This window comes from Hyperolius riggenbachi, chromosome 1, assembly GCF_040937935.1.
Source record: "Hyperolius riggenbachi isolate aHypRig1 chromosome 1, aHypRig1.pri, whole genome shotgun sequence".
In the NCBI taxonomy this organism is placed as follows: domain Eukaryota; kingdom Metazoa; phylum Chordata; class Amphibia; order Anura; family Hyperoliidae; genus Hyperolius; species Hyperolius riggenbachi.
Window position 1 is genome coordinate 635,892,571 of NC_090646.1, and position 126,403 is coordinate 636,018,973.

General features: G+C 46.2%; 1 protein-coding gene and 1 pseudogene across 1 annotated transcript; both read left to right on the forward strand.

Moving 5' to 3' along the window:
- The first annotated feature begins 26,044 nt into the window (after window positions 1-26,044).
- On the forward strand, window positions 26,045-104,906 carry LMAN1 (lectin, mannose binding 1). The gene is made up of 13 exons (XM_068251263.1): window positions 26,045-26,307; window positions 43,518-43,672; window positions 45,447-45,554; window positions 53,616-53,677; window positions 57,148-57,247; window positions 57,347-57,470; window positions 60,007-60,065; window positions 64,165-64,297; window positions 65,974-66,158; window positions 73,786-73,856; window positions 91,948-92,095; window positions 94,786-94,901; window positions 98,917-104,906. Exons 1-13 carry the CDS (start codon window positions 26,106-26,108, stop codon window positions 98,951-98,953), a joined length of 1,500 nt encoding a protein of 499 aa, XP_068107364.1. The 5' UTR covers window positions 26,045-26,105; the 3' UTR covers window positions 98,954-104,906.
- LOC137532750 (5S ribosomal RNA) lies at window positions 78,439-78,556 on the forward strand (annotated as a pseudogene).
- Window positions 104,907-126,403: the final 21,497 nt, after the last annotated feature.

Sequence of the window (126,403 nt, forward strand, 5' to 3'; positions counted from 1 at the left end):
GTATCGCCTTTTTAAATAAATAATTTGCGGCTCGGTATCTTCCACTGTGGTGTCCCAATGGCCACAAATTTACGGAAGGCCTTAGAGTCCACCAGGTGGTATGGTAACAGCTGGCGAACTAACAGTTCCGCCAAGCCAGCTGTCAGACGCCGGGCAAGGGGGTGACTGGCAAAAATTGGCTTCTTCCGCTCAAAGATTTCCTTCACGGACACCTGGCTGCTGTGGGCAGAGGAGCAGGAACCGCTCGAGGGCAGAGGCGGAGTGGAGGAGGGTGGCTGTGAAGGTGCAAGAGAGAAAGCGGCTGAAGATGCTGCACCTGAAGGAGGAAGAGGAGAAGGAGGGTGGCTTTGCTTTTGTGTGCTGCTTTTGCTCAGGTGCTCTTCCCATTGCAGTTTGTGCCTTTTCTGCAGGTGTCTTCATAAGGCAGTTGTCCCTACGTGGGTGTTGGCCTTTCCACAGCTCAATTTTTGGAGGCAGAGAGAACAGATGGCATTGCTCTGATCTACGGATGACACACTAAAAAAATTCCAAACCGCTGAGCCCCCCTGGGGTGATGGCACTATGGTGGCATCAGCAGCTGACGTTGAAGGGCATGTTGGCTGGCGCCGGACACTGCCACCAGCTGTTTCTGACGACGAGCTCCCCCTGCTTCTTTCAGCAACTCGTCTCCTCCTACTTCTCTCTGGCTCCCCCTCTGAACTGTCCCCTTGGTCATCTTGTCTCTTAGGGTCCCACATGGAATCCGTATCATTGTCATCATCATAATCATCCTGCCCAGCTTCGCTTGCCTCAGACACCTCCAAAACTGCACCACCAGCAGGTACTTCATCATCCTCATCCTCACACGTTACGTCCATAGTGTCGCTGCCTAACTCAGACATATGAGGTGGTGTAACCTGCTTAGCGCCTTCATCTGGTTGTAACAATAATGGCTGTGAATCAGTTAATTCCCCACCAATTAACTCCTGCGAAGTGTCAAATGCAGCAGCTGTGGTGCTTGTAGTAGCGCTGGTGGCTGCGGAAGATGCGGTGTTCTGTGTTAAATAGTCAACCACGTCCTGACAATCTTGGGAGTTGATGGGACTTGCCTTCTTCTGAGCACTGTACTTTGGGCCAGGGCCGCACAAAATCACATCAACACGACCTCGCACTGACCTGCCGGGTGGCCTTCCTCTGGGTCTGCCTCTACCTTTGTCCATATCGGGGGGGAGGGGGGGATGAAGTGAAAGGTATGCACTGACTTGACTAATACAATGTGCAGTCACACAGGTGCTGTTAACAGGTATGCACGGAGTGGTATATCACACTGCGTGCGGTCACGTAGGTGGGTGGGTGGGTGCACTGTAAACAACAGGTAGGTATATGCAGTGGCTATTACAATGTGCACCTGTCAAACACAGACAGGTACCGGACAGGCACAGTGACACTGCGTGCGGTCACGTAGGTGAGTGGGTGCAAAGTGAACAACAGGTAGGTATATGCAGTGGGTAATACAATGTGCACCTGTCAAACACAGACAGGTACCGGACAGTCACAGTGACACTGCGTGCGCTCACATAGGTGGGTGGGTGCACAGTGAAAAACTGGTAGGTATATGCAGTGGGTATTACAATGTGCAATGTTTCCCTATGAGAGTCTGCAGCAGCTGTCCCTTCTCTAATTACTGCAGGCACATGAGTGAGTAAAATGGCCGGCGCTGCCTGCCTTATATAAGAGGGGGAAGGCCTCCAGGAGGGAGTGTAGCCTGATTGGCTACAATGTGCCTGCTGACTGGGATGTAGAGGGTCAAAGTTGACCCTCATGATGCACTATGGGGGCGAATCGAACTTCCAGTAAAATTTGCGGTTGTCCGCGATCGCGAACCTCGGATGTTCGCCGGGAACCGTTCGCCGGCGAACTGTCCGGGCCATCTCTACTCAGGTTCTCTTTATATCAGCTAAAAGTGGAATATAGTTAGATTTAAACTGTCAGATGCCTTTGCTGTTAAGTGGATACCCAGATATTGGACTGAGGAATCTGTCCACAGAAATGAAAACTTGCTTGTCAGAGGATAACGTTAAATGAGGGGCAATGTTTATCCTTTTTAACACAATTTAAAGAGGTGCTGTAATGACACATGATAGAATGCAATAAATTATTCAGGATACCCACTTTTACGGCCATTATTCTGGTATCAGCATCATAAACACTTCCTATAGCTATACATTGCTGTATATTGGTATGTAGCCCCACCCTCCCACTGACGTTTAGCCTAGGCTGTTTATTATGTCGAATTCCCACCCCGAGCATTTCGGGGTGACCGGAGATCTTTTGTACTGGCTTCAGAACTCTTAGTAAAATGAACATTACGCAGAAATCCCCTGCCAGTACTAACAATGTTGCCACCCATGATACATTTTAGAAAGTAAATCAAGGAGAGGTAAGATTTTACAATGGGCAAACACTGACTAAATCGTTTATAAATAAGTATTGTAAAAAAAAAAAATCTATTTTATTAATTAAGTTATCTTGATTACTGTTCCTTACTTTACTTACTTATTAATACTTTGGATTTTGAAAACAAGTTGGTGTTTATTTTGCGCATTTCTGTGATTAGGCAACAGAGTGGGGAGTGACCTAAAGAGGAACATTATCCAAGGACTGAACTTCATTCCAGTCATTAACTGATAACCCTTTTCCACCAAAAATCTTTACTCTTTCTCAAATAGTGCCTCAACGGAGGCAATATTTGAGAAAAAGTAAAGATTCTGTCTGTATGGCTGATATTGTGGTGAAACCCCTCCCATAGTGTGATGTCATGACCATGGCCCTGACAGTTTTCTGTCTGCAAACTTTGTTGCATTGTGGGAAATAATGGCTGTTTCCAACTGCCAAGAAAGCAATATCTCTCTCTGTGCATGGAACTCTCAGTTAAAGAGACTCTGTAACAAAAAAAAAGGTCCCCTGGAGGGTACTCACCTTGGTAGGGGGAAGCCTCAGGGTCCCAATGAGGCTTCCCCCTCCCCTGTAACTGCAGGCAGTCCAGCGCTGGCTCCCCTGAAGCGTCCCGCAATGTTGGCTCGACAAGCCTGACATATTTACCTTCCCTGGTTCCAGCGGGGGCGCTGTTGCGGCTCTCAGCGCAGAGATAGGCGGAAATAGCCCGGCTCTGTCGGGTCCACTCTACTGCGCAGGCGACTTGCACCTGCGCAGTAGAGCGGACCAACATCGATCGGCTATTTCCGCCTTTTTCTGAGCGGAGAGCCGATACTGCGCCTGCGCTGGAGCCGGGAAGGTAAATATTTACATCCCCGCTGTTCGGAGGGGCACAGCGAGACCGCCGTGGGACACAGGAGGATGGGGAAGCCTTGATAGGATCCGGAGGCTTCCCCCACCTGAGGTGAGTACCCCCCCGGGGGAACTTTTTTTAGTTACAGGTTTTCTTTAAGAACATTCCGTACAGATAACCTGGCAGAACTAAAGATTTCACCAGCTGTGATAAATTTCAGAATGTAAATCAGGGAGAGGAAAAATTTTACGATGGGCAAACACTTGCTAAATAATCTATAAATTAATATTGTAAACAATAAGCAATTTGATTTATTATGTTATTTTCACTACAGTTAGCACCACTTAGTTGATAGTCATCGTACTGAAAACCAGCTCCAGTCTTCTGTGCAGCTTTTTTTCTCCTTCTCTCACCTTCTTCAAGTACTAATGAACTCCTAATTGCTAAATGATGAAGCCAGCGGCTTTTAACTTTGTTTAGTTGTAACAATGGGCCTATTTGCTTAAGTTTTCCCCCTTAGCTGTGGCAATTAGCCCGCTGCCACAATAAACATTTCCTCCACTTTCCATTTCTTCAGTTCCAGCAGGTTTTGGAGTCACTGACCATTCCCAGTTCATTAACTGATTGACCTCGGCATTAACACCCCCTCAGCCGGGGTTGTCTTGGAAACAAAGCTTCCTGTGCGTAATCCAAGATTATCCCGCTCTTTATCCTGCATGTGACCCTTAATTACTTGCTAAATTAGAATGGTTTTCTGAAAATCACAAGAGGAGGTTAATGTGTTCTTCCAAATCTGGTCAAGCTAAGATGACACTGAGTTTGCAGGGAATTCAAACTACATGATCCCTGAAGGCGTCTCCTTTCAGGGCGAAGGCAGACGATGCTGGTAGGAGCCAGCGCACCCCTTGTAAAGAGTCTGTCACCTGCCCTCCCGGGGTCATTATCCTTCTATTACCTAATCTCATCTAGACCGTTTGCTCTTGTAAATGGATTTAGTTGTTAATGAAGGGTTAGTCAAAATGCACTGGGTAAGCAAAGGCCTATTCAGATTACTACTTTAATAGGCCAATAAGAATACTTTTTTTTTTTTTTTTTTACTCCACCCAGGACTAATATTGCAATTTTATTCACCTGAGTTCAATATCTTGTCTCAGTTCCCTCTTGCGTAGAAAACGAACCCGCTCATTACATTTCCTACACCTGAAGACATAACAACAAAAGTTGTTTAGGTGATACCGTTAACTGGCCGATGCAGTATGAATCTATGTCCAGCAGGTGGTGCTGCCACTCTGAGTGGACGTACTGTAGATTCAACGTCCTGATGAATCGCACATCCCGCCGTTACCACCGATCTCGCCACTCTGAACCCACCGCGATTCGCTTGCTCTGTCATCTATAAGACGGCAGAGCTCTGTAAGCAGGTCAGGAGCCGCTTTCATTGGCTCCTGACCACGTGATCATGGAGAGCCAATCACATTGGCTCCCATTCATAAACAGCATCAGGAGGCAACGAAAGCGGCTCCTGACTGGCTGACAGTGCTCTACCATTATAGAGATGACAGAGAGAGGAGCCTGCGGTGATGGGGCAGCGTCGTGATCAGCCAGAGCAGCGGGTATGTGTGGCGATTCGTCGAGAGGCGGCGTTTTACCGTACCAGCAGTCTCTGGTCCTTAAAGGATACCCAAACTGAAATGTGACATAATGAGATAGACATGTGTATGTAGAGTGCCTAGCACACAAATAACTATGCGGTGTTCCGTTTTTTCTTTTTCTGCCTGAAAGAGTTAAATATCAGGTATGTAAGTGGCTGACTCAGTCCTGACTCAGACAGGAAGTGACTACAGTGTGACCCTCACTGATAAGAAATTCCTCTTTTTTACCTCTTTCTTGCTCTCAGAAGCCATTTTCTTCTAGGAAAGTGTTTTATAGTTGGAATTTCTTATCAGTGAGGGTCACTCTGTAGTCACTTCCTGTCTGAGTCAGGACTGAGTCAGCCACTTGCATACCTTATATTTAACTCTTTCAGGCAGAGAAAGAAAAAAAAGGAACACAGCATAGTTATTTGTGTGCTAGGCACTGTACATACACATGTCTATCTCATTATGTCACATTTCAGTTCGGGTATCCTTTAAGGGAGCAGAGACTGCTGGTACGGAAGTGGTTAATGACTAACTGTACAAGATTTCTTTGCAAGTTTTCAAGACTTTAAGTTTCTCCTTCAGGCATGTTTCAGAACTGGATCAGAAGCTTGTATATGATTTTCTAGGGCATATGGCAATCTGACACCATGTTACAATCTTCCTTTTTTTGAAAATGTAAAGGATCTCATCAAAGTTTGGATCTCAAATCTGCAATACACCCTAGAAAATCATATATAAGCTTCTGTATGTGACAGTACTTTGTATGGTTCTGATCCAGTTCTGAAACATGCCTGAAGTAGAAACTTCAAGTTGTGAAAGCTTGCAAAGAAATCTTGTACAGTTAGTATCACCTATACAACGTTTGTTGTTATGTCTTTGGATTCTCTCCATGACACTGGACCACACGCAACTGGCTTTTCCTACACCTCCGAGAGACGCAGGAAGCAGATCCTATTGTTAAAAATAGAATAGAAAAATGGATTTGAACCCAACCTGCTACATTTTTCCAGAATGAATCAGACAATGCCGGGTGCATGGATGCAATGAAAGCCTATGAGAATGGACAGTGTCCGTTCTCACTAGGCTAGTCACCGCATATGAGAAGCAAATACTCATGTTTCCTGGTTCCGTCACTGCTGACTCCTCTGCTCATTCCTGAAATCTGTAAACAGATCGGTGCCTGGCAGAAGCATGGGCTTCCCATTGGATTGCAAAAGACCAAGAAGTCTTATTGGTTCATAGTGGAGCAATGAAAATCTTCAAACCAGTGTAAACCAGTGGGGAGCTCCATGCTCTTGCCAGCCTCTGGACTATACTGGCTATTCCCTGGACTGAGTAGCAGTGTGGTGGTGGCAGGTAAAGTGAATGCAAAATGGGAGGTAATTTGAATAATGGCGCGAATGTGCAATGGAGTGCGGCGCATCCTGCATTTACTGTGTCATTTTTGCATCTGCTCAAGTGGGAACCTAAAGCTGACCTTCTATTATGGAGTGAGCTCAGATTTTGTCAAAAATGATTAATGCTCTGATTAAGTTCAGCTTAAGTGGGTAATGGCTGAGCAATTTGGGATCTAACCGAAGGCCAGAGCCATCTAATCAGAATGGGGAGGAGGGTCAGAAACGAGTGGAGGGGGACAGAGGTGGTGAGTGGGTGAGCACAGGGAACACAGAGAGTGGAGGGGGACACAGAGATGATGATGTAATGTAATCAGAGATGGAGGACAGACACAAGCAGAGGGGGACAGAGGTGACAAATGCAGGGGACGCAGACAATGGAGGGAGGGGAGCAATAGTGACAGGCAGAGGAGAGCAGAGGGGACAGAAGTGACAAGCAGAGGGGACAGAGAGAATAGAGGGGGACAGAAGTGATGAGCAGAGGGGACATGGAGAGCGGAGGGGACACAGAGAGCAGAGAGGACAGAAGTAACTAACGAATGGAAGGGACATAAAGAGCAGAAGTGATGAGTGAAGGCTACACGGGGAGCAGAGGGGACAGAAGTGACAAACAGAGGGGACAGAAGTGATGAGTGGAGGGGGTTCGGGGAGCAGTGGGGACAGAAGTGATGAACAGAGTGGACATAAGTGATGGGTGGAGGGGACACAGGGAGCAGGAAAAGACAGAAGAGATGAGTGGAGGGGACACAGAGAGCAGAGGGGACAGAAGTGATGGGTGGAGGGGACACAGGGAGCAGAGGGGACAGAAGTGATGGGTGGAGGGGACACAGGGAGCAGAAAGAACAGAAGTGATGGGTGGAGGGGACACAGGGAGCAGAGGGGACAGAAGTGATGGGTGGAGGGGACACAGGGAGCAGAAAGAACAGAAGTGATGGGTGGAGGGGACACAGGGAGCAGAGGGGACAGAAGTGATGGGTGGAGGGGACACAGGGAGCAGAGGGAACAGAAGTGATGAGTGGAGGGGACACAGGGAGCAGAGGGGACAGAAGTGATGAATGGAGGAGACACATGGAGCAGAGGGGACAGAACTAATGAGTGGAGGAGACATGGGGAGCAGAGGGGACATGGGGAGCAGAAAGGACAGAAGTGATGGGTGGAGGGGACACAGGGAGCAGAGGGGGCAGAAGTGATGAGTGGAGGGGACACAGGGAGCAGAGGGGGCAGAAGAGATATGTGGAGGGAACACAGGGAGCAGAGGGGACAGAAGTGATGAGTGGAGGGGAGGGGACACAGGGAGCAGAGGGGACAGAAGTGATGAGTGGAGGAGACACAGGGAGCAGAGGGGACAGAAGTGATGAGTGGATGGGATACAGGGAGCAGAGGGGACAGAAGTGATGAGTGGAGGGGACACGGGGAGGGGACAGAAGTGATGAGTAGTGTGGGCACCTAGTGCAGAGGGAGACAGAGGTGATGATCAGAGTGGGAAAGATGTGACAAGCAGAGGAGACACATAGAGAAGAGGCCGGAGGGGGACAGAGATGACCAACATGCACCAGGGCACAGACAAGCGGAAAGGGACACAGGGAGTGATGTTCGCATTTCTGTTAATTCAGATCTAGGCTACAATCATTACTGAAAGCAATTTGGGATCTGGCCGGAAAAGTCGTGAAGTGTCCAGACTAGAGTGACCAGACGGCCCGGATTCGGGGTCCGCTGTCCCAGGCAGCATGAGGTCCCGGGAAACGTCCCACTTTTAGCTGCGGGACGTCCCGGCCCTCGGGACTCTGGCCACTGTAACTGCATGAACTGGCAGCAGCGTCTATAGACGCCGTGCCAGTTCATTGCCCGCAGCCCCGTTCCTGCCTCTTTAGTCTTCCGGTGTTCCGACACCGGCAGGCGAGCAGGGCTACGGTAAGATGGCTGCCGAAGCCCTGTACTGGAGACTATTTGTTTGTAGCCCTGCTCTGCCTGTCAGCGCGGGAGACTGTAGGAGGAGGAGCAAGACGGTCCCAGGAGCAGCTCGCCAGAGGCTGGAGACTTCTGTCAGGTGAGTAAATGCTTTTTTTTTCCAGGTGAAATGTGCCCCCATTGTGTTTATTTTGTGCTGAAATGTTGCCCATTGCATTTATTGTGTGCTATAATGTGCCCACATTGCGTTTATTTTGTGCTGTAATGTGCCCACATTGCGTTTATTTTGTGCTGAAATATGCCCCATTGCGTTTATTTTGTGCAAAAATGTGCCCACTTTGCTTTTATTTTGTGCTTAAATTTGCCCACATTGCGTTTATTTTGTGCTGAAATGTGCCCACATTGTGTTTATTTTGTGATGAAATGTGCCCCATTGCGTTTATTTTGTGCTGAAATGTGCACACTTTGCGTTTATTTTGTGATGTAATGTGCCCACATTGAGTTTATATTGTGCTGAAATGTGCCCAAATTGCGTTTATTTTGTGCTGAAATGTGCCCCATTGCGTTTATTTTGTGCTGAAATGTGCCCACATTGCGTTTATTTTGTGCTGAAATGTGCCCACATTGCATTTATTTTGTGGTGTCTGGGGTAACTGTTGCTGCATTTATTATTTAATGGTCATAGTTGGCTGTGTTTGCTGCTTTGGGGTTACGGTATACTATTAGCATCACACAGTTTCTGCACACCCATTATGCGAATCCACGTTTGACCACATCATGGCGTAAACACTGCTTTCTTATGCCTCGCTGTTACATCATTATGTTAGCTCCGCCCATACAATGTCATGGCCACGCCCATTTTTTGTCCGCAGCCCCCAGTTTTTTTGGCGTGGCGCGCATCCCCCCATTTTTCGCCGCGGCATACAGCAGAGTTACTTTGTGCAGGAGAGGTAAGGAGGGGAACAATGCATTCAGCCTCTGTTCAGCCAAGATGATTCAGCAGTTTGGAACGCATTGGGGGACTGTACTCTAGATTATTGGCAGAGATGGACCTGACGCCTCGGCTAAGAAGCCTTTGACATGTGTAGAAGGCTTTACTTAGGCCTGGTGCACACCAAAAACCGCTAGCAGATCCGCAAAACGCTAGCAGATTTTGAAACGCTTTTTCTTCTTTTTCTGCAGTGTTTCAGCTAGCGTTTTGCGGTTTTGTGAAGCGGTTTTGGTGTAGTAGATTTCATGTATTGTTACAGTAAAGCTGTTACTGAACAGCTACTGTAACAAAAACCGCCTGGCAAACCGCTCTGAAGTGCCGTTTTTCAGAGCGGTTTGCGTTTTTCCTATACTTAACATTGAGGCAGAAACGCATCCGCAATCCAAAATCTGCAGCAGCCCGGGAGTATGCGTTTCTGCAAAACGCCTCCCGCTCTGGTGTGCACCAGCCCATTGAAATACATTACCCTAGCGGATCCGCACCCGCAAGCGGATCGCAAACCGCAGCCGAACTGCTCTGGTGTGCACTAGGCCATAGAGAGGTGAGCATGGTATTTATCATAGAGAATGATGTATGTCAGCGCTCCTCTTCTTCAAACTCTTTGATCAGATGGTTGCCACCTCAGATAACAGGTGGATCTAGCGTTTTGGTGTATAAAAGAGGCAAACAGCTCTCCAGTAAAATTCAGAAGCTTTAATCCAGATTAGTCTTGTAAAACATAAATATGAAAACTCTCATAGCGTAACAAATAAAATCAGTACACTTCAGCCTGTGCCTATAGAGCGCACTTACGTAGCAAAATGATTTTCAGGCGTATCGGGCTCAAGGGCCCAGTGGTGACACTCCTCTCCGGGTGTAATCGGTGTCCCGTAGTTCCCCCTCGGCGTGTCCGCTCACGATTTCCGTATAGTCTATCTCATACAGCCATATCAATCCTTGCCATGTACACATGAGGACCAAAAGTCTGAAACAGGCTGTCACATGTGGGGTTGTGGGGTTGATATGGCTGTGAAAAATTTAAAACTATAGGCTTGCTATACACCAGTGGTTCTGGATGCTTGCTTGGCTTACTAAAGGTGCATACACACATGCGACTATAGTCGTTTGAAACGATCGTTACATGATCGTTTGAAAAAAAGCAGCCAACGACCATGAAGTCTAACGACAGACAAGCTAGATCGTTCAAAACGAATGATCTAGCTTGGTGGATTTTTCCCAACGACGATCGTTTGCAAAAGTAGTACATCGTTGGAAACGATCGTTCGTACTAGGCTTGACATGCGCATTTCACTATTTCTCCATGGAACTTTTCATTTTTATGCGCAGGCGCAATAGTTACTTTTACGTGATGTAACATTCGTTCTAACGATCTGATCGTTACACACCTTTTAAAACTAACTTTACTTAGGTCGTTCTTTCATCAATTAAAAGTTAGTTCGTCGTTGACAACGAACGATCGTTGTCACATGTGTGTACGTAGCTTAAGGGTGAAAAGGATTTATTTGCATATTTAGTAGCAGTGCATTGTGGGTAACCACAAATGTTCACTTATAGCTGAATTATTGCATATTTCCGCCTGTTTTAGGAAGGCAAATTACACCAAGCTTTGCTTTTATTAGTAGGAGGTCTTTTTGGTCCCTTTTATCCCCCTATACATTCTGAGTGGTTTGGGTCACCCTGAGCTGCTTAGTTACTCTGTTGTACTGGTCCAAGCCCTATCTCATACAGCTGTATCAATCCCTGCCATGTGTACTGATGAGGACCAGAAGTCTATGCACCAGCAGCTTTGGATGCTTGCTTGGCTTACCAAGGGGGAAAAGGGGTAATTTGCATATTTAGTAGCAGTGCATTGTGGGTAACCACAAATGTTCACTTATAGCTGAATTATTGCAGATTTCCTTCTGTTTTAAAAGGGCAAATTACACCAATACATTGTGCGACATTGCAGGAAGTGACGACAGTGGAACGCACGCTGGAACGCGGAAGAGGTGAGTCATCCCCACCCGCTGCCTCTTACTAATAGTGGCGGCTGCTACTGTGCTTAAGCAGGAGGGGGAGCGCACATGGGGGACCCAGGTGGGTGGGGGGGGGGGTCCTGCTGAGCTTAAGCTGGAGGGGGAGTGCACATGGGGGACCCAGGGGAGGGGGGGAGTTCCTGCTGAGCTCAAGCTGGAGGTAGAGCACACATGGGGGACCCAGTTGAGGGGGGTCCAACCCCCCTCCCCGCTGCTGTGCCCAATAGCCCCTTCCTGCCCTCTACCCTCTTATGCGGCGTATCCTACGCCGCAGGTCGGCTAGTATTTTTATATTTGTTTTGTATTATTGGCCTGTTTGTCTTTATTAAAGTTGGATAAAACTCTGACATACCGTAACAGTCAATAAAAATCTGTTTTCCTACTTTGTTCTGCTCTGAAAGCTGCCATTGCATTTCATTTTTTTCATCATAAATCTTTATTTAAGAAAAGTTTGTATAGTAATCTATATATATAATAGGCTAAGTGCCTCAACCTTCAAGCAAGAAGAAGAAGTAGCGCCCTGCCCCCAGGGGCAGTCCTACACTTGCCGCCAAGCTGGAGGGGGTATCGGGCAGGAAGGGGGTATCAGGCACAGCGGCGGGGGGGAGAGGGGTTCGGAACCCCCCCCCCCCCTCCTCACCTGGGCCCCCCCATCTGCGCTCCTCCTCTAGCTTGAGTTCTATGGAAAACAAAAGTTTGCTTTCTTGGAACAGAAAGAATTTGCGATAATTCAGGTTGGAGTGAGCTTGAGATGTCTCCCAGTGCATCACTGTTGATTATATGCAAATTAACCATTGTTGCCCTTAGAAGTTAAACACTTCGTTCCAGCGGTTCTGGAGGTGTGTTTAGCGTCTAAGGGCAACAATGGTTAATTTGCATATATTCAGCAGTGATGCACTTGGAGACATCTCAAGCTCACTCCAACCTGAATTATCGCAAATTCTTTCTGTTCTAAGAAAGCAAACTTTTGTTTTCCATAGCATTTTAGTAAGGGGGCTTTTAGGACCATTGTAGCCTCTCACACACTCCAATGAGTTCTGGTTCACCATGAGCTTGCTGGTTAGTTTGTAGCTTAAGTTCAGCAGCAGCCGCCGGTATTAGTAAGAGGCAGCGGGCAGGGATGACTCACCTCTTCTGCGTTCCAGCGTGTGTTCCACTGTCGTCACTTCCTGCAATGCCGTCCACTTACAATACAGTGGGCGGCATTGCAGGAAGTGACGACAGTGGAACGCACGCTGGAACGCGGAAGAGGTGAGTCATCCCTGCCCGCTGCCTCTTACTAATAGCGACGGCTGCTGCTCAACTTAAGCTAGAGGGGAAGCGCAGATGGGGGACCCAGGTGAGGGAGGGGGGGTCTGACCCCCCTCCCTGCCGCTGTGCCCAATACCCCCTTCCTGCCCACCAGTGGCGTACCTAGGGCATTTGACACCTGGTGCTGGGTATTATAAGACATCCCCCCCCCCCAAAAAAAAGTAAAGGGGCAAAAAATGGGTGGCGCTATAACATGCAGCAAAAAAATGGGCGTGGCCATGACCGGATGAGGGCGGAGCTAACTGTAATTTGCCGTGAACCTGGGTGAGAGTGATATGGAGGCTGCCATATTTATTTCCTTTTAAACAATACTAGTTGCCTGGCAGCCCTGCTGATCTATTTGGCTGCAGTAGTGAACTGAATCACACCAGAAACAAGCATGCTTGTTCAGGGTCTATGGTTGAAAGAATTAGAGGCAGAGGACCAGCACGGCAGCCAGGCAACTGGTATTGCTTAAAGGAGAACTGTAGTGAGAGGTATATGGAGGCTGCCATATTTGTTTCCATTTAAGCAATACCAGTTGCCTGACTATCCTGCTAATCCTCTGCCTCTAATACTTTCAGCCATTGGCCCTGAACAAGCATACAGCAGATCAGGTGTTTCTGACAATTTTGACAGATATGGCAAGATTAGCTGCATGCTTGTTTCTGAGGTGATTTAGACACCTCTTCAGCCAAATAGACCAGCAGGGCTGCCAGGCAACTGGTATTGCTTAAAAGGAAACAAATATGGCAGCCTCCATATACCTCTCACTACAGTTCTCCTTTAAAAGGAGATAAATATGGCAGCCTCAATATTATTCTCACCTCGGGTTCCCTTTAAAAGTGCAACGCAAAGACAGTGGACCCAAGTTTTGGTGACACTTTCCCCAGAAAATTCACATAATTGTGCAGGTTTTCTCAAGAAAATACACGTAATGTGTGCAGATTTGCCCAGAGAATACGTTCAATCATGTCGGCAGATTTGCCCAGAGAATACGTTCAATCATGTCTGCAGATTTGCCCAGAGAATACGTTCAATCATGTCTGCAGATTTGCCCAGAAAATACATGCAATCATGTCTGCAGATTTGCCCAGAGAATACGTTCAATCATGTCGGCAGATTTGCCCAGAAAATACATGCAATCATGTCGGCAGATTTGCCCAGAAAATACATGCAATCATGTCGGCAGATTTGCCCAGAAAATACATGCAATCATGTCAGCAGATTTGACCAGAAAATACATGCAATCGTGTGGCAGACCTGTCCAGAAAACACTTCAATCGTGTTGCAGACCTGGCTAGAACATAAACGCTACCCCTGGCTGCTAATATAAATAAAAAAAAACAAAAAACATTTACTCACCTGCAGCAGAGCTCCTGTTCCGGCCTCCGTCCAGTGCGCAGCTCCCACGATCCTCTGCAGCCAGCAACTCCCAAAGTCTCCAGAGCAGGGCTTCGGACATTTTACTATAGCCCTGCTCTGCCGCTGCGGTGAACTGATACGGCATCTATTAGATGCCGAAAGTCAGTTCACACTGGGGAGTGCTTGGAGAATTTTAAAGGGTGCATCAGCACCCAAAGCACCCCCCCGGTGCCGCCACTGCCCCCAGTATAGGTAGCTAGCAGTTGCCCCCAGTATAGGTAGCTAGTTGCCCCCAGTGAAGGTAGTATAGTTGCCCCAATATAGCTAGTATAGTTGCCCCCAGGATAGGCAGCATAGCTGCTGCCCCCAATGTAGGTAGTGTTGCTGCCCCCAGTGTAGCTAGTATAGTGGCCCCCGTACAGCTGCCCTCCAGTATAGCTAGTATAGTGGCCCCCATAGTTGCCCCAGTATAGCTAGTATAGTGGCCCACAGTTTAGATAGTATAGTTGCTTGCATTGTAGCTGGTATGGTGCCCCCCCAGTATAGGTAATATAGTGGCCCCCATAGATGCCCCCAGTGTAGCTAGTATAGAGGCCCCCCGTTTAGCTGCCCCCAGTATAGTGGCCCCCGGTATAGCTAGTATAGTGGCCCCCAGTGTAGGTAGAATAGTGGTCCCCAGTTTAGGTAGTATAGTGCTCCCCCCCCCCGTGTAGCTAGAAGGAGGGGTGACAGCAGGGATAGCGGCGGGGAGGGGGGAAATATCCCCCCCTCCCTCACCTGGGTCCCCTCCTTCTGCCTCTCTTCTCCCCCCAAAAATGCGGGCAGCGGGCCAGGGGCAGTGGGCAGCGAGCAGGCTGGCGCGGAGAATACTCACGTTACTTCCGCGTATTAGCCTGGAACGCTGCGTCGCCGTCACGTGCCTCTACTGCGCCTCCAATGATTGGAGGCGCAGAAGAGGCACATGATGGCGACGCAGCGTCCCAGGCTGATACGCGGAAGTAACGTGAGTATTCTCTGCGCCAGCCTGCTCGCTGCCCACTGCCCCCGGCCCGCTGCCCGCATTTTTGGGGGGAGAAGAGAGGCAGAAGGAGGGGGACCCAGGTGAGGGAGGGGGGGGGATATTTCCCCCCTCCCCGCTGCTATCCCTGCTGTCACCCATCCTCCTAGCGCTGCTCTTCCCCTCCTTAGTCAGGTGTAGGGGGGTCGTGGCGACACCCCCCTGGCTGTCTGGCACCCGGTGCGCCACGCCCCCCTGCGCTCTTAGGTAGGAACGCTACTGCTGCCCACTACCCCTTTATGCGGCGTATGCTACGCCGCGGGTCGGCTAGTACATAATACAGCAGTAAATGCTCAAACAAACTTGGTGCTTATAAGAAGTTTACAAAGTAACATAACATCATATCTTTATTACATAGTCTGAACAAGTTGGGATACATTTCACTCCTACTAATAAAGTCGTCTATCAGTTGTTTTATCAAAACCTCAAATAGGTAACAACTGATTCTACCGACGAATACAACAGTATCGAAGCAGTGGGCTAGGAGAGCCCTCGATACAAGTGGTTTGGGTATCTTGCAGATGGAGTGTCATCAAAATTGCCATTGCATTTTATTGCAAAGCTGCTATATTTATATTTTACAATCTATCTAGTGATCACTTCTCAGCTCTTTCTGCTTCCCTTCCCAGCTCAGTACAGCTCAGTTTCAGTAGTTTGCTAATGTTTACTAAATATATCTGACAACAGAATGTATACAAAAGATAATGTTATCTATGCAGCAAAGAGCTTTCCACTGAAGAAAGGAGATTTACACTGGAGAAGAAAGTGCTGTGTTCGAATGCTGTTCTGCTACACATTTTGTTTTGTGGTAGTAGATTTTATGCTGTAAATAATCTTTCAGAGCAAAGAGAAAATGCTGAATTTATACCATTTTAAGAATTACATTGTTAACCCCCCTGGCGGTATAATTCCCGCGGCTGCGCAGCCGCGGGAGGGTTTTTTTCACTTTTTTTTTTTAGCATGTAGCTAGCCTAGCGCTAGCTACATGCTTCCCCCCCTCCCCGCGGCGTCCGCCCGTCCCCTCCAAACGCCGCCGGCGCCGCTTGCCCATAAGGAAATCCCGTTCTGAACGGGATTTCCTTGAGGGCTTCCCCATGTCGTCATGGCTAACGAACGGAGTGACGTCATCGACGTCATGGTCGTCGTGACATCACAGGGAGTCCCGATCCACCCCATAGCCAATCGCCGCCAGGCTGCGCAAGGGGTATGCGGGGGGGGGGGGGGGGCCTGTTTCCACGGCGGGTAGTGGCGCATCGGCGGCGGCGATCAGACCAAACACGCAGCTAGCAAAGTGCTAGCTGCGTGGTTGAAAAAAAAATTATGTAAATCGGCCCAGCAGGGCCTGAGCGGCAACCTCCGGCGGCTTACCCCGTGTCACACACGGGGTCACCGCCAAGGAGGTTAAAGAGAATCTGTACTGTCCAATGTATACAATAAAAAACATACCAATCGAGTCATTTGTCGTTTCCAGCGCTCCCCGCCCTGATCCCGGCTTTTAATCGCCAGTTTTAGGCAGTGCTTACAAACAAAAAACATGGCCGCTAACAAGGAAGTGATGTATATATATATCATGTTAAAGAGAGTCTGAAGCGAGAATAAATCTCGCTTCAGACCTCATAAATAGCAGGGGCATGTGTGCCCCTGCTAAAACGCCGCTATCCCGCGGCTTAACGGGGGTCCCTGTCCCCCCAAATCCCCTCCGTAATGCGGGGGAGCGCTTCCGCATTGGGACAGGGCTAACCGCCGCAGCCCTGCCCCACGCGCGTCTGTCAGCGCGTATCTCCGCCTCTCCCCCGCCCCTCTCAGTCTTCCTTCACTGAGAGGGGCGGGGGAGAGGCGGCGATGCGCCGCTGACAGACGCGACTGGAGGCAGGGCTGCAGCCGTTAGCCCTGCCTCCAGGAAGAGACAGCCAGCGACCTTTTCACGACACACTTTTGCGGGGGGTGGGTTGGGGGTGAAGGGACCCCCGTTTAGCCGCGGGATAGCGGCGTTTTAGCAGGGGCACACGTGCCCCTGCTATTTATGAGCTCTGAAGCGAGATTTATTCTCGCTTCAGAGTCTCTTTAAAGTATACTACAAGTTTTTATTACATAGTGAATTATCTGCACTCCGGTTATGCATTCTCGGGACTAGTTCACACTAGGCGCTTTGGTAGCGAAAAGCTGTTTTTTCACTGTGCAGGAAAACGATTTAGGAGTGATTGCGTTTTGTGATTCTATAACATTGAAATGCAATCGCTCCAAAATCGCTCCAAAAATGCTGCATGCACCATCAGCAAATCGCTAATCACTGGCGATCACTCCAGTGTGAACACTACCATTGACTTGCATTAGCAGCAGCATTTTGCTGATCACCAGTGATCAGCAAATCACTGAAAAATCACTCAGTGTGAACGACCCTTCACAGTTTCTCAGCATCGACAGCTTCCTTCCCCCTCAGACAAGCTGAAATTGAGAGCAGAGACCCTGTCTGTGACTAATAAACAAAGCACATACACAGAGCCTGCAGGGGGCGTGGAGGGGGGTGCATAACTTCTCACTATCACAGCAGAGGCAGTGCATTCCTCTTTTGGTTGACAAAGCTTGACAAAGAAAAGAAGATTAGGGGCTTGATTCACAAAGCGGTGCTAACTGTTAGCACGCCTGTGAAAACCCCCTTAGCACGTCTAAACAAGCTTTTTGCGCATAAAACTTTATGCGCGCAAAACTTTATGCGCATAAAACTTTACGCGCGTACTGCACAGAGCGCAGGGCGCTCCGCGCGAAGTGCCCATTAAAGCCTATGGGACTTAGCGCGCATAAAACTTTGCGCGCGTAAAACTTTGCGCGCGCAAAGTTAGTGCGCGATCTGATTGAGAAATCCGGTGCTAACCTACTTAGCACCCTGGTTAGCGCGTCTAAAGACTTTAGACGTGCTAAGTAGGTTAGCACCGCTTTGTGAATCAAGCCCTAGATATATTACAGAGACAGTGCAAAAGGCTGCAGTAATCCAGAGCACATAGAACAGGTATAGGAACTCATAGAATACAAGAAATAAGGCTAAAAATGTTGCTACAGAGTCTCTTTAAAGTTTAGAGTGGTAGATTACTTGCTTTTACCTTCTTTTTTGGTAATCAGTGCCATGTAAGCTTATTGCACATTCTCTACAGATATACCACATTATGATGGTGTTCGTTCCCATGTCATTTCTTCCTTTATGTTGTTGTAAAGTGGTTTCCAGGCCTCACTCCCCCACAGCTTAAATGAGGTGCATGGTCAGTCCACCAGAGCACCAGGCCAGACACACTTTAGACTTCCACAAGGACCAGCACACTCTGAAAGATCTTCTGAACTTACAAAGTCTGTTTATTAGAAAATGTCTTCAGGAATAAACACACATTTAAAACGTGAGGAATCCCCGGAACATCCCAGCAAGCAGATAATCATCAAGGGTGATCAACGTCCATCAAAGAGCTTACATTACATTTGAATGTTTGAGTCAATTAAGCTCTCTATTTGAACAGGGCTGCTGAGAATGGGCTTAGATTACCTTATATTGGTGATTGTACATACATGTTTATGTTTATGACTAAGGAGATGACAGCATTGATTGATCACTGTTTGGGGTGGGTTGTTAGATGATTACTGTTGTATATAAGGATTTGATACCAGGGTTAATTGTAACCACACGCCTTGATGAAGGGGGACCCTGCGAGGCCCCGAAACAATTGTCGGTATTTTTGTGGATATAATGACTCAATAAAAGAGCATTTTTTCTTCATGGAATATGGTGTGCTGGTACAGTGTTCTCCCCAGAATTTTTTTCCAGCCGGGTGGCATGAAAAAGTAGCCGGGTGGGGCGATATGAAAGAATGCAGGGCCAGTGCTTCTCTGCACATTTCTGCTTACAGCAGAGGTGGAGTTGAGCTGATGACAGCCGGGTGCTCACCAAAACTAGCCGGGTGGAGCACCCGACTAAAAGAGCCTGGGGAGAACACTTCTGGTATACTTGATGACTTCTGAAGCTGTATTGGCAAAGCCTATGCCATAATACCAAGCACCCAACCTTTTTGAACTAATGGTGTGCCCACGCACAATCCCTTTTGAATCTACACATCAAACAGCTTAGTCCCATGGATTCCACCAGGCGATGTACAGATAGCAGTCGAGCAGACACAGGGTCAGAATCGTAAATGTCCCATCATATCACATCAATGTAAATGTCCGCATCATATGATGCGACAACACGGAAGAGATGACACTTTGATACAATGTAAAGTAGTCAGTGTACACAGGGGCATAACTACAGGGGAGAAGCCCCTGCGATTGCTGGGGGCCCAGAGCTGTGGGGGCCTAAACTACTAACATTCTCTTCCTCTGATACAGGGGACTATACTGCAGATCAGGTGTTTTGTGGCTACACTTGTGATGGGTGTGAAGAATTGTTGATCAAACAGTGCTCGGCACTGTTCGTTATTCCCCGAACATTGGCGTGTTCGGGTCTAGCACAGCCGAGCACCTCCTCTCGCTTATTGGCGCCTTTGCAGGCAGCCAATAAGCGGCGATGATGCTTTTTCCACAGCTATGGTCACACAGCCTACCTGGCTGTGACCATAGCTGTGATTGGCCGAGCGGGTCACGTGTTCTGGTATATAAATACCAGAACACGCGGCTGGCTCCCCATTCGCATGGGGGTTTAGCTTGGGGTAGGTAGGAGACAGAGCTAGCGGTTAGGTGCCAGCCAGCCACAGAGCCCCTCCCTCACCACTGCCAGGCATTGGCAGCAGCCACAGTGCCCCTGCCTCACCACTGCCAGCAGGCACCGCTTGCCCACTGCCAGCAGCCACAGTGCCCATCTTTTTTGTTGCCAGCCACAGTGCACCTGCCTCACCACTGCCAGCAGGCACTGCCAGCAGCCACAGTGCCCATCTTTTTTGTTGGCAGCCACAGTATACCTGCCTCACCACCACTGCCAGCAGGCACTGCCAGCAGCCACTGTGCCCATCTTGTTTGTTGCAAGCCACAGTGCACCTGCCTCACCACTGCCAGCAGGCACTGCCAGCAGCCACCGTGCCCATCATATTTGGTCCCAGGCCAACCACTGTCAGCGTGTTTGTGCCAGGACACTGAGGGCAGCCTTTTTCCTGTTGCCAGCTGCGAAAACTTGTGCCCATCATAAAAAGCACAGTTTATTGAATTTTACTGTTGCTTATTGTTGAAAAAAAAGCAGTACTTTCAGTGCCAACTGGGAACAGTTGTGCCCATCAAAAAACACAGTTTATTGCATTTTACGGTTGCTTATTGTTGAAAAAAAAGCAGTACTTTCAGTGCCAACTGGGAACAGTTGTGCCCATAAAAATACACACTTTATTGCATTTTACGGTTGCTTATTGTTGAAAAAAAAGCAGTTCTTTCAATGCCAGCTGGGAACAGTTGTGGCCATAAAAAAAAAAGTTTATTTCATTTTTCTTTGTGACAAGTAACGACTACTATGAAGAAATCCAGTGAAAGAGGGAGGGGCAGGGGAAGTGGTGTTTCCCCTGACGGTCCACGTAGAGGCCGTGTTCGTGCACCAAAGAAAACCCACTCAATAACAGTAGTCAAGTATAATTGGCACACTGCTCTGCAAACATGAGTCCCTGCTTTTATTCTGAGCCTAAGATCTGTGTGTAAATGCCCCCCCCCCCCCCCCCCCACACACACACACACACACACACACTATTTCCAACCCATTTTTCAGAAGTTTCCCTCATTTTGCAAGTTTTTTCAGGCATGCTCGGGTCCCCATTGACTTCAATTAGGCTCGGTGTTCGGCTGAATATCCCGAACATCCGGACCATGTTTGGCCGAGCCGACCCGAGCCCAAATAACTGGGTGTTCGATCAACACTAGTGCGAAGATCGTGATGGCCACACTTGTTTTATGACCCTTGTGAGATGGGCTCCAAGGCCATGAAGGGCACCAAGGGGAGGCAAGGGAAGGGGTGTGAACATTGGGGAGGCATCACAGTTTTGCTGGGGAGCCCCATGAGTTGTAGTTACACCACTGGACCAAGTCTATAGAAGAATTTATACTTATCTGGGGCTTTCCGGGCAGCTCCATTCATCTGCATTTCTTGTTAGGAAGGCTTCAGGCACATCAGTCGGGCTTCATTGTGCATGTGGGGCCCGGCTACGCACCCCCATCATGCTCCCGGCAATAGGAGCTCGAAGAGGGGGCCACGTATGTGCAGAGCGGATCAACTGACGCGACTGAGGCCTTCCTAGTGGGAAGGATTGCAGACAAACGAAGCCCCAGGTAAGTATAAATTCTCCTTTAGGGCCCGTTTCCACTAGAGCGAATCTGCATGCGTTTCCTGCATACAGATTCGCATAGACAATACAAGTGGATGGGACTGTTTCCATGTGTCAGGATTTCTGAGCGTTTTTCTGTGCAGAAAAAATCTGCACGGCAGAGCCCTCAGAATGTATTTAATAGAAAATTCGCATGCGTTCTTTTCATATGCGAATTTTACCACGAATTTGCAGGCGTTTTCGCATAAAATCTATTTAAAAGAATACAGGCACTGACATGGTTAAATTTGCATACTCATTAACATAGGCAAAAACGCGGTAAAATTCGCATCCGAATTCGTTTTTGCGTTTTTCACAACTAATTCGCAACCCACTAGTGGAAACGGGCCCTAACTCTTGGTCTCAGGTACACATTAACTGACAACAAAATATGAGAAAAGTAGTTCAAAATGCATTTTACTCTGGGAGAAAAGAAATGAACATCATATACACATGTAGTATTACACTTTTTGTTTCCACAATAGAGGTCCTTCCATTAAACCTTTCTTATTCAAGTTTGTTTCTATATTGATGTATCATTTTAAACTGAAAACTTCCTATGGTAGATTGACTGTGACAGGTTTAAGTATTCCCCAAATCCAACTAAAGCACCCTCTCACCCCAGCCAAACAGCGAGTCATTATTCTTTGGCACGGGCATTCCAGCATACAAAGAGGAGGACAAGTACTGTACACAATACTTTTCATTCGCAGTTGTTTAATGAAGGATTATCTTTCAGATGTAACACAATTCTTAAGATCCTGAGCACATAGACTTGGCTTCCAAACTTTACATAATATAAACATACATGCTGATCGCAAGGAAGTAAGTGGGAGAAGAAATAAAATCACAGAAAACTAGTCTAATTCCTGATGAATTTTATTCAGGGAGGGGGGTGAGGAACAGCGAGGGCTGTACCGGTGCCTGCAACCAATTGGGATTTGCACATTCATTTTTGCCTTTGCTTTAGCTCGTGCTTGTCCACACATCAGGGCTGGATTATAAGGCATTGTAGGCTCATGTCTATAGGCACCTTATGAGGGAAAAGCAGCTCACTCCCCTCCTGGAGTGCTTCCCTTCTTACCGTCCCAAGTGGAGCATAAATGAGAGGTTACTCATCCTCCAGCTCTTGGCAAGATCTCCCTTCAGTTGGGAGCCTCTCTAGCTACTTAATACCTGGGGGCAGCTCTAGCTACTTAGTATTAGGTAGCCAGAGGTACACTTAGTATTAGGGGACACCTATGGCTACCTACACCGGGCAGGGGAAGTAAGGGAGAAGTGACAGCTCGGCCAGCCAGCACATTTGTGGTGCAGTTTGGCAGTGGTTTGTAGGTTCATGGAGGGCGGAGTCTAGGGTGCTGGAACATCTGTGCCTATAGGCTCCTGTGATATAAATCCACGCCTGACACACACACAAAAATGTCCTGTTATGCTGTTGTGCGTAATCTCCTACACAGGTGCAGTAGAAGGCGCCAATTAATATATGAGCAGCCATTTAGACCTGTAAGCATATTTAAAACCCTTCCATCCTTAATAGTACACCTAAATTGAAAATAAACGGATGACAAATTGTATCTATATTCCTACTCTGAAATTGGATTTTCTTAGAATCTCACCGTCTTATTTTGTGTTTAAAAGCTAAACACATACAGTAGAGTTCCAGTTATCCGGAACTCAACTAACCAGCAGTCTCAAATAACCAGAGTTGAAATGAAGGCCAATCTTAGGCTGTTTGTGGGCTCTACTGTGCTTAAAGATTGGGTTCCACAGCTCCCCCAAGGGTAATATACTTTAAATGACTGTATTTTAACATTTAATACAGAGATCATGGTATATATGTAGAGTGGGGTATAGTATTGCATTAGTTAGGCCTATTTTTAACACTGAGTCTCAAGCAACCAGAAAGCACACTTATCCAGCATCAGCCGATCACTGTCACTGCTGGATAAATGAGACTCTACTGTAATATTAATATTTGTATTGTCTCCGCTGAATGATGATAGTTTTAGGTGTTTTACAACCTCCATTGACCTTGACTATTGACTTTTTTTGGCCATTCCCTTCACTCAGAATTGTCTCTCTGGCAAGCAAGAGTTTTACAGACTGTAATTAGTTATCAGTGAGTCCCCCTAAAGTCCAAATGAAACTGAGTTGGAGAGAAACTGTTATTCAGAGGCATGGAAATCTAACCCTTACAGGGGAAAAAAGGAACACAACCAAGTTTTATGTAGGCCTGGGATTGTACATACTCATATTTATATCATCATGTTGCATGTCAGTTCCGTGCTGATAGTTCTGATCGCCTCAGGTAGTCCTTGAAGCTAATTTACTTTGTTTGCTCATTTCTAACTTGGCTTGTTCTGACTACTTCTGCCGCTCAACCGATTTAATGACCTTGACTTGCCATAGACACATGTTGTGTCAAAACGCGTCGTCATTATTACCCGGCACACGGAGCTTGCCTGGACTCTAGACCTACCCTCGTTGATGTCCCCCGCTGGCCACGGTCGACGTCCGAGGAGTGGAACATTGAGCATGTGAGGTACCCTTGCAAATTTATGCGATCTTGTCCGTGCATTTCTTTCGCAATTTGCAAACTGAATGAAAGGTATTGCACCATAGAGGCGCTCTCTTCTCGCTCCTTTTTCTGATACAGACACTTGTCAAATCCCTCCGCTGAGAGAGCTGCACTGGATGCTACCGTTGCTCCTTTCATTGTCTGACACTGGCATTGGAGAACTGATTCACTTTGGACATAATATCCTTTGGTCCTGGTTGTAACATGCAGCGCACATATATTTGTGTATTGTGTTGTTATATGACCTAGCCCTGCCTGCCCCGACTCCCGCAGGTTTATCGACTAGGTTTTAATTGCCACCAGCACTGAACCTTGCGTGCTCTGCAACTTGGCTTAACTTCGCAAGTGTGCACTTGCTTGTTTTATTCTGCCTCTGGTAGAGTGATCCGAGGGCAGGGCTGGATTTACCATAAGGCACTGTAGGCACATGCCTACAGGCGCCTGGTGATGGAAAGGCAGCTCACTCCCCTTCCCCAGTGTTTCCCTCCCTCCTTCCCTATGCAGAGTTCTGATGAGAGTGTAAATGAGAGGTTACTTACCCAGCTCTCTGCATCCCACTGATGAGATCTCCCTTCAGTCAGGGGCACCTCTAGCTCCTTAATACTGAGGGTACTTCTGGTTACCTTATACCAAGGGGCACCTGTATCTTCCTATGATGGACAAGGGAAGTAAGGGGAAAAGTGACAGCTGGGCCAGCTAGCAAACTTGCATTGCTTCTCCGTGGGGGAGTTGTAGGTTCATGGAGGGTGAAATCTAGATTGCCAGGGCAGGACATCTGTGCCTATAGGCTCCTGTGAGGTAAATCCGGCCTGTCCTGGGGTTGTGACCTAGTGGCCAATGGCAGCAAAGTGGCCCATTGTGGCAGACAGCTCTCTAGGCAATTGCCCAGTTTGCCCCTGTGGAAATATTGGAACTAGCCAGTCAATTCTTATCTTCCCCTATCGTGACTGACTTCTTCACCCTGAAGACTCCCTCAGTTATGACTGCCCCCTCCATTCCTTCTTCACCCCAACCTGACTAGTTTCTCCTTACCCTAACCACCTCTTTAATTTTAACTGCCCCTCTCTGTCCTTAAACCCCCTCCACTTTACCTCTTCAGGGTCAAACCCAGGATTTTCAAGGGGGGGATTCCTGATAGGTCTCCCTCAACCCGCACAATACAGTATAATATGGTAGGACATCATGGGTACACATAATGCAATTTCCTATCTGACTCATAGGATCTGACAATTATTTCCTAAATGTTCTATCTGCTCCCAATTGGCAACGGGATGGATCAGGAGCAGTTTGGATACAGATAACAATGAGGACAGCCGGCATTGCTGAGGAAGGGGAAAGTGAAGCATTCACACAGCAGGGCACAGGGCTGTGCTCATACCTGACTCTAAGTTCCCCAGAGCTGCGCCATGCTCTGTACACATGTTGCTGCTGCTACATCCAAAGTCAACTGTAGCAGGGAAAGAAAAGGGGCAGTGCTGTGAGGTGCAGGATGCCTGCAGACATTCTGGTGTCTCAACTTGTGCCTGTCCCCAGACACTGCACCAGCCATTGTCTGAGGGGGGGATTCTGGGCAGCTGTAAAGTGAATGGGAGCGTTTAGCATTGCGCGGTTACCGGTCGATTACCATCGATTGTGCAAACGCGGCGTTCCGATCCCGATTTAACGTGTCTTTCAGCTCGCCCTAGAAGCACGCATGCGGCTTCTGGGGTCGCTTAGGCGCTGCGTCTTCACAACCCCTTGCGGGAACGAAAAACGCTGATCGCGACAGGAAGCCGACAATTCACCGTACCGCCGCCCCCAAACGAGACGTCACAGGATGACACGGCTTCCCGGCCGCCGCCTGCTGTCCGTGTGAACCAGCCCTCAGTTTGTTTTCACTTCAGGTTCAGTCAATTTGAAAAACATATCATAAAGTGCTCAAAAAGTAAAAAGTTTCGAGCACCCCTCCAAGTCCAGAACTAACACTGAATGATTCGCTGCATTTAGGATTTGAAGCAAATGAAACAGTAAAAAGTCAATCAGCAGACAGCCGCCTGCACAGTCTATGCTCGTCAGGCAGAGGCGCCCCCACACCCAGGCAGGTGGGATTCACTATGACAGGTCCCATCAGCTCGCAGGTAACAAACACACAGCGACCGCTGCGGCCGGACCACACTTAGCAGGCACCAACCAGCCATTGGCAAGGCAACGCGTACCATCCCGCCCCCCGGCCTGCGCCGGACCAATGAGAGAACGCCCTGTTGGCTGAGCTGGGTCTCCCCGGTCACAGCTACGTCAGCCAGTCCAAGATGGCGATGTCCATAGCTCGGGAGTGGAGGCGCCGTGCGGCCGGGCTGGGCTCGGTGCTGCTGCTATGCTGGGCGCTGAGTGCTGCCCGGGCGGAGGAGGACAAGAGGCCGCCTCACCGCAGGTTCGAGTACAAGTACAGCTTCAAAGGGCCCTATCTGGTGCAGGCTGAGGGCTCCGTCCCCTTCTGGATTCACACTGGAAGTAAGTATGGCAGAGGGGGAATAGCTGGCTGCTTCCTGTCGCCTTCATAACACGGAAAGCATAGCTCCTCTACCTAAAGTAAGGGCAGACTTGCTCCCCATACCCAATATATACCTGCAGTATGCCACCTGAGGGCAAAGGTGCCTGAGGGCAGAGGTGCCCGCTTTACCCCTCCTGAGCACAGGAGCACCTGCTGTAGCCCACCTGAGGGAATGTATATCTGCTATACCTTACACGAGGGCATATATACCTGCTGTCACCCACCTGAGCACAGGAACACCTGCTGTACCCCTACTCAGGACATGTATGTCTGCTATACCTTACATGAGGGCATATCTACCTGCTGTACCCTGCCTGAGGGCAGGGGCGCCTGCTGTACCCCGCCTGAGGGCAGGGGCGCCTGCTGTACCCCGCCTGAGGGCAATGGCGCCTGCTGTACCCCGCCTGAGGGCAATGGCGCCTGCTGTACCCCGCCTGAGGGCAATGGCGCCTGCTGTACCCCGCCTGAGGGCAATGGCGCCTGCTGTACCCCGCCTGAGGGCAATGGCGCCTGCTGTACCCCGCCTGAGGGCAATGGCGCCTGCTGTACCCCGCCTGAGGGCAATGGCGCCTGCTGTACCCCTCCTGAGGGCAATGGCGCCTGCTGTACCCGGCCTGAGGGCAATGGCGCCAGCTGTACCCGGCCTGAGGGCAATGGCGCCTGCTGTACCCGGCCTGAGGGCAATGGCGCCTGCTGTACCCGGCCTGAGGGCAATGGCGCCTGCTGTACCCGGCCTGAGGGCAGGGGCGCCTGCTGTGACCGGCCTGAGGGCAGGGGCGCATGCTGTGACCGGCCTGAGGGCAGGGGCGCCTGCTGTGACCGGCCTGAGGGCAGGGGCGCCTGCTGTGACCGGCCTGAGGGCAGGGGCGCCTGCTGTGACCGGCCTGAGGGCAGGGGCGCCTGCTGTGACCGGCCTGAGGGCAGGGGCGCCTGCTGTGACCGGCCTGAGGGCAGGGGCGCCTGCTGTGACCGGCCTGAGGGCAGGGGCGCCTGCTGTGACCGGCCTGAGGGCAGGGGCGCCTGCTGTGACCGGCCTGAGGGCAGGGGCGCCTGCTGTGACCGGCCTGAGGGCAGGGGCGCCTGCTGTGACCGGCCTGAGGGCTGGGGCGCCTGCTGTACCCCGCCTGAGGGCAATGGCGCCTGCTGTACCCCGCCTGAGGGCAGTGCTGTACCCTGCCTGAGGGCAATGGCGCCTGCTGTACCCCGCCTGAGGGCAGTGCTGTACCCCGCCTGAGGGCAATGGCGCCTGCTGTACCCCGCCTGAGGGCAGTGCTGTACCCGGCCTGAGGGCAGGGGCGCCTGCTGTACCCGGCCTGAGGGCAGTGCTGTGCCCCGCCTGAGGGCAATGGCGCCTGCTGTGCCCCGCCTGAGGGCAGGGGCGCCTGCTGTGCCCCGCCTGAGAGCAGTGCTGTACCCCGCCTAAGGGCAGGGGCGCCTGCTGTGCGTTTGAACAATCGTTTGAACGACAGTTGGTCTTACGGATCCGCTAAGCAGATCTGGCAAACCAACAAACTGTCATCAGTCACTCGACAGCGCGTACACACGTCCAACTTATCATTGGTCGAAAAAGTTGGACCTTAAGTCTGCAGGACATAAAATGTCATGTGTTTAGATCTCCCTTAAAGCTCAACACACACCATACAATCTTGGTTGTACAGATTTACCAAATCTATGTAGTAGATGGGCCAACAAATTCAAAATACCTTGAATGATTAATTGGATAAGCTCTTACACTACATGAAAGTGGTAAGATTGAACAACCAAGATTGTATGGTGTGTGTTGAGCCTTAGCTAGTGTGGCTGGCAAGCTTTAGCAACTGAGGACAGGCCTCATTGGTAGCAGTGTAATAAAGCTCACATACAGAACAATAAAGCCTTAAAGGATACCGGAAGTGACATGATGAGATAGACATGTGCCAAGCACACAAATAACTATGCTGTGTTCCTTTTTTTCTTTCTCTGCCTGAAAGAGTTAAATATCAGGGATGTAAGTGGCTGACTCAGACAGGAAGTGACTACAGTGTGACCCTCACTGATAAGAAATTCTAGCTATAAAAACACTTCCCTAGCAGAAAATGGCCTTTGAGAGCAGGAAAGGGGTAAAAGGGGGAATTTTTTTATCAGTGAGGATCACACTGTAGTCTCTTCCTGTCTGAGTCAGGACTGAGTCAGCCACTTTCATACCTGATACTGAACTATTTCGGGCAGAGAAAGATAAAAAAGAACACAGCATAGTTATTTGTGTGCTAGGCACTGTACATACACATCTCTATCTCATCATGTCACATGTCACCTCGGGTATCCTTTAAAGGGATCCTTTAAGCAGCCCCTGATGAGTCATTGTATGACGAAACCGGTAGGGCGGAGCCAAGGCCTACACACCAAGAGGAGCATACGGAGAGGGGATGCAGGACGCTGCTATCTTCCTGATCCAGAGATGGTGATATTTATGCTGTTTACTTGTTTTCTCATGTACGGGCATTACTGGTTTTAAAGGTTGTATTAAATAATACGGTTTTACACATGATCCTTCTTGTTTGAGCCCTAGATTATGTCCAAAGCATATTAACCTTGATGACGGCAACATTGAGCATTTAGCAGTGTGGTGAACTGGATGTGATACCTGCTGTGTTTTGCTGCTGGTGAGCAGGGATAACTAGGGGGGGAGTGCTTGATATAGGTGGTGTCGGGCATCTTACCTTGATTTATACATATACACTGCTCCCAGAGTGTGACTGTCACTAAAAGGGTGCTAATCTCTTTTGTCAGAACATATTACACTATATATATCTTTTGTTCATTAAGGTGCAATATTTGATTGGCCCCTGGAATCTGGATGTAAGGATCAAGGGACTGAGCGCAACTATAGGGAATATTGAAGTATATGGACGTGGTTGTCTAAATAGTGCGCACCACCTGAGACTTGAATTATTGGATTGTGTAACAGCTTTTTGTCCGAAGGGATTGTGAAGCGCAGCCTAAGGGTACTGGTATCTATTTTATCCTTTAAAGGGAACCTGTAGTGAGAGGCATATGGAGGATGACACCTATTTTCTTTTACAATGCACATTGCCTGGCTGCCCTGCTGATCCTCTGCCTGTAATACTTTTAGCCATAGACCCTGACATGTAGATCAGATGTCTATGACCCAAGTTTGACAAGATTAGCTGCTTGCTTGTTTCAGATGTGTGATTCAGACACGAATGCAGTCCAGGCAACTGGAAATTAATATGGCAGCCTCCATATGTCTCTCTCTTAGTGTTCCCTTTAAGATACGTAGACGCCTTAAATAAAGATCGTCCGATAACGTCTGCTTCGGCCGAAGATCGTTCGCCTATCTACATGTTGGATCTTTAAAGATGCTTGAGCAGCCCTTATCGCATCTTTCTCGTCCCCCAACCGTTGGAAGCTGCTGGAATCTCCTCTCACTTCTCCCCCACAACAATAGAATGTGTTGCTAGCCTGGAGGCTAGCAATGCGTCTATACTGCATCGGGCCTCGCATCGTCGTCCACTGGATGGTTTCCTAATCCTCATCAGGCGACAGTCACGTGTGTAGCTTCAGTCACCAAATCTGAGAACTTTTATTTTAATGTTACTGCAGTGGAAAAAAAAAAAAGCAATATGATTAAAATTCTAATTAATTTCAATTCAGGTGAACCTGTCATGTGAAGAACTGCGTGTGTGAGTTGAGGGGGGTGGGGGCTACTGTCCATAAGGCACGGCCAATGAGAAGTAAATAATTCTAACTTGCATGCAAATTTTAATATAAAATGCATCCAGCCTGGGAATGGGCCAGTCAATTGATTTTCCTTAAATTCTAACTGACCTAATTCCAGGCAGCATGCAGTTTGCATGATATTGGCATGCAAGTGGATGGGGTGGTGCAATCCAGAGGGCAGAGATACCCCCTGTACCCCTCACCAGGTACTCATCTGGAAAGTTAGGGAAGGGTAGATCTGATCATACTCACCACTGGTTTAGAACACATAAAAGATTATAATTACAGCTTGGCAAGAGGCCCCTTTAAAGGGATACTGTAGGGGGGTCTGGGGAAAATGAGCTGAACTTACCTGGGGCTTCTAATGGTCCCCCGCAGACGTCCTGTGCCCACGCAGCCACTCACCAATGCTCCGGCCCCGCCTCCGGTTCACTTCTGGAATTTCTGACTTTAAAGCCAGAAAACCACTGCGCCTGCGTTGCCGTGTCCTCGATCCCGCTGATGTCATCAAGAGCGCACAGCGCAGGCCCAGTATGGTCTGTGTCTGCGCAGTACGCTCCTGGTGACATCAGCGGGAGCGAGGACACGGCAACGCAGGCGCAGTGGTTTTCTGACTTTAAAGTCAGAAATTCCAGAAGTGAACCGGAGGCGGGGCCGGAGCATTGGGGAGTGGCTGCGCCAACACAGGATGTCTGCGGGGGACCATTAGAAGCCCCGGGTAAGTTCAGCTCATTTTCCCCCGACCCCCCCCCCCCCCCCCCCCCTACAGTATCCCTTTAAAAAGCTAGCAATTGCAGCCTCCATATTTCTCCCATGACAGGTGGATTTCCAGCCTGCCAGAGAAGACATAATAGCTGCATTGTGCAGGAGATCTGCAGTAAATAGATACTGTGTAGTGGTATTTGCTACAGAGCTTGCTGTATCCTAACAGCTGTTACAGCCATGCTGACAAAGCATGATGGGAATTGTAGTTCTTTGACACTTATCGGGTTATTGAATGCCATTCTTTGCTTTGGGAAGTCCTGTAAAATGATAGCATCAGTCTGCGGGGGACAACATGCTCAGGGTCCCTCTGAACATATATGCCGCAAGCTTGTTGGATACGTTCTCATGGCTGTATTCCCCTCGGTATAAGAGTGTGGCCGTACCGTGCTTGTGCGAGTACAGATACTCCTACGCAGTAAGCTGAGGCCTCTCGTATACAGCTTCTTACTACTGTGCAGGTGCGTACCATATTCGTACATGGAGGGGAGCGAGGCCTTGAACAAGGGTCCTGGCAGGGTCGAGGAGCATCAAGAGACTCCCATCTATGTAAAGAGAACAGAAAGTGAAAGTAATGTGGCCAGCTAACTTACCTGGGGCTTCTTACAGCAAATCCACTCCTCACCCCTCCCAACCTAGTCCTGCTAGTCCCTTGTCGTCATTCCGCTCTTCTCTGTTTAGTGGCTGTACCTTCCATAAGCTGCATGCATGGCCCCTGGCTGTGCACCCCCTTGATTGCACTCCCGAGTGCGTTCTGCGCTTGTGCAGTTTGCAAAAATTGCTATTGCTCATGTGCCAAACACTCCAGTTGACAGGAGCACGATTAAGGAGGCGCGTAGCCGGCACAAATTGTACACAAATCATCCGACTCCTCAGTTTATGAAATCACCGACTCTGACTCCCGGTACCCAAAATTACTCCGACTCCTCGACTCCAACTCCGACTCCACAGCCCTGGTAGCCGGGGCAGCACATGCACACTAACCCGCGACAGAGCCCATTCAGGCCAGCTTTAGGAGAGGCACAGCGGCTGAATGATGGCGAGGGATCAGGATGACTACAGGGGCTAGAAGAAGCCCCAAGTGCGTTAAACTGTCCACGCTACTTTCACTTTACGTTCCGTTTAAAGCGGACCTGAACTCAGAACTTCCTCTCTGCTCTAAGATATAAGCAACAGCATAATAACCTTTAAAGAAAACCATTTCTTTTGTTACAGCCGATATATAGCCTGCAATAAATCTGCAGTGTCTTTCTGTGTTCATGGAAGCAAATATAGGGTTAACATCCTGTTTACAAATTAGCTGCCCTGCCATGGCAGTCAGCTGACACATTTGTGAGATCAAATAACAGTTGATTAGTTACAAATGAGGGGAATTAGACATGCTAAACTCTGTAAATACATACAGGGGGCATGTCTCTCTGTTTTCTGCTGTCCTGTGCAAGTGTTCAGGTCTACTTTATGTAAGTAGCTTTTATTCCATTTGGATGTTACAGGTTTGCTTTGAACTGGTTACTGCTGTAAATCCCCAGGAAGCCTGCAGCAGTTGTAGGCTGTGATTATGTAAATGCAGCGTTTAGCAGTGCCGCCGGGTAATGATATGCTCTGGGGCTGGCTGCACATTGCTGAGTGACACGTGGGTGTTTTAGTTCCCCTGATATCTGATAAACCTCTAGTGCTGATGTGTCCCTATTTGCAGCACAGCTGTTACACTCTCCTAACATTTGCAGGCTGAGGGCTGGTGGACTCTGACTTGCACAACAAGCAGAGTGTCACAGGTGATAGGAGCTGCTGCTTTACATGGTGCAGTGTTGTGGCCTGCACTGCTGATTACAGCGTCTGCCTTATACCTCACACATGTTTATTGTTGTAGGCAGGACATTGTTGTGCACTTTGCCAGAGCTGACTCGGCTAGCTTTCAGCAGCTGCAGGCGGTTTTGTGAATGATAGATACTGACTGGCTGCACTGCATTATTACCCACTGCGCTTTGCTACTTTAAAGAGGAGCTGTCAGACATACTATCTCAGGAAAAAAACACATACCATATATATAAGTAGATTAATACTTGCTCTACTTACATAACATTTGTATTGCACTGTCCATGTTTTGGTTTTAGTGATTTTTCAACAGTAAAAAAAGAGAAAATCCTTAGCATTTCCCATTAACTGTGGCTATCTTGAAGCCAATCCTGATGTAATTTCCTCCCTTAAAGGTAACCTTAACTGGTGGGAAAAAAATAATTCACTTACCTGGGGGCTTTCCCGAGCCTCCTGCAGCCGTCCTGTGCCCGCGCCGGTCCTTCGGTGCCCTCCGGTCTCCCTCCGCGGCTAAGTTTCGTCTTTGGATGACTGCCAGTCGTCCTCGGGCAAAGCGTCCTCTTCTTCTTCTGCATTCCCCGTCGTAAAGAGCCATAAAGCGCGTCCGCGTGACGCGTTCTGCGTCATGCGGACGCGCTTTACGACGGGGAATGCGGAAGAAGAGGACGCATTGCCCGCAGTCGTCCGAAAACGAAACTTAGCCGCGGAGGGAGACCGGAGGGCACCGAAGGACTGCCGCGGGCACAGGACGGCTGCAGGAGGCTCGGGAAAGCCCCCAGGTAAGTGAATTTTTTTTCCCCCACCAGTTAACCTTTTCGGGACCATGTGAATGAGATCCTACGCCGCACTTGTGGCTGTTCTAGCCTGATGCGGCGTAGGATCTACGCCGGCCCGCAATTTCCGCTCCCGACGCGATCGTGCGCACCCGGAGGGGGAGATTAAGCTGTCATATGACAGCCGACATCTCCCCCTAGTGATCAGCAGCCATCGCGTATGGCTGCTGATCACACGATCACTACGATCGCCGTCGGATCGTAGTGATCTGTTTGACAGCTGCGGCGGCAGGGGGGGAAAGAAGAGGATCCACTCACCTCCCTGCCGTTCCAGCGACGATCGGCGCCCCCCTCCGCTCTGGCCGGCATCTCCGCTTCATCTGACGTCAGCGCCGGGTCCCGGCTTGATGACGTCATCAAGCCGCGACCCGGAACTGCTCGTCAGACAGAACGGAGATGCCGGCCGGAGAAGAGGGTCCCGTGCGGCTCATCGCTGGAGCCTGGAAGGTAAGTGAAGGCTGCTGGCAGAAGGGGGGCCCAGGCCACCATGGTGGACACCACTCTAGCCAGCCACACACGGGATCCGGCCGCCTGATCCCCCCCCAAATGCGCGCACCCCCTTCCCGCGCAAAATGCCTGGTCCTTAAGGGGGGGTAGGTGGCCGGTCCCGAAAAGGTTAAGGTTCCCTTTAATCTACTCTGCCTGATTTGCCCACCCTTCACTATAGAAAGTGCATTCTCAGCATGAGAAATATTGGCCAATCAGAGAGGAACAGAGGAGTGGGAGGGGAAAACGGGAGGGAAAGAGGCTTCAGCCAATCATTAGTTAGTCTGAGGCGAAGTACAGAAGCAAGAAAGGACAACCCAGCATGCCCTGCAACTTCCTTTGTGTGTACCAAATTTTGTGTGTACCAAATAAGTCCGGTAAACTGGGGAATGATCGTTTATCAACAAGAAAAGTAATAGAGATTTTAACTTTTGGATGCCTGGTTAGCATCCTTATTACTTGTTTACCAGATAGAAATAAAGAATTGATTTTTGATTTTATGCCCAACAGTTACTCTCTAAAGCAGTAGAATTAGCCATACTATGCCAGGGGAAAAAAACACATACGTAGATAAATACTTGATTTACTTACATAACACATCTATTGTACCGTCCACGTTTTGATTTCAGTTAATTGTATATAGTATGCTGTTCCTGGTGGGAACCATGTCTTTTGCCCACAGTTTGAGGCTAAATACTGATGTCATTTCTGCCCTTAACCTTTTTTTTTTTCCTTTTTTTCTCCAATCGCTGAGTCACCTCAGCCTTGCTGAGCAGAGGGTCATGTTTCAGCTAGCCAGCCCCACAGGGAAATGGAAGAGGAGGAATATATTATAGATAAAAAAAAAAAAAACCCTAGCATAGCATGCAATTGCATTGCAATGGCTATTAAAGGGCCAGTGCACCTAAAGTATGTGATAACTACAAACCATAACAGCAGACAAAGTTTTGAATGCAGGATTAGCATCTTTGTCACTTAATACACTCAGACCAGTTGCTGTTGAAATTTGTTTTCCATGGTGACAATACCGCTTTAAGAGATGAGGGCCCTTAAAGGAAACCTGAAGTGAGAGGGATGTGGGTGTCTGTCCTGCTGACCCTCTACCTCTAGTACTTTTAGTCCTCATTCACACTATACGCGCTGCCATGCGCATTTCGGCAGCGTGTTTGCTGTGCCACACGCAAGATTGTCAGAAGTGCCAAGACAGCACTTCTGATGTCCAGACTATGCGCGCTAAGCAGCAGAGCGATGCACTATTGCACTGCTGCACACATTTTTGGCAAAGCGCAGAGCTGATCCCATTCACTCTAATGAATGGGATCAGCAACGCATGGCATAGCAGATCACATGCGTTGCGCTCCAAACGCACAGCCACCTGCATTCCCTAATGTGAACGAAGCGTTAGCCACTGCAGCGTTCTCCCCAGGCTCTTTTAGCTGGGTGCTCCACCCGGCTGGTTATGGTGACCACTCGGCTGTCACTGGCTCACTTCCTCCTATGCTGTAAGCAGAGTGGTGCAGAGAAGTGAGGTGAGCCGATCTTATCTCAAACCACCCGGCTACTTTTTCATGCCACTGGGCTGGAGAACATTTCTAGGGAGAACACTGCATTGTGAACAAGATCAGGTGCTCTGGCTGAAGTCTGACTGGATTAGACGCACGCTTGTTTCAAGTGTGTGATTCAGACATTACTGCAGGCAAAGAGATCAGCAGCACTTCCAGGCAACTGGTATTGTTTAAGGCTACTTTCACACTAAGACGTTGCGTTAGATGCTACGTTAAGGTCGCATAACGTGCACCTAACGCAACGCATAGTGTGGTAGAAGCTGGACGTCAGATCGAGCCGCGTTAAGCGGCTCTTAATACGTCCTGTGATGCGCACTCTTGGACGCATGCGGCATCACGTGGTCCCGCCGGCCAATTCCTGCACAGAGCGGCGCTCCAGGAAGTAAACACTGCACGTCACACCGAGCAGTGAATATTAATTAGCCATGTACCTGGCCGAGGAGGAGGAGAGGGAGACCTCCTCCTCTAATACTACTGAGCATGTGCAAACAGTCTAACGCGGCTTAGCCGCGTAGAACGCACAGCATGCAGCACTTTGAAATAACGTGAAGTGTTACAGTGTAATGCAACGTGGGCACTGTGAACAGCCCATTGATTTTTCATTGCTATGCGGTGGGCTGCGTTACAGGCTGCACTAACGTGCGCCTGTAACGTCTTACTGTGAAAGCAGCCTAAAAGGAAATACAGGTAGTCCCTGGTGAACGAACGAGATGGGGAATGTAGGCTCGTTCTTAACCTGAATCCGTCTTTAAGTCGGAACGCTGTGCCTTCTCTGTCCCCTGTGCTTCCAGTGTCCCCCTCTGTGTCATCTCTGCCCCCCTCTGTGTCTCCTTGTGCCTCTCGTGCCCCCTAAAGCAGAGTATGCGCAGCAGAAGCCACTACAAGTCTCACCTCATACATGGTGGCTCCGGGCCAATCAGTCGTCCTCTCCCTTCACCATTCCTCCCAGCGGCTTAACTAGTAGCGTCGCGTAATGACGCAATCAGAAGGAGCGGCGGGTGCTCTCTTTGATTGCGTCATTATGCGACGCTAGGGAAGCCGCTGGGAGGAATATTGAGGGGAGAGAGAGGACGTCTCTGATTAGCCCGGAGCCGCCATGAAAAAGGTGAAACTTGTTGCGGCTTCTGCTGCACATACTCTGCTTTTGGAAAGGGGGCACAAGAGGTAGTCCCCGGGCTGCGAGACTTCATCGCGGCTAGTCGGCAGGCATTTATATCGGCGAGTCATTCGTAAGTCGGGCATTCGTAACCTGGGGACTACCTGTAAATATAGCTGCCTCTGTATCCCTCTCACTTCTTCATGCAATAGTTTTGTTTTCTGAAATAGGTACTTTGAATTTTAATAAAAAAAAAAGTCTAGTCAGTCTGAAGCACTCCCACTTTAGTCACATGGTCACAAAGGGGGAAAGTGATTGCTCTATCAACTGAAGCCACGCCTCCCTGCAAGGGTCATAACTACAAAGTTACGAGTGATGCCCCCCCACCTCCCTTCAGTGTCTTCACTTCCCTTCTTTTGGTGACACTCACAGCCCATCGTGTAACAGTCATAACACAAGTGAGGCCACCATGCTCTCCATCCACACCCCATAACAGGAGTAGCCACAACACCTGATCTGGAGTAGAAGGTACAGCTTCAGAATGTCTCTGCAGAAAAGGATGGGGGGGGTGATTAGAGACCTGGAGGAGCAGAGCACTGAGGAGCAGAGGGGGGTCAATGAGACGCCAATACATTTGTCTTGTGTGAAAATGTAAAGCAAATTAGTATTACATGCGTCTTGGAACAGGGCAAATAAAACGCACGTCTTCCAGAATTCGCACTATATACAGTACAATTTGTATGCTGGAATAAGCCTTCATTTCCACTCGTGCATTGCTGATCAAGTTTTCAACAACCCACAGTGTGCAGAGTTCTCCCCAAATTTTTTTTCCAGCCGGGTGGCATGAAATAGTAGCCAGGTGGCATAAAAAAGTTGTGGTGCAATATGAGAAAATGCTGGGCTGGTGCTTCTGTGCGCAACTCTCCTTATAGCATCAGAGGAGGTGAGCCGATGACAGCCGGGTGCTCATCAAAACTAGCCGGGTGGAACACCCAGCTAAAAGAGCCTGGGGAGAACACTGGTGTGTGCGACACGCAGGGACATCAGGAGTGCATAGACTGCACTGGCTGAGGTCCCCATCCATGCGTTATGTAACTCAAGGGATTTATGGCCCGGCATCCTTTTAACTTTTCCCTCCAGAGGCTTCCCACGTCCTCCCTCCAGCCATCGGCCCAGCACTGGGACCCTAAACAGTTTGCAGCCACGCTCCTGTATGCGAACGAGCAGCGCCGCACTGCGCACAGGATAGCTTGCGCATGCACGGTAAGAAGGTGCCCTGCACAGACTTAGCGGAAAAATCCGATGGGGGGTGCGGTTTGGGGAGTTGTCCCAGTGTCCCCCCGTGCTGGAACAGTGAAGAGGAGGAAGGCCCTCCTGTATTTTTTTTTTTCTACAGGTACACTTTAACCACTTAAGCCCTGAGTGTATTTTTACCTTATGGACCAGAGCAATTTTCACATTTCAGCGCTCCTCCCAATCATTTGCCAATAACATTACCACTACTTATCACAACAAAATGATCTGTATCTTGTTTTTTTCTGCCACTAATTAGGCTTTCTTTGGGTGGTACCTTTTTGCTAAGAATTGTTTTTTTCTAATGCATTTTAATGGGAATATTAAGAAATTTTTTTTAAAAAATCATTATTTCTCAGTTTTCAGCCATTACAGTTTTAAAATAATACATGCCTCCATAATTAAAACCCACGTATTGTATTTGCCCTTTTGTCCTGGTTATTACACCATTTAAATTATCTTGCTATCACAATGTATGGCGCCAATATTTTATTTGGAAATAAAGGTGCAGGTTTTCATTTTTGCGTCTGCCACTATTTACAAGCCCATAATTTAAAAAAATAACAGTAATATACCCTCCTGACATACATGTAAAAAAAAGTTCAGTCCCCAAGGTAAGTATTTATGTCATTTTGTTTTTTTTTTACTTTATGTTATAATTTTTTCTAAATGCAAAAGTTTTATTTGGGCATTTATAGGAGAGAGTGGGAGGTAAGGGGTTAATTTTAAATTATGTGCAGGTCTCTTTATTAAAGTAAATGATTGTAGGTGTAATTTTACTTTTTGGCCACAAGATGTCCTCAGTTATTAGCTTCCTGCGCATGCTTTTAGTACACAAACAGGAACTAATGCGTGTAAGTGTAAGTTACAGTGTTTACAAATGACCGCAGGCATCTAATTGATGTGCGATCATGGACACGGGGAACTAGAAAAATGAATGGGAACTGCATTCCCATTCATTGATCTCCGGTCTAACATGTAGCAGTTAGAACTAGTGCGTGAGCACGTGAGAGCGTGCACAGCGGCGATTGTAGCAGAGTTACGAATATCTACTCCCCTGAGGCTTAGATGAAGTTTTTTAGGGGAGTAGATATACTGTACTGTAAACATTAAGTGGTTAAATATAAGATTGTGGGATGGTTCCTGGTGGTTATACTGCCAACCGCCAAGAGAGCCTATGGAAAAAAAACAGTTCCTGTTCGGTACTCCAGATCTGCTCGGCAGGTGCTGGTCTGTCAATCTCCTTAGGTATTTGGACACGTGGTGTGGTGGTAAAACTTGTAGGAGGCGCCCAGGATATAACTTGAACTTTAAAGAGAATCTGTATTGTTAAAATCGCACAAAAGTAAACGTACCAGTGCGTTAAGGGACATCTCCTATTACCCTCTGTCACAATTTCGCCGCTCCCCGCCGCATTAAAAGTGGTTAAAAACAGTTTTAAAAAGTTTGTTTATAAACAAACAAAATGGCCACCAAAACAGGAAGAAGGTTGATGTACAGCATGTCCACACATAGAAAATACATCCATACACAAGCAGGCTGTATACAGCATTCCTTTTGAATCTCAAGAGATCATTTGTGTGTTTCTTTCCCCCCTGAGGGGGGAGTGCATAGCAGAACCACAACACTGAAGAACTTGGCAGCCTTCCAGACACAGGCTGACAAGTCTGACAAGGGAAAGATACATTGATTTATTACAGAGACTGTGATAGTACAAAGTGCTGCAGTAAGCCAGAACACATTAGAATAGCTTTTGGAACTTGTAGGATGATAAAAAACAGGATGCAATTTTTGTTACGGAGTCTCTTTAAGGCTAATTTCACACCAGGACGTTGCGTTAGAGGGGGCGTTAAGGTCGCATAACGTCCCCCTAACGGAACGCCTGGTGGTGCTGGATCTGGACGTCAGAGTGAGCCACGTTGTGCAGCTCACTCTGGCGTCAGTGATGCCGTGATGCGCACTCTTGTGCGCATGCGGCATCACGTGGTCCCGCCGGCCAATCGCCGCACAGAGCGGCTGCTCTAGGAAGTAAACACTGCACGTCATAACGTGCAGTGAATATTAATTAGCCATGTGTCTGGCCGCTCTCCGCTCCTCCCCCACATTACTGAGCATGTGCAAGCAGTCTAACGCGGCTTAGCCGCGTCCAAAGTACTGCATGCAGTACGTTGTCTTGTGACGCAGCGTTACAATGTAACGCAACGTCCGCACTGTGAACAGCCCCATTGATTTTTCATTACTGTGCGGTGGGCTGCGTTACAGGCTGCTCTAACGTGCGCCTGTAACGTCCCACTGTGAAACCAGCCTAAATCATAGAGTATAGAAGTAAATCGGTCTTGCCTTCATCAGTGAACAAACCATATGGGGTGAAATGAATTTAATGATGCACAAAAAATAGATTTACTTCTATACTCTATGATTTAAAGTTCAAGTTATATCCTGGGCACCACCTACAGGTCCCTTTTTTTTTTTTTTTTTTTTTTTTTTTTTTTTTAATAAGGTATTTAACCTACTTTATACGTTTGTGTTTTGTTAAATAGAATTCCTGGAAATAACCCTTAGAACATTGCTAGGGCCATGCCTTTGATATATGCTTTGGCAGCTTGGTTTATTTGGCTTTAGTTACACGTTTATGGTTTGATTGATCTGTCTGCAGTATATTTACTACTGTAGTTTACTGCGGTTTTGTACGGCCAGCATTACAGCATTATTCTTCGCAGTGCTTTATGATGTACAACATGTAGCACACTGTGCCAAGATCTCGTCTAGAGTTTCAGCCAGTCCAGTTTGTTTTACATTTTGTTTACAAATTAAGGTATCACAGGTGCAATGAATTAACATGTATTTTATTTGTTGAGCATGATTTATGTACACAATTAGTGCGCCAGCAAAGTGACTTGCAGGTTTCTATAAGCTTACTATAAGCTTTGTTTCCAAGTTTTCTCTGGGAATTTATGTATACATGAGCTTTTTCTCACTAGCATCAAATTAATTCCAAAACAAGTACAGAGGAACTCCAGTGAAAATAATGTAATAAAAAAGTGCTTCATTTTTACAATAATTATGTATAAATGATTTAGTCAATGTTTGCCCGTTGTAAAATCTTTCCTCTCCCTGATTTACATTCTGACATTTATCACATGGTGACATTTTGTATTGCTGGCAGGTGATGTCAGTGGAAGGAGATGCTGCTTGCTTTTTTTTTTTTTTTTTTTCAGTTGTAGCGAGCTGTAAACAGCTGTTATTTCCCACAATGCAATGAGGTTCACAGACAGGAAACTGTCAGGATCATGGTCCTCACCGTTACTTGTGAGAGGGGTTTCACCACAATATCAGCCATACAGACCCCCCTGATGATCGGTTTGTGAAAAGAAAAAGATTTGTCGGGAAAGAGGGTATCAGCTACTGATTGGGATGAAGTTCAATTCTTGGTCACGGTTTCTCTTTAAAGGGGAACTGAAATAAGGGGTATACGGAGGCTGCCATATTTATTTCCTTTTATTCAATACCAGTTGCCTGGCAGCCCTGCTGGTCTATTTCTCTGCAGTAGTATCTGAATAACACCAGAAACAAGCATGCAGCTAGTCTTGTCAGATCTGAAACACATGATCTGCTGCATGCTTGTTCAGGGGCTATGGCTAATAGTATTAGAGGCAGAGGATCAGCAGAGCTGCCAGGCAACTGGTATTGCTTAAATGGAAATAAACATGGCAGTCTCCATATACCTCTCTCTTCACTTCCCCTTTAATGGTATTTTTACTGTATGATAAGTGAAAAGGCAATACCTTTTGCCACTACACAGGGAAGGGCTTCTTAGCCAATTAAAGGCCCCTACTATGCACATGCTTACCCAAAACCGGTCCAGCAGGACATGAAAACCAACTATACTATCTGTTTAAAGGACACCTGAAGGGAAAGGCTGTCATATTCATTTCCTTTTAGGCTAGGTTCACAGCGGTCATTTGCATAACCCACACGTTATAATGCATTTTAATGACTGTGAACTGCAATGGAGACTGGACATAGATGGACTTTAATACAAAGCCTGCATGGCTATTATCTGACAATTTCCAATACATTTCAGCAGGAAATCTATTGGAAATCATTCTTGCATTATAAATTCTGTGCACAAAACCTGCCCTTCCTACATCTCTGAGCTTGTTGACAGGTATACAACAGGTCGTCCCCGCCAGTCCTCCAACAACCTTCGCCTAACTGCCCTGCGAATTTACCACTTCCAAGCGCGCCTGCAGGATTTCTCAAGAGCCTCCCCCTCCCTCTGGAACTCCCTTCCACCACCCATCTTGCTCCTTACTTCAAAGCAAGCCCTCAAAACCTACCTCTTTAAGATGGCCTACTCAACCTCTACCACACAGTAACTCTACTGAATACTTACCTTATATACTTGTGTTTAAAGAGAAAACGTGACCAAGAATTAAGAACTGAACTTCATACCAGTCAGTAGCTGATGCCCCCTTTTACATGAGAAAACTATTCCTTTTCACAAACTGATCATCAGGGGGCTCTGTATGGCTGATATTGTGGTGAAACCCCTCTGAGGACCATGGTCCTGGCAGTTTTCTGTCTGTGAACCTTGTTGCATTGTGGGAAATAGCTGTTTACAGCTGTTTCCCAACAGCCAAAAAAAAGCAAGCAGCAGCTACATCACCTGCAAGCAGTAAAAATGTCACCATGTGATAAATGTCAGAATGTAAATCAGAGATTTAAAAGATTTTACAATGGGCAAACACTAAAGCATTTATACATAATTATTGTAAAAATGAAGCACTTTTCTTATTACATTATTTTCACTGGAGTTCCTCTTTAAGCCTAGTTTTTGGGCCCAAAAAAGTGACCCAAAAGTGTGGGTCTCGGCTTTTACTCAAGTCACTACCAAAGTGCAACTCCCCTGAGTGCTGTGCGGTGACTGCTGTGGTGAAAGATGTGCATGTAGATGAGCAGGCTGTGGTCAGGCCTCAACTATATGTGCTGCTTGGCCTCTGAGCTGGCTGGTACAAGTTGGTACTCCCTGTGCTTAACCCTCTGCATTTATTTTGACTATTGAAACTCACCAGTGCATTTCCTACCCCTGGCTTATACGCGAGTGTCATTTTTTTTTCCATTTTTTTTTTAAAGGTAAAAGATGTGGGGATGGCTTATACACGAGTGTATATATGGTATTCTGCTGCCCTGCCTAGTGTTTCCATCTCTCCTTCCCTTAGGTTGTAAGCCTTTGGCAGGGTCCTCCCTTCCCTACCATAGTCTACAGGATCGTGTGCTCCTTTCCTATGCCCACCTCATTCTTGTATTACTGGCCTACCTAACCAGCCCAACATCACATGATCTTGTATCTTGTACCCGGTTTGCCTTGTATAGCTTTTTCCTATGTTGTATAACCTTGTTACGTCTGTCATCCTTTCCATCGTTGTATGTATTTATTGTCCAGCGCTGTGTAATATGTTGGTGCTTTATAAATACAATAAATAATTAAAAAGTTGTAATTGGCAGCATCCCATTGATGATCCCTGTCTAGAGAAATCTAGTTGGACATCTTTGGGAGTGTATCCTCGTCAGTGACCAATCGCATCTCTGCTTTTCAGATGCCATTCCCAGCGCTGATCAGATTAGAATTACGCCATCGCTGAAGAGTCAGAAAGGGGCCGTCTGGACAAAAACCGCTCCGAGCTTCGCCAACTGGGAGGTGGAAGTGACTTTCCGGGTGACTGGAAGGGGCAGAATCGGCGCTGATGGCCTGGTAGGTTTCTTGTTCATCAATGTTTCATCAATGTATGAATACTAGGGGATGAGCTTCAGATTTCCATGGAATTCCAATTTCGGAGTTTCCAATCAGAAATCGGCTTTCCTCAGTGGAAATTTGACTGTGGAAATTGGAATTCCGCTGAATACTGCATTACCAAGACTCAGAAATTTTAGGCCAATCACAAAGCTTGGAAGCAGTGAGCCAATCGGAGAATCAATATTATCCCACCGAATGTTGCATTACTGATGCCTGGTGTGATGCAATTTTCCGTCAGATTGTTGGTCGAATTGATTATTTCTGTCAGGTCCGATCTAATTTTTAAATGTTTTTTTTCTGATCGATATCCTATAGAATATCGTATGCAGTAGCAGTGTTAGGGGCTCTTGCCTAAGAACTCCTTACTGAATAGATGTTGGCTAACTGAACAGGAAGAGCTGAGATTTGAACCTTGGTCTCCTGTGTCCAAGGTGGTGACCTTTAACCATTACACTGTCCAGCCACATAGCATTAAGTGAAAAATAATTTCAAAAGCGATGGAAATAGCTCAGAAAAATGCAGCAAAACTCGATAGCAAAAACTCTCTGCGAGTCCAATTTCCGGTACGCCCCAGCCCTATAGAGTGCAGTCTGTTTGGCTTTTAAAGAGACTTAAAAGCTTAAAAGATTACCTGTTTTTAATAGGCAGACCTCTTCATCATTAATGGCATAGCTGAAACGCAGCTATCCTGCGGCAGAATGAGGCCTTAATCACGCCAACATTACGGGGCTAAAATTAATACACGACTTTCCAGGTTGTGGATTTCGCTGTCCGGGGAGGCAGAGCTTAGCACTGTAGCTCTGCCTCCAGTCCAGTCAGTCTCCGCCTCCTCCTCGGTGAAAGAAGACTAAGAGGGGCGGGAGGAGGCGGAGATCCTTGGGGATTGATGCGAGTAGAGCAGGAAGCAGCCCCGAAATTTGCCCCGGGGATTTCGGGGTGACTAAGGCCTCATTTTGCCGCAGGAATGCGGCATTTCAGCTATGCCATTAATGCTGAAGAGGTCTGCCTATTAAAAACAGGTAATTTTTTAGGCTTCAGACTCTCTCTTTAAGGGTGCATATAAACACATGCAACTTTGATTGGCCAATCACTGACCAACTTTACCACCGCAGTGTATCATGGGAGCCAAAAGATTTTGAATGTTGTGAATAGATTGTGTAGGTAAGCTCTCATATTATACAGAAGTGGTATAATTAGATGTGTACCAGGCTCTGGTCTTACAAACCTCTGCTTGTGAGTCTCTATACACAGGATGTGGTGCTTACTTAAAGAGGAACTCCAGCCTAAACAAACATACTGTCATTAAGGTACAGTAGTTATGTTAATTAAAATAGATAGGTAATATAATCTCTTACTCACCCTGTTTTAAAAGAACAGGCACATGTTTGATTTCATGAAGGCAGCCATCTTTTTGGTTAAAAGGAGGTGACGGAGCATGAGACACCGTTCCAACTGTCCTGTGTCCTGATCACCTCTTCCAGTTGCTAGGCAACGTGAACAACATAGGAAATCCATTCATGCTTTGCACAGCATCAGGGAAAAAAAGCTGGGCAGTTTTCTTTGATGGGGTGGAGCTTAGCTTTTGTGCAGCTAAAAGTGAGGCTTAGATAAGAAAAACAAAGTTCTGATGCTGTGAAACTGTTAAAGAAACACCAAGCCTTTTCAGTTCTGCTGAGTAGGTTTTTAGTCCGGAGGTTCACTTTAATGTATGCTCTTATGTTTCCCCGCACAGGCTATATGGTACACGGCAGGCCAGGGTCTGGATGGCAACGTCTTCGGCGCCGCCGACATGTGGAACGGCATCGGCATCTTCTTTGATTCTTTCGACAACGACGCAAAGGTTTGTTTGCTTTTGTTGTACTTTGATATATTCTCCCCACGTTCCAAGTTACACTCGCCCTGGATTATGGCGTTTACTTAACCAGCGCTGATTACATCAGGCCAGTTCCTGTTCCATCATGCCCTGTTACAGTGGAGTTTGCTGAAGCTTAATGATGCATGAAATTAGATAAGATCCCGCTTAAAGCGGATCCGAGATGAAAAACTAACTATAACAAGTAACTTGTCTATTTATCTTATCTAAAGTTGAGATAGTTTACACAGCAAATCTAGCTGCAAACAGCTTTAATAGAAAATTATTATTTCTTCCTGTGATACAATGACAGCAGCCATGTTGTTTGTAAACATTACACAGAGGCAGGCTTATCTGTATCTTGAGCAAAAAAAAACGTAATCCCCCCCCCCCCCCCCCTCCTTCCTCTTCCCCCTCTGCCTCTGAAATCAATGGCTAGTAACACCTCCTCCTCCTGCCCAGACTGAGCTCCCATGAGCCCTTGCTACTGCCAAGGCTCTCTGAAAACCTGTGTGTGGCTTGTTTAGTTTATAGGGAATTAGAGTATTAAAACAAAAACAAAGAAGTATTTGGCTTGAGGAATGCCCTATAAACAATAAGAAAGGAACACAATTATGCAATGAGTAAAAGTTCACCTCGGATCCACTTTAAATATCTCACACTGAGTCGTGCCGGAGGTGATGCTTTTACACCGACTCGCGTATCGCAGTCAATAGTCCTCCTAGAGGCCTGAATAGCGCCGCATACCTTCATCAAAGACCGTTCTCTAGCGATCGCGCCAATAACGCGGCATTCTATTTTTTCAGATGCAATGTTAAGTGTTGAAAAACTGTATTGTGTCCTTTTTACACTTTCTGCACTCAGTTTATAAAGATCTTGTTTATCGTTAATAAAAGCATTAAGGAAAGTCGATGTATAAGTGAAGTTAACTGCTGCAATTAAGCTTTTCCCATCAGTCTCTGTGGCTTTGGTATGTTTCTGTTGAATGTAAAACATCTAAATATTGGCTGTGGGCTTTGTAAGTCGTCATTCAGTACAATAACGTATGTTTATCGGTAACGGCCTACAGAGAACACAACAGCTGTGTAGTACAATGCGCTTGGCTGTATGGAATAGTTGAATCCGCATTGTGTGTATGCACCCATTGCAGGTTGAAGGCCATGTATTGTGTTTTTAACTTTTTCTCCGTCTATCCATACCTTCATCGTATATTACCATTATTATCATTCCATTAGAAGTAATTATTGTTATTTGAATGCAAAAGGTATATTTGTTCGCTATGCCCTGATCAAATTTTGCTTTTGTAATGCTAATACAAAAGCTTCCATTTGCATCAGTCCTAGGTCAAAATAGCAATCTTCAAATCTAGTATTAGGAATGTATAAAAATAGCTAAGAGTAATAATCTTGACAGGTTAGATTGGTTTCGGTGCAAATATCACTTATTTGGCGACGTCTAGAGTAACCCTTTAGTGTCTATGGCAACAGTTATATACAGTACATTGGGACTACAGTGTTGAAACATAATCTCTTGGATCTATTCATGGGATAAATCAACTTTAAACTCAACGGTAGCGTTAATTTTTCCATTGATTGACAGGTTGATTTTGTTTTGCAATTAGGTGGTCTTGTTGGCATTGGGCAAGAATATAGGTTTTAGTCACAACTGCTATAGTTTGTATTTAATACAAGTTAAGAGGCCCGCCTTTTTAAAAACGACTACACTACTAACATGTATGCTATATTGGAGTTTTGAGATTCTTTATATGGCATGGGAACTGTGTCTCCTAATGTACATGTTACATGCTATTGTCCGTTTTCCATCTTATGTACAGATGTTTATACTTAACTGATATGTTTAATTAAGTCGATTTTTCTTTCAGTAAAGAATATAGAAAAAAAAGGCCCACCCGTTAATCGAGGGCTAGGCCTCGGCCGCAACACCCATTCCCCACACACAATGCCTGCATGGTCGCAACACCCATTCCCCACACACAATGCCTGCATGGTCGCAAATTGCACGCATGAATGGGCATGCACACGCAGCTATGCATGCCGGTGCCCGTACGCCTCCGATGTCTAAAGTCCACCCACGTGGCGTGCGTGTGTGCGAGGCACAACGCATGGACACGGGGACGCAGCGACAGTCATTTTATTGTATAGGATTTAATGTTTATATCTCAGTAGAAGAATCCAGGGGAGGGGTGTTCTAAACCTGTAGTGCCCATTATTTCAGAGAGAAGAGGGCTTACTTTATTAAATACAGTCTTATTGGGCAGGTCCATCTCGCATGTATGGTATGTTGGGCCTGGTACACTAAACCATGATAAGATTGCTGTGTGCTGGCTGTGCACAACAATGTAACTACCACTGGTACCGTACCGCGAGATGCCAGATTAGTGGATCCAATTTACCTAAAGGCCCGCATACACACTTGATTAAAGTTGGCTGAGACGGCCGATAACGATTGCCTCAGCCGATAATCAGGCGTGTGTACAGCACCCCCCCCCGACTACCAACCGCACAAGCAATCTGCCCGGCGGATCTACTCACCCAATGGACGGCCAACAGATTCATCATATTCGCTTCCGTGCGTATTTGGAAACGCGTATGATGTGGTGAAACGCAAGAACAAAAACAAATGGAAGGGAGCACCAAATAAAAGATCAAAAAATGGCGTGCTAAAGTCCAACCCCAGTGCCTCCTGGGGAGCATCAACTGTTAAACACAAAAGGACTGGCACCGCCGTGTATTAATATCTCTTAATTTTATAAAATGGCTGCAGTGACGGACCGCTGATTCGGGTGAATACCCTTTATCAAACTGCTTAAAGCCCAAAAGCCACAGTGAACCCATACACCTTAATATACACCCACGGCAGTGGGTGGAGACCCAGGGGCGGACCTGAGAGACCTGGAGACCCAGGAGCGGACCTGAGAGAGACCTGGAGACCCAGGAGCGGACCTGAGAGAGACCTGGAGACCCAGGAGCGGACCTGAGAGAGACCTGGAGACCCAGGAGCGGACCTGAGAGAGACCTGGAGACCCAGGAGCGGACCTGAGAGAGACCTGGAGACCCAGGAGCGGACCTGAGAGAGACCTGGAGACCCAGGAGCGGACCTGAGAGAGACCTGGAGACCCAGGAGCGGACCTGAGAGAGACCTGGAGACCCAGGAGCGGACCTGAGAGAGACCTGGAGACCCAGGAGCGGACCTGAGAGAGACCTGGAGACCCAGGAGCGGACCTGAGAGAGACCTGAGAGAGACCTGGAGACCCAGGAGCGGACCTGAGAGAGACCTGGAGACCCAGGAGCGGACCTGAGAGAGACCTGGAGACCCAGGAGCGGACCTGAGAGAGACCTGGAGACCCAGGAGCGGACCTGAGAGAGACCTGGAGACCCAGGAGCGGACCTGAGAGAGACCTGGAGACCCAGGAGCGGACCTGAGAGAGACCTGGAGACCCAGGAGCGGACCTGAGAGAGACCTGGAGACCCAGGAGCGGACCTGAGAGAGACCTGGAGACCCAGGAGCGGACCTGAGAGAGACCTGGAGACCCAGGAGCGGACCTGAGAGAGACCTGGAGACCCAGGAGCGGACCTGAGAGAGACCTGGAGACCCAGGAGCGGACCTGAGAGAGACCTGGAGACCCAGGAGCGGACCTGAGAGAGACCTGGAGACCCAGGAGCGGACCTGAGAGAGACCTGGAGACCCAGGAGCGGACCTGAGAGAGACCTGGAGACCCAGGAGCGGACCTGAGAGAGACCTGGAGACCCAGGAGCGGACCTGAGAGAGACCTGGAGACCCAGGAGCGGACCTGAGAGAGACCTGGAGACCCAGGAGCGGACCTGAGAGAGACCTGGAGACCCAGGAGCGGACCTGAGAGAGACCTGGAGACCCAGGAGCGGACCTGAGAGAGACCTGGAGACCCAGGAGCGGACCTGAGAGAGACCTGGAGACCCAGGAGCGGACCTGAGAGAGACCTGGAGACCCAGGAGCGGACCTGAGAGAGACCTGGAGACCCAGGAGCGATCCTGAGAGAGACCTGGAGACCCAGGAGCGGACCTGAGAGAGACCTGGAGACCCAGGAGCGGACCTGAGAGAGACCTGGAGACCCAGGAGCGGACCTGAGAGAGACCTGGAGACCCAGGAGCGGACCTGAGAGAGACCTGGAGACCCAGGAGCGGACCTGAGAGAGACCTGGAGACCCAGGAGCGGACCTGAGAGAGACCTGGAGACCCAGGAGCGGACCTGAGAGAGACCTGGAGACCCAGGAGCGGACCTGAGAGAGACCTGGAGACCCAGGAGCGGACCTGAGAGAGACCTGGAGACCCAGGAGCGGACCTGAGAGAGAGACCTGGAGACCCAGGAGCGGACCTGTTTCTGACATTGTCAGATCTGACAAGATTAGCTGAATGCGTGTTTCTGGTGTGATTCAGACACTACTTCAGCCAAATAGATCAGCAGGGTAACCAGGCAACTGGTATTGAGGAAATAAATATGTCAGCCTCCATAGTCATCTCTCTTCAGTTGTGCTTTAACCCATTTGATCCACACAGCAACACCCACATAGATGGGGTCAGGAGTTATACCTCACAGCAAAGTCTGATGGTGTAGAGGAAGGATCTTGCAGTCGGTTCAAGGTGCATTAACTATATGCACTGGTTAGTGAAACTGGTCCAATTCACTTAAAGTGGACCGGAACTCTTGCGCAGGACAGAAGGAAAATATAAAGAAATTGCACCCTGTGTATATTTTAGAGAGTTTAGCCTCTCTAATTCCCCCTCATCAGCTGTGTGTATCATTTTTTTTTTTTTTTTTTTTTTTTTTTTTTTTTTTTTTTTGGTGTAAAGGTTATTGTGCTGTTGTGTATCTTTTAGAGCAGAGAGGAAGTTCTGAGTTCAGGTCTGCTTTAATCAGCATTTTTTAATACAATCCTATTTTTTTATTCCAATTTAAAAAACATATAGCGGCATGCAGTACTTTTTTTTTTTTTTTTTTTTTTTATCTGAATCAAAAATCGGATTGTATAATATAAAATTGGAAACGCATGTAGTGTGCAAGAGGCCTTATAGTGAGGAACTGGAGGCTGCAAGCCATCTCTGGACTGGTTTAGGAGATAGAAATCTATTTAGATCAGTATCCTTAGGTGCCTTTCCCCCTGGATGAAAGCCGTATACCAGGGGTCTCAAACTCAATTTACCCGGGGGCCGCAGGAGGCAAAGTCAGGATGAGGCTGGGCCGCATAAGGGAGTTCACGTGTCCCCGCCGCAAAACGAGGGCTGCAGAGCCCCCAAATCGCCCCGGGGGCAATCCGCCGGCATTTCCTGGAAGGGGCAGAGCTTTCAGCTTCAGCTCTGCCCCTCCTGACGTCAATCGCGGCGGATCACCGCCTCTGCCCGCCCACTCTAAACATAAAAAAAAAAATTGGGAAAATAGGAAAAAATGCCCGGAATCTTCATACAGCCATATTACGGCTGTATAGCGATCCCTGGCCAAAGCGCTGCGGCTGCGTATGGACCCCCTGGAAACTCTGTCAGGAAATGTATTGCTCTTTCTTTTGATACATGTAAAATTACACTACCGTTAGGCTTGCTACTAAAAGTGACATTTACCGCATTTAAAAGTATACTATTTTCCTTCGAAACTTTAAAATCGATTTTCTCAAGAACTATAAGGTCTTTTTAAAAAATAGTTTTTTCCTCTTATTCCTAATGATCTCCTTAACATATCCTGCAAATTTAGGGTTTCTAGCATTTAAGGTGGATTTGCTATTAACCATTAAAGTCGGCGGGTTTTTAAATGTGTATTTTTTTCCTTTGCAACTTTAAAATCGATTTTCTCAAAAACTATAAGGCCGATTTGAAAAAATTTTTTTTCCTCTTGTAGCTACTGGGGGCCCCTACAAGCTCTGGGGCCCTGGGGCCACAAAATATTGTATCGCGGGCCGCAAATGGCCCGCGGGCCGCGAGTTTGAGACCCCTGCCGTATACAGTACAGCTGTGTATAGAAGCCATTGCTCCTGCTTTATCGCTGCCTAAAAGCCAGTAGCTGTCCAGCGTGAAGCAACATCAGAGTGGTGACATCGCCTGTAACCTGTTATTAGCACTGATCCACCAGCACTACCCAAGCGTAGTCACAGAGGAGGCTTATTTAGCTAACCCCTTCTTCCCATGATGCCGCTGAAGGAGGGTTAGAGTGGGTCCACACTAGACCCAGTTGCAGGACGGACACTGCAGTCTGGATCAGGGGAAGTACCCACCGCACTGCAAACTGATGTAAGTGCATCAGTTTTGCATCAGTTTCCGGTCAGGTTTTTCCCTGACAGAAAACGTCTCCATCATTAGGAAGGAGTGGGAGGATTTTTTTGGGCCAATCATAAAGCTCAGGCTATCCGTTTTAACATCCGTTTTTTGCCTGTGGAGCTGGAGATGCGTTTTCTCATTACTTTCACTACCCCTGCGTGTATCCGTGGTCCTGATCCGTTGCGTGAAAATGCAGCAGATCCGGACCTTCCGTTCAGGTTTTGAAAACGGATCCCCGCAAACGCAGACGGATCCGTTTTTTACTTGGGTGAGGCTGGCTGCTATTTTGAACATTAGTATCCGGGACTCCGTTTTTCATCAGGTTTGAAAAACGCAGCCACGGATACGTTTCCGGACCTAGTGTGGACCAGCTCTAAATGAGAGAAAAAAAATAAAAATGCTGAAGACTTACGATGCCTAGAGCACAGTAGTAGTTATGGTCAATTAGATGCAAGTAACTTCGAGTTGATGCAAATGTATGCAAATTTATTCAGCTTGAAAATTAACATATTGAATTTTTTTACCTCACCATGATTTGATTTTTTGCATTTTCAAGCTGCATAAATTTGCATCAACTCAGTTATTTGCATGTACTTGACCATCACTTCACACCGGCAAACTTGGACTGGATTTTTTTTTCTGGAAGCAACAAAAAAAAAAGTTTCTTCAGGTGATCACAATCCGTGGATCAGTTTCTTGCAAGCTTTCAGAGCCTCGGTGTCTTCTCCAGGAGGGGGGGGGGGGGGGGGGTGTTCAGGGTTTTTTTTATTTTTAAAAGCACTTAGTGAATGGCAGTTGCTCCATCCAACTGCCAAAATAGCCTGCAGCGAGGCTTTCCAGCCCTAAGGCCCATTTAAAAACGGGCGCTAGGCTGTGATGGCTCATTTTGCTCTGGAAGAAATGTACTTCTTATTTGTGTATTAAATTTTAAGATTTTTGCGACAGTTCCTCTATAAAAAGATTCTGAAGCGAGATTTAAAATCGCTTTTTAGCTTATATTCAACATGGGCATGTTTGCCCCTGCTAAAACACCGCTATCGGCAGAACGAGAGGTCTTTACGCACCAAATCCCCCCTGCAAAATCCACGACTTTCTTGGTCGTTGATTTTGCTGCTCATTGAGGCAGAGCTTTCGGCTGCAGCTCTGCCTCCATGCGCGTCTATCTTCGGCGGATCTCCGCCTCTCCCTGTCTCAGTGAAGGAAGACTGAGAGGGGCAGAGAGAGGCGGCGATCAGCGCTGATAGATGCACATGGAGGCAGAGCTACAGCCATTAGCTCTTCCTCAACAGGAAGCACTTCCTAGGCGCCACGGAGGAGATTTGGGGGGTAAAGACTCCTCATTCTGCCGCTGGATAGCGGTGTTTTAGCAGGGGCAAACATGCCCATGTTGAATATAAGGTAAAAAGCGATTTTTAATCTCACTTCAGAGTCTCTTTAACAGTGCTATTACCATATATACAGTACTCAAAATCGAATACCTGTCTCTGTGCTTGCCTTGGGTAATTTTGGGTATCCTTTAATGTATGCCACACATTGCTCATAGGCCTCCATACACACTCATCCATTTGTACTTCTCCCCTTGGCGTCTGCACACAGTACTCAGTGTTTACTTACTGCTTGCTTGTTTGCCAGCTCCATTTGGAGCTGTTTGCTTTAGACAGATGGCAAATCTCACAATCCTGTGTTTCTCTGCAATACAGAGCAGAGAAAACCTAATTTACTGTGTTTTTCTTTCTTCTGCATTTTGTAGAAAAACAACCCGATGATCTTGGTGGTGGGAAATAACGGCAAGCTTATGTACGACCATCAGAAGTAAGTGTTTGTTTATTCCTCCATGTCCCTTCCATTGTCTCTGAGCATATTTTCTTCTACACAGAGATGCCAGCACTGAGGATTTATCATGGCCGCTCCAGCCCAGAGCTGAGTACGGTGCTAAGACAACAATGTGGGATCTGTGTTCTCTGCCAGTGAGTTAGTAAAGTACATTGCGTACCTCTGTGGTTTCTTCCAATGTGCTGTTACATGGAAGTGACCTAGGAATAGCCCTGGCAGCTATGGGGTCCCGAGGCTGTTTAATGTCCTCTTCTGCTTCTTTGCCCAGCGATCAGCAGACACTCACACCAATGCTATGTACACACGCTGGAATCAACTCGGCTATGATATAAACCAGAAGCTAGAATGACTCCAGCATGTGTACAGCAGCCTCCAGACATCGGAATCCCGCGGGTGGGGGAGAGGGGAGAACAATGCGATTGGTTGTCTGAGATTGCAAGATCTTTAGCAATCTCAGCCACCCAATCGTGTTCTCCCCTCTCCCCTGCAGCAATCTGCTCTATAGTGCGCTGCTCATTCTCCCTCCATAGAAACAGATGTGTCGCTAGCTTGGAGGCTAGAGGTACATCTGTACAGCGCCAGCAGAGTACTGGGGAATGAATACTGCTCCCTGCTGGGCGACAGAAATCCCCCCATATGTGTATAGGCTAAGCTAAGCTCAGCACTTCAGAGAGTAAAGCTGCAGGAAGTGCGGAGTTTGGGACAAGACCAGTGCTGCCATATAGGCAAAGGGGGCAATTGCCCCAGGGCTCCCGATCTCTGCAGGGGCCCCATGCGCCGCCGGACCCTGCCAAGTTGTCTCTTACACTGCTCCTTGGGGCCCTACACATTAGCTGTATACTCGCGTGTCAGCGGCGGTGACTGCACCGTCTGGCCAGTCTTCAACCACACTGTCCTCTTCTTATGTGTTTATACATAACGCGCCGGATAGAGAAGAGGCGGACAGCATGGCTGAAGACTGCCCAGACAGTGCAGTCGCCAAGTGAGTCAGTGATTGCAGCTAATGGGCTGCAGGGGGGCAGTGGGGTAGTGTCTATCTGTGTTGGGGGGGGGGGGGGGTTAGAGGGCCCTCCACTTAAAGGACTTACGAGGCGAAATAGTCAAAAAAAGTTAAATACCTGCATGAAATATCAATGCACGGAGGGCGCCATCCGCGCCCTCCGTGCCTTTCCGCCGGGTCCCAGCAGCTCAATGTGCTCCCTGGGCCGGTCCCGACCCCGCAGCCCGGGTCTCCTTCCTCCACTAAGATGGCCGCCAGGGCTGGCCGCGGCTGTGCAGTCCGCATATGCGCGAGTGCGGCTGTGCATCTCTAGGGCCTCCCCCCCCCCCCCCCCCCGATCCACGCTATAGGCCGTCTCCTGTTACGTGGATCGGGGGGAATGCCCTAGAGCTGCGCAGCCGCATATGCGGACTGCGCAGCTGCGGCCAGCTCCGGCGGCCATCTTAGTGGAGGAAGGAGACCCGGGCTGCGGGGTCGGGACCGGCCCGGGGGGGCACATTGAGCTGCGGGGACCCGGCGGAACGGCACGGCGGGTGCGGATGGCGCCCTCCGTGCATTGATATTTCATGCAGGTATTTAACTTTTTTTGATTATTTCGCCTCGTAAGTCCTTTAAGATTGCCTTGTGGCCCCTTGAAATGGCCCTGATTGGGGATGCCAGGAATCACTTCCTGTGTCAACTAGACCTCCACCTGCTGTATGTTGGACACAGTGTCCACTGTGGATAGAGCTGACCCTTCCATCCAGTACTTGCATTTAAAGGACACCTAGCGTGAGGGGGATACGGAGGCTGCTAAATTTATTTTCTTTTAAACAATGCAAATTGCCTGTCTACCCTGCTGATCCTCTGCCTCTAATACGTTTAGCCATAGACCCTGAACAAGCATGCAGATGAGATGTTTGACTGAATTTGCCACATGCTTGTTTCGGGTGTGTGACTAAGACACTACTGATGCATGAAAGATCAGCAGGGCGGCCTGCTAACTGGTATTGTTTAAAGGAAATAAGTATGGTGGTCTCCACTTCAGGTGTCCTTTAAAAAACAACCTGCAGAGGTCAGTACTCTTGTCAGTATTTCCTGGCATAAGCGTACAACCGTAGTTGCAGTAGCAATACCCCCTGCCTGCTCACCTGGTATATGCCAGTCTGTGCTTGCAGCAGAGTCTGTATTATATAATTATGTGGTTAGGCACAGGGCTTGGCTGACTGGAGTCATGCTTCTGGCTGTGTACCCGTCAGGGCTGTAGAGTTGGAGTGATGGAGTTGGAGCAATTTTTGGGTAGCTGGAGTCGGAGTGGTTTCATAAGCTGAGGAGTTGGAGTCGGATAATTTTTCTACCGATTCCATAGCCTTGATAGGGCTGTGGAGACGCAGTCGTAGCAATTTTTGGGTAGTCTGAGACGATGGTTTCATAAACTGAGGAGTTGGAGTTGAATGTTTTTGTACCATTTCCACAGCCCTGGTACCAGCGCATCCATATTTAGCCTGCGGAGGAAAAGATGAGAAATGCCGGCACTGCTGTAAACTGCTTGTTTATTCATAACACATAGTGCAACATCGTGGATTCAAATTTCATGCATATTGAGAACTAACATACCGGTTTGCTGGTGAAGCTGTGCGGTGGGTGCTGGGGGATGAGAGCTAGAGGAAGCGCATCTGCGCGAAACGGCTGTTAGGCTCTCATCCCCCAGCACCCACCGCACAGCTTCACCAGCAAACCGGTATGTTAGTTCTCAATATGCATGAAATTTGAATCCACAATGTTGCACCATGTGTTATGAATAAACAAGCAGTTTACAGCAGTGCCGGCATTTCTCATCTTTTCCTCCGCCTGCATATGAGGTCTATCTGAGCCTGAGCATGCTGGTCTATCTGCATTGCACCGGAAACCTGGTCTGCACCCCTGCAACCCTCCCTGCACTCTTAGCTGCAGTGCCAGCACCTTTCTATCCTACCTTCCTCCATATTTGGCATGCATGAGTAAGCTCCGTGTATGCCCAGTAGAACAATGTGCTTGAGCGGCTTCCCTCCACTGGGCATGAGCAGACCAAACATGCACATGCCCAGTCCGGATGTGTATGGCAATGAGAAATGTATTAGACTAGCTCTTATTGAATATGTTTAGTGGTACACTGCGCAGGAACGATGGTCTGCACAGGAGGATTGGGGACACCTCTGTACCATCCCAAGGCTCACTAATACTGAGATATTCCATTACCCCCCCCCCCCCCCTTTTTTTTTTCTTCTGGTAATAATTGCCTTCTTTAAAAACACTTTTTTAATTCAGTTTTGATGTGCTACAGAATCGAGAAAGGCAGTTATTAATTTAAATACTTCACATTCTTTGAGTTGAGCCAGTAGCATGTATATTAGATTCAATGTCACTAGTTACTAGCGAGGTTGTCTGTATAACAGAGGCACAAATAACCAGCTCCTCCTCTTGTGTGCAGTGACGGCGCCTCACAAGCGTTGGCCTCTTGTCTCAGAGATTTCCGGAACAAGCCTTACCCGGTACGAGCAAAGATCACCTACTATAAGAAGACTCTGACGGTGAGTACTGCCTGCTGGTCCGCCCCACTGGCCTCTGTTATATATAGAACTTCTCTATCTTTTCCTCTGACACGTCTGTCTTCTCTCTTGTTCCCCTAGGTAATGATTAACAACGGCTTCACACCTGACAAGGACGACTATGAGTTCTGTGCCAAAGTGGACAACATGGTGCTTCCCCTGCAGGGCTTCTTTGGGATCTCTGCGGCCACAGGAGGCCTGGCAGGTGAATGCTCTCTACGGAACTCTGGGGCTGACCTATCAAAACAAAGTGGAGAAAACATGGAACAGTTGTCCAGAATAACAAATCAGAGTTGTTTGTTTCACGGAATAGCTGGAGCCTGATTGGTTACTTCGGGCAACTCCTCCTCTTTTCTTCCATGGACTCTGCAGTTGACTTGATAAATCTCCCTCTGAAGTATTCCTTTTTTTAAATTGATCTCATTTATGAGGTAATTTTTTATAATTAATCTATGAGGCAAGTTTAATGTTGGCATTAGCTGAAAATTGGTTTCTGCCCCACCCCAATTAACAGATGCACGCAAATCCACTCTCTCTCTGTCTCAACTCTCCTCCTCCCTTTCTCAGCATAACAAAATATTCCCCTACCCCAGGGGTGTCAAACTCAATCACATAAGGGGCCAAAATCTAAAACCTAGTCTAAGTTGGGGGCCAAATCACACCCTTTCACACTGGCGCGTTGCATTGGCCTGGTTTCACCACAGGCCAACTCCACACCATTGAAAGTCTATGGGGCCTTTCACACCGAGGATTTGTGTCAGAAGTGATGTAATCGCCACAACCCCGTCACAAGCGCATGCCTACGCTACAGTCGATTCACGCAGCGACGTGCGGACGAACCAGATATCATGCAAGTCTATGGCGACACATACTGTAAAAAAAAGTTCACGCGTTAGCGGTGCGCATGTGCAGAAGCGTTTTTTAGCAATACACTTCCGCGCAATTCCTTTCTTCGCCCACAGGAAGTGAGTGCTAGAGTGCCTCAATTCCTTCAAGGCCTGTTGCCAGACAGGGATTACTGCGTATTAACGCAGTAATCCCCAAAGGCTGCTTTTTGCCGGTGCGTCCCTGGCACCGCACTAAACCGCCGGTTAGTAGTGTGAAACCAGCCTTAACATTTATTGAACAGTCTTAAATTAGGTGGTGTAACTAGTGATGGTGGGGGGGGGGGGGGGGGCAGCTCCTCTCACTTCTGCAGTGTAGGGCAGTGGAGCAGTTCATTATTAAGGGCTCGTTTCCACTATTGCGGTGCGGCATCGCCTGGATTCCACCGCTGACTAAATCGCATGCGGATGCGATTCCGCATGCGTTTTTTGCCGCGATTTTGCATAGGCAGGGTATATGCGATTTTAACCATGTCACTGCCTGTGTGAATTAACATGGGTACCTATGCGAAATCACGGGAAAAACGCATGCAATTTCCCTATTAAATACATTGCCTGCATTCCACACGCAGGCGAATTCTGCGGGCTCTGCCGTGCAGAAAAATCCTGCACAGAAAAACGCAAATGAAAACTGACAAGTGGAAACAGGGCCATCCACTTGGTTGTGCGAATCCGCATGCGGAGAACGCATGCGGATTCGCTCTAGTGAAAACGGGCCCTTACCTGCCCCAGTGCTGCTTCGAGTTTCCTCTGATCTCTTCAACAGCCACACATTCTTGGCCGCATACCTCTGACTCCTGAGGCATGTCACATGATCGAGAGAGAGGGAAAACTGCCAGGAAGAACAGACATGACGCATCACTGGAGCAGGTTACTATTACACTGCTCTGCTGCACTACTCTGAAGCATGGGAAACGGGTGCCGGGGGAAGGAGGGGGGTTTAGACCCCAGGAGGGGTGCCCCATGCTAATTTTGCTGGAGAGGTCCCGTGGGTTGTTGCTGCACCCCGGCTCATATTGACAATATTTCAAGAGACTCTGTAACCAGTGAGCTCCTTTATATGGGAAACCAGTGTGCTGCTGTTTGCTTACAATGGTGCACTTTGAAGCTCTCGGTCCACCTAACATAAGAGGGGCCGCATGTTGCCGGGGGGCTTTGTGTTTGACACGTGTGCCCTACCCCCTTAACATACATCCGGTATTTTGCCTGTTTGTTTTAGCACTCTCTGCCTTCTAATGTAATCTCTCGTGTTTCCTTCCCTCCGCACAATCAAAAACTGTATCCCCTCAAATTCTCGGCAATTAAAACCTTCCACCAGTAAAGCCCCTGCACCCCCCCCCCCCCCCATGCACCCACCACCTGTTAATCACGCTATAAGTTAATTCCATTCAGCACATAGAATTCTAAAGCGGACCTCCTGTGTATATTATACATTCAGCGGGTTCTCTTCTATCAGCAAGTTGTAGTTACCTGCAGTCTTTACCCCACAAATCTCTCCCGTAGCCTCCCAGGCCGCCTGCTTCCAGCACAAAGCCCCGCCCCCTGCTAAAAACCGACATGGTGTATTCTGTACTCAAGATAGCACACCATGGTGTTTTTAACAGGGCTGAAATCATTCGGGAATCGGCCTGCGGAGCATGGGCAGCCGACAGATCGCTCTCTAGTCAGATTCGATCAGAGAGAGGATTTGTTTCTTGGTCGAATCTGCCTGTCATCGCTAGATGTATGGCTGCCTTTTAGTGACATGAAGATGGGACCTGGAAGATATCAGCGCCATATACATGCAAAACAATGATGATATTGCTGTTGTATCGACATAGTAATAAAACTGACATACATGTTCTGTTTTGTTTCCAGATGATCATGATGTTCTCTCTTTTCTAACTTTCCAACTAACCGAGCCGGACAAAGATGCAGTGAGTGATTTTTATATCCTTATTATTTCACTGTGTTTATAGTTTGCTGCATACTGGCTAGTGAAGCAGGAAGCCATTCAGGGGGCGGGGTGAAGGAGGAAGTGGAGCCAATGAGATTACTACATAACAGAAGTGTTAATGAGGAGAACTCCTCCATGTCAGGGTAACTGTGAGGAGGCCACAGCCAGGAAACACAACAGTGATAATCACTGCAGAACAGATGACCTACATAGCAATAGCACAGCTCACTGTAGCTGTAGGAACTCTATAATCTCTGTACCGTCACCATAGCAATAGCACAGCTCACTGTAGCTGTAGGAACTCTATAATCTCTGTACCGTCACCATAGCAATAGCACAGCTCACTGTAGCTGTAGGAACTCTATAATCTCTATAACGTCACCATAGCAATAGCACAGCTCACTGTAGCTGTTTGAACTATAATCTCTGTACCGTCACCATAGCAATAACACTGCTCACTGTAGCTGTATGAGCTCTATAATCTCTATACCGTCACCATAGCAATAGTACTACTTACTGTAGCTGTATGCAGGGCTGTGGAGTCGGTACATGAAACTCAGACTTCCAACTCCGACTTCTCAATTTATAAAACCACCGACTCAGACTCCAACTCCGGGTACCCAAAATGTCTCAGACTCTGACTCCTTGACTCCGACTCCTTAGTCTAATACTTACCAGGGCTGTGGAAATTTTTACAAAATCATCCGACTCCTCAGTTTAGGAAATGACAGACTCCGGGTACACAAAATTACTCAGACTCCTCAACTCCGACTCTGACTCCACAGCCCTGGCTGTATGAACTGTAATCAATATTAAGTCACTATAGCAATAGCACTGCTCACTGTAGCTGTATGAACTATAATCAATATTCAGTCACCATAGCAATAGCACTGCTCACTGTAGCTGTATGAACTATAGTCAATATTCAGTCACCATAGCAATAGCACTGCTCACTGTAGCTGTATGAACGCTATAATCTCTGTACCGTCACTATAGCAATAGTACTGCTCACTGTAGCTGTATGAACTGTATAATCTCTACCGTCACCATAGCAATAGCACTGCTCACTGTTGCTGTATGAACTATAAGCAGTATACTGTCACCATAGCAATAGCTCTGCTCACTGTAGCTGTATGAACTATAAGCAGTATACTGTCACCATAGCAATAGCTCTGCTCACTGTAGCTGTATGAACTATAATCGGTATACTGTCACAATAACAATAGCACTGCTCACTGTAGCTGTATGAACTATAATTGGTATTCTGTCACCATAGCAATAGCACTGCTCACTGGTGAACATATATTGCTTACATCTCATACAGCTACATAGCTCTAGCATTGCTCACCGTAGCTGTATGAACAATAATCGGTATACTGTCACCATAGCAATAGCACTGCTCACTGTAGCTGTATGAACTATAATTGGTATTCCGTCACCATAGCAATAGCACTGCTCACTGGTGAACATATATTGCTTACATCTCATACAGCTACATAGAAATAGCACTGCTTACTGTTGCTGTATGAACAATAATCAGTATACTGTCACCATAGCAATAGCACTGCTCACTCTAGCTGTACGAACTATAATTGGTGTACCGTCACCATAGCAATAGCACTGCTCACTGGTGACCGTATCCTAATTATACAATACTGCACAATAATTGACTCTTTTCTGTAGCATACCCAGAGGTTTACCAGTTTAATAAAAGTGCCCATATAGTGTGGTAATCACCATGGTATTACCTTCAAATGTTCCCTAAACTAAAGAACTTTTGGAAACCGTGTAGACATTTCGGCATTGGACAAGGGTCAACAATGGACACTCTCTCCAGTCTTGTGATACCGTTCCTTTATGGCCTATTCAACCTATTCAAGACTTTGGCCCATATGCAATTCACTTTTTCTCCTGAGTTTTCCCCTAGGTGATATTTTTACACCTTGTCATAAAATTCCTTTTAAACCACCAGTAAGCAAGAAAATACTCAAAATAATATCGATAGTGCCTTTTCATCCAATTTTGGGCACTTTTTCAATTGTAAAATGCTTAAAAGTTATTTTAAAGAGAATATGAAAAGTATCTCCTAAGAGATAACTCAAGTGAAAAAGTTAATTGCATTTGGGCCTTTGTCTCTAAAGACCAGAAATGTTTTTATTATTTTAAAGCTGTGATCACTGTGATTGGCTCATGGTGATCAGTCAAGAGCTCTGTGAGTTAAAGGGAACCTGAAGCGATAATTATATTGAAGCTGCCATATTTATTTCCTATTAAACAATACCAGTTGCCTGGCAGCCCTGCTGGTCTATTTGGCTGCAGTAGTGTCTGAATAACACCAAAAACAAGCATGCAGCTAATCTTGTCAGATCTGACAATAATGTCAGAAACACCTGATATGCTGCATGCTTGTTCAGGGTCTATGGCTAAAAGTATTAGCGGCAACTATTATTGCTTAAAAGGAAATTAGTATGGCAGCCTCCAAATACCTCTTGCTTCAGGTTCCCTTTAAAGGTAGATTGTCACCATAAAAATAAAATTTCAGCAACTGCTCTGAATGTATTAAGTGATAAAGATGCTAATCCTGCATTCAGAACTTTCAGAACTTTTTTTTTCTGCTGTTATGGATGGTTTGGAGTTTGTACCCCTTTTAAAACCCTGTACTCACCAAGTACCCCCTAGCATAGTAAATATTCACAAGTACCCCTTGACAAATATATATTTAATTGTAGTACATAATTGGTTCTAAACAATTTCCAAGCTATTGCTGTTAATTAGCTAAAACACTAATTAGGTGTTGTTTAAATAAAATGTATAATTTTCTAAAACTCTAAATTTGTTGTTCTTGGTTAAGTATATAAAGCCCGAGTACCCCCTGGAACCATCAGATGTACCCCCTGGGGAACGCGTACCACACGTTGAGAACCTAGGCCTTAGGAGCACTGCCCCTTTAATAGCCATTGCCATTTAGTTGCATGCTGGGGCTTCTTTTTATCTATAATATATTCCTTCTCTTTCCTTTATCTCCCTGCCTAGCTGAAGCATGATCCTCTGCTCACTTGTGTTTACAAGCAAAGCAGAGTTGACTCAGCAATTGGAGGAGAAAAGAAAAAAAAAGTTGAGGGAAGAAATTACGTCAGTATTTAGCCTTAAACTGTGGGCAAAAGACATGGTTCCCACCAGGAACAGAATTCTCTTCATTTACTATATAAAATTCACTGAAATCAAAATGTGGACAGTACAATAAATGTGTAATGTAAGTAGATCAAGTATTTATCTACTTCTATATGGATTTCTTCCCCCCCTGACATAGTATGGCTAATCCTACTGCTTCAAGAGGATCCAAACTGGTCATTTATGGGGGGGGGAGGGGGTCAGCTGTTATTCTATAGTGTTTCTGTGGGAGTAGAGTAGACCATACAGGCTATTTTGGACTCTCACACATCAGTGAGCTTCTCTGAGGTTTTTATAGCTTTATTTATATATACATTTGCTCGTTGCAAATAAGAGTGGATAAATGCTGTATACACTGGGAACAACTAGTTTTCTAAGCATGTACCAGTCCTCTTCAGGTGCCACTAATGATACAATTTGGCAAACGATCCATTACGAACAATTCTTCGTATGAACATCGTAAATTATCGTTTATATATAAATGACATACATCTCCTAACCAATCGATCAGATTGATGGAATTGAACCGAAATTCGGATCGATTACATTTGATCAGATTGGTTTGGAGATCTTTGTTCATTAGGGATCCCAAATGGTCATTTACAATGTTCATGCGAAGAATTGTTTGTAAATCGATCATTCGGCAAATTGTGTCATTAGTGGCCACTTTTAGCATCACTATAGAAGCTGCTGGTTGTCAAGGCACATATGTTACTCTTTGTACCATAGCAGAGGCGCTCCGCTTGCAGACAGGGTTTTGTGTAAGAAGGCAAATTTCACTGAGCATTGCTTATTAGCAGGAGGGCTTTTTGGTCTCTTTTAGCCCCCTATACATTCCTAGTGGTTTGGGTCACCCTGAGCTGGTTGGTTACTCTGGTGTATGGAAATGTAACAGTAATGTTCTTCAGCTTCCAGAAGATGCTGAGATCCCCAAGGAAGAAAAGGACAAGTACCAGGAAGAGTTTGATCACTTCCAAAACGAATTGGATAAGAGGAAAGACGAGTACCAGAAAGACCACCCAGAGCTAACAGAACACCCAGGCAAGTGCTTGTAGTATGGCGTGCTCCGGTAACCCTGGCGACCATCCACTATGGTCTCTACATCACTGGTTCTGCATGGAGGCTCCCATTAGTATACTAACAGCAATGTTAAGTGAACTTGCCGTGCAGGAAGGTAAAGGGAAAACTGTGGCACTCTGCAGGCAAATGTATTCATGCAACAATTATGCATTCGCTCTTCCAACTATAGAACCGTCCCTGCAGTCTGGCCGTGCTCACGGTAAGGTTAAAAGAGCCAAATGTGTGGAAAAAACCAGCAGAGGAATCCTGGCACTGTCAGTCAGGGCTTTTGTAAAGAATAATGGAAATGCTCCTGATATGAGCCCTTAAAGGGTACCCGAGGCATCAAAAAGCATAAAGAGTAAAATACTTAGGAAGTCTCTGGATCCTATAGAGGAGCTGTTGATGAAAGTAACAAAGGAGTGATTGGATAGGTTTCAGGAGATCAAGGCCAAGGCGAGGTCATGGATGCCCGCGGGCTGTAGTGATTGGAGGAGGAGGGGGTGGTCTACAGTATCAAATCCCGAGGAAAGGCTAATCAGGAGCAAGATAGAATAACTGCCTTTAGCCCTGGCAAGGGTAAGGTCATTGACCACCTTGGCGAGGGCTGTTTCTGTTGAGTGTACAGGTCGGAATCCAGACTGTAGGGGGTCAAATAAGCATTGGTGTTGAGGTATTGAGTAATGCGTTCTTGGCACAGGCGTTCGAGGAGTTTAGAGGCATAGGGAAGGAGGGAGATTGGGCAGTAGTTTGAGGGTAGGGATGGGTCGAGTAAGGGTTTTTTTTTCAGCAAGGGAAGTACAGTGGCCTGTTTGAACACTTTGGGGAAGGTGTAGTTCGTGGAAGGGATGCCTTGGAAGCAGTACACCAGGTATGTATGACCTGTACACTTTGCCGGTGCTCAGTCTCCACCGGATTGCCCAAGCGGTCGCTGGTTCTCCATAAACAAAGGAAAGAGAGACGGCACACAATTGGCTGCAAAACTGTTGCTGAGTATTATGGAGCAAAGCACTGCATTACGTGTTACGGACTTTCGTCCTTCCTCAGATGGAAGGACTGAAGTCCGTAACATGTAATGCAGTGCTTTGCTCCATAATACACTGCAACAGTTTTGCAGCCAGTTGTGTGCTGTCTCTCTTTCGTTTACTTTGGGGAAGGTGCCCGTAGAAAGCGGTTGAGGTTGAACAAGCAGGTGAGGACTGGAGCCAAGTCAGGGATGTGTGCGAAGGGTGTTTGAGGGAACGGGGAGAGGTAGTGGGAGGGGAAGCTGCTAGCAACAGGCTGACTTCATCAATGGTTGAGAGGCGTTGGGAATGGAGCGATGGAGGAGGGAAATTTCATTGCATATTGTTGCAATTTTAGTGGTGAAGTGGTTGGCAAAGTCGCTGGCAGAGAGGGAGGAGTTGGGTTGAGTAGGGAATTAAAGGTAGCAAAAAGCCGTCTGAAAAGCCGTCTGGTTGGAAGCTTGCAAAGTACCTTTTGTTTTGCTTCAGAGGGCAGTGTGGAAGAGTAGTAGTAGATCAGGCTGTATTGGCTGGCTCATGTTAGAAAATGACAGCATGTGTCTGACTACGCCACGCCAGTAACATGGTATGAATGTAATATACTGTGGTAGCACTGCCATTACTCTCATGAAAACTCTCTTGTTCCTTTAATAGATGATATGTACGAGACGGTCAATGATCGGGAGCTCAGGCAGATCTTTGAAGGCCAGAACCGCATTCACCTGGAGATAAAGCAGCTGAACCGACAGCTTGATATGATCCTAGATGAACAGAGGAGATACGTCAACGCAGTGACCGATGCCGTGTCCAAGAGAGGATCTGCTGACAACGTGCCTCAGGTATGGCTGCAAAGCCTTAACACACACTATTACTATTATTATTATTATTATTATTATTATTATACCCTCTTTCCCACAAAATAAGCCCTACTCTGAAAATAAGCTCTAGCTGGAATTTTTAGCATACTTGAAATATAAGCCCTACCCCGAAGATAAGCCCTAGCAGAAGTTAAAGAGGAGGAAGAGGCGGCCAGTAAGTGGAGACACCTCAGTGCTGTGCCGATCAGGCACTGGTTCTGTCATCCCAGCACACAGCAAGGTTATCAGCTGTGTGCAGGGGTGACAGGGCAGGTGCCTGATCAGTACAGTAGGATACCATCAAATCCAGGAACAACACAGTACAAAGCAAAGGAACAGGAATTGTTATGCAGAGACACTTCCTGATAGAAATATAAGACATCCTCTGAAAATAAGCCCTAGCTCATCATTTGGAGCAAAAATTAATATAAGACAGTGTCTTATTTTCGGGGGAAACACGGGTAGCACTGACATTTTCCACAGGGCTTTTACACGAAAATGTACAGTCATGTCCTGAAATGTCCCGAGGGCCTCACAATTAAATCACTAATAAAATTCATATGTCTATCGTTTTAGGGGGGAAGCCAATTAACTTACTTGCGGTTTTGCGATGTGGGCGGAAACCGGAGTGTCCGAAGGAAACCCACACAGGCACCGAGAGAACATTCCAATGCCATTTAGTTAGTGCCCTGGCTGAGATCTGAAGGGGGCGGGGCAGTGCTGCAAGACAAGAGTGCGATCTAGTTTGCCACAGCGCTGGCAGAGTGGATAGCAGGGATCAGCACTACATCCCGTGGGTGTTGGTTTGGGGCAGACTCTGTACAGATTGCAGTCGAGCAACACTTTCTGTTAGGGAGGGGGGTGGAGGGATATGCACAGTGCACGACAAAGTAAACACTAGCTGGCTAAAATTTAAAAAAAGTTTGATACTTGCCTAGAGGGAAGCCTTTTGGATTCTTTAAAAGTTTGCAGCCTGGCTTCTCTTCTTGGACTGGGCGGCTTTGGCCACAGAGACACATTGAGGCTGCACTTTAACACAGCGGGAGCGCGTCTTCCGTCCGGACTGATCGACCCAACTGAGCGATTTCGGCAGGAATTTCCTCTGATCGGTCAGTTGAGCAGGCCAAATGCTGCCCCGATTTCTCACCAATTCGATCAAAGTGATCGAAACTCATAGATTTCTCCAGTCAATATATGGCAGAATCTGGCCTGCTTTAGTCACTAGGAGTGACGGTTTGCTTTTTTGTGTTTCCATTTTCTGCCCTTTTTGTGGGTGTTGTCTTATATGTTATCGGTCATACAAACACAACTGATTTCACTTTTCTAATCTTGGAAGTAAATTGCGTTTCCTCTAGTTGGGTGCGATGATCTGTTTTTAGCTATCTGACCCTGACGTATCAGGTGATTTCATTGTTCTTATTGGGTGTGTCAATCTTACTAGAGCAACTTGCATGCAATAGATTTTTTCCAGTAACCTCCAGGACAGGTCCACCCTGAGACGACATAGGCTCCTCCCAGGAACAGGAAACGTCCACGTAGAGTACTCTATAAATTTTAAACTGACACCCACAACTCCAGTTGACGTTTCCTGTTCCAGGAAAGCAAGGGTGCTCTATGCCGCTCGCCGGTCCTTCAGATCAGGTGTGTCTGGGACTAGGTTGGCGGTGTATCAGGGGGACCTGCCTGGAGGTGGTTTTGGATCCCTAGAGAGAAGATGGAGGTACCTGTCTTCGGCGCTCCTATGGCTACCCGAGTTGAGGTGGATCTAAGAGGAGCAAGCGGCGTCCGTGATTCACTAGAAGGCAGAGGCCGTTGGCGCGCTGGAGTGGTGTGAGGGCTGTCCCTGAGCTTCCGGAGGGTTGGCTGGATTTGCCCTCAATGGCGGCTTCCGTATAGGAACTTCCGCCCTTACATGACGTCACTTCCGGTCGGCGCGGTGAAGAGACGTCGGAACTCTGCAGGGCTCGGCAGTTTGTTTGTTGAGCGGAGCAGGATGGACGCTAAGCAGGAGCCAGGAAAGGTGAGTAGACGGGCTGGAGGCTTGGAGACCTTAATGGTATGAGCCACGCCGCGTCTATGCTGAGGTCTGTTTTTACCAAGACATGTTTATATGCAAACCCTGTCTATGCCTGCTTGGGGAATGTAATTTTACTGAATTTTAGATGAATTTTACAGGCTGTTAGGCCACGGGTGGCCTCTATATAGTTGTGCGAAGCTGATTTTGTATTGTTGCTATGTATAGTCAAATATGACACAACATATTACATTATGTGAATGGCTTAGAGGCGGGCTGTATGATTCTTAGGCTATTCTGTTAATGCATACTAGTCTCCTTTTGAATCTGCCTCTCCCTTTTGGTTTTGGAAACCTATCTTTTGTATCACAATGCTGTAACACAAGTCACCTGGGTGATTCTTCCCCATTATTGATACAGGATGGTGACTGTGTATTATTTTATATGTCATTATAGGGCGGAGAATCTGCTGATCCTTCAAGACCAAGGAGGCGGTGCCCGCTCTGTGATACAAAACTTGCCCATACATATACTAAACAGTTTTGTCAGGCCTGCTTTATGAAATTAATTCAGGAACAGTCAGGAGGGTTGAAGGAGGAAATCATGTCTGCAGTTAAACAGGAGATGGCAGAGACAATAAAATCAATAAGGGAAGCCTTTACGGCAGCAGTTGCTCCGCCTGCCGATGCAATGGAGGCTGGGACTAGTACAGCTACACCTTTAACCCCTGATCCTAAGGCTGTTACCACACAGCCTGAACAACCTGATAAACACAAGAGTAAGGCCTCATCTAAGAGACGTATTATTTCGTCCTCAGAAGAAGAGGGTATAGATGAAGAGGATGAGGATAACGATGGGTCAGATGCATCTTCCGTAAAAAGTATGGATAGTATGTCAGATCCTAAGAAAGTTTCTAGATTTAGATTCCCGGCGGATGACACAGAGCAACTTATTTTAGCGATCAATAAGACTCTTAACATTGAGCCAGAGAAGACAAAAGACATATCAGTACATGATAGGCTATACCAGGGAATGGAACCAGCGGAACCACTAACCTTTCCCATTCATATTTCTACTAAAAATACAATTATGAGTCAGTGGAAGTATCCGGACAAGAAACTATTTATGTCTAAAGGATTTATTAAGAGATTTCCGTTTAAAGAAGATGATGTTAAGATGTGGAATCGTTGTCCCAAGCTTGATGCGGCTTTTTCACAGGTTAACAAACAGAACGAATTAGCATTTGAAGATCTGGGATATCTCAAAGATCGACAAGATAAGAAAGTAGAGTTTGCTCTGAAAAAAGCCTGGTCCTCAGCTGGTGCAAATTTTCGGCCGGCAGCAGCTACTACATGTGTAGCAAGAGTATTGGCATTATGGGTGAAAAAAGTGGAAGAGAATGTTCAGAAAGGAGCTTCTAAAGAAGACATACTAGAGTCGTTAGATGTGGTGTCTAGGGCTACTGACTATATTACAGATGCGGCAGCAGAGAATATAAGAATAAATGCGAGAACAACAGCTTTAATTAATACTGCCAGGCGCAATTTATGGATCAAAAATTGGGAGGGCAGTCAGACTTCGAAAGCAAGAGTATGCAATATACCGTTCGATGGTGAGTTATTATTTGGAGCACAACTAGATGAGATATTGGAGAGAACTTCTAACAAGAAGAAGAGTTTTCCAGTTAAGAAGAAATTTGTGCAGAATAAGAGATTCTTCAGGAGAAATAGGCAGGAGAATAAAGAAAGGCCTCAACAAAGAAGGAAGCCTTGGGCAATTAACAAAGAGGGGGCAAAAAAGAACTTTCTTTTTCGAAGCTCAGACGTTCAAGAAAGGAAGTGACGCCAGAGAAAAAGTTGGGGGTCGTCTAATGAGATTTTATTCCCAGTGGACAAAAGTCAGCAGAAACGATTTCATCCTCAATCTCATAAATACAGGATACAGGATTCAATTTCAGTCATTGCCAGGAAACAGATTCATCACTACTCCTCTTCCCAGGGACAAAGAAAGAAAAGAGGCCCTGGGAAAGATCATAAACGATATGGTGGAGGAAAAAGTGGTGGTCCCTGTTCCGCGCAATCAGATACAAAGGGGTTTTTACTCGACGATCTTTATGGTAAAAAAGCCGACGGGCAAGTTCAGACTAATTCTGAACCTCAAGCCTCTAAACCCCTTTGTATCTTATCAAAGATTCAGGATGGAATCAATATTCTCTGTGAGAAACTTACTAACCCCCAACTGCGTAATGACGAACATAGACTTGAGAGATGCTTACTGGCACATCCCAATAAGAGAGTCATCCCAGAGGTTCCTCAGATTTGCGGTAAAGGGAAGGAAGTTGATTCAACATTTCCAGTTCAATGCTCTACCTTTCGGAATATCATCAGCCCCACGCATCTTCTCGAAGGTAATGGGGGAAGTGATAAAGTATTTCCACACAGAAGGAATCCTGGTAATTCCTTATCTGGACGACTTACTGATAGTAGCAGATTCATACCAGCAAGCAGAAAGGAACACAGCGAGAGTGTTGGAACAATTACAGGCTCTGGGATGGATAATCAATTGGGAAAAATCGATTCTTCAACCAACATCAAGAATACAATTTCTGGGAGTTCTGATAGATTCAGGGACACAAAGACTTTATCTGACAACAGAAAAGATAACAAAGGTAAGAAGAATCATAAAGGAGTGCAACAAGGATCCAGACTTGTCAATAAGGGAAATCATGAAGGTGCTGGGCTTCTTAACCTCGACATCTCCAGCAATTCAGTGGGCCCTGATGCACACAAGACATCTACAGTTTTGGATGATGCAAAACTGGAACAAAAAACAGGAGGATCTGGAAAGGCAGATAAGATGTCCAACAGAAGTGCTGAGATCGCTGGACTGGTGGCTATCAGAGAAAATTCTGACGGAAGGAAGATTATGGAATGTTCCAGCCAAGAAGTACATCACCACAGATGCAAGTCTAATTGGATGGGGAGCCCATCTGGAAGGAACAGTGATGCAGGGACTGTGGTCCAAGTGGATAAGAAACCAGTCTTCAAATTACAGAGAATTAAGAGCAATAAAAGAGTCACTAGTACAGGGTCTGCAGATATTAAAGGGCCAACATGTTCAAGTCAGGACAGACAACACGACCGCTGTGGCTTATATAAATCGACAGGGAGGAACAAGATCAAAAAAGCTCTTGGATCTGGCGATGGAAGTATTGATACTCGCAGAGGAGAATTTCCTGTCATTGTCAGCAATTCATCTAAAAGGATCTCTAAACAACATGGCAGATTTCCTAAGCAGACACAGCCTGTCGAACTCGGAAATGGAAATATCACACAGAGTATTCAAAAGTCTAGTAAAAATGTGGGGACGTCCCCAGATAGACATGTTCGCAAACAAGTCAAACACAAAATGCAGGAGGTTCTATTCGTTGAATCCCAGAGAGGGAGCGGAAGCGGTGGATGCACTCAGTCAGAACTGGACATTCGAGAGGGGATATGCGTTTCCACCGATTCAGCTTATTCCGCGGGTGTTACAGAAACTGATGCAGACAAGGGTAACAGTCATTATGGTAACACCGGATTGGCCAGGAAGAAGTTGGTATCCGATGATTCTAAAAATGAGGTTGGAGGGTCCATTGAGAATCTCTCACAGGGATACACTATCCAGCAAATCAGGAAGAAATCTAGACTGTATACCAAATCTAAACCTGTCTGCCTGGCTTCTGAGAGGTCTCCGTTAAGAAAGAGAGGGGTTTCAGAAAGAGTCATAAGTACACTATTAGATTGTAGAAAAAAGGTGACGCGGAAAATATACTTAAAATATTGGAAAACCTTCAATATGTGGAAAGAACAGTCGGGATTTTCAGGAGATATAATACCTACGGTATTAGAATTTCTACAAGATGGTGTGGAAAAGAATATTTCTTTAAGTACTTTAAAGGTACAAGTAGCGGCAATATCTACTTTTCTGGATATAAGGTTAGCAGGGGACCCCCTTATAATCCAGTTCTTCAGATCCATTGAGAGAAAGAAGCCCATAGTGAATAGAAAAGTTCCCAGCTGGGACTTATCTTTAGTACTAAAGGTATTGAAAGAGGAACCTTTTGAGCCATTATCGGAGATTCCTTTAAGACTTCTTACAATGAAGACTATCTTTCTAATCGCCATTACTTCAGCGAGGAGAGTAAGTGAGCTGGAAGCGTTAGGTTGTGATGAGCCGTTCTGTATAATATTTAATGATAGGGTAGTATTAAAGACATGTGAGGAATTTCTTCCCAAAGTAACGACAACATTTCACAGATCACAGGAAATTGTGTTACCTTCATTTAATTCAGAACCAGCATTGGATGTCAGGAGATGTCTTATTTCATACATGGAAAGAGTAGCAGAGTTTAGAGAATCAAGAGCTCTATTCATAAATACCTCAGGGGCTACAAAGGGGAAGAAAATGTCGAAGAGAACCATAGCCAAATGGATAAAGTTGGTTATAGAGGAAGCTTATAAGTTAGCAGGAACCTCACTAACAGGTACAGTTAGGGCCCACTCTACTAGGGCAGCTGCCACATCATGGGCTTACAGAGCGGGTGCAACGCCAGAAGAGATTTGCAGAGCGGCTACGTGGACAAGTCTCGGCACCTTCTCAAGACACTACAGGGTGAATCTGATGTCTGCAAGACAACAATCATTCGGAAGGAAAGTTCTGCAGGCAGTAAGCCCACCCTAAAATTGGTAAGATTCTTGCTTATCTTCTCAGGGTGGACCTGTCCTGGAGGTTACTGGAAAAACCATTGTTAGTTACCTGGTAACTTCCTTTTTAGTAACCTCCAGGACAGGTCCGTAACCCACCCGTTTATAGAGGTATAGAGATGTGTGTGTGTATATATATATATATATATATATATATACGTATGCCTTATGGATTGTTAGATGGATGGGGACACCTGCTATGAGTAACAGTTCTTGTGGTTGACTGGAGTTGTGGGTGTCAGTTTAAAATTTATAGAGTACTCTACGTGGACGTTTCCTGTTCCTGGGAGGAGCCTATGTCGTCTCAGGGTGGACCTGTCCTGGAGGTTACTAAAAAGGAAGTTACCAGGTAACTAACAATGGTTTCATTGCTCAAAACAGTCACCCATGATCGTTTTGGGTGACTATCTTGCATATGATGTACTTGCCCTGTACATATAGGAGGGTGGCTCCTCCTGGTCTTAAGCAGGCCACACGCATCAATTTTCCCCTTTGATTCTCTGCAGATCCAATCACTGTGATCGAATCTCCTGGGAATCAATGCCATAAAAACATCCTGTCGATTGATTTTGTCTTAAAATTGATTGGACCGGATTAAAGATTTTAGTCATTCGAGGTCTGGGCAGGAGTGGCTGTTGATTGGCGGCTCATAGCATTGCCCTGCGTAGAACTGAACAATACTACGGGTCAATCGATTTTCCTACTGGAATCTATTGAAAATCGTTCTGCAGTACATGGACAGACTACAGTGCTGACCTGTGGCTTAAAGTACCACTACACTAGCCTGCTTCCTGATTCTGTCTATCAAAATGTGTCTTTTTAATGCTCATTTTTGTTTCTTCCACTCCAGGCATCTACTCAGGAGCTGGACATGCTGCTGAGTGGTCAGAGGGAGGTAATAAAGTACATCAATGAAATGAGGTAAGGGAGAAATGACTTGCTTTAAAGAACAAGTGACACCCATGCTAACCTAGAAATAAAAACACATATATAAGTAGATAAATACTAGTTCTACTTACATAACAGATGTATTGCAATGTCCACTGTATGATCCCTGTGAATTTTATAGAAGAAAAGCAGAAAATCCTGTTCTAGACAGTTTCCATCTTGGTTACCTTTGAATGAAGCTAATCCTGACATAATTTTCTCCCTCACTCTTTTTTTTCTCCTCTTGCTAATTGTGTATTCGTTACCCGCCCTCCTCCCAGAGTCTTCAGCCATTCCCACTGAGTTCTATACTAGGAAGTGCACTGTCTTATGTCACTAGGAGGGGCAAATAAAGGAAAGAGGAGGAATATATTATGGATTAAAAGACCTCCCAGCATGCAACTGTTTTGCCATCCGATGGCAATTAAAGGGCCAGTGCTCCTAAGGTGTGTGTGATAACTCCAAACCGTAACAGCAGGAAAAGTTTTGAATGCAGGATCAGCATCTTTATCACTTAATACACTCAGATCAGTTGCTGTTGAAATTTGATTTTTATGATGACAATCCCGCTTTTAAAGAGACTCTGTGTAACAAAAAAAACGTTCCCCTGGGGGATACTCACCTCGGTAGGGGGAAGCCTCTGAATCCTATCGAGGCTTCCCCCATCCTCCTATGTCCCACGGCGGTCTCGCTGCAGCCCACGGAATGCACAGCCGACAATTTGTCAGGCTGTGCAATATTTACCTTTTCTAGCTCCAGCGGGGGCGCTGTTACGGCTCAGGAGGCGCAGGAGACTTGCACAATAGCGCGGGCCGACAGCGATCGTCTATTTTCTCCCATCTCCGAGCGAGAGCCGATACTGCGCCTGCGCTGGAGCCAGGAAGGTAAATATTTACATCCCCGCCCTTCGGAGGGGCACAGCGAGACCACCGTGGGACACAGGAGGACGGGGGAAGCCTCGATAGGATCCGGAGGCTTCCCCCACCCGAGGTAAGTACTCCCCAGGGGAACTTTTTTTGGTTACAGGTTTTCTTTAAAGCTTAGCAATTGACCTGGTTAGTGCTGCTGCTGCCTACTAATTATCTATGCAAAGTTCACTTCTGATACACTCAGCAACAGGCACTCTCTTATTTATTTATTGTATTTATAAAGCTCCAACGTATTACGCAGCGCTGGACATTAGTTACAGACAATATTTAGGGTGACATACAGCAATAAGACAATACAGGAATACAAGAAAACCAGATCAGGCAGCACAGTATGAGTACAAGGTTATGCTTAGTCACTGGATGGGAGCATGGAGATTAGGCAAGTTAGGTTCACTCAAATGCATAATAATGCAGGTGCATGATCAGGTAGGACACAAAAGGAGGAGGACCCTGCCCAAAGGCTTACAATCTAGAGGGAGAGGTAGGGACATGAAAGGTAGGGGGACCAGAGTTCAGCTGCGGGTTTAGAGCACTTGTGAGGGGTGGTGCTGATTGCCTGGAGGAAAACCCTCACCAACAAACTCCATGTAGATAATGTTCCAAGTTGCAGAACTGGGGATCCCAGGTTCATTTTCAAAGTGAGAATGCTAAACACTCCACCACTGTGCTGCCCATTATCACCCTGTGCCTACATCTCTCAGCAGTTATGAGCTCTGTTGTCCAGAATGATCGTTCAGGATTGTTTAAAGGCAACCTGAAGTGAGAAAGATATGGAAGCTGACTACTATGCATATTGCTGACTACACCACACACAATTGCTCACTCCCGGCTCCAGCAATTTCCTGCCACCATGCGATACCTAGAGGGAAGAGCGGGTGGGTCCCGGCACTCTCACCACCAGGCAGTTCGCCCCCACTGCCTCTATACTGAATGCTGACACACGCAATTAGTTCAGAATTGTGTAAAGGCAACCTGAAGTGAGACAGATATGGAAGATGGCATATTTATTTCCTTTTAAACTATGCATGTTGCCTGGCTGTCCTAAGCCAAGCCTCTGCCTCTAACACTTTTAACCATAGACCCTGAACAAGCATGCAGCAGATCAGGTGTTTCTGACTGAAGTCTGACTGCATTAGCCGCATGCTTGTTTCAGGTGTGTGATTCAGACACAACTGCAGGCAAAGATCAGCAGGGCTGCCAGGCAACTGGTACTGTCTAAAAGGAAATAAATATGGCAGCTTCCATATGCCTCTCACCTCAGGTTCCCTTTAAGGCCCCTTTTTCCATTAACCTCCAGGACAGGTCCACCACGAGAACGACAGGCTCCTCCCAGGAACAGGAAACGTCCAGATAGAGTACTCTATAAATCTTTGTCCAACCCCTTGATCCTCAGTTGACGTTTCCTGTTCCAGGGAACAAGGAGTGCTCTGGTCGCTCGCCGGTCCGTCAGACCAGGTGTGTTTGGGACCCGGTTGGCGGCGGATGGTGGACCTGCCTAGAGAGGTGTTGGGGTCTGGTGGGGAGAAAGCGAGAGTTACCTTCTCCCATGGCTGTCCTGGCTGCCCGAGTTGCGGTGGATCCGGAGGACACGCGCGGCGTCCATGATTCCCCTGGAGCGGAGGCTAATGGCGCGCCGGAGGTGACGTGGATAGTCATGCGGGCCTCCAGAGGGTAGGCAGCTGATTGCCCTCAATGGCGGTGTACGCGTGACGTACTTCCGCCCTTACGCGGCGTCACTTCCGGTCGCGTGGGGGAAGAGACGCCGGAAGCCTGCATGGTTCGGCAGTTCGTGTGCTGAACGGAGCGGGATGGACGCTAAGCAGGAGCCAGGAAAGGTAAGCGTGGCGGAGGCTTGGTGACCTATATGGTATGAGCTGTACGCCCTATGCCGCGTCTGTACTGAGGTCTGTTATTAAATTGAGACTATGCAGTATAACATAACAGCCTGCTTAGCGTCTGATCTGAGGTCTGTATAACTATGCATAGAATAGAATGCTGGTACAGATTATTCGGGGAGATATACGGAGATGTGTATATATATGTTTGGATATTAAGACCTTTATAGATATATGTGTAAACCATTAGGGTATGGGCAACATAACAGTTATATGATTGGCCTTTATGATATATTCCCTTGACTACTATATGCAAAGAAAGTATATATATTATAGATTTCAGATGGATTATATGTATATGATATCTCTATACATGTTCCTTCTTTCCTGGTATCAGGGTTGCTATCACTCTTGATATTTGTGCACCAGGGTGTTTTTTCCCTTTTTGTTTGAGAAAGAGGGATGACATTATTTTTGTTGTTTGATTATTATAGGGCCCGGAGTCTACTGAGCCGACAAGGCCAAGAAGGCGGTGCCCGCTCTGTGATGCAAAAATGGCCCATAATTATAATAAGTAGTTTTGCCAACCTTGTTTAGTAAAACTAATACAGGAACAATCAGGGGGTTTAAGGAAGAATTAATGTCAGCTGTTAAAAGAGAAATGGCTGACACAATTAAATCATTAAGAGAAGTATTTGCCTCTGCTATCCCCCCAGCAACAGAGGCAGTAATTACAGGTACGAGTACGTCCATGCCGACCGTGGAGATACCAAATGCTGAGTCTCAGCTTATTAAACATAAAAATAAAAAGATGTTAAGACTTGGAATAGATGTCCCAAGCTTGATGCAGCATTCTCACAGGTTAATAAAGACAACAAATTAGCCTTTGAGGATCTGGGGTATCTGAAAGATCCACAAGATAAGGAAGTAGAATTGCCTTTAAAGAGAATCTGTATTGTTAAAATCGCACAAAAGACATCTCCTATTCCCCTCTGTCACAATTTCTCCGCTCCCCGCCGCATTAAAAGTGGTTAAAAACAGTTTTAAAAAGTTTGTTTATAAACAAACAAAATGGCCACTAAAACAGGAAGTAGGTTGATGTACAGTATGTCCACACATAGAAAATACATCCATACACAAGCAGGCTGTATACAGCCTTCCTTTTAAATCTCAAGAGATCATTTGTGTGTTTCTTTCCCCCCTGAGGGGGGAGTGCATAGCAGAACCACAACACTGAAGAACTTGGCAGCCTTCCAGACACAGGCTGACAAGTCTGACAAGGGAAAGATACATTGATTTATTACAGAGACTGTGATAGTACAAAGTGCTGCAGTAAGCCAGAACACATTAGAATAGCTTTTGGAACTTGTAGGATGAAAAAAAAAAAAACAAAAACAACAAAAAAAAAAAAACAGGATGCAATTTTTGTTACGGAGTCCCTTTAAAAGGCCTGGACAGCAGCAGGTGCAAATTTTAGACCAGCAGCAGCTACAACATGTGTAGCAGGAGTTATATCTCTATGGGAAGCAGTGGCTGCTTGGTGTAATGGATAAGGGTGCTGCCTCTGACAAAGGAGACCAGAGTTCAGATCTCAGCTCTGTCTGTTCAGTAAGCCAGCACCTATTCAGTAGGAGACCTTAGGCAAGTCTTTCTAACACTGCTACTGCCTATAGAGCATGCCCTAGTGGCTGCAGCTCTGGTCCTTAGAGTAATTAAAAAGGTAGTGTGGTTCAGGGTCTTGAGGTTAAGACAGTTACCTACTAGCTACTACACACTGCATACTGGGTTCAGATCCCAGCTATGGTATATAAGGCCTGCGGCCACACTAAGCCGATAGCGCCGCTCTAGTCAGATCGTGGAGGCTAAGCGGCTTCAGGCCTGGTTAGTAGCTGCATGGGAGACCGGCTGTGAACCCCAGGTGCTGCAGGTGAGGAGCTTCTAAGCAGGAGATTCTAGAATCATTAGAGGTAGTTTCCAAGGCCACAGACTATATAATTGACGCAGCAGCCGAGAACATCAAGGTAAACGCAAAAACCTCGGCATTGATTAACACAGCAAGGTGCAGGAGGCTTTACTCCTTGAATCCAAATGAGGGAATATTCGACAAGGGTTATGCGTTTCCACCAATCCAACTGATTCCACGGATTTTACAAATCTAAACCCGTCAGCCTGGCTTCTGAGAAGTTCCCTCTAAGGATAAAGGGAGTTTAAGAGAGGGTCATCAGTACCTTGTTAGACTGTAGGAAGAAGGGACAAGGAAAATATACTTAAGATATTGGAAAACCTTCAATATGTGGCAGGAAGAGTCAGGGTTCAAGGGTGAATAAGTACCGACTGTTTTAGGGTTTCTACAGGATGGTGTAGCAAAGAATATGTCATTAAGTACCTTAAAGGTACAGGTAATGGGAATATCTACCTTTCGGGGGTAGGGTTAGCAAAGGACCCCCTTATCATCCAATATTTTAAATCAGTAGAAAGGAAACCTATGGTAAATAGGAAAGTTGGGATGTATCCTTAGTTTTGAAGGTATTGATAATAGAGCCCTTTGAACCCATATCATAAATTCCCTTCAGACTCCTAACAATGAAGATTGTATTTCTCATAGCTATTACCTCGGCTAGACGGGTGAATAAGTTAGAGGCCCTATGTTGCGACGAACCTTTTTGTATAATATTTAAGGATCTATTACCGTTATTTGAAGAAGAGCCGGGGTTAGATGTCAGAAGATGTCTTATATGCTACTTAGAGAGGGTAGCGGAGTTTAGGAGTTCTAGAGCCTTGCTAGTCAACACTTCAGGTGCTACAAGAGGCGGAAAGATGTCAAAAGGATCTATAGCTAAATGGGTAAAACTATGCATAGAGGAAGCCTATAGGATTACAGGAAATACTGTGTTAAATACAGTTAGAGCCCATTCAGCCAGAGCAGCAGCCACTTCATGGGCTTACAGAGCGGGTGCTACGCCAGAAGAAATCTGCAGAGCGGCTACATGTTTAAATCTAAGCACCTTCTCTAGACACTACAGAATGAACCTGATGTCTGCAAGGCAGCAATCATTTAGAAGGAAAATCCTGCAGGCAGTCAGCCCACCCAAAATTGGTAAGATTCTTGCTCATCTTCTCGTGGTGGACCTGTCCTGGAGGTTAATGGAAAAACCAATGTTAGTTACCTGGTAACATCCTTTTTAGTAACCTCCAGGACAGGTCCGTAACCCACCCGAGTAAAGGATTTATATGTGTATATAAGTACAAGAAAAGTATATGTATATGCAGTATGAATATTAAAACCCCTTTGTTTTTAGGAACAGTACTTGGAATTGACTGAGGATCAAGGGGTTGGACAAAGATTTATAGAGTACTCTATCTGGACGTTTCCTGTTCCTGGGAGGAGCCTGTCGTTCTCGTGGTGGACCTGTCCTGGAGGTTACTAAAAAGGATGTTACCAGGTAACTAACATTGGTTTTACACTTATCTAGGATTTTGGTATTGCGTTCCTCTCTGTTGAAAAGCAATGGGACATTCCACACTTAAAGTGTACCTGAGTTGTAAAATAAAGATGATTTGATACTCGCCCGCAGCTTCCTCCGACAGCATAAGCTCGTCTGAGTCCCTCGCTGTCCTCCCGCTGTCTGCTGTTGAGCCGTGATCAGCCCCGGTAACAGGTTCAGTCGCATGCGCAGAAGGCCACGACTGAAGCTGATCGGCAGACAGCGGAAGGACGGCGAGGTAGTCGCGGACGAGTATCAAATTTTATTTCACAGCTCTGGTTTCCTTTTAATTGCAACCCATTCCGCCGAAAGTGCCCAATCTGCCACTCTGCCGACGCAGGGGCAACAGCACATTACCACCGGACTTCCACGGCCGAAGGCATTGAAGTCAATGGGTGACACACATATCCACCTGGGCGGTATGGACGAGCTCAGCTCGTCCATCACCGCCGGAGGCTGCCGCTCAGGCCCTGCTGGGCCGATTTGCGCCAAATAAAGAGCAGCACACGCAGCCGGCACTTTGCCAGCCGCGTGTGCTGCCCGATCGCCGCCGCTCTGCGGCGATTCGCCGCGAGCAGCGGCGAAAGAGGGTCCCCCCAGCCGCCTGAGCCCTGCGCAGCCGGAACAAAAAGTTCCGGCCAGCGCTAAGGGCTGGATCGGAGGCGTCTGACGTCAGGACGTCGGCTGACGTCCATGACGTCACTCCGCTCGTCGCTATGGCGACGGTGTAAGCAAAACAAGGAAGGCCGCTCATTGCGGCCTTCCTTGTTTATTCTGGGCGCCGGAGGCGATCGGAAGAACGCCTCCGGAGCGCCCTCTAGTGGGCTTTCATGCAGCCAACTTTCAGTTGGCTGCATGAAATAGTTTTTTTTTAATTTAAAAAAAACCCTCCCGCAGCCTCCCTGGCGATCTTATCAGAACGCCAGGGTGGTTAAGAAATGTTGCTGGCGGTGGTGCAGTGTGCATTTGCGGAATGACAGAACTATGACAGAAAACCCCAAGAATCCCAATGACGTACTTCCTATCCAGCATGGAGTACATAACTATGTGAAACTGCGATTTCAGTCTATCGAAGACCAGCAATACTTACAGCTCAGAAGTAATGTATAGCACGTGCTGTGATAGTGCAAGCACACTACGGCAGTAGCGGAGGTGCTAGATCACATTGCAGCAGGTAAAGTACAATGGACAGCTCCTTTTTGGACGGAGGATCTGCCCTTGACAACTAGTGAAGTGCACAGAGCAGGTAACTAGGCCACCCGTGTCTGTAGCATGCTTACCTGTTGCGGCCAATCAGAAAGCCGCGCAAACCTGATGGAAGACCATGTGCAGTAAGGGCCTGTTTCCACTGGCGGACGCCGGCACATACAGAGATGCGAGTATTCACACAAATCCTTGTAGCCATGCCAAGCACAGCTATAGGGATCTTGGGTGCCTGCTGTGGTAAGAAGGAAAAAACAGCATGACGTCAGAATCACAAGGTTCGATTCCATCGGCAAGGCTGTTGGCAGAATAGGCAGCATTTTCCTTCTAGAATCGCTTGCGGGGAAACGCCACGGATTCTGCAGCAGCGTAAACCGGTCCAGACCGTAATTATCTTTTTGTTGGGAATACACCATATGTTTTTTTCAGCAGATAGATGATTCGATAGATAATTTCCGACACGTCCGATCTTATTTTTGATAATTTTTCTGATCGATTTCTTATAGAAGTGAATGGAAATTGATAAGAAAACATAAGAAAATCGATCTAAAATAAAATCTCATCGTGTGTTCCCAGCATAACAGCAGTACGATTAAGGTAACAGCCTTTTCAGTAAAGGAAAAAAAGAATTGGTGTAAATAGTGTATTTACCCTTGAACAATAAAAAAAAAATGATTGTAAAGGTGGCCATACACTGATAGATTTGCAGCAGATTGGACCATCAGATTTGTCAGATGCCTGTCAGGTCGAATCTGATGTGTTGCCACACACTAGGAACAGATTGTGAAATCTATTGGAAATCTATTGAAAGTGGATCTAAAGGCATTACCGCAGCATTTGATCCAATGCAACTCTATGGGCCATCGATCTGCAGCCAGCAGAAGATCGACCTAGATTTTCCATCCTGACGGATCAAAGCGATCATAATCGGCTGCAAATCGATCCATCGGCTGTTATTTATTGATGTATATTGCATAATCATTGTTGTATATTGCTTCCGCACGAGAATACAGTTAAATTGCGCACCCTGATATAGAAATTTGTTCACACCCTGAGTGGTGTGTCTGTACCACTATTAGCACCTTATTACCCTTCCGGTTCTCCGATATTTGGGGTTTACCGTATATGTCATTCCCCACCTGGTTTTAACTGTTTTCAGTTGATTGTGTTAATTTTCTATAAAGGATGGAATTTTGTATTATTGTGCTGATTTGGTGTGGTTTTTGAGGTCATAGCTGCTTCTTTCTGATTGCCATCGGCTGTTAGATCGTGCATCGATTTGCGATCGATCGAATGCTGAAATCGACCAGTGTATGGGCCCCTTAAGGCGCAGGGTCTTATAGATATTAATTTAACCTCCCTAGCGTTAAGGATGAGCCTGACTCGTCCATAAAAAACTAGCTAGGAACGGTAAGGATGAGTCATGCTCGTCCAGCAATTACATTTTATCGCCTGAGGCATCGCTGGCGTGCGGTATTCCTCACTGGCAACTCGCAGCTTCCCTGCAGGCGTATTACCGACGTCTTCTCAGCAATCGCCGGCGGCAATCTTAGTCCTTCCTCCTTCATTTTCTGTCCCCCGGCGTGTTCCTCTGATGAGGCTGCATCCGCCCCCTGGTGTCGGGCATATGCAGCATCATGACATCAGGCGGCTAATTCAGTTTTTTTGTATTGGATGCAATACTAACATCTGTATTGGATCCAATGTAAAAAATTGTGTGAAAAAATAAAGGTTTGGGCAGCACTACTGCCCATAGCAGCAAACATTAAAGTTTCAAAAACAAAAAAAATTAATAGTTTTTTTAAAATACTGCGCGCATGCTTGCAAGCGGTCTGCAAAAATGCTTACAATATAAAGAAATGCTTAAAGAGAACCTGAGGTGGGTTTGAAGAATATTATTTGCATACAGAGGCTGGATCTGCCTATACAGCCAAGCCTCTGTTGCTATCCCAAACCCCCCTAAGGTCCCCCTGCACTCTGCAATCCCTCATAAATCACAGCCACGCTGCTGACAAACAGCTTGTCAAAGCTGGCTCTGTTTACCTCTATAGTGTCAGTCTGCTGCTCTCCCCACCTCCTGCAGAACTCCAGTCCCCGCCTGCATCCCTTCCCTCCCTGCTGATTGGAGGGAAGGGACGGGGGCAGGGACTGGAGCTATGCAGGAGGCGGGGGAGCAGCTGAGACTGACACTACAGATGTAAACACAGCCTCACAGCATGGCTGTGATTTATGAGGGATTGCAGAGTGCAGGGGGACCTTAGTGGGGTTTGGGATAGCAACAGAGGCTGGGCTGTATAGGCAGATACAGCCTCTGTATGCAGATAACATTCTTTAAACACACCTCGGGTTCTCTTTAAGGCCTCGTTCACATTGCGTTCCGATCACGCTAGCGTTGGACATTTTTTTAAGCGATTTTTTTTTGTTTGTTTGTTTGGTTTTTTTTCCCCTTCACGACGATTTCTGTTCGTTTGACGTTCTTGGTAAGCGTTTGTATAGACGTTTTTGCAGAGCGATTCCGTTTTTTCACTTTCTGACATCAGGAAGTGAACTCTTTGATCCGGAAAATAATACAATGTATTTATTCTTAAAACGCAAACGCAATCGCTTCACAAAGCGATTTTTCCTATACATTCCATTGTAGCAAAATTGCCCCGAAAATGGTCCATGCAGTGCTTCTCTGAGCGGAAAGCGGACGGATCGCCCTAATCTGAACTAGTGCATAGGATGGCATGGTGTAAGTGCTTTCAGGGCGATTTTGAAAAATCGCAGGCGCTTAAACAAAAAAAAAAAGAGCCCTAAAAAATTGTACCTCTTTTGGTACAAAAATTGTGCGTCAGTTACGCCGGGGAGGTTAATACAATACAGTGGATTTTTAGATTTTCATGTTTTTAGAGTTTAATACCACTTTAAATGTTACTAAAACTTCATAAATAAAATTATTTAAAATAGTATATTTCTTAGACAGGGATGCAGTGATCTACGCACACTATACGCTCTGAGCAGGAGCCGCTGTACACATTCCCATTGGGCTGTGCTGTATCTAAGTAGGTCATCTGTGCTGCCAAGATTATCATAGTTTTTTTTTTGTTTTGTTTTCCTTCTCCGCTTTTGCTTTAATATTCTTCGCAAATCTTTCTTCCAAGTGCGCAAATTAGATTTACCAGTAAAAGTCTCAAGCCCCTGGTCTTATTTAATATTTACTTAAACTCTCCTTAATATCCCAGGACCAGATTAAACCTCTGTTTTTTGGATATTCTTAGAGAAATGAACAGCCTCGCGTATCCTCGTTTATTGCTTATATTCCATTTTTTTTTTATCTTTTTGCTCATCTTCCTTTAGAGAATTAAGCATTTTCCTTGCCCAGATTTGTGGGGTTTTTATTCCCAGATCCGCTGATTGGGAGCTCTGTCTGTTGTGATGCCTTGCTTAAGATTTAATAAAAGTGGTTAATATCTAATATGTTTCTCCGAGGGATTTGTGTTCTATGAGTTAATCCTGGCATGTAGCCTATTGCCAATTTCGGCCTGCAAATCACCTCTAAGCCTTTTGTGTTTTATTGATTTCATTTATTTTCTAATGAAGGACAATATGTATTGGGTTTAAAGAACTGGACCTGCTGTTCACAAAGCGACTTTGACTGGTCTGTAGATGACAAGGTAGAGGGTATGTAGACCTGTACCTTATTGGGTAAAATTAAACACACTTTACAAATTCAAGTTTCTTAAATTATACCTTATTTCTATTTGCCTATTAGTCAAATATAAGTGGAATTGTTGAAAAAAACAAAACATTAAAACCTTTACTGTTGACATATAGAAAAGTGGGAGTCGCATGACCACCACTGATCCTTGTTGTTTCCAAAAGACTAACAACCACCACTGATCCGTGTCTCCTGAAGCCTACCACCACTGCTGATCCTTGTCCCCTGAAGCCTATAACCACCACTGATCCTTGTCCCCTGAAGCCTACCACCACTTCTTACTGATCCTTGTCCCCTGAAGACTGGCAACCACTACTGATCCGTGTCCCATGAAGCCTACCACCACCACTGATCCTTGTCTCCTGAAGCCTACCACCACCACTGATTCTTGTCCCCTGAAGCCTACCACTGTCACTGATCCTTGTCCCTTGAAGACTGGCCACCACCACTGATCCTTGTCCCCTGAAGCGTACCACCACCACTGATCCTTGTCCTTTGAAGCCTCTCACCACCACTGATCCTTATCCCCTGAAGCCTACCACCACCACTGATCCTTGCCCCCCTGAAGACTGGCCACCACCAGTTATCCTTGTCCTCTGAAGCCTACCACCACCAGTGATCCTTGTCCTCTGAAGCCTACCACCACCAGTGATCCTTGTCCTCTGAAGCCTACCACCACCAGTGATCCTTGTCCTCTGAAGCCTACCACCACCAGTGATCCTTGTCCTCTGAAGCCTACCACCGCCACTGATCCTTGCCCCCTGAAGCCTACCACCACCACTGATCCTTGCCCCCTGAAGCCTACCACCACCACTGATCCTTGCCCCCTGAAGCCTACCACCACCACTGATCATTGCCCCCTGAAGCCTACCGCCACCACTTACTGATCCTTGTCCCCTGAAGCCTACCACCACCACTGATCTCTGTCCCTTGAAGCCTACCACCACTTACTGATCCTTGTCCCCTGAAGCCTATCGCCACCACTTACTGATCCTTGTCCCCTGAAAGCCTACCGCCACTTACTGATCCTTGTTCCCTGAAGCCTGCCACCACCACTGATCCTTGCCCCCTGAAGCCTACCACCACCACTGATCCCTTTCCCCTGAAGCCTACCACCGCCACTGATCCGTGCCCCACGAACTTACCTCCCCGGGATTACCACTTCCAGCAACTTTTCTTTCTTTTACTCTGAGGCTGACTCGGTGTTACCTCCAAGGAGGTTAACAACCAGCAGAAGAGGTATTGGGTAAACACACATGTGTTTGTGTGGTTCATTGGTCAGATTTTTTTAAATGTTAAGGTGGCCACACACGATACAATAAAATGATCCGATTTTACAGTAATTCGATAAAAACGATCGTATCTCTCGAAAAAATCGAAAGCTTTTTTTTCATTCGACTGAAAAATCCGATCGGATTTCCAGTTTTTTTCGATTTAAATCGATCCGGAATGCCAGATATTTTTCTTCAATTTCTACTAAAGATTGTATGGTGTGTGTTGGATTGTTAATTTATTAATATACACACCCAAGCAATTTTCTCTGAGTTTCCAATCATTTTTATCATAATTGGGGAGAAATTGAACATAGGTGTGTGGTACATTGGTCATATTTTTGAAATGATACAATCAGTCAGAAAAAATTGATTGCAATTCTTAAATTGAACAGATATTTAAAAAATTGTATGGTGTGTGGCCACCTTAAGTCAATCAGAAAAATTGATTGTAGTTCTTGAATTGGAAAGAAATATAAAAATTGTATAGTGTGTAGCCATTTTTAATGCAAACGGCAGTTGCGATCCAGTACGAGATGACAGTGGATTGTCCGTTAGGCTTGAGACACACTGCAGAACGCTTTTTGATCGGTTAGTGCTGTGTTTGCGGTTTAAAAAAAAAAAATGCTCCCATTGACTTGCAGTAAAATTGCGATCGCTGCAATTTTGATGCAGTTTTCCTGGAATTTTAAAGGAAACCAGAGACAAACTTAATTAAAAGATTTATACATACCTGGGGCTTCCTCCAGCCCCATCCGCACAAATCGTTGCCACACTGCCGTCCTCTACCTCATCTGCACTGGGTTCTGTTAGTTCCGTAGTTGCGGCCAGTCTGACGCAAGTGTAGTGCGCTCTCTCTGGCGGAGAATAGTACTGTGCAGATGCAAGTACTATTCTCCTCCAGAGGGACATGGGGGGAGCGCACTGTGCTCGCTCAGACTGGCCGCGACTAACACAACCCGGTGCAGAAGAGGGAGAAGCTGGAGGACGGCGGCGTGGGAGTGAACTCTGCGGATGGGGCTGGAGGAAGCCCCAGGTATGTATAAATCTTTTAAATTTGTTTGTCTCTGGTACACTTTAATGCAAGTCAATGGGGTTTTTTTTTGTTTGTTTGTTTTTGTTTTCTTTCTATGCAAATGCAGAGCTGACTGATCAAAAAGCGCCCTGCATTGTCTCAGACCAAAGCGTACATCACAGCATTCATGTGAATAAGCTCTTAGGCCCATTGCACACCAAAAACCGCTAGCGTATTCACAAATGCTTAGCGTTTTTTCAGAGCAATTCTTGGCATGTGCAGAGCGATTTTCTACACATGCCTAGCGTTTTTTGGAATCGCCTCAGAAATCTGCAAAAATGCTGCAGAACCCGAGTTTGCATTTGGGGAAAAAAACGAATCACTCTGGTGTGCTCCATCCCATTGAAATACATTAGCCAAGCAGTTTTCAAACTGCAAGCGTTTTTAAAAACGCTCAGAACCGCTCTTGGTGTGCAGCAGCCCTTAAGGGGCCCATACACTCTGCCGATTTTCTGGCCGACCGATCGATCCCGATCGATCGATTGATCGTTTGCAAATCGGTTGACCAATCGACCGATCGATGGCCGATTTTGATGGATTTCCATCGAGCTGGCAGGATGGAAAATTTAGGTCGATCTGATGAGATTGCTTATCAGTTTGCATTGGCCTTAATGGAAATCTGATGGCAAAAAAATGCCATCAGATAGAATTCCAATAGATTTCAAACTGAAATCTATTGGAATTCTATCCTGGTAAAAATGTTCTAAAAACGCATCAGATAGATCATCAGATGCATTTCTTATCTATCTGCTGCCAATCTGACGAGTGTATGGGCACCTTTAGAGTGTTTCTCTGAAATTTCTCTGAGACCTTCCTCCTCTTCCCTGACAACAAGCGCGCTGCGTACACGGCAACTGTCCTTGTTTTTATCGTTGCCCGCGAAGCATCTGCGCTCATGATTCCTTCAACATTTTATCACCCACAATAAGCTTCTAAGAACTAAATTCTGTTACTGGTGTTATTTTTTCTATTGTGTCTTTTATGCCCGGAGTAGAAAAGGGATTAAAATCCACATGATGATAAATATTTCTCTTTGCAGATCTTAATCTCTTTTTGAGCCCAATAAAGTAACCTAACAGCACAAGCTGAGTGACACAAGCATATTGATTAAGCAGCATGTCCCTGTGTGATTATCCGATCGCGTTACAGATCCGTGGAACGCCCCGCTACCCAAACACAGCCTGGACCTTAATTTGATTTTTCTGTCGTAGCGGCGCACTAGCGAGGGAGGAATCTCCCTGAGCTGGAATATTTCTGCACATATGGGGGAATGAGTTTCTCTCATGGTAAATGTAATCTTGGACCTTAGCCGTAAATCTTCTCCTTATCCTTAAGCCTCTGCTTTTCTTACACAAGTGCATTAATTTCTTTTGGAAAGCTTTGCGTTTCTCGATGGTACGCAGTTTTTGTTGTTTGCTGTGCTGAGATGAAAACCGTTCTTCTCAGCAAGTTGAAGGTTGTATGATCGGTGGAAAGACGTGTAACAATAGCTGATGGTGACATTCGGTGATTGCTAGCTTCTCGAGTAGCGGTGTATGGATTCCGCTCGGTTGGTTTCAAGCAGAGTAACTCATTGCGCTTATTTTGGGTGCTAGTTCTTCATAAAACCCACACATTGTTTGTCCATTTGTCCCAGATATTATTATTTACAACATTTAACATTTAAATTATGTCCCTAGTACAATGTATGGCAACAATATATTATTTGGAAATAAAGGTGTATGTATGCTTTCTATTTTTTTTTTTTTATTTATTTATTTTTTTTTTTTTTGTACCTGATCAATAGTTACAAGCCCTTATTTTCAAATATAACAGTAATATACCCTCATGACATACATAGTTTAAAAAAATTGTTTTTTTTTTTCAAATGCGGTCACTTTGGGTCTTTTTTTTTTGTTTCGCTTTTTTTTTTTTTTTTTACAAGTGTTTAGTTTGGTCATTATGGGGTAGGGGGTTTTACAAGGGGTTAATACCTATTGTAAAACTCTTTTTTAATTGTTTTTTTTTATTTTAATTTTACTGTTTAGCCACAAGATTGCACTGTACAATATCCTGGTTACCAGGAAGTTTTTGATTTACTTTTTTATGAGACACTTTTACTTTCATTTTTATGAATGAATATGGCCTGATGGTAGTCCTGTTCATTCATTCCCAGGTACTTAAATTTGGCTCGGGGAACACATGTTCCCGTTTACCAGTTACCGACGTGCACTGCCACTGATTGACGGGAAGCGTATATATGTCCTGATTGATTTAAAGAGGCTCAACTGGATGCATATAAACATCCAGTTTGAGTTAAGAGGTTAAAATGCTTTTAGATGTATATGATGTATAAATGTGAAAACGCAGAACACCTATAGATGTTGGCGGCAGTGTAAGGATTAATAATTAAAATTGTTTATATTTTACTATAATTTAGTCAGTGGCTCCCCATTGGGAAATTTTTACTCGCCCGCCCCCCCCCCCAGTTATGCAAAGCGCCCAGCAAATCCCCCCCCCAGCCATGCAAAGCCCCAGCAAATCCCTCCCCCCAGCCATGCAAAGCAGCCAGAAAAGCCCCCACCTCCCTCAGCCATGCAAAACTACCCCAGCAATGCACAAAGCCCCCCTGGCCATGCAAAGGGCCCAGCATATCAAACCCCAGCCATGCAAAAACCCAGCAAATCCCCCCCCCCCCCCCCAGCCATGCAAAGCGCCCAGCAAATCCCTCCTCCCAGCCATGCAAAGCACTCAGCCCCCCCCCCAGCCATGCAAAGCGCCCAGCAAAGCCTCCCCCCCCCCCCTCCAGCCATGCATAGCGCCCAGCAAAGCACCCCCCAGCCATGCATCCCCCCTCTCCCCTGTGTCACCTGACTGCCACAGCAGAGCAGCTAATTTAAAAGCACAGGATGTTAAGAATATGCCTGCTCCCAAGAAAGCAGGATGTAGACACACTGCAGATTTATTGCAGGATTTGTATCAGCTGTAACTAACAAATAGAAAATTTTTGCGTTTTGGACTTTGGCTCTAGAACTGGCCGGCCAATGTCAGAAATTCCCAGCATTTTGGACTTTGGCCGACGTGAAATCGGCCAGTTCTAGAAACGGCCGGCCAATTCTAGAATTGGCCGATTTCTGGTTTTGGCCGTAACATATATACTAAATAACATCTATGCTGTAGGAATAAAGCCTGATGTGTAGCTGTGTCACTAATAGAGATGGTTAATGAGATGGAAATAATTCTGCATTGATGCTGGTTTATGCAAATGTATGCACTCCCTTTGCTCATGAAATCAAATAATTTGATATGTTGTTAAAATTTGGTTTGGTGACTACAAATTAAAGGGTAACTGAGACGGATGAAAAGTAAAGGTGTTTTTTTTTATACATACCTGGGGCTTCCTTCAGCCCCCTTCAGGCCAATCAGTCCCTCGCTGTCCTCCTCCACCACCTGGATCTTCTGCTATGAGTCCTGGTAATTCAGCCAGTCAGCGCAGTCCAGCCACATGCCGCTCCCACAGCCAGGAACATTCTGCACCTGCGCAATAGTGCTGCGCAGGTGTAGTACGCTTCCGGCGGTGGAGTGTGTGCATGCGCACTATGCCAGACTGGCTCAAGTACCTGGACTCATAGCAGAAGATGCAGGTGGTGGAGGAGGACAACGAGGGACTGATTAGCCTGAAGGGGGCTGGAGGAAGCCCCAAGTATGTATAAAACTTTAATTTAATCTGTCTCAGGTTTACTTTGTTACACAGTAGTACTATACTCTACGTATGCACTCCCCACAGAGCTGCAGGGAATCCACTGAGAATGTTGTGCACATTGAACACAGAGGTTTTGTCTGTCACCCATAAACCTTGTTCAGATTGTGCATGAAGAATGTGTAATAGAGGAAGAATCTCCTCATTCCCCTGCAGAGTACCTGCACATCATTCTTACATGCACCCACACTTACATTGCCTAGGGCCTGATAGATGTTTTTTGTTCCGGTCTTTACCTTTTACAAGTACTCTTACCAAGGACTAGTTTTAGTCTAAAGGGAATAAATATAGTAGTCTACATATCCTTCTCACTTCAGTTGTCTTGTAAAATTCCTAAGCGTTGGCAGTTAAGAGAGACGAATTTCACAATACATACTTGTAATCAACAAAATTGTAATATGCAAATTAGAGGAGTCGGAGTCGGTGGAATCCTAAACTTCGGAGTCGGTGGATTTTTGGACCGACTCCACAGCCCTGTCCCACACCTCTGTTCCTTTCTGATTGGCCAATATTTCTCAGGCTGAAACAATGCACTTTCTATAGTGAAGGGTGGGCAAATCAAGCAGAGGAGACTAAGGGCGGATATTACATCACGATTGGCTACAAAATAGCCACAGTAAATATGGAAACTGTCTAGAATAGGATTCTCTACTTTTCCTTCATAAAATTCACAGGAATCATAACGTGGACAGTGCAATACATCTGTTATGTAAGTAGAGCAAGTATTAATCTACTTATATATTTGCTTTTTTTTTCTGAGATAGTATGGCTGACCGCTCATCTTTAAACCTTGCGATTGCAAAACAGCTGGATTTATTGATCACTTTATTAATGTCTCCTGGTTTTAGGAACTCGATGAGTGAAACATTAAAGATAGTCTCTGGAAACCAGAACTTGGGTGGAGGAGGTTATGAGACCACACAGCACTTCAATGACATCAAGGAGCATCTGCATGTGGTGAAGAGAGACATTGAGAACCTGGTGCAGAAGAACTTGGTAAGGACCTGCTCACAAGATGCTGCTGTGGTGGAGGTCCATTATAATAATTCATTTTATATAGCACCAACATCTTCCACAGCGCTGTACAGAGTACATAGTCATGTCACTGACTGTGCTCAGAGGAGCTCACAATCTAATCCCTACCATAATTGTATGTCCATTACAGTCTAGGGCTAACGGTAACTGCATGTGTTTGGGGTGTGGGAGGAAACCGGATTGTCCGCAGGAAACCCACGCAGACACGGGGAGAACATACAAACTCCATGCAGATAGTTCCCTGGTTAGGATTCAAACCAGGGACCCAGCGCTGCAAGACGAGAGCACTAACCACTACGCCACCGTGCTGTCCTTCATCTCTACTACCTATTTAAAGTGAACCGTGCACTAATCACCTAATGCCTGGTACACACAATGCAATTTCCCATCAGATTGATGGTCAAATCGATAATTTCCAACAGGTTTGTTAAATAAATTTTCTAATTGGTTTTCTGATCACTTCTATACAAAAGTGATCATAAAAACGATCGGAAATCAGATTGAACCGGTCAGAAATGATCGATTCGACCATCAATCTGATGGGAAATTGCATTGTACGTACCAGGCATTATGGAGGTTCATAAACTGTGTGCAACGAACTCTCTAAGGACTCGTTCACACTAGAGGTGGTTTTCGCCTTGTTTTCAAGTGCAGTCGATTTTTAAAATCGCCCCCAAAACGCTTGTGCAATGTATCTCCGAGAAGGTTCATATCAGTGCGGCCCTTGCGTTCAGCAAAGCGCTGCCTGGACCATTTTTGGGCTGATTTTGCCTCAATGGAAGGTACAGGAAGAACGCTACATGTTTTGTGCATCGATTGCGTTTGCGTTTTAAAGAATAAATACATTGTATTTATTCTTTTCTGGGTCAAAGAGTTCACTTCCTGACTTGTGCCAAGGAGTGAATTACAAAACCGCTCGGGAAAAGCGCTTAGAAAAGCACTTTTCACAAACATGGAAGCCCATCCAAGCGCCGGGAATCGAAAAATGACAAAAACACCCCCAACGCTAACGCGAGCAGAACGCAATGTGAACGAGGCCTGAAGCCTCTCAGGATTTGGTGTCTGTAGAGGACAAAATGAACAAATTTGCTGATCAGGAGCACTCCGTCCATTGCCAAATGCATCTATTTCATAGATGCGTCTGATTAGATATGAGTCTGATTTGTAGAATAAGCAGTGCAAGAGCTGGCAGAGTTGGTGCAAAGCAATGTGGGTAACATGACACACCCATATAATTGAAGAAGAAAATGCCAAGCTATCCTTCCAAAACAGGAGTGTCGGTTTCACACCCGAATGCACATCATATGGCAATGGGTAGAACTCTTGTTTAAAGTCTACCCAAGGTAACATGCACCATATCCAAAAATTAATAACTAGGCTTTTTTTTGTTTTCATTTTCTACCTGAAAGCATTAACTTTCAGATATGCAAGTGACATTTTCTCTTCATTCGGACCCTTGTCCGATTATAGCGTAACCCTCACTGATAAGGAATTACGGCCATAAAACTTGTTCCTGCCAGAGAACAAATTCTGAGGGCAGGGGATAGATGAAAAAGGTCAATATTTGATGTATTTTAACTCGACAATAAACATTTAATCTCCTTTTGTAAATGTTTAAACATAAAATATAACCATGGGATTTTTTTAGGAGTAGGAGGATACATACAATGTTTATTTCCACCTCGGGTGTGGCTGATGTTGCAGATCAGTTTAGTGCTGTGTTTTAGCAGTACCTGTGTTATTCTCTACAAGGAGTTCCAGTCTTTATTGCAGCACTTCCGCTCCGTATACACAGCTAATGGAGAGACACAGAGTCCTAACAACTCCCTTGCTCTTTAGAATAACTGATAAGGTGTCCATTAACGGTACAGGTTTTTTTTTCAACAGATGCAATGTTTTAAAGCAAATTTTTATGGTCAAAAGTAATCGGAAGGTAATTATTGATTGTTCCCTTAAACGGGGTAGTTTAGAGCATTTTCTCTCTGGTAAAAATCCATCTTTCGGATCAACTACATTTTCTGTTCCATTCGACCATAGAATCATTTTACATCTATTTTTCACCACACACTGCGTAGTTTTTCTGTCCAATTCAGTCGTAAAAAATTTGCTTTAAAATATCACATCTGATGAAAAAATGGTACCATCAATGGGCACCTATAGTCGTATCCCACAGGTTTCAGTGCCGCACTAGTAGCATTTTAACTGTGGCTATTTTGAAGCCAATCCTGATGTCATTTCCCCCCTTACTCTCCTCTGCCTGATTGTGTATGCATTGCCCGCCCTTCACTATAGAAAGTGCATTGTCTCAGCACAAGAAATATTGGCCAATCATAGAGGAACCATGTGGGAGGGGAAAACCGGAGGGAAAAAGGCTTCAGCCAATTAGGCTACATTAGTAAGTCTGAGGAGAAGTAGAGAAGCAAAAAAGGACAACCCAGCATGCCCTGCAACTTCCTTTGTGTGTACCAAATTTTGTGTGTACCAAATAAGAATCAGGTAAGCTGGTGAATGATCATTTATCAACAAGAAAAGTAAGTGATTTTAACTTTTGGATTGCCTGGTTAGCATTCTTATTACTTGTTTACCAGATAAAAATAAAGAATTGATATGCCCGACAGTTACACAATAATATGAATGCCTTTCTTTTCCAGCCGCATGAGAAGCAGAGGTGCCCAGAAGTTGCCATCCCATCTTGTCTCTCCACGACACACTTCTTCATGTTTGTAGCCATTCAAAGCTTATTGTTAATTGGCTACTTTATGTACAGGTGAGTAACGCATCCATTGCCACCACTGTACTCTCCTGCCACCCTAAAGGGCAGTCACAAGTATCAGTAGCTATAGGGGGCTGTGGGATTTCTGTTCCTTGTTTTACCTAAAAACATGACACAAATACACACAGCTAATGTATACAGCTCTAAGGGTTTCTGGGTGGAGGCAAGATGCAATAAACCTTTGCCATTGGTGTTGCTTTTACATCATATTGATGTCTAAGGGACCATCTGAGTAGTTCCAGAGGTACTGCCTCTGCCTGTGAAGGATGAGGTCATGGGTTCGGTTCTCTGGTCAGGGAAAAAAAGGGACCATTTTTTAAAGTGTAGCTTCCCTGGCAGCATCTTGGCTTACTGTCCACACCTGCTACTTACCACTGTCCATGTTAAAAAAAAATCTGATAAATGCAGTGCTAGCTTCAAGTCTGTATTTCCTCTAATCTAAACAACTTGAAGGACATCTATCAAGAGCCAAGCATTATAAAAACTACAGTGTATAAATAATGTCTAAGTATTGTTTAATGGCTGTGTAAGCATTTTCTGAGTTACCTTGTCAGTTTTAGCTGCATTGGAAGAATCCATTAGCAGAGGTGAGTCTGTGTTCTGTGTGAAATGTGACATCAGCCAGTGCTGGTCTCTGTATTTCTCAGAAAGGTACAATGAAAGATGTTTCTTTCCTTGGTGTCAAGTTTTACACGCTATTAGCAGTTAATGTTATGCTGGGGACACATGATGCAATTTCCTGTCTGATCGACAGATAATCGGACGGGAAATTGTATCTTGTGTACATGTCAAAGCAGCTCCCAAGTGATAAAGGGATCAAAAGTTATCCCCCCCAATGTTAATGTGCCCCTACACCTCAGGCCGGTCAATTGCAGCATGAAATCTTTCAGAAATCAGCCTAGCGATGCCACATTCACTGCCTCCATTGCTATGCCATCAAACCCCTCTCTCAATTGTCTGTCTACACAAGATGCCAGACTTTCAGGGATGGCTTAGGAGAATGCACTGAAACTTTTACCACGCTAAGCAAAAGGAAAGTTATCTGCTATCTGCTTAAAGAACAACTATCAAAGAAACCATTTTTTTGTACAACTCACATTCCTATAGAGCTTTTAGCCAGCAACACTAGAAGCCTTTTCAGGGGTCTCACAGAGTGGAAAAAATAGCTTTGTTTACCCAAAGGTATGTAACAATTTTGTGTGCATCGGGGGAGGGAAGGCAGAGCTGTAATATGTAGCTAGGTTACACTTCTCCCTGGCTGCAAACTGTTTACTCTAGACTGCATAGAAGAGAGAGACACACACAGAACACGCAGAGCTGCAGGTGATGATGATTTACACACATTTGAAGCTATATTTCTCCTTTCTATCATTCTGAACTCCCTTTTACTCATTTTTACTGCTAGTGAGGACTGTTTCTGTATTCTGTATGCGGGATGTCCTGGTCACAGTCCTCCATAGCAATGCCCACAATCCCTTTTCTCTGTCATTTTTTCTTCACACAAATGAAAAGATGAAAAAAAGCCTTTGTATTGCTACTTGCTAGTAATTACTGGAAATATATGTGGCATTTAGAATTTTACTTTAATGAACAATGCCAGGACTACACGATGTAACTTCCAGTCCAATCGAAGGGAATCGGACGATTATTTCCGACCCGTCTGATCTGTTTCTGATAAAGGGATCGAGTTATCATTGGAAAATTGCTCCCTTTATCTATAGGGAGCAGTTTGGACATGTACACACGATATATCAGTTTAAACAAAATGCATTGTGTGTTCCCAGCATAAAAGCCATGTGTATCACTTATTATCCAGTCCTGATTGCAATAAGAACCTGGTTTTCACTGCTCTTTTATTGAGCCCTTTTATAAACATGCTGGTTAGTGTTGAAGGGTAAATGGCTGTTATACTGCCATTGATGAGACTCCGCAGAGCTCTTGGTCCAGAGCTGGGCATAGTTAATCTGTCGGCAGCTGCAGAGATGTGGTGGGCGTGGTCAGTGAAAGACTGTCTGGCCTTTCCTCCCAGTTCCTCCCCATTTCTTCTGAATCGTGATGGAATGGGGAGGGGTTTGGACATCCCACAGACTGCTGCTTAATCTAAAGGCCTGTACCCACTACACGATTTTTCTGACAAACAGTGATTTTTAGTTTAAGCATTTCCGCGATCTCATGATGTGGGTAGAGGCACGTGATCACCGGAATGATGTTTAACGATGCGCAAGAACAACCATCACTGCGGATTGGATCTGCAAGAACCACAACCACTCTGCGCAAAGTACTGAGCTTGTCTTTCCATTCGTGCCCATCGTGTAACCTCACATATATCCGCTGGAAGGAGGGTGGGTCGTGGAACGCTCGTCAGAGGGATGCTAATGGATCCATCCTCCTCCATCGGGTGGCGAGTATTTAGCTTAAAGGACAACTGTAGGGAGGCTGCCATGTTTTTTTTTTCCTTTTGTGCAATACCAATTGCCTGGCAGCCCTGCTGATCTTCTGTCTCTAATACTTTCAGCCATAGACCCTGAACAAGCATGCAGCAGATCAGGTGTTTCTGACATTATTGTCCGATCTGACAAGATTAGCAGCATGCTTGCTTCTGGTGTTATTCAGACACTACTGCAGCCACATAGATCAGCAGGGCTGCCAGGCAACTGGTATTGCACAAAAGGAAAAAAATACATGGCAGCCTCCTTACAGTTGTCCTTTAAAGGACAACTGAAGGGGGACGCATATGGAGGCTGCCATATTTATTTCCTTCTAAACCAGGCTTTCTCAACCAGGGTTCCCTGAGTACTCTGCAGGGGTTACTTGGCATTTTCCCCTATAGTGGGGGAAGTATAATAGAGCTCACTATAATAGGTGGTACTGTAACAAGAAGCACTAAATTAGGGGCTTAGGAGGCAGTATAATGAGTGGCAGTGTAATAGGGGGTAGTGAAATAAACAGCCACACATACTTTTAAAGACCATGCCTCCTGCAAAATAAATGCAGGGGTTCCTCGAGATCAAAAAGCTATTTCCAGGGTTCCTCCAGGGTAGAAAGGTTGAGAAAGGCTGTTCTAAACAATACTGGTGGCCTGGCTATCCTGCTGATCGATTTGGCTGCAGCAGTGTCTGAATAAGCAAAGTCCATCTTTGCGAAACAGCTGTCAGACATCATTTTCCCCCCACTGCTGTAACCACTGTGTCCACCCACCACAATAAAGGGTTTTTATGCAGCAGATGCCCATCATCTTCTTTTTTCTTGGACTGCAGTGTCTGAATAACACCAGAAACAAGCTGAGCTGGTCCGTAACACCCAGGTGGTTTAAAGGAAATAAATATGGCAGCCTCCATATCCTTCTCGCTTCAGTTGTCTTTTGTTTTGTTGTTGTTTTTACATTGAAAACCTCTTCAGAGGATTCAATGTCAGAGCTAAAACGCTGCATCTCCGCGGCATAAAGAGGTTTTAACCCCCCAAAATCCCGGGGCAAAAATCCACAACTTTGAAAGTCGTGGTTTTTGCTGCCCGGTGGAGGCAGAGTATTGGGCAGTAGCTCTGCCTCCAGTCCAATCAATCTGCGCTGATTGCCGCCTCACCCCGCCCCTCTCAGTGAAAGAAGACTGAGACGGGCGGGGAGAGGCGGCGATTGGCGCAGATTGACGCTAGTAGAGGCAGAGCTACTGCCCAAAGCTCTGCCTCTACCCGAAAGGAGCCCCAAGTCTTGCCCCGGGGATTTATTGCCGTGGGAATGCAGCGTTTCAGCTATGCCATTATTGCTGAAGACGACTGCAAGGTAAGAAGAGCTATTTTTTTAGGCTTTAGACTCTCTTTAACTGAGCAGCATCGGACATTGCCATAGGAAGTCAGTATCGCAGGTAATAATAAAGTAATAAAATTTGCTGAACTCACAAGTTCTCCTAATAAGTAGAGATCTATACCTTTCACAGCAGTACAGGATACAACAAACTATGACATGGTCACCAGATTGCAGACAACCCATTTCTCCTCTATTTTTCATTTTCAGGAGTCAACAGGAAGCAGCAGCTAAGAAGTTCTTTTGATGAGCCGCCTCACATCGGGATACTCGGTGCCGCGCTACAGCTGACGTACTCCTGTAGGCGAGGGACTTTTTAGTACTGCTCGACTAGGTTAAATTATTGAATTTCTGGAGAACACGCAAAGGCAAAAGAGCCCTTTTCTTTTTGGCTTGTTGACAAATCTGTATGAATACAAGAAAAGATGAGAAAAAAATATTTTTATCTATTTTTTAAAACGTGTCCACAAGAACTATGTGTTTTCTTTTTTTCAACTTGGTTACAATAACATCTGACGTTATCATTAACCGTAAGACCCTTTAACACTCAGGGCGGAGCTTCTTCATTTTTTTTAATTTTCTCTTCCTCACTTCAGTGGGGAACGCTTCATCTTGCTTCTATGTTAATGCTGATATAAGTTGAGTGCTGATACTTTTGGCAATGCCGAAAACATTTTATAGAAACCACTCGGATGTTAATTGGTTTGTGGGAGAAATCTCTGTCCTGTGCGTCGTTCATAGGGATGTGCTCTTATAACGTTTTATCAGAGGTGGTTTTCCCTTTAAAGCGGATCTGAATTCGGAACTTCCTCTCTGCTCTAAAAGATACGCAACAGCATAATAACCTTTAATGAAAAACATTTCTTTGTTACAGCTGATACAAAATCCTGCAATAATCTGCAGTTTTTCTACTTCCTGCTTTCATGGAAGCAGACATAGTGTTAACATCCTGTGCTTTCATATTCCCTTATCTGCCATGCCAGTCAGCTGACACAGCTGAGGGATCAAATTACAACTTGTGAATAGACACAGATGAGGACTAATGAGACCGGCTAAGCTCTCTTATGCTACGTACACACATGCGACAATGATCGTTCGTTATGAACGACGAACGAACTTTTAATTGAACAAAGAACGACCTAAGTAAAGTTAGTTGTAAAAGGTGAGTAACGATCTGATCGTTAAAACGAACGTTACATCACATAAAGCAACTATTGCGCTTGCGCATAAAAATGAAAAGTTCCATGTAGAAATAGTGAAATGCGCATGTCAGGCCTAGTACGAACGATCGTTTCCAATGATGTACTACTTTTACAAACGATCGTCGTTGGGAAAATCCGCCAAGCTAGATCATTCGTTTTGAACGATCTAGCTCATCCGGCGTTAGACTTCATGGTCGTTGGCTGCTTTTTTTCAAACGATCGTCGTTTGAAATGATCGGAGAACGATCGTTTCAAACGACTATAGTCGTATGTGTGTATGCACCTTTAGTATATACTGGGTGCGTTTTTCTGTTTTCCTTCTGTCCTGTGCAAGAGTTCAGGTCCACTTTAAAGCGGACCCACATTTCTGCATTACAGGTGGACGGATGGGTTTTAATTGTCAGTCTTGGTAATATTTTTCCCTGATTTCTGTGACAGTTGGCACCAGGTGAAAAGTGGGGCAGTGTTCTTAAACATTACTGTTGTTGTAAACAGAACAGGCTTCCCAAGGACACCTGTTCTGTTAAAGAACCACTATAGCCAGGGCTGGATTTACCATAAGGCACTGTAGGCTCTTGTCTACAGGCGCCTTATGTAGGAGAGGTGGCTCCCCTCCCCAAATGTCCTCTACCTATTGGGAAGGCTACTTAATACTGTGGTGAAAGCACATCTGGCTCCCTATACTCGGGAGGGGGGGGGGGGCACTTCTACCTAGATTAATGGGGTTACCAAATACTGGGGAAAATCTGTCTGTCTAGTCTAGGGAGGAGGGAATCCTACCTAATATGGCGGTGTGGTCTGAGTTGAGGGGCGGAGTTTATGGCACGAGAACGCCCACACCCACCGGCTCCTGAACTGTAAATCTGGCTCTGACTATAGCAAAAAAAAAAAAAAAAAAGTAAGTTAGTCTAACAGAACTGACAGGTTTTGGACTAGTCCATCTCCAGCTTCCCCCCTATGAGGAGATGGACTAGTCCAAAACCTGTCAGATTTTAACTGCTTACTTTTTTCTACTGCAGTGGTCCCTTTAACGGTAGGATTCATCCTCTAACTTACTATAATTACCACTGGCGACAAAAGTGGGGGGAGGGGGGTCTCGGCAGTCTACAATTTTGGCAAATGTTCTTAACCTTCATTTTCATAAACTAAACTTAGTGTTCATGTACTTGTGCTTAAGATTTCTTTAAACTGGGGATCCTAATCAATCATGAAAGATTACTGCCATAATTTTAAACCCATTTTATAATACTGCCATGTCACATCCAGAATGTACAGCTTATAGCCTAAAGTGGGAGCGACGTGTCCGAGGAGTAGCAGATCTGCAGGTAAAAACGGTAATGGTTTTACCTAAATCCTGCAATTAGTCACTGAAAGTGCTGTAGACATCTCCTTTGGGGTTTTCTTTCTGACAATAAAATGCAGCATGCATAATTGGTGAAAGAGCAGGTCAGAGAACCCTTCCACTCTCTAGATACGCTGCAAGCTTTACCTCCCCCCAGTCGGCAACAGTCTGTATCCAGGTATGGCTGGGTGCACAGTGCACACATATGCATTTTGCATGCGTTTTTATATTGTTTTATGCAAATCACTAGGAAATCAACAGGAAGCGGAAATGCATCAGAAAACACTCTTTTTATAAAAACACATGTAAAACGCATTACATTGCGTCACCATTGTTTTTCATTATGTGCATTTTTAAAAAATATGCAACAAACTAGCGTTTTTAAAAACGCATACAAAACGCATATGCTTTTTTTGTGGCCCATTGACTAACCTTATGCGCATAAACGCTGCGTTTTCTGCAACGCTAACGTTTCTGCTAAGTGTGTTCTCAGTCTTAAGTGGAAAGTGGGCGGGCGCGTGTGTCATACGTCAGTCCGTCAGCCAGTGAGACCTATGCTTCCTGTGTAAGCTGCTCCCTGATTACTGAGGGAATTGCCGGGTTATTTGTGACTTGCCTGTGCATGGCTGCAACGTTACAGTATCCTCCAGACTGCACAGAAAGGTGGACAGAGGTGCACACTATATCTGCATTAACTGGAGAGACCTATGCTTCCTGTGCAAGCTGTTGCATGATTATTGTATGCAAATACTGGGATATTGAGCGATGCGCATTAGACCTCAAACTTGGAAATGATTGTAAAACTCAGCCTGTAGAGTGTAACCTTCCAGGATTCTCAGCTTAATTCAGACAGGGCATGATTGTATCTATAATGCAAATACAGCGCAGCGTCTAATCCCTTCCCCAGCAAGATGCTCCTTCAGCTGTCGTGCTAAGCTGCAGTACATTAAAACAGATCCCCAGCCCTATAACAGCGCTTTCCATGTGTGTTTGTGTGTATGAGGCCCCTGCCTGCCTTCTATAAGTACCAACTTGTTGTTGAAATGTGCAGGCCCAGGAGAAAGTGGGGGAGGCACGGCAAAACGCTGCAGGGAAATTTGGGTGCGACATGCCACGCCATAGGCCATAATGTGCACTCGGACAGTAATTTGGGTGCTGGCAAAAGACAGAGCCCAAATTACTATAGAAATAGCATAATTCAGCCGCCAGCAATAGCTGGCAGCCAAATTACATCTTTCCCCAGAGTCCATAGCGGCCTGGAGGGGGAATAGTAATTAACCCCGCCAGAACTTTTGCAGGAGCTGTGTGATCCTGTTTTTTCATGTATGCTGGGGCGGGGAGAGGGGGTTGTCCGTAGCAACCAATCAGATTGAAGGACATGAGAGCTTAAAGGGAACCTAAACTGAGAAGGATATGGATTTTTCCTTTTAAAATAATACCAGTTGCCTGACTCCTGCTGATGCTCTGTCTCTAATACTTTTAGGCACAACCCCTCAACAAGCATGCATATTAGGTGCTCTGACTGAAGTCAGACTGGATTAGCTGTATGCTTGTTTCAGGTATGTGATTCAGCCACTACTGTAGCCAAATAGATCAGCAGGACTGCCAGGCAAGTGGTATTGTTTAAAAGGAAACATCCATATCCCTCTCAGTTTAGGTTCCCTTTAAAGTTTTGTAGTAGAGTTGCAGGCTCCACTATAATAACTGCCCTGGGGAGATATTTCACTACATTCAAAAAACAAAACAAATGATTAATGTAATGCCTAACTTGCTAAAGTGTGTGTGGTTCCTTAAGAGGCACTAGTACAGAGAAGAAGCCCATCTGGGAACAGGAAAGATCTGCACCTACTTACCCTAAACATGTCTGACCTCCATAGACCTCTGTACACAGGAAGTGCCGCCCATTAGAGGTAAGCAAATGAGAGGCTAGTAATTTCAGCACTTCCTGTGGTTTTTGATTGGCCTAGTTCCAAGGAGCATACAGTTTGCATGCAAGCTGGTGTCACTCGCATGTCACCGGCCATCTCTACTCAATAGTAGGGCCAGTGAAATATTGTGAGTTCATGCTAATTTTATGCGAATTTAGGCAGCTTGACCTTCAAGCTGTAAAACAAATTGCACCACTTTGCAATGCCCAGCCTCTCATTGCCCCTCCGCAGCCAGAAGCACTTGTTGCTGCCACAGATCAGTCGTAGGCGATGGCCAACGGAACACTTCTTCCTGTTGGCTGTCCGCTGCTTGTCGATGTAAGCCAAAGAAACGTCAGAGTCCGGGAGCAGGTCTACTAACAAGCGATGGATGCGGCCATCACAGGTTACAAAGTTGTGTACACCACTGCCAGCGTGCCTAATGCCAGGTCTGATGTGTAACTGGGAACTACGGCTTGTGATTTACTGAGTCTGAGAGCAAAGGAGAGCCCGAGTGATCCGCTGACCCGATCCAGTAATCCTGGGCTGGGTTCTGTTATAGTGTACCGGAGCCTCTTCCCACAGCGTTCTCTGGTCCCCCATTGCCGCTCGCGGACACTACAGAGATTACCGACAAGATGACTGCACCCGCAATGCCAAACGATCGCTTTCCGATGTAATTGCCAAAGCGCCGTAGACTTAGCGGACACATCGTTTAATAATCCATTACAGCTCTGTACGAACTGTTGTGAACGATTATCTGACTTTCGTTTTAAATGCCTGATGGCCGTTGTGGATCGTTTAAACCTTTGTTAGTTTCATTCATTTTCAAATTACGTCTGAAAGAGAAATTGTTTGTTTTGAACGATTTCTCCTTCCTGTGTGTACCAGGCTTTAAACACAGTCTATTAGATATGCAGACGTTTCCAGCTGTCACCTGAGTCATATCAGACTGCAGTGAAGATTGCTGAAAGATGAGTGAAATGGCAGCGTACACATGGCAGGAACTTTTTGTAATAAACCCCAAAGTTACCTGAATAAAGCAATTTTTTATGCAAATTTTTATGAACATATGTGCAGCTTGAAAATGGACCAATCAATATAAACCTTGGTGGGACTTGAATGGTCCATTTTCAAGCTCCATATATTTGCATAAAAATGTACATAATCCTGCATGAACTTGGAAATATTTGCATGTCATTGGTCATCCCTATTAGCAACTCTCAATACAACTGGAGATGGTCAGTGATATGCTAATTGATCTGGTTCACATGCAAATTGTTCACAGCTGGGCCAATCAACTGCACCTCCTGCTAGTTTTTTATTGGCCGGTTTCCAAGACTCATACAAATTTGCATGACCGTCTCTAACTTTGATCTGATATAATGCAGATGACAGCTGAAAACTCTTGCTTGCCTACTAGAGGCAATGCTTATCAGCCTTAGTAAATCCAGGCCTGTGGTTAACCAACGTCAGTACCATTTGTGTTCAGCAGATCTGCGATCTGTAGACCATTGCCATCAGTATTTCCTTTAATGAATACAATGTATTTGTTTTGCTTAAATGGTTAATTTGGTGGTGTTTTTATTTTTAATTTTTTTTCCTCAAATCATTTGAAATGTTTTTGATGTTAACAAACCAGTGTTAAATGAGACGTTCGCAGCTCCGTGTCAGAGTCGGAGTTATTCCTGAAACTGGACAGATATTGTTTTTTAAACTAAAGGGGGAAAATAAAGACATTGAAATAAACATTTTGTGTGCGTGTTTGTGCAACTCAAGGTTGCAGCAGTGTTAATGTTTTTATCGGTAGTTTTTTTTTATACCGTCCTTCAGATTTTAAAGCCTGGTACACATATCCAACTTGGCTTGACCAATTTTCCACTCCCATGGTGTATGAGAGTGTACCTACACAACCCGTTAAAAATATTCAACATCTGTTCGCTGTGAAGGTGGTAAAATTGGGTAGTCATTGGCCAATCAAAATCGGATGTTTGTACCAAGCTTACAATGCACCTGAGATGGGGGAGTTCTACTGTACTTACCTGTGGCTTCCTCCAGCCTTACAGATCCCTTGGTTTCCTCCTGGCCCACTCCATTGTGCCCCTCCAAAAGCTTGCCATCTTGACCTGTCGCACGCTACTGCACATGCGCGACCTGAACCGTGTGCCTTCTCGATCATGCTCCCATTTCCAGGCGGGTTTCACGCATGTGCATTCGCCGATTGATCAGATGAGGACAGTGGTACAATGGAGTGGATTGGGAGCACAATGAGGGACCCACAGCTACAGGGGGCTGGAAGAAACCTGTATAGCACTTGGTTCGAGGTGTCGCTGGAGGGATGGAGCCCCCACAGTAATTGTGTATGCACCCTTAGGTTGACATTTAAATTGAACCTAATGGAGACATTCCTACTCCCCTTTCATCTCCCAGATCAAAAACTTTCAGGAGGAGCACCAATAATGAGGTAAACTTGACATGTGCCACGGTCAAGGCCTCTGTGCCATTAGAGACCAACAACAGTCCAATCACAAGTAAGACCAGCACCACTGGAGATGAATAGTATCAATAAGCTCTTTTAATCACACAAACATGGCTTCAGCAAGACAGACGCTGTTTCGGGCATAGCCCTTTCTCAAATTGCAATAGCCTACAAATAACACCACTACATGTGTCCTTAAGTATCCCTCCCCCACTAAAAACACCAATCGGTGTCCTGCTGGGCGGGGTGTAGCATGGCGGACCTGATGGGGAACAGACAACTTAATATGCAAATCACATTGGGGAGACATAACTTCCATTTACCTGTCACCTGTAGCGAACGACAATCAAGACACGCGCAATGGGAGCCGGCATCCTCCTCCAACTACGTCATCACCCCTCCTCCCCGTGCGCCGCATCCATCAAACAGCGGCAGCACGCAGGGGGCAGGCACCATGTGTATCGATGGAGCGCAACACTGCGCTCCATCAAAAGGCCCGAACTTCCGGAACAACCGGAAGAAACCTCCACTTAGCACGCAGAGTCCGATGGTCACTAGGCAACAAGCCTGAGTGTACACAATCGGGCTCAGCAGCTTGATACTATGCGTGCGCCCAGTCCACAGCCTAGGAAACGCCACTTGCCGCCATAAAAACGTAGAAAAACGTAAAAAAGAGTCCGGCCACAAAATAAATACTGTGGACACAAGACATATCAAGCGAAAAGGCATACAAGAACGTAAATATCCCGACTTAGGACAAGGCGCACGCTAGATACAAAAATCAAGAACCCAAAAATTAAGAAAAATTATAAATGTATAGAGAACTATATAAAAAAAGGGAAAATAAGAATCAAATAACCCAAAAATTAAATCAAAATATAAAAATATTATGTCAGGCAAATGGATCAATGTCACACCATGTGTCAGGATGGCAATACATACCACCCAGAAGAAACCTCAATCAGGACGGCCATACACACCACCCAGGGGAACCTAAAAACACAAAAAGAGCAATAGGTATATGAAAATTGCAACATCACAAAATAATAATAAAATGATGGTGAAAAAGGCAAGGTAATAAGAATATCACACAGCTGACATTAAGTTAACGGTTATGGACACAAAAACCCAGATCGTACTCCCGATTCATACCCTTAGGTTCTAATGTGTCCAGCTTTCTAATCCAAGCTGCCTCTCTTTTCAATAATGCCGTTTCTCTATTACCCCCTTGCCAGTTGACGGGGACAGAGTCAATAACTGTCACCCTCAACTGCGACACTGAGTGTCCCTTTAAGGCGAAATGTTCAGAGACAGACTGACCCCGCACTTTGTTACGGATCGCAGACTTATGGGACGAAATACGGTCCTTCAACCGCTGGGTAGTCATACCCACATACCCAAGGCCACAAGGGCACTTGAGTAAGTAGACCACAAAACTGGAATCACACGTATACCGTCGATTTAAGAAAAAAAGTTGTGCCTTGGGATGGATGTGTGAATCTGTTGCCTTTAAGCACCATCCCACACATATGGCATCCCAGGCATGGAAACATACCAGCATGTTTGCTGCTGACCTGTGCATTTTTTTGGGTCAATTTGTCACGGATCGTCGGTGCCCTTTTAAACGACATAATGGGGGGAAAACGAAATTCAGGAACGAATGGAAATCCCTCAGTGAGGATCCTCCAGTGCCTGCGGATCACTCGCGATACTGCGTCACTGCAGGCACTGAAGGTCGACACAAATGGAATGCGTGGGCCAATCTGTCTCCGCCTCCCACCAACACGAGGCACAAACGTAGATGGGGGATAGCCCCTCCTGCGGAACTTCAACGTCATTTGTTCTTTCTGGAAACAACATCTAGACTCGTCACTGACTATTTTGTCCACCCTACCTAACTGGCTAAGTGGAATGCTGTTTTTGGTACCTGTTGGATGAAAACTTCTATAATGCAAAAGTGAGTTGCGATCAGTATCCTTGGTATAAAGGTCAGTGGAGAGTCGGTCACCCACCCTGATGACCAAAGTATCCAAAAACGAAATAGACACTGGATCATGGTGGGACGTCAGTCGTATAAAGGGACACGAGTCATGCATCTGGGTCACAAAATCCATAAGGGTCGAACGGGGCCCCCTCCAAATGCAAAAGATATCGTCAATAAAACGCCACCAGCATAGTGAATGCTGGTGGAACAAGGAATTACCATAAACAAAGGCCTCTTCATAGAGGCCCATGTATAAATTTGCATAGGAGGGAGCCACGTTCGACCCCATGGCGGTCCCACGTAGCTGTAAGTAGAACTGTCCCCCAAACTCAAAATAGTTACATTGAAGTACAACCTGTAATAGCCTAGTGCAAAACATCCTCTGCTGAACCGTCAGATCTGTACGAGTCATGAGAAACCAGTCTACGGCCTCCACACCCCCATCATGTGGGATGGAGGTGTAGAGGCTCTCGACGTCAAAGGTCACCAGGAGGACGTCCTCCCCAGGGAGTGTGACACCACTCAACTTTTCCAAAAACATAGAAGTGTCCCTCAGGTATGAAGGGGTGGCCTGGACTAATGGCTGAAGAATAGAATCCAAAAATTTGGCCAATGGTACAAAGATTGAGCCAACACCAGCCACAATGGGTCGGCCAGGAGGATTCATTAAACACTTGTGAATTTTAGGGAGGGTGTATAATTTTGGTGTCACTGGGTAGTCTTCCCTGAGAAACTTAAAAAGTCCCTGGTCTATGATACCTTTCTCAAGAGCGGCAGTCAGGAGGTCATCTACTTTCTTGCGGATCCACACAAGCGGATCTCCTGGTATGGGCTGATAAACTCCCTGGTCAGATAACTGTCTCATAATCTCTGCCACATACATGTCCGTGTCCATCACCACCACAGCCCCACCCTTATCGGCAGGGCGGATGGTGATGGACACATCCTGCTGCAATGAAGACAACGCCCCTTTCTCTAGCTTAGTAAGATTCTGAGGTACAAAAAAACCACCCTTTTTACTCCCCTCCTCTATATTTTTGATATCCCCTTGCACTTTGGAAACAAAATTATCTATGATGGGGTGACTCGGTGGTAAGAAAGAACTAGGGTTTCTGAAGCCCATGGCTTTGAGTCTGAAGCAACCATCATCCTCATTGTATCTATTGGATGGAAAGGGGGGTAAACATGCAAAAAAGTGTTTTAGCCGTACACTCCGAAAAAAACGAAATAATTCCTGGTCCAACGTAAAAAAATTAGTAAAGTTGGTTGGACAAAATGACAGTCCATAGTTCAATACACGAGTCTCCTCCTCTGAAAGAGTCCGAGATGAGATATTGACCACTAAGGATTCTACAGGTTCTTCCTCTGTCGTAGAACCCGTGGACTCAATCTCCTCTTGGGGACTTCTCCTCCTGCGGCGCCTGCCCCCTCTATGTTTCCTCCGCCTCCACAGTTTGGGGAGGCATCACGCGAAGAGGCACCTGATTCATCACGGGCCGAACCGGCCCCAGAATTTGGAGGTTTCTTTCCTCTGGGTGGTTTCCTCCCTCTCGGTGCTGGACGGGCACTGGGCAGACGCTGCCAGGAGTATACGTAACCAGACACATAATCGCATGTATCCCGGGTGAATTTCCCTCTTTTTTCATCCTTGATGGTTTTGGTCAGGTTATCCATCTTGGTTCCCAAAGTGTCCATGAACTCCGTGAACTTGTCACCTGGTAAGGTATCCTTGATTTGCTTGGTCAAAACTTCGATCTTTGCCGTAAGAAGAGGAAGCTCCTGTTGGATGCGCACAATCGTGTGCAGCATTGCGTCTAAAGACGCCTTATTCCAGATATTCGCCCAGACCTCACAATATGATGCGTCATGTGGAAACATAATGGGCGCTATTTGGGATCTCATGGACCTGGGGATCCTTTTAGTATGGCAATACTCAGTCAAAGTTTTGGAATGTAAATCCAAGTTGATCCTCCGCTTCATGGTCACTTCCAATTCCCACTGTAATGGTTTGGGGTCTGGAGTATTCAGAAAGGCTGTCCCCCTCTCAACTAACGACAGAATCTCAGTTGCTTGTTGTTCATTATAGCAAAATATGCCTGCCACTTTCTCCACCTGTGTAGTCGTCATGATGCTCCACTCCTTGTAGGCACCGATGAACCAGAACAAAAACTTTCAGGAGGAGCACCAATAATGAGGTAAACTTCAAGTGAACAACAAGCAACTGAGATTCTGTCGTTGGTTGAGAGGGGGACAGCCTTTCTGAATACTCCAGACCCCAAACCATTACAGTGGGAATTGGAAGTGACCATGAAGCGGAGGATCAACTTGGATTTACATTCCAAAACTTTGGCTGAGTATTGCCATACTAAAAGGATCCCCAGGTCCATGAGATCCCAAATAGCGCCCGTTATGTTTCCACATGACGCATCATATTGTGAGGTCTGGGCGAATATCTGGAATAAGGCGTCTTTAGACGCAATGCTGCACACGATTGTGCGCATCCAACAGGAGCTTCCTCTTCTTACGGCAAAGATCGAAGTTTTGACCAAGCAAATCAAGGATACCTTACCAGGTGACAAGTTCACGGAGTTCATGGACACTTTGGGAACCAAGATGGATAACCTGACCAAAACCATCAAGGATGAAAAAAGAGGGAAATTCACCCGGGATACATGCGATTATGTGTCTGGTTACGTATACTCCTGGCAGCGTCTGCCCAGTGCCCGTCCAGCACCGAGAGGGAGGAAACCACCCAGAGGAAAGAAACCTCCAAATTCTGGGGCCGGTTCGGCCCGTGATGAATCAGGTGCCTCTTCGCGTGATGCCTCCCCAAACTGTGGAGGCGGAGGAAACATAGAGGGGGCAGGCGCCGCAGGAGGAGAAGTCCCCAAGAGGAGATTGAGTCCACGGGTCCTACGACAGAGGAAGAACCTGTAGAATCCTTAGTGGTCAATATCTCATCTCGGACTCTTTCAGAGGAGGAGACTCGTGTATTGAACTATGGACTGTCATTTTGTCCAACCAACTTTACTAATTTTTTTACGTTGGACCAGGAATTATTTCGTTTTTTTCGGAGTGTACGGCTAAAACACTTTTTTGCATGTTTACCCCCCTTTCCATCCAATAGATACAATGAGGATGATGGTTGCTTCAGACTCAAAGCCATGGGCTTCAGAAACCCTAGTTCTTTCTTACCACCGAGTCACCCCATCATAGATAATTTTGTTTCCAAAGTGCAAGGGGATATCAAAAATATAGAGGAGGGGAGTAAAAAGGGTGGTTTTTTTGTACCTCAGAATCTTACTAAGCTAGAGAAAGGGGCGTTGTCTTCATTGCAGCAGGATGTGTCCATCACCATCCGCCCTGCCGATAAGGGTGGGGCTGTGGTGGTGATGGACACGGACATGTATGTGGCAGAGATTATGAGACAGTTATCTGACCAGGGAGTTTATCAGCCCATACCAGGAGATCCGCTTGTGTGGATCCGCAAGAAAGTAGATGACCTCCTGACTGACGCTCTTGAGAAGGGTATCATAGACCAGGGACTTTTTAAGTTTCTCAGGGAAGACTACCCAGTGACACCAAAATTATACACCCTCCCTAAAATTCACAAGTGTTTAATGAATCCTCCTGGCCGACCCATTGTGGCTGGTGTTGGCTCAATCTTTGTACCATTGGCCAAATTTTTGGATTCTATTCTTCAGCCATTAGTCCAGGCCACCCCTTCATACCTGAGGGACACTTCTATGTTTTTGGAAAAGTTGAGTGGTGTCACACTCCCTGGGGAGGATGTCCTCCTGGTGACCTTTGACGTCGAGAGCCTCTACACCTCCATCCCACATGATGGGGGTGTGGAGGCCGTAGACTGGTTTCTCATGACTCGTACAGATCTGACGGTTCAGCAGAGGATGTTTTGCACTAGGCTATTACAGGTTGTACTTCAATGTAACTATTTTGAGTTTGGGGGACAGTTCTACTTACAGCTACGTGGGACCGCCATGGGGTCGAACGTGGCTCCCTCCTATGCAAATTTATACATGGGCCTCTATGAAGAGGCCTTTGTTTATGGTAATTCCTTGTTCCACCAGCATTCACTATGCTGGTGGCGTTTTATTGACGATATATTTTGCATTTGGAGGGGGCCCCGTTCGACCCTTATGGATTTTGTGACCCAGATGCATGACTCGTGTCCCTTTATACGACTGACGTCCCACCATGATCCAGTGTCTATTTCGTTTTTGGATACGTTGGTCATCAGGGTGGGTGACAGACTCTCCACTGACCTTTATACCAAGGATACTGATCGCAACTCACTTTTGCATTATAGAAGTTTTCATCCAACAGGTACCAAAAACAGCATTCCACTTAGCCAGTTAGGTAGGGTGGACAAAATAGTCAGTGACGAGTCTAGATGTTGTTTCCAGAAAGAACAAATGACGTTGAAGTTCCGCAGGAGGGGCTATCCCCCATCTACGTTTGTGCCTCGTGTTGGTGGGAGGCGGAGACAGATTGGCCCACGCATTCCATTTGTGTCGACCTTCAGTGCCTGCAGTGACGCAGTATCGCGAGTGATCCGCAGGCACTGGAGGATCCTCACTGAGGGATTTCCATTCGTTCCTGAATTTCGTTTTCCCCCCATTATGTCGTTTAAAAGGGCACCGACGATCCGTGACAAATTGACCCAAAAAAATGCACAGGTCAGCAGCAAACATGCTGGTATGTTTCCATGCCTGGGATGCCATATGTGTGGGATGGTGCTTAAAGGCAACAGATTCACACATCCATCCCAAGGCACAACTTTTTTTCTTAATCGACGGTATACGTGTGATTCCAGTTTTGTGGTCTACTTACTCAAGTGCCCTTGTGGCCTTGGGTATGTGGGTATGACTACCCAGCGGTTGAAGGACCGTATTTCGTCCCATAAGTCTGCGATCCGTAACAAAGTGCGGGGTCAGTCTGTCTCCGAACATTTCGCCTTAAAGGGACACTCAGTGTCGCAGTTGAGGGTGACAGTTATTGACTCTGTCCCCGTCAACTGGCAAGGGGGTAATAGAGAAACGGCATTATTGAAAAGAGAGGCAGCTTGGATTAGAAAGCTGGACACATTAGAACCTAAGGGTATGAATCGGGAGTACGATCTGGGTTTTTGTGTCCATAACCGTTAACTTAATGTCAGCTGTGTGATATTCTTATTACCTTGCCTTTTTCACCATCATTTTATTATTATTTTGTGATGTTGCAATTTTCATATACCTATTGCTCTTTTTGTGTTTTTAGGTTCCCCTGGGTGGTGTGTATGGCCGTCCTGATTGAGGTTTCTTCTGGGTGGTATGTATTGCCATCCTGACACATGGTGTGACATTGATCCATTTGCCTGACATAATATTTTTATATTTTGATTTAATTTTTGGGTTATTTGATTCTTATTTTCCCTTTTTTTATATAGTTCTCTATACATTTATAATTTTTCTTAATTTTTGGGTTCTTGATTTTTGTATCTAGCGTGCGCCTTGTCCTAAGTCGGGATATTTACGTTCTTGTATGCCTTTTCGCTTGATATGTCTTGTGTCCACAGTATTTATTTTGTGGCCGGACTCTTTTTTACGTTTTTCTACGTTTTTATGGCGGCAAGTGGCGTTTCCTAGGCTGTGGAATGGGCGCACGCATAGTATCAAGCTGCTGAGCCCGATTGTGTACACTCAGGCTTGTTGCCTAGTGACCATCGGACTCTGCGTGCTAAGTGGAGGTTTCTTCCGGTTGTTCCGGAAGTTCGGGCCTTTTGATGGAGCGCAGTGTTGCGCTCCATCGATACGCATGGTGCCTGCCCCCTGCGTGCTGCCGCTGTTTGATGGATGCGGCGCACGGGGAGGAGGGGTGATGACGTAGTTGGAGGAGGATGCCGGCTCCCATTGCGCGTGTCTTGATTGTCGTTCGCTACAGGTGACAGGTAAATGGAAGTTATGTCTCCCCAATGTGATTTGCATATTAAGTTGTCTGTTCCCCATCAGGTCCGCCATGCTACACCCCGCCTAGCAGGACACCGATTGGTGTTTTTAGTGGGGGAGGGACAGAGCCGGATTAAGGCTAAATGGGGCCCTAAGCAAAGTAACTGATTTGGGCCCCCCCATCATGTCGTAATAGAATCAGAAGATGCAGCTGCACAGCAATATGTCGCACACACCGGGCAGCCGAGCTACTGGTTGCTATGGGCAACAGCACGCTTTCCTCTGTGCACAATGCAGGGAATAGCAGCGGCAAAATGCAGAGTGAGAGATGAATGGCTGGGACATTTGCACTCAGGGGCTGGGGCACCCCTGTGAAGAGGGCGCCAGATATCACAGCAGCAGCACTTTCCCCCTGCATCTCCAGCCTGGCAATAGCAGAAAGCTCTGGACACTGCCAAACCGGAAGCCGTTCCCCAGACAGAATTACATAACCACTCCCACCACCGAACAACCAATTTCCTCCCAAACTAGACAGCCACCATGCAGCCTCCATCCCAGTGAATACGATAGTCCAGCAGAGAAGGCAGCCGCAGTGGGGGAGAATGACAGCACCAGATGAATCACATTCACCTATTGCGATCCAAGCAATAGAGGTCCCGTCATCCGGAGCCCATCTGTCTCCACTAGAGTGCTGCCGCTCTGTTACTACTACTATTACTACTTCCTACTTCCTGTCTGATCTGAGAATCAGGAAGTTCAGAGCGAGCGGCTGCACTGTAGAAGAGACAGATGGGTTTCAGATGACGGGATCTCTATTGCTTGGATCATGGATAGGTGAGTGAGCGTTTGCCATCTGCTGCTATCATTCTTGCTGCAGCTGTGGTTCTCTGTGGGAAGGGAGGGTGGAGTGGGCAGCGGCAGAGCGCACAGTAGCAGGAGGGGGACCTAGGAGGAGAGCCTGGCTCTGAAGACAATCAGCAGCGCACGGCATCATTTGACAAGACAAGACAAATAACATTTATATCGCGCTTTTCTCCTGGTGGACTCAAAGCGCCAGAGCTGCAGCCACTAGGACGCGCCCTATAGGCAGTAGCAGTGTTAGAGAGACTTGCCTACGGTCTCCTACTGAATAGGTGCTGGCTTACTGAACAGGCAGAGCTGAGATTCGAACCCTGGTCTCCTGTGTCAGCGGCAGAGCCCTTAAAGGGACTCCAAGCAGTGCCTGTGGATATGCCTTTAAGCATACCTACAACTAATTCATTACATCCTCACACCTACCAGCATGATGTTTGTAATTATATCCCCCTGGGTTCCTTATATTTCATTGCATTGTGCTGAATCGAGCTGCCAACTTTGGAGAAAAGTCGTCCTGTGGCCGTGATTTCGATCGTGAAAATATCAAAAACTAAAAGGCATAGAGCAGCTGTTTATATATCATTGGAAAGAGGAGAAAAAGAGCTTTAAAATGATATGCATCTTTCCATAGTTACTGCACTGCTCAGAGTCCCTTTAACCATTATACCATCCAGCCACCGCTGACTTTGGAGAAAAGTCGTCCTGTGGCCGCGATTTCGATCGCGAAAATATCGAAAACTAAAAGGCATAGAGCAGCTGTTTGTATATCATTGGAAAGAGGAGAAAGAGAGCTTTAAAATGATATGAATCTTTACATAGTTACTGCACTGCTCAGAGTCCCTTTAACCATTATACCATCCAGCCACCGCTGACTTTGGAGAAAAGTCGTCCTGTGGCCGCGATTTCAATCGCGAAAATATCGAAAACTAAAAGGCATAGAGCAGCTGTTTATATATCATTGGAAAGAGGAGAAAGAGAGCTTTAAAATGATATGAATCTTTCCATAGCTACTGCACTGCTCAGAGTCCCTTTAACCATTATACCATCCAGCCACCGCTGACTTTGGAGAAAAGTCGTCCTGTGGCCGCGATTTCAATCGCGAAAATATCAAAAACTAAAAGGCATAGAGCAGCCGTTTAGATATCATTGGAAAGAGGAGAAAGAGAGCTTTAAAATGATATGCATCTTTCCATAGTTACCGCACTGCTCAGAGTCCCTTTAACCATTATACCATCCAGCCACCGCTGACAGGATAGCAAGGGCTGGTTTATGTGCTAATGGGGCCCCTTTGACTCTGAATGGGGCCCCAAGCGACTGCTTTTGTTGCCTGGTCGGTAATCCGGCCCTGGGGAGGGATACTTAAGGACACATGTAGTGGTGTTATTTGTAGGCTATTGCAATTTGAGAAAGGGCTATGCCCGAAACAGCGTCTGTCTTGCTGAAGCCATGTTTGTGTGATTAAAAGAGCTTATTGATACTATTCATCTCCAGTGGTGCCGGTCTTACTTGTGATTGGACTTTCATCTCCCAGATGGCATCATCAAAATTGCTGCATGCATTTTTGTGTGTGTTGTGGAACCATTACATAGGAAAGTGGGTAAAACCACAGCAACGGAAAGAGAGTGCAGAAGGACTAATCAGTAAAAATGTATCGGTTGCCAGTGTAAATTCCGCATGGAACTTTACTGAGAGATTACAGTTCGGAGGGGGAAGGACAATCCATACATTGCAAGATCCACCATGAACCTGTAGGGCATCATCTTTATTGCTGGCGAACAGTAAATAATAACCTGATAGCACCAACTGCACTTATCTATAAACACACCTACTAACACAGGCGCGCTGCTGGGAGGGGCTGCCCCGTCTTTTTTTCAACGTCCCTGTGAACAGATATGGGAAGCGGAAGTCCTGGACGCAGCGTAGAGAGGTTAGAGGAGCCTGGGGATGTGATGACACCACCGCAGTTGTTGAACTTTACTGATTTCCGTGACTTGTCAAGTTGCGTTATGGCCAAAGACAGAAAAGGACATTTTTTCACATACTGGCCGCCTCAGCTGACCAGATCCTGAAGTGGTTAAAATTGCTGTTATTTTTCAATATGCAACAAGCTTCACAGATGGGAAACTGTCAGGGAGGAAAGGTAAACATTTCACGTGGGAAGAGGGGGTATACTATTGGAGACTTATGGGGATTAAGTTCAGTCTTGGGTTAGAAGTTCTTCTTTAACTAGCTCAGCATCACGGTATCTGCCGCTCTGATCCCCTGCAAGCCACTACAGACTTGGCAGTCATGTGACAGCTACGTTTACCTCTAGAAAGGACACCGTTTAATTGGCTCCATACCAGGTGATCACTGTGAGCCAATGACAGTGATCGCAGACGAAAAACTGGTCCTCAGGGGCCAGAGCCTACTGTCCTTAATGGGTTAAGCTTCATACACGTGAGATGGTAGTAGACAAACCAATCATTGTTAGAGAAAATAGAAGCAAATTACTGAAAAAGACAATAAGCTGGTTCTCGATCACCTTAGCTGATCTGCCCGGTGGATTGTTTCGGCCAACAATTTACAGATTCCTGAACGCACTCAGATTCCTGAGTGCGTTCAGGAATCTGTAAATCACGGACTATGCATCGGTGAAGTGTGGCTGCATGAGAAGGGCCCTTTCCGATGATGTGCAAATTATCTGAAGGTTCAGCGGTGGTTTACAGTGGTCTATGTATTCACTTACAACTCGACCTACCGTGAACAATGAAGTTGGACGTCAGTCAAGTGAGTTGATGCGCCGTGCGGATTGCTCGTGAGTTGGAGGTTGCCGTACATAGGGGTGCTCGGATAGTACTTTTTAAAATCCGAATTGATCCGGATATCCACATATCCGGATCCGGTTCTGATATCCGGACGCATTATCCGTGGATATCCGACCTATTCAGATATCTGGATAAAAAAAAACGGAAGTGCCCTTTTAACTGCTTTCAAACCGCTTTGGAAGGTGAAAGACACCTCCTCCTCCCCCCTCCTCCTCCCTGTTCATGGATCTTGACTTCCTGGGATTTGTAGGATGTCAAAAGCAAGCTTGCATACATTGGCCAGGAATTGAACCAAGGTCAACTGCTTGGAAGGCAGCTATGCTCACCACTATACTTCCACACAGTGAATGCTTCGCTGTAGGAAAAAGTGGTGTTAAACTTCTTGGAGCAGACAACCAACTCTTCGGACAACCAATCTTTCAGTTAACAGCCAAATGTGCTAACCAATTGCGCCACAGAGACTGCATGCAGTTGCTGCTAAATGGCTATCTGGGGTTCTCTCCGGACAACTGTTGAACACAAAAGGCAAGGCCGTCCCTGGGTGGGTTTGAACCACCAACCTTTCGGTTAACAGACAAATGCGCTAACCAATTGCGCCAAAGAGACTGTGCACGCAGTTGCTGCTAAATGATTTTATGGGGATGTATATGTGTCTTTTGGAGGGAGGAAGTAAGTCTGCTCCAAGTTTGACACCACTTTTTCCTACAGCGAAGCATTCACTGTGTGGCAGTATAGTGGTGAGCATAGCTGCCTTCCAAGCAGTTGACCTGGGTTCGATTCCTGGCCAATGTATGTGAGCTTGCTTTTGACATCCTGCAAATCCCTGGAAGACGAGATCCATGAACGAGGAGGAGGGAGGAGGGTTTTTACTTTGTAAACCATTTCAGATCCGGATATCTGCAATATCCGCGGATATCCAAGTCATGCGTCTAAATATCCGCAGATAGATATTCGGATTTTTAAAAATATCCGGAATCCGAATCGGATAGCGTAAAAAAGTTTGGATATCCAGGTTACCCAGATATCTGGAATCCGTATGAGCATCCCTGGACGTACACCAGGGGCGTAACTAAGAGCCCCCGGGCTCCCCTGCAGAAATTATGAGCAGGCTTCCCCCCCCTCCCCCTCCCCCTCCCCCCAGGGCCCGCTCGTGGCTGTGTTGGGGGGCTGGAGGGGTCGCACCATGAGGGGAAAGCTATGGCCACACTCGGCAGGGAGGGGGGAAGGTCCCCTCCCCTCCCTCACCTCAGGCTTTCCCCTCTGTGCACCCCTCCAGCTTCTAACTATACAAGACAAGTGCAGCGAGCGGAGCGGCAGGCAAACATACCTTCCGTGCGTCCGGACGCTTCTCGCTCTAGTGACTGACGCGACTTCCTGTTTTATACAGGAAGTCGCGTCAGTCACTAGAGCGAGAAGTGTCTGCGCTGGAACGCACGGAAGGTATGTTTGCCTGCCGCTCCGCTCGCTGCACTTGTCTTGTATAGTTAGAAGCTGGAGGGGCGCACAGAGGGGAAAGCCCGAGGTGAGGGGGGGGAGGGGGACCTTCCACCCTCCCCGCCGAGTGTGGCCATAGCTTTCCCCTCATGGTGCGACCCCTCCAGCCCCCCAAAACAGCCACGAGCGGGCCCGGGCCCCCCGCAGGCGCATGGGCTGCATCCCCTATTGTTACGCGCCTGCCGTACACACGCTTGATTATCAGCTGAGGCAGCTGTTGGCCTCAACCAACTTTAGTCAAGCGTGTGTACAAGCCTTTAAGGCCGAGTATCTAAAGCTTAATTTTTTTTTACTGCAATCAGGCAATAAATCAGAGCTCACAGTAGAGAAAAGAGAGAATCCAGGCACCAGGTAAGTTGCAAAAAGCTTCCACCACTTTATTTCATCCCACAGCAAACACATGCAGATGTGTTGGTGGTCTGACAGCTGTTTCGCGAGTATTCAGCTGGTCTCTGAGGAAGAAAGTGAATACTCGCGAAACAGCTGTCAGACCACCAACACATCTGCATGCACCTGTTCGCTGTGGGATGAAATAAAGTGTTGGAAGCTTTTTGCCACTTACAGTGGGTTGCAAAAGTATTCGGCCCCCTTGAAGTTTTCCACATTTTGTCATATTACTGCCACAAACATGAATCAATTTTATTGGAATTCCACATGAAAGACCAATACAAAGTGGTGTACACATGAGAAGTGGAACGAAAATCATACATGATTCCAAACATTTTTTTTACAAATAACTGCAAAGTGGTGTGTGCATAATTATTCGGCCCCTTTTGATCGGAGTGCAGTCAGTTGCCTGATGAGTGCTAATGAGTAAATAGAGTGCGCCTGTGTGTAATCTAATGTCAGTACAAATACAGCTGCTCTGTGAGGGCCTCAGAGGTTGTCTAAGAGAATATTGGGAGCAACAACCCCATGAAGTCCAAAGAACACACAATACAGATCAGGGATCAAGTTATTGAGAAATTTAAAGCAGGCTTAGGCTACAAAAAGATTTCCAAGGCCTTGAACATCCCACGGAGCACTGTTCAAGTGATCATTCAGAAATGGAAGGACTATGGCACAACTGTAAACCTACCAAGACAAGGCCATCCACCTAAACTCACAGGCCGAACAAGGGGAGTGCTGATCAGAAATGCAGTCAAGAGGCCCATGGTGACTCTGGACGAGCTGCAGAGATCTACAGCTCAGGTGGGAGACTCTGGCCATAGGACAACTATTAGCCATGCACTGTACAAAGTTGGCCTTTATGGAAGAGTGGCAAGAAGAAAGGCATTGTTAACAGAAAGCATAAGACGTCCCGTTTGCAGTTTGCCACAAGCCATGTGGGGGACACCGCAACCATCTGGAAGAAGGTGCTCTGGTCAGATGAGACCAAAATGGAACTTTTTGGCCAAAATGCAAAACGCTATGTATGGCGGAAAACTAACACTGCACATCACCCTGAACACACCATCCCCACTGACAAATATGGTGGTGGCAGCATCATGCTCGGGGGGTGCATCTCTTCAGCAGGGACAGGGAAGCTGGTCAGAGTTGATGGGAAGATGGATGGAGCAAAATACAGGGCAAACTTGGAAGAAAACCTCTTGGAGACTGCAAAAGACTTGATGTCAGGAACCGGCCCGCGGCACGCCTGCGTATACGGTTCCCGACTGCGGGTTTGACCAGATTAAGCGGGGAACAGCCTTATTTAAGCTACAAACAAGGCTGGAACCCCTCAAACACTTCCCACTGCCACCACTAGCGTTGCTAGACACGTCCCCTCAGCTGTCGAGGGCTAAACACGCAATCTGTGTTTTCGTATTTGGGTCAGCTTTGCGCTTAGGCCGAATACGAGAACGCCACGCACCCACACACACAGTACAGTTGTACAGTAACACAGCACAATCAGACAATGATTTGTAATGCAAGTTACACTGTCGTGCAGCAAAACCACGAACAGTCGTTCCGAACGATACTGTTAGCTACTCGCACTGGCGTTTCGTACGTTGGGTCAGTTGCGCGCTTTAGGCCAACATATGACAAACGCCCCCACACACAATGCAATTACAATTCCATATGGTAGTGTTGCTCAAGCATACAATTAGGCACGGACTTATACGCAGCTACACTGCAGTCTCCTCTAGGCTATGCGTGTTAGTTTAGTACGGCAGAAGTCAAGCTTATTAAATAATAATTTAATATTCCAGAAAAACATGGAACAATGCAGAACAGAATATATACAAAAGATTACAAAAAACAAAGTAAAAAAGTAACAAGATAAAAGTTACAAAAATACACACACGGATATTTGCGTAAAAATAAAAATGGGGATTAAAAACGTTACCAACTTGAAGGTCTAAACGTTGTCGGCGGGAGCACGCCGCTTGTTCGACCGGAAGTCGAGATCCTATCTAGCTATGCGCTATCTCCAAGAGAAGATCTCGACTAGGTATCTGCCTCTGCTTTTTATACTCTGAAATGTCCCCTGGGGCATTTAATGTCCAGCCCCCAGGAACTAATGCAGTTTCCCCGTTTGTGACATCACCAAACGCTTGTCCTAATCTTTCCTGTGATATGCAAGCTTCAAAGGGTTCCTGTCTTAGCTTCTTGAAGGTTTCAGAATTCAATAGGTAAGATTGTATCCTACCAGACATCAAAAGGCTTCCTCCACATTATTTCCTTGGTTAAAGTGTATTTTAGCACATACATGAAAAGATTGCATTCTGGTTACAGGTAGCAGTTTGCCTGTAATTGCCTGTAGGCAGACGCAGACAATCACACCTGGGGCAGCAGATCAAAGTGACTGCTAGTGGCCTAATGAGCCGCTTCCTTGCCTATTGAAGGTGACTAGTAACGGGGTTCCCTTTTGTCTGTCTATTGACTCCCACACACAATCACATTAACAGTCCATGAAGCTAGCTGCCAATATCTTCAAGCCATACTGGCTGACATCTACCTCTGAAAGATATACAGCAGACATAAAAATGATAGAATATGTTTCTGTACTCCCTAATATCATCAGCACCTCAATATATCTCCTCACTTGAGACTGGGGCGGAGGTTCACCTTCCAGCAGGACAATGACCCTAAACATAAAGCCAGGGCAACAATGAAATGGTTTAAAACAAAACATATCTATGTGTTAGAATGGCCCAGTCAAAGTCCAGATCTAAATCCAATCGAGAATATGTGGCAAGATCTGAAAACTGCTGTTCACAAACGCTGTCCATCTAATCTGACTGAGCTGGAGCTGTTTTGCAAAGAAGAATGGGCAAGGATTTCAGTCTCTAGATGTGCAAAGCTGGTAGAGACATACCCTAAAAGACTGGCAGCTGTAATTGCAGCAAAAGGTGGTTCTACAAAGTATTGATTCAAGGGGCCGAATAATTACGCACACCCCACTTCGCAGTTATTTATTTGTAAAAAATGTTTGGAATGATGTATGATTTTCGATCCACTTCTCACTTTGTATTGGTCTTTCACGTGGAATTCCAATAAAATTAATGCATGTTTGTGGCAGTAATGTGAATAAATGTGGAAAACTTCAGGGGGCCGAATACTTTTGCAACCCACTGTACCTGGTGCCCAGGTTCTCTCTTTTCTCTACTGTGGATTGTATGGCTTTATCCGGAGACACAGGTAGCCACCCAACCCCCAGAAGGTAGCCTGTTGCAACTTGTGCCGATCTTTTCAAATCTATCTACAAGAAACATAAATCAGAGCTATTTGCTAACACAGGTCACTTTACAGATCAGATTGTACTGTATTGTGTTGCTGTGTGTACAGTACAAAACCTCTGTAAACAAGGTAAGGGCTTGTGTACACTGGTGTGTGTAAGTTCTGTTAGCATTACACTGCTGTTTTTCAGACATTACCTATATTGTATTCTGTTGTTTGGTGTTTTGACGACTTATATTGTTGAATGTGATATGAATGTGTTGCATAGCCTTCCATGTACACAATTGTATATTTCTTTTCTCCCCATGTCACCATCCACAGTATTTGCAAGTTTTTGTTTTTTTTAGAAAACTTGTGTAATTCAGGCAAAATTGCAGATTTTGTAGATCAAGGGCCTGATGCTCAATGTTGCAGCTGCCATGCATTAGTAACAGTAAAATTACCGTAATATAGTGCAGCAGGTGGAATTCTGGAAAGGTCACCAAAGCCCGTGCCTTGAGCAGCTGCAGCCTAAGGCGGAACCTGGCATGAAATGGGGGTTGCTACATATGAAAGAGAAGGCTGCAAATAGGAAGCAACAGATCAAAATGGAAGCTGATGCTCAAGGCAGCTGTTCATGAAAGAGAGGGGCTGCAGTACAGGGATGTTATGAGAGCTGTAATAACAGCGCCGGAGATTTGAGTGCAGCTGGTGCCACCATAGACCGTAATAGGAATTACGGTTGTGAGTAACTTCAGCGCCGTCTGAAGATGGAGCAATAGCTGCTGGAAGCCGAATTATATCATTCCCCACCATCCACGTGGACGAGGAGGGGGAATAGTATTTATGCCGCCGGGAACTTGTGCAGCAGCAGGATAAGCCACATACCGGCTGTATCCTGCGCCCAAGTCTCCCGGCGGACAATTCATACATACGCAGATGTTACACGTGGAAGAGGGGACTGTACATGGAATAGGAGAGGCGCTGCTGCACATGGAAGGGGAGCCACAACATACTTGGCCTAGGGGCCGTATAAATCCAGCCTGTACCATTCTATATAGGGATTATCGTATATCGTTGAATACAAGTCGACCTCCTGTATAAGTTGACCCCAACATTTGACCCTCTTAAGCTGGAATTTTTTATTGGTTTAAGTATAAGTCTACCCAGCAAAGTTAATGGCTGCATTTGGGGACCAGGAAGAATTAACAGCTGTATTTGGGGCCCAGGAGGGGCTAATGAATGCACTGCATACAGTATTGCAGCCATTAACCCCTCCTGTCCCTCAAGTGCAGACAATGACTCCTCCAGGCCCCCAAGTTCAGCATTTATTCACCCCATTCCTGCAGCCCAGTATCTCCCCCCTATCCCCTTTCCTTGTTAATTGTTGTGGCCAGGACTTTCAGGCTTGTCTTTTCTTGGAATTTCCTTTATCAAGGGTAAATTGTTGCAAATGGGAATGATTAGTACACACATTATTCAGTGTGCTCCGTGTAGCTTATGGCTCGTGTATAAGTCGACCCCTATACTTTTATTTAGTTAACCAGACTTACATTTCTAGACTTATAGTTGAGTATATACAGTACATGATTTGTAAAATCATCATTGCATTTTTTTTTTTGCTAAATAGGGCCACATGGGGACTGAAACAGGAAAAAAAAAAAGAGAAAGGCGCCATTATAAAAGCTGCAATTTGTGACGATGAGGGGAAACATTGGTTGAAGAAAGAAGCGCCCGGTAAATTAGCGCCTACTGTTTTATCATGCGCTTCCCTGCGTCCAACTTTACTCTCATTACCGCAAATTGTTAATTGCAGCAGGTGGGAGGTTAAGGTTTAGGCATCGCCATGGTGGGGTTAGAGTTTGGTGCCACAGGAGTAGGGGGTGTATGATTAAGGGTTCTATGTTAGGCGCATCAGTAAAGATTGTGCATATTGTTCTATTGGAATTCAGTAGTAGAATATCGCTAATTTTAACCATATACTACTAGCGGCAATCCCCGCACCCTTTTTTCCAGGTGCCTTTTTTTTTGCATGTACGCCACCAGGACCTATTCTTTTTCAATATTTAAAGCCGCATCAGATACATTTTAAGAGTAGGCATTAGCTATGGTAATGAGTAAGGCCTTATTAATCATTTTGGTAGTTTAGAATTGATCAGATATCTTTTCCGGCAGTTGGCAATATAGTTGGTATTCCTGAGGATGAAGCCAATAAAAAGCTTACTGTGTCCTGAACAAGTCCTGGCGGGGTTCATTACTATTCCTCCTCCAGGCTGCCATGGCTAGTGGGGAAAGACGTAAATTGCTTTTGCTGGCAGACGAATTACACTGTGTTTAAGCAATTTGTGCTCCGTCTTTTGCCGGCACCCAAATTAGCTTCTGTGCGCTGCTGTACCCGTAATTCACCTTACGGTCTATGGTGCACCCAAATTTGCGGGCGTCAAATTGTTCTGCTTCAGCTTTGCCAGACTTTAGTAAAGCTAGCCCCATCCAGGCATTTTTTGTAGGCTTGTACAGTAGACACTCCCCCCAACCAAGCTAATGGCTGGTCTTCCATGGCCGCCTCGTTACAGGAGCTTATGTAACGCGATATGAAGCGCTGTTTAGAGAAATGAAATAACGAGCAGGCGGGATTAAGTCGTTAATTTACCAGTTGACGCTTCAGAGGAAAAAAAATCCCACTGTTTACTCTGACATCACCGCTGCTCGTGACGCCTTTTCTTTTTTTTTTACAAGGAAAGTTAATATCTTTCAAATGACCGACCATAATCTCGGATTACAGACTATCCACAACTTTCTGGGAACGGAGTGTAATTTAATTAGAAAGCAACTAATGCAAATGAAGGGCTTAACCCATAGTAGCTCCTCCCCTGGCGTGGGCTCTAAAAATAGAGCAGAATTTCTACAGATCTGAGGCTAAGCTGATTGGGCTGCTACAGCACACACTGTACTCTGGTGGACGAGAGGTTATCTAGTTTTGTAGTTATACTTTACCTGTCACGCCATCCGAGCTGAGGGTCCGTGCCCTATTTCCGCATTCGGGCCCCACGTGACTGCAGGCATATAGCACATGGGGCTAGAGCAGGATCATCCACCAGGCAACCTAGGCAGAGGCGAGAGAGGCTCCAGCCTCGGGGCGCAATGTAGGAGGGGGCACACAACTCACTCAGCTATCATTCCCCTATTGTGTTTGAGACAGAGAGAAATAAGAAAAGGGGATACATGGCAGTGACTGCAAGCCAGATAACTAGAGATTAAGGTGTTGGGGGGCCTGAGGCACCTCTTAGTCTAACAGCAATCAGTGTGCGACGGCTGGAGTAGGAGGGATGGAGGGGTGCACTTTGGTGTGTCAGCCTTGGGTGTTGGATGACCTTGTCCCGGCTCTGCATGCACCCCCACAAGCTATAACACCAGCAACCAAGTGAGGCGGAAGTAGAATGACAGCGGACAGGTATAACTGCATGGAGGGGAGGTGGACATAAAACTTTAGGGGGGACAGCAGCTGGGGGAAGTGTGGCAGCGCCACAAGGCCAATTCCCAAAAGATTTCATACTGAAATCAATTGGAAATCAGCCTGTGGTTTATGGTGACCAACATATCTCATAGAGAGATCTGTCTCTTGGTCAATCAGCAGCCAAAATCACTAGATGTATGGATACCTTCATTCTTTTACTTCAATTTCTTTGTTGTCCTTGTAAGCTAGCCACAGCTCCAGAACCGCTGGAATGCAATGATGTGTCGGTATGTTAATTGTACAGAGCCACAATAATCCAACATGCATACAGACTGTTTCCAATTGGTTGATCCTCATCAGTGTATGGCATGAATTCATGTGGCTCTATGGGGTAGGACTTGAAGCACTTGGCATCCTCACAAGTTTGCCTCAGGCAGCAAAAAGTCTAGAACCGGCCCTGATCTTCTGTTTTAAGAAGGCAAACTTGTTTTTTAACAAAAGGCAGTGACACACAAATACTTTTTTTTTTTTTTATTGGTATTTGTCTGAAAAATGGTGTCCCATCAAGATACTGAATACATCGGAC

Bases quoted from the DNA above. Each gene is read 5' to 3' on its own strand.
- LMAN1 (XM_068251263.1), top strand. From the start codon at position 26,106: ATGGCGATGTCCATAGCTCGGGAGTGGAGGCGCCGTGCGGCCGGGCTG. The intron at 64,298-65,973 runs GCAAGTGCTTGT...TTCCTTTAATAG, and splicing joins AGAGCTAACAGAACACCCAG to ATGATATGTACGAGACGGTC. The intron at 73,857-91,947 runs GTAAGGGAGAAA...TCCTGGTTTTAG, and splicing joins AAGTACATCAATGAAATGAG to GAACTCGATGAGTGAAACAT.